Source organism: Grammomys surdaster, unplaced genomic scaffold (genome assembly GCF_004785775.1).
Source record: "Grammomys surdaster isolate TR1022 unplaced genomic scaffold, NIH_TR_1.0 238, whole genome shotgun sequence".
In the NCBI taxonomy this organism is placed as follows: domain Eukaryota; kingdom Metazoa; phylum Chordata; class Mammalia; order Rodentia; family Muridae; genus Grammomys; species Grammomys surdaster.
The window spans coordinates 3567632-3710094 of NW_021604683.1; the positions used below are offsets into that span (position 1 = coordinate 3567632).

The 142463-nt window shown below is 48.6% G+C and overlaps 4 protein-coding genes and 1 non-coding gene across 14 annotated transcripts in view; 2 read left to right on the forward strand and 3 right to left on the reverse strand.

The window, feature by feature from the left end:
- Positions 1-30413: 30413 nt before the first annotated feature.
- Kcnq2 (potassium voltage-gated channel subfamily Q member 2) lies at positions 30414-89725 on the reverse strand. 10 transcript variants are annotated; one of them, XM_028774034.1, is made up of 17 exons: positions 89232-89725; positions 68668-68758; positions 67611-67737; positions 67104-67279; positions 66090-66215; positions 63863-63973; positions 63205-63300; positions 60507-60601; positions 56096-56164; positions 51858-51887; positions 43177-43364; positions 42376-42484; positions 41836-41967; positions 40038-40145; positions 37146-37269; positions 36299-36619; positions 30414-31036 (listed from the first exon to the last, which is right to left on the reverse strand). In XM_028774034.1, exons 1-17 carry the CDS (start codon positions 89525-89527, stop codon positions 30992-30994), a joined length of 2244 nt encoding a protein of 747 aa, XP_028629867.1. In that variant the 5' UTR covers positions 89528-89725; the 3' UTR covers positions 30414-30991. The 10 variants fall into 10 exon arrangements, with proteins under 10 accessions (XP_028629867.1, XP_028629865.1, XP_028629868.1 ...); XM_028774032.1 differs by having other exon boundaries at positions 43177-43400; XM_028774027.1 differs by lacking the exons at positions 30414-31036; positions 40038-40145 and adding exons at positions 47117-47170; positions 59215-59244 and having other exon boundaries at positions 35735-36619; positions 43177-43400; positions 89232-89527.
- An 11918-nt stretch (positions 89726-101643) lies between these two features.
- Eef1a2 (eukaryotic translation elongation factor 1 alpha 2) lies at positions 101644-110941 on the reverse strand. The gene is made up of 8 exons (XM_028774140.1): positions 110691-110941; positions 109185-109403; positions 107563-107742; positions 106719-107015; positions 105097-105247; positions 103553-103809; positions 102491-102725; positions 101644-102066 (listed from the first exon to the last, which is right to left on the reverse strand). The coding sequence occupies exons 2-8, from the start codon at positions 109326-109328 to the stop codon at positions 101939-101941; spliced, it is 1392 nt and encodes a 463-aa protein (XP_028629973.1). The 5' UTR covers positions 109329-109403; positions 110691-110941; the 3' UTR covers positions 101644-101938.
- An 18258-nt stretch (positions 110942-129199) lies between these two features.
- Positions 129200-129303, forward strand: LOC114626679. Its single transcript, XR_003712274.1, has one exon. It is a non-coding gene; the product is annotated as a U6 spliceosomal RNA (small nuclear RNA).
- A 2426-nt stretch (positions 129304-131729) lies between these two features.
- Ppdpf (pancreatic progenitor cell differentiation and proliferation factor) lies at positions 131730-133024 on the forward strand. The gene is made up of 5 exons (XM_028774118.1): positions 131730-131948; positions 132175-132246; positions 132319-132393; positions 132523-132619; positions 132700-133024. The coding sequence occupies exons 2-5, from the start codon at positions 132192-132194 to the stop codon at positions 132815-132817; spliced, it is 345 nt and encodes a 114-aa protein (XP_028629951.1). The 5' UTR covers positions 131730-131948; positions 132175-132191; the 3' UTR covers positions 132818-133024.
- Positions 133025-139147: 6123 nt separating this feature from the next.
- Positions 139148-142463, reverse strand: part of Ptk6 (protein tyrosine kinase 6) — an 8015-nt gene continuing 4699 nt past the window's right edge. Inside the window, exons 6-8 of the mRNA XM_028774108.1 lie at positions 140756-140937; positions 140098-140251; positions 139148-139746 (exon numbers count right to left, since the gene is read on the reverse strand). Of these exons, the coding sequence (XP_028629941.1) occupies positions 139559-139746; positions 140098-140251; positions 140756-140937 (524 nt within the window). The 3' untranslated portion in view covers positions 139148-139558. The remainder of the gene's footprint in view (positions 139747-140097; positions 140252-140755; positions 140938-142463) is intronic.

Sequence of the window (142463 nt, forward strand, 5' to 3'; positions counted from 1 at the left end):
GACCCCTGAGGTCACTGTGAACACCATGTCTGAAGTTGGCCCAACATTTCCCTTACTACCCCTGTGGCCAACTCTGGTGACTTCCACCCCAGACCTGGGTCCCATTTGGATTTCAACACCTGGCCTTGTATGTCTGTATCTCCGTATCATGGGACTTTCCTCCTATGATCTCTTGTAAGAGACAGCATGCACGTTCTGATGCTGCAGATCCATAAACTGGGTGTCTGGCTCGCTCTGAACCCCTCCTAGCACAGATGTGGGCAGAAGTCACTACCAGTAGCTGAGGGCAGGACTCTCAAGCATATATTATCCAGACAGACTATGAAGTCCCCTGGCCTACGAAGTCCCCTGGCCAGCATCTTTCCTCCTAGGAAAGGAGTCAGGATTGAACTCTCATAAACTGCCAGTGTTTTGTGTAGTGAGAGACTCAGGATTTGCTGATGGAACAGACTCTGCTTCTCCAGGGTAGTGCTCAGCCCTTCCCAACCATGCTTTCACCCCTGTGCACAGACATATCAGGACCCCCAATGTCTGGGGTGAGAGTTACAGGAGCCCAAGGCAAGAGGCCTAGTCCTGACAGTGTCCCCAACACCTGACAGTGTCCTTCCGGTCACAGATCTTGAACAGATTCTCCTACCCTTTCAGATCAACCTTCCTTAGTGAACTAGGGATATTCCCCATGGCTGAAGCTTTGAGAACAGATAGGCCAGAGAGGAGATGCTGCGGGTATAAGAAGCTCTTTCTTGCAGGACAGGAGTCACAGCAAAGTCTCCAGGTCCCTTCTGCTCTCTCACTCTCCTGAGATCATTGTGACTTGTCACAGGTTCTCTAGGAACCAACACAGCTCCTAGAAACCATATGCTAGGCTGGCCTGGACCATTCAGTCCAGTTTCTTAGAGACCCACATCCCACAAACAACCTGGAAAAGGTTGTACTATGAGTGTCCATGAGGGGGTGTAATAGCTGCCCAGCTATAGAGGTTAGACCAGGGACCACACTGGCCACCTGGCTTCTTCAAGGGTCATGAGTATTGGGTCTCTTTGTGACAGGAGTCCATTGTGACCCCAGAGTGGGCAGAAGAGGTAGCCCCTGGCCTCTCTACCAAAGCCATGGGACTGTTGAAGCCTAGAGGCTGACAGGGACACATAAAGCACAAATAAAGTCCCTATGTGTATGTGTGGACTATGTATGTACATATGAAGTATGTATGCATGGTGTGAATGTGCATAGGGAATGTGTTTACATAGGATGTATGTGCATGGGTGTGCATGTGCATGGACTTTATGTGTACATGGATCTATGTGGGGTGGGGTGTATATGCATTGGGTATGTGTTTATACAGGATGTATGTGTGTTGTTTATGTATGCTCATAGGATGTATGCCTAGAGTTTACATGTGCCATGGGTATATGTGTACATGAGATATGTGTGCATGAGGTGTGCATGAATGAGTGTGTCTTCATGGGATAAGCATGTACAGGGTGTGAATGCACAACATACACATGTGAGTACATGCTATGTATGCTTGCAGGTATGTACATACACAGAATTGTGTGGTATGTGTACACTGGGTGTTTGTAGAGGTTGTGTATGTGTGTACATGGGGTATATGTATACATGAAGTATAGATGTTCATAGGGTGTATGTTTATGGAGTTTACATGTACATGTGTGTGTGCATGGGGTGTAATTGCATGGGATATATGTGTATAGGGTCTATATGTGTGTGGTATGTATGCATGGAATGTATGTGCATGGGATATATACGCATGGGGTAAGCATGTACAGGGTATATATGTGGATGTATGTGTGCATGAGTATACATGGTGTGTATATACACAAGGTATGTGTATACACAGGGTATGTGTTCATGTTTACATGGGTCATGTATATACATAGGATACTTGTGCATGGTGTTCATGTATATGGTGTTTGTTTGCACAGTATGTATGTGTGTGCATAGGGTATGTACATGTACATAGTGCATGTTATAGTTCTGTGTTTCTTAACCCTTGTGACTAGGTTACCTTGCTTGCCCTGTGACTGACCTTACAGCCCAGCCCCTGCCCTGCTCATTTTAACCTTTATTTCCTTGAAAGGATTCTACAGGAAAAGATAGCCCATGTACTTAGCCTCTGCTTCCACAGTTTGCTCTCCCTGGATCTGAGTAGGGCATTCACACTACTACTTTCTATCCTGAGGCCTTGAAGACACAGATCTCTAGGCCCAAAAGATTATTACAAGGAAGATATTTCTCTTGTTAGGCAATTAAAAAGGGGGAGCATGGGATTGGGACTGATGTTCCCACCCCTTTGACCTTGGGTGTCCTTGGGCATCTCAATATTGGGCACTGGCAACCAAGACTCTTGGAGCTGCTGTGGGCACTCACAGCCTGTAGCTCAGGCATCTCCTGGCCCATCAGCAAATCAGGAGACTGAGAGTGGAGTTCAGCCATACAGGAGGCTTACGACCACCAGTCTCCATGTTGGTTCTTTCTCACTCAGTGTCTCTCTTCAGCACCTGGTGCAGGACTCTGTGTTTCCCACCCCTCCCTGTTCTCTGCCATCTTTACCCACTCACATACCTTCCTCCTCACAGTCCCAAAAAGTCCTGACCAGGCTACAGCACCGTGGAGACTATCAATAAGAGTATGATTGACCCCTGTATCTCTGTGGCATTTTGAGATGCCCTGAAGTGCCTGGGGTCTTTTTCTGTTAAGCTGCAGTGTTCCACTGCTGAGAGGGCTTCCAAGACCCCATGGAGACAACTGACGCATCCTAATTAGGATGTCCTGGGGGCAGACACACCTCTCATGGATGTAGATACCCATCTGTGGGACTGCGTAAGGGTATCCTGGGTCATGGTTGAGCAGGTGCCTAGAACCCCGAGACTCTGGAGACTCTGCGTGGGATTCTGCGTGAGAACCGGCAAGAGTTTGGTGCCCCCCAGAATCCAGGATCCTGAAAAGCAGTCACGGTCTCTATAGAATTACACTGTTCAGTCACATAGGCCAGGCTATAGGCCTCAGGCCCTAGAGATTTACATACTAATGAAGGCCAGAGGGCAGAACAAATTAAACATGCCTCCCCCAGATCCTCCCCCAATCCTCCCCCTTTCTCCCTCCCTATATATAACTCAGGACTGCCCTGAGTTTTCGGGGGTACGCCTAGATCCATCTATCATCCGCCATGACAATAAACCTTTTTGGAACCAAAGACTTCCTCGTGTTATTGGGGCCCACCGCCAAAGCCTCTAGGCCGCTGGAACTATAGGGTTCCTCCCGAATGTGGGACCCGCCACAGTGTAGAAGCCCCTCCGGGGCCCCACCGCTGTGGTGGCCTCTACATTTTCCCCACACCCATCCTCCTACAGGGCAGGAGGGACAAAGCTGGAGAAGGTCCTGTGAGCACCTGGTGACAGCATCTAGGACTTTTCTTATGGTGAGGGAGATTACCTATAGGATTCTTATCCAGATGGGCTGGATAAGGGAGTGGGCCCATCCTGGCAGTAACTCCAGGGATCCAGGCTTAAAGGAACCTGAAGGATGAGGAAGCCCCAAGGAACAGGAAGAGGGCTCTAGGTCATCAAGATCCCCCAAGATGCCTAGGTCCCAGATCTACAGACATTGGATCTTGCCAACTAAAACCCAGCTGGATGCCAGCTGGTAAACATGGTCTTGAGCCTTCCTAGTGCAGCTGGCTGGAGGCAGGGGGATATTGAGATGCTGTTCTGCCAGCAGGTGTCAGGCAAGACTCCACCTGCCCTGAGTTTCTGAATGATCTCAACATTGCTGTATGAAAGAGGTCATTTGCACCTGGGAACACTTTTTTTCCCTTCAATTTCTGGCATGTTCTAACATTTGTGTTACCAGATGGATTGTTACAAATACCTGGAGTGACATTATTGTTGTCACTTCTGGGATATCAATGCTAAGGTCATTGGAGAAGGAAGAGAGACCCAGCTCTGACACCAGGGGGCTCCTCCTCATTTTATATCACAGCCTCTGGACATTTGGGACACTAACATTCTGGCAGCATCTAGAATCTCATGACGTTACCCTCCTCCATTCCTCCCATACCCATAGAAGCTGTGCCCTCATGACAGTGTCTGCCCAGGGGAATTCTGCACACGCCTTTTTGTCAAAGACGCATCTGCAAATAGCTCCTTCCATCTCCAATCCAGAAATCCAGAAATGCTTGTGTAGTTTCAAGCATGATCCCAGAGCCAACTCAAGTGCCTGCTGGAGCCGGTGCTTACCTAGGCAAGGCCATGAGGCTCATCAATATTCATGGTGGAAGTCACATCCACGGCCTTTCTATTTATCTCCAATTAAGCCAATGGGGCTTTCCCAGCAGCTCCAGTCACTAACTTTGAGCTTCTCTCTTCAAATGATTCTCTTCTGGCAGATAGGGTGAGCAGCCTTGACTTCCCTTTCTGTTGCTGGGCTGTTCTGGTACCAGTTTCAGCTCACCGTCTCCATGAAGCTCATAGTACATTCCTGCCCTGTCCTCAGAGAGCCCTGGACCTTGTCCCAGTCCCGGTGAAGATAATTACCCTGATGTCCATTTGCCGAATTTAAATCCGCTTTCTCGGCATTGGAAACATAAATTTGGCTGTGGTATGTTGATGGATTGCCATGTGTTCCCTCCCTCTGGCTGGGCCCCAGCTGGGACAGTCAACTCCACTGCTGAAGGCCAGGAGGTTCCTTTTCATTGTGCCATTAACACCAGCCCAGGTACGGGCATCAAACATCAGTGTACAGGAGGAACCTGCCCACTGGGGAAGATCACCACCTAAAGGGCACCTAGATGTCCCCATGGGCCAGAGCTGGCAAGAAACAGCTCTTCCTGTGCTTTTGTGTGACGTTAAGGTCTGGCTGCCTGCCTGCTTTGCAGTCCTGAAACTAGGCTCCATCCTGCGCAGGAGAGACAAGTGGGAGGTTAGGGAAGTTAAGACTGTGGAGAAACTGGGAGAGGACGTTCCTAGGGCAGATGCTGAGATCTCAGAAAATCATGAATGCCAGCCATCCCATGACTCTATGCTCTTGTTCTTTGGTGAGGACCTTCTCTCCCCAAAGCACATCTGTGGTTCAAGCCCCAGACCATCCAGTGCAGGTCTACTGTCTACTCTCTGTTCATTTAGCCTAACAGCTATCTGGACATCTGCCAGCCCCACCAGAAATAAGAATTCCATAGTCTTACCCCCATCCCAGAGCTCAAACAGGATGACCTTTAGGGCTGAGTGAGGAGACAGGTGGCTCCATGATATAACTGTCCTTGGTCAAAAGGACGTTCCAGCCTGTCATCCTACCCCACCTCTCAAGTAAGTGGTTAGTTCTTGAACACCCAAGCTTCTCCCCATTCTCCTTCCCGAGTACAGTGGAAGCCTTAGCACAGCTGGCTGCTTCACAGGGTGGGCTGGCCTTGCTACATCATCCTTGCTTACCCTGACTCATGCCCATGGGCACACCTCTGAAAGTAAAGGATGGGGTGGGGGTGGGGTGAACAGACGCTTCAGCTAGCATGAGGCTGTTACGTATTAGGGACAATCCCACTCCCTCTGGCCTGATGGAGGAGCCAGCTGTGGCTGAGAAGGCTTAAAAGGAGGGACATGGAATTGACTTTTTTATATTGAAAATCCTGCCCTAAGAAATCAATCTGGCATTCCAGAAGGAGGCCCTGGAGCTGGGTATGAGTTGCCATCCCCAGGTGCCTGACCCCAATCTTCTCAGCTGAAGTGGCTCTGACAGGCTTTGCAGTTTGAGTACTTCAGATTGGGTTTCAGCCCTGGTCTGCAGCTGGAGACCAGGTCTGTGCCAAGTAGTTGAGGCTCTGAGACAGTAGCCCCATCTCCATACCTCCTGGTACAGCCCAAGGAACAGAAACCATACCCTGGGCTCCCCACTGTTCTCTGCAGCTCTCACTGTGTGCTAGTAGAGTCCAGGGCAAATTTGGGTTCTTGTGTTGTCCCTCTTGTGTAGGAGGGTCACCTTGAAAGTCAGTTAAGCATGTCTAATGGGCCAGTTTAGATCCATGGTGTCACCAGTCCCTTGCTACTGCCAAAATGTATAGCCATAGCTGGCTCCCCAGACACGATGGATTCTTTCTGTTTTCTTTGGAAATCCCTCAGGAGGCAACAGTCTCAACTTGACATGTGGGCAGCTGATGGGCAGCAGCCAGGACCCAGATCCAACAGTCACCAGGTTTTGGTGCTTGAACAGGTCTCTCTACTTCCTTGAACCTGTTTCCTCATCTATAAGTAGGACAATCAAGCCGAGTACTCAGCTGTGGAACCAAAAGCCCAAGACAGCAGGGCCTTGGCATAGCACATTTGCTTATTAGAACTGTCCTCAGAGCCAGCCCTAAAGCAGTACCTTTTAGGAAGCCTGGGATGGTAGTAACGGAGAAGTTTTCACACAGGGTTTGGTCTGTTGGATGGGCTGAAGGACACTGGAGGGCTGGACCAAAGAAGCAAGTGGCTTACTCCAAGGCCTGGAGTTGGGGCTGACAGAATGTTCCCTCCCTGCCATTGGGCCAGTTCTTTTGGCTCCAGGAGAACATCATTGCCAGGTTGTTAGGTAGTCATTGTATGCTGACCACATCAGAGAGGAACTGATTGCCCAAGGGATTTAAAGGCTGAAGTGTTTCTTTTTCAAAGCAGGGCACCATTCAGTCCCTGCCAGGAGCCCTTTACTAGTTCAGAAGCCCCCGTTGCCCTGTGATAGAGAGTCTGTATCATAGGGAAGAGTGTAGGGTGGGAAAGGAGATGGGTCTGTGAACTCAGGCAGGCGCTCTGCTGTGCTAGCTGTGGCAGCGGCTTGCTCATCTCCCTTCTCCAACACCTGTTCTCATCCTGACTGAACTTCTGTTCCAACTAAAACACCTCCACGAAGCTCTTGGAGAGGTGGAGACTCCTTATGATGCTAATTAAAGTTCCTGCCCCTTATCTCCCACTTAATTAGCAGCAGCACCCACTCAGCCCCAGCGGGCTCTCTCTGTCTCCTACAGAGGTTCCTGGAGGCTCCTTCATCTTCCACAGCTCCGGATGTAGGGTGTGGGACTCTGCTTGCCAGCCAGGCTGTAACTCTGTGGCAAAGATGCTTTTCTCGGAACGATTTTAATGAGATTTCTATGCCCGAGGCTATGCTTGCTGGATAGAAGGTAGTAGGCAAGTGGGAGGAATCACTGGGCTTACGGGGACCCTTCTTTAACTTCCCAACATATCCAGGGTCTCACAGAGGTAACCTTTTGGCAAGGCAGGGAACCTCGTCAGACCATAGCTGCCAGAGCCTCTATGATAGAGCATATCTGGTACTCACTTTGGATCCCATCCCCTGGTCCCTGCCTGGGGCTTCTTCTCCACCAACTAGCTAGCTTAGCTCTAGGACAGGCAGAGAGAAGTCACTGTGGGATGTGGCCCCAGGTGGAGGTGGTAACTTTGTTCTGTTCACAGGATTTGTCTTCAAAAGAAAGCTTGCATGGTAGTTCTATTTATAAAATAGAAAAGTCAAGGCTGCCCTGACACCAGCTGCGAAGTTTGAAACAGACCAAACAGCCCCACATCCGCACCCTCCACCAGCCCTACACCTCCAGCCCTGTACCTTGTCTCTGCATTAGCTCTGCACCCCTAACTCTGCACCCTCCCCTCCCCTCCCCTATGCCTGCCCAACCACACACTCCCACCCTGCATTAACCCACCTGCACGGACTCCGGTGTTTACCCAAAAGCCAAGGTTCCAGGAAGCAGGTCAGATTCCATCAGCTCTGGGCTTTAGGACTCAGAAATTTGGATAATTTTCCCAGTAATTTATGGTAATTCAGGTTTTGTGAGCTAGGCACTTCCAGACACTTGATTTTCCTCTTGTATCCATTCATTTAAATTTATTTCAATTTCATGGGTTAGGAATACGTATGTCTTACTTGGAAAAGATATCAAACAACTGGATATAGGGAACCATCGATGACTCTCAGTACTGTCAGCATCCTGTTCTGAAGGGATGCTCTGAACATGGTCAGCACACTGCATGCTTCTTCAACACCAAGGAGGGAATGCTTGTGGTGTGTGTGTGTGTGTGTGTGTGTGTGTGTGTGTGTGTGTGTGTGTTACAGAGATAGACAGAGAAGCAGAGACAGAGAGACAGCGAGACAAAGAGAGTCCCAGAGAAACAGTCAGAGAGATGAACTGCAAAAGAGACAAGGTATAAAGGTTTAGGAGCCCAGGGACTTCTCCAGGATTCACTGTTCACATGGAGATGCTTTTGGCTTTGTTGAGAGCTCCCAGCCCTTGTGGATTTTCAAAGCCTGGAACCTCTTGCCAGAATAGGCAGGTGTGGGATAAAGATAACCCGTTCCTGGCCCTGGCTGCAGCTCCCACAATACCCAAGAAGGAAGAAGCCAGAAAGAGACCTGGGTGCCATAACCACTCATCTGATGGTGCAGATGACAAGGCTCTAGAAAAATGCCGCTGTCGGTGATACGGATGATGCTGTTAATGGTGCTGTGAATATGGTAAGGATTGCAATCATGGTGATAGCGGTGATGACGGTGGTGATAAAGATGGAGGTGATGCTGGTGGTGGTGCAGCTGCTGGTGAGGATATTGATGGTGGTGGTGGCTGTAACAGCGGCAGCGGTAGTCAAGATGTATGGGTTCTAATCTGATTTTTCTGTGACCTGGCTAGAGCTGCCTCAGTTGCTCCATTCACATGAGAATTCTACAAATTGGGGAAGTGTCTCAGCCCCAGAGCCCCTTCAACATCATGACATCACATGAGCTCATGGACCTCAGCAGATCCTACATGAGGACGTTCCAGAAGGAATCAATGCTTGGGCTTTGGGCTCTCACCTTCTGGTTTGCACAGATAAGATTGCTAGTAGGTGCTGCTGATTGGTTGATGGGCCCTATGCTTCACTTACTTGATTAATTGATTGTTAATGCTAATAACAACTATGACTACTTGCTTGTTCCTTTCCAGGACCCTATGCTAAGGTCAGACTTCTGAGCTTCAGATAGTTTGAATCCAGGGAAAACAAGACTGGAGAGTCACACCATCAAACTTTGGACCCTTCCTATAAAAAGTGCCAGCCGGGACCTTGAACTGGAAGCCCAGCTCAGACTCTTTCTCAGGACTGTTATAAGTGACACTTTTAATAATATCTTTTGTTTCCAGCTGCTCACTGGTAGCATGAAGAAATACAGTGGTATTTAAAACCTGCAAGCTTACTCCTTGCTAATTCTAAGAACTTTTTTTATAGGTTGCCTGCAATGTTCTGTATGAGAAAAGGAATAATTTTATCTCTTCCTTTATCATTTGCATGGTTTTTGTTTCTTTTTTTTTTTTTACCTTATTACATTATATGGGACTTAGGATGTTGGGGAAAAAAATGAGGGTACTGTCCCTGTCTGTTCCCATCTAGAGTCAGGGAATGTCCAGTCATCATTAAGTTTGTTGTATGTGGGTGCCTTTTACCAGGTCAAAACACTTCCTTTCATTTCTAGCTTGCTGACAGTTTTTTTTTTTTATCATGCCTGGCTGTTGAATTTTGCCAAATAACTTTTTGCTTTATGTGCATAAGCCTATGCTTTCTCCATTTGTTAATCTGATGAATCATACTGACTGATTTTCAAATTATTTACTTGCTGTTTTATTTATGAGTTGAGTATAAGCATGTGCAAGTGTGTGTTTGTGTGCATGCGTGCATGCGTGCGTGCGTGCGTGCGCGTGTGTGTGTGTGTGTGTGTGTGTGTGTGTGTGTAGGTGCCCATGGAAGCCAGAGAGAAGTGTCAGATCCTATTGAACTGAAGTTATAGGCAGTTATAAGCTGCCTAAAATGGATGCTGAAAATCACTCTGATCCTCTGGAAGAGCAGCAAATTCTCCTAGCCACTAAGCCATCTCCACAGCCCTGATTTTCAGATTGTGAACCAGCTCCCTGTCGTGTTTCCCTAGCTGGTCATGATATATTGTCCTTTTGTATACAGCCAGAGTCTATATGCTAATAAGCTTCTTTGGATTTTTACATCTGTGCTGTCATGATTCTGTTGGCTGGAAGGTCCAACACACAGATCCTGCCTCCAGCAAAGACCCCTGGCTTACAACATGATGGAGAAGAAGAAAGCGAAGCAGCCACAAACAGAAGGGGCTGTGCGTGTGGACGAGACTGCTTTAGTATGGTCTCATCATCTCTCACAGGTGGGCAAGCTTCGGCATGATGGGGGGGGGGTAAGAACAGTCACATTCAAATGATGGAGCCCGACACTTGTCATCCCACAGAAAAACCTGGTTCAAGGCCTTGTGGCTCCAGCCTGGTGTCCTGAGGCTAAGCTGTGGGTCACAGGTGGGAAGCAGAGGAGGGGACAGCTTCACTCAGTGTGGTCAGTGTTTGTCTTCCTCCCAGCTCTGTGTCCGCTTCTTCTGTGTCTCCGGCTGGTTTTTCTCTTCCTATGGGTTTTGTTTACCATGGCAGGCAGAAGGCATGCCCATCATCCGACAGAACCAGAGTTTTGCAGCTCTTCTTTTGACCCTGTGTTTTGCTTGCTACTGTTTTTTCAATGTCAGTTCCAGCTTTGCTCTGGCCTGTTTGTGCCCCACACTCTCTCCTCCATATGTAGAGATTTAATCTCCAGTCAGTAACGTTGCAGGTGGGACCTTTGGGAGACATCAAGTTCCTGAGACTCAAACCCCCTGAGGTGATATCAGGAACCTGAGCCTGCTCCCCATTTAGTGAAGACATGTCAAAGGTATTGCTGACATCAACTACCCTGCTATCTGTTGTTTTGATCTTGGGCTCCATAGTTTCTGATTTATATGCAATAAATTTGTTGCTTACAAATGACCTGAACCAAGATATTTCATCATAGTGTCCTAAATGAACTGAGTTCCCAAGAACTAAAATATGGGACATCCAGATTCCAAATCTGAGTCTACTTTACTGAATCTGTGATGTATCTTGGCTAAAGATGGCATTTATGTGTGTGTGTGTTGGGGGGGGGATGGACTAAGTAAATAAATTCATGACACATCCCCTAACATTTAAAGATATCGAGCAAATGCTTGTTGCCACACTTGTATCTTGTGCTCGTGCTGGGGTACTAGTCAGCAAGTATGAAGTCACAGGCCTAGCAAGGAGTCCCCAAGGAGTCACATGCACCAGGCTGACCCATTCTGTCACCTTGGAGGAAAAAGTGCCAAGGAAGAGAGATTTCCGATTGCTGGGATGCACTCTGAGCGGAACTCTAGAATTCAGCTTATCTATGCAGGGGATCTGCTAAGGACGCCTGCCTGCACGGCAAAGCACAAGAACCTCATTGGCTGCTGAGTCATTAGGGCCCTAGGAAATATTTCAGGTCGACCTGGCTGCACCAGGGAGGAACAGTCAGCCCATGAAGACAGAAAGCAGCTGGTGTGGTGGGTAAGCAAAGTCTGCCAAAACACCAAGTAAGTGATTCTGCCTGTTGATGGCTCTGGACTGGGTTATAGATCATCCAGGGTTGGTACTAGCATTATAGCAATAGTTATTATCATGATAATAATTATCGAGGAAATGATAGGTAGATTATTCAAAACTGCTGTAGAGTGGGGGAGCCTGGGATGCTGGAGGATGGTAAGCTGAAGGGTCGGGGTGACCCTCCAATTCCAGCTTTCAAGACTCTACTGAGCTGAGCTGCACCCAGCCATGCCTATGCCCAGCAAGGTCTACCAGCCCCTTATGTTGTCTAGGAGACTCTTCCTGGCAACAGGAGCTTCAGTCAAAACTTTAGCTTTGTGTCAGAGACTTAATTGTGTTCTTTGCTGGGCCCAAAGAGGAGGAGAAGCTGAAGGGTTGATGGGGAGGGGGTGTCCCTCATTCTGGTCTGTGTGGACTCTCCCAGTGATTTAAGGAATGGCTTCACAAATCAGACCTCTGGGACACTGTCCCACTGGAGATAGGTCTGATCTGGTTGGTGGAGCTGTGTCCTGCAGGCATACATGGGAGAATCACACATAAGCCTTGACAAGGGAGACATAGGTTGAACATGTGTGAAGGGGACTCTGTGCAATATGGCCTTTACTCAAGAGATGAGAGGCCAGCAGAAACGTCCACTTTACATGAATGAGACCACATGTCCTTTGAAACAAGTCCAGTCGCCAAAAAGATTAGGCCTTTGTATATACCCAGGCAGAGCAAGACTTGATCTGAGCTGTGGTCTTTCTGAGGAGTAGTGGGTACAATTGGGCTTAACTTCTATCCCTGAAGCCCACCAGTTCATTTGTGCCCAAGAGTCCTGGCAGCAGAAGTGAAATGGGATGCCTTCAGGCCCCAGTGATGAGGAAATGCCTGGTGCAAGGTTTTGGGAATATCGAAAAGCTGGGTGTCTCCACAGAGGAGGCAAGAACCAGGACTCCTTGAGATCAAGGCCACTAGACTCCAGCACCCAGGCAAGCCCACCCCATGGTACTGTTTCCTCTCTGTACAGGACACAGCACTATTCCAGTCTTCCTTATAAGACCTCAGTACTTTTTCTCTAGTACCACAGGAAACCCATCATGGTCTCACTGTGTCTCTGCTCGGATATATGTTGGGATAACCCTCAGGTCTGACCACACAGAAGACAGGAGTAGGAAGAGCTTGTCCCAGAGAACAGAGAAGCAAGAGGCTACACCCTGCATTATGCACCCTTCTTCTAGCCTTTCTCTCATACCCACCTGTTCCCTGGAGTCTAATTGCAGCAGTGCAGCTACAGAGGAGAAAGGAGAGTTGAGTGGGGTCAAGGTAGGGAAGGAGGAGGGGAACATAACATAGCCCTTCCTCTGGGAGCCTGCTAGAAGACTCCAGACTATTCCTGATGTTTTAAGTCCCTATATTTGGCCACCAAGGAACACTACTCCCCACTGAACTGTTTCTTCTTGGGTTAAACTGTGCAGGACTGCCTGGGGAAATACAATATGGTTCAGAGCAAAAGAATATGGATCCATTCAGGACCTGGGTGGGATCTGAGGGCTTTGAGAGGTGGAGACCCATAGTCCCTCCGTACAAGGTGGTACTGATTGAATCATCCTGTTTCTTCCCAGAGCCTAGAGAGCTAAGCCAGACCCAGGTTTCAGAGCAGGAACATCCGCAGGTCACATATAAGTAGCCAGCAGTTCTGTCTCTGCCACCCAAGCCAGCTGAAAGGACTGAAAGTTTTGCTTCCCCCCGCCCCCCGCCCCGGTCTGGTGGTAGTTTTGGTAAGCACACTGGTAGCTTTGTGTGGATATGCATGGCGGCCTCTGTCTGAGGTTTTCAAGCATCCAGAAGCTTCCCACTTGTCCAGGATGTGTTCTCTACCCCACCTCCACCTTGCCCCCACTCTGCTCGGAAGACTCATTTATCTTTCAACACCTCTTCTTCAGACCCTCTGGTTCCCATCCTCCACAGCAAGTAGCCCACGTGTTTCCATAGTAACCCGCACGTGTTCCCAGGCACATTTCTTCAGACAGTGAACTCTTTGAAGGTAATACCATGACTTGAATTCTTCATGACAGTTCAAGGGGTGTGTGTGTGTGTGGCACCTTGACCTTGAACCAACAATGTGGGGAAGCTGGAACCTCTGTCACATACAATCTTGCCTTAATCACCACCTTTGTCATTACCTTAAGCAGATCCTAAAGCAAGATTAACACCATTTAACATGTAAATGGTCAAATTTTAAATATATTTAAGTATAATATTTTTAATATTAATAAATATATTAAATATTAATATAATATATTAAATATAATATGAGGATACAGAGATTATGGGTATTTCATTCCCTCCACCCTAAGCCTGTCCTATGGAGCTAGAGGGCCAGAAACACTCACTGCTTCCCCACTGGGGAAGCCTGAGGAGGCTGGGAACAGGTAGATGGAGGGTCAACCTACTCTGGGCAGCAGTACCAACTTTCCCAGTGCTGCTGACCTCTCTGCACAGCTAGTTTACTATCTGGTGGGTGTTCCCATTTTTATAGCAAGGCAACCAGGCTTTCTAGTATCTACTTTGCTGATATCTAGGGCATCCTGAGTTAGCGTCGGGTGAGCAAATGTTGACAAAGGGTCAGCTGTCAGACTCGGGCTATTACAGGCCCAGCTGAGGCCTAGCCCTGTGGCTTAAATCATGTCACGCATCCTGAAAGCAGCAACAGGAAGAGGCTCCTTTGTGGGCATCTGGCTGTCCCTTCCTCCAGGGCCAGTGAATAACATGCATCAACATCTACCAGACTCCGCATTTCAATTTCTGGTAGTAAAACCATTATTTCTGATGCAAATTTCTCAGCTCAAATAAATCACTGGAGCTTACCCACTGGGAATAAAACGCGGGCCATCTGTGTTTCTGTGTCCTCCCGACTGCCCAAGGACTCTACTCATTTTTCACTTCTGTGTCCACCCATCTCTCCCGTTCCAGCCTGCCAGATGACACTTAGCAAAGAGTCACAGGGACCGCTGATGTGTCACAGGCTCTGCCACACCTTCACCATGAGCGCTCAAGCATGGGGTTCTGACATGGAGTGCGGGGTAAGAAAGGACTAGGACAAAGAGTTTCTCATAAGCCTGCTATTCCCTGAACAGGGGTGACCACTAGGTACAAACACAAATCACAGCTACTTCAGCTTTCAAACATCTCACTCCCACCATGCACTGGGTCCTCATCCCTACCTACCACCTGTGCTTGGGGCCAGACCCAGTGTACTAGCTGGTTTTGTGTGTCAACTTGACACAAGCTGGAGTTATCACAGAGAAAGGAACCTCCTTTGAGGAAATGCCTCCATGAGATCCAGCTGTAAGGCATTTTCTCAATTAGTGATCAAGGGTGGGAGGGTCCATTGTGGGTGGTGCCATCCCTGGGCTGGTGGTCCTGGGTTCTATCAGAAAGCAAGCTGAGCAAGCCATGGGGGAGCAAGTCAATAAATAACATCCCTCATGGCCTCTGCATCAGCTCCTGCTTCCTGCTTGAGTTCCAGTCCTGACTTCCTTTGGTGACGAACAGCAATGTGGAAGTGTAAACTGAATAAACCCTTTCCTCCCTAACTTGCTCCTTGGTCATGGTGTTTTGTGCAGGAATAGAAACTCTGACTAAGACACCCAAGCATACTCTGCACCCTCATAATGATCTGTTCACAGCTGATGCTCACACAAGAGACTGGATTTACCATAGTTTTCTGATGCAGGAGAAAGCACCTGCTTGGTCTAGCTACAGCCAAAAGGTCAGCCAGCAACCATGCCTGACTTGGTTGTAAGCCCCATTGTACATTTCCCACAACTTGTCCCCAGATCTCTGATCTTACATGGCAACAGGCCTTGGGGGTGACATGGATTGGGGTTGTGATGAGAGGACCTTGTGTAGAGGGAGTCAAAAGATAACCAGAGTGGCTACCTCACAGGAAGGATCCTCAGGCATTCTGAGCCCGAGATGTTGCCCCCATGTCATCCTGCTAGACCTATAGACTCCTGTAGGCAACATCTGCCTGTCCTCAGGGCAGCTCTCTTCATTTCCCTAATGGGTGGCCCTGCTACACCTCACCCAAAGTGAGCTGAACTTAGAATGGCACTGGTGTCTGAGAGCTGGTAGCTAGATCAATGTAAGGATGTAACCCTAAGTCAAGCACCTGTCCTCACCCTCTCCTTACAATCCTGTCAGCTCAGAGAAGGAGGAACTTAGAAGTTTTCTCGTCCTGAATGACCCAAGTGATACCCTCTACCAATCCCACATCCCTCCTCCGGTCCCGACTCCCAGGTTATGTTGACATTTCCAGTCTTATTAAAGCCTAGGGCAAAAGGATCCTAACTGAATTGAGTGGTGCTTGACTCCTTTGAGCTGGAGGCTACTTCTGGGATGCACAGCCTTTTCCGAGGGGTAACTGTGGCAGAGGCTTCTGAGGAAACAGTTTCTCTGAGGGAGCTAAGGGCCCTGAGACCTAAGATATCCTATGTAGATCCAGATACACTGTTAAATCTGGTCAATGTCAGCTTGAGAAGGCGACAGATTCAATTGTGAAATGGATGCTAACGCTGGGATGTCCTATACAAAGGTACCCTGCCAGAGACCATGACCCAATCTGGCACAAGACTAACCATGCTTCAAGTTCACCAGAGCCAAACAGGTAGATGTGACTGCAGTGCCACCTGCTGGACATCTGTGGAAGTGCTGGGTAGTGGACTTGTAAATGGTTATCAATTCTACCCTCACCATTCAACCTTGGCCACAACTCTCTCCTCTCATCTTCACAGTAGATGTAATAACACCTGGCCAGTCCCTTTGAAGGAAAGACAATATTTAGCGAGGATCCAGAAGAGACGTCCTCAGGAAGATCTCTCTCTGTGTCCTCTTGCTCAAGGGAGGTGCTGGCCAAGCTGCCAGAGTACTTGAAGAGCCCTCGGTTTCCAAAATCTTCTCTAAAGGCAAGTGTGCTCTTACATCCTATGGCAGCAGGACCCTAGGCTGCATCCTGCTGTCACTAGGCCTGGTCCCTCCCATAGGTAGGTCTCTGCCATCCTTGACTTAGTATCTTCCTTCCCTTAAGGAAGAACCCAGCCACCTCATGGTATAAGTCTTATAACCAAAGATTCTTCTTACTCCAAACTCCTCCCCACACCAGATCTACTGAGAGCCCACTGATTACAGGAAGAACCTGTGCTAGACTCGGCTAGGCTCCTCCTACCTTGACTAGACTCAGATTCCACGTCACTGTCCTGTCAGCCATGGGCCCATCTGACTTGCTGAATTGTTAAGGCAGAAAATATTTTTTTTTATCAGATTTCTTCTTGCTGCCTGAAGAATACAGCATTTAATTTCACACCCTTAATTGCCACACTGCCCCTTTAGACTCAGCCTTGGAGAGTTTGGTTGGGGTGCTGATCACAAACCCAGGAGACTGTGTCTTGTGAAGCTCCCTCTTGGCCACTAGGGATCAATGCTCATCCTGCATGGGCAAGTTATCATGAACGGTTCTGCTCCACTTCTTCTTACTGTTTTGTGTCCTAAGTCTCAATACATTTACAGCTTTGTCACTTATTTAATTTCAAAACTAACGCACAAGGCTTGTGACTGTCTCAAGAGCTACACACGTAAATAGAATGAGGAGGGCCTGTACATGTCTCCACCAAGTATAAAGACAGTAGCGATACTAAAGTTTCCTGTGGCCGCATACACCAACCTTTACCTTCTTCTATTGCTGGAATCATAAAGCTGGGTGCCTGGGATTCTGGAATACAGAAGAAACTCAGGGATTGAAGGCAAGAGCACCTTTTGTGCTGCCCCACATAAGACTCCATTATCTCTTAGTGTGGTCAGGGCCCACCATCCCTGCAGAACACTGCTGTGGAGGCCAGCTCCCTGGGGCAGTCAGGGTTCCCTGGGCCTCAGGGTCTACAAGCCTCTGAAGCTCTAGGAGACTCTGGCAAGTATAGAAAGGTGGATGCCTGATTCTGGGGAAATGAGTGGACTTATACCTGAGGGGCTTGCCCTCACGAAGGGAGGGGACCCCATGGGTAGAGAAACCCAAGTGGCTTTCATCAGTACCATGCAGGATTTACTATTGTCAAAGATAGGAGCGCTGAAGAGACTGGTATCCATGGCACCAACCCCAGCTCCCCAGAGAGCTAAACCCGTGTGAGAAAGGATCAGGGAAGAGAAATACGAAGCACCTCATAACACAAGAACATCACCATGAATGAAGCAAGGCTGAGGTCGCTCTTCCCCAGAACAGCTGACGGCACAGAAAGGAGCAGCTTTGAGGTACGGAGGCCAAGCAGAAGAGAATAGTTCACCAAGACACAGTAAGTGTACAAGATCCCTGATTCCTCCCAAGTTGCTTTCTGGTAACCCCAACCTGTAGAGACAACCTGGGAGCCTGCAGAACCCGATATGGCTGGTGAATGGAGGAGAGAGGGCTAAAGCCTCAGAGATTTGTGAGTTTCTGGCTTTCCCACAGAAATCTGCTCTGCGGTCATCGAGGAGAGGACTAAGCAGAGGTCAGGTCGTACACAGGCCCACACTGAAGGAAAAGCCTGTAACAGACACCAGGCAGAACACTCAACAGCAGAAGGCAGCTGGAACCAGAATAAACGCTGATCTGTTGCTGATGAACGAGTCTTAAAACCAAGATTCAAATCTCTAAATATTCCAAGAAATATAGCATCACCCGATAGCAAGTGTCAAAATCACAGCAATGCAAAGATATTCCTACCAAAGGAATCACTGTGGATCAAATTCACAATGTATAACATTAAGTCAGATTTCTAGGCATTGAAAGAAAAAAATAAGTAGATGAACCAAAAAACAAACAATTGGTACTGACCCAAACTTGCATTTCATATTGGGTTTGGCAGACAAGAGTATTTATAAGTTATAGTAGCTATATTTAACTTTTTGAATAAGTTAAATAGAGATGAAGAAAATATAGAATAGGTCCAGATGTTTCTAGAGAATGCAGTAGAAGGCTTGGCAAAAGAAGAGAATAGTAAACTTGGACAGCAAAGAAGCGATTAATAATTGAAGCATAAAAGAGAATTTTTAAAGAAATAAAAGGAGCACTGGCAATCTAAAGACAATGTAAAGTGATCTAATACAGTTATAATTATAGTCCCCATTAAAAAGGCAGGAAAGAATACCTGAAAAAAAAAATGATCCACCAGACTGGAGAGATGGCTCAGCGGTTGCAAGCACTGGCTGCTCTTCCAGAGGAATTCAGTCTCATAACTGTCTATGACTGCAGTCCCAGGGAGCCTGTTTCCCTTTCTGGCATCCATGAGCACTGAACACATGAGCAGGGAACACACGTGGTACACATACAAACACTAAAGGCAGCACCCGTATGCATAAAAGAAAAGTTTAAAAATTCAAGAATTTGGCAGTTTCTAGATTTTCAATACTCTCGATTCAATACCTTCCAAGCAAAAGGCATTCGTGTGACTCAGCCTACACAGATGCATCACAAACTTTTCACAGTCTACAGCAAAGAGAAAAATCTAACAGGAGTCAGTGAAATCGGTCACAAAAGCAGCCTGAGGTTGGGAAAGACAAGGTTAAAAACAAATGAATGAAGAACTAAAGATTTTTGTGCTGGAGACGAGGCTCAGCCGCTAAGAGCATTTGCTAGTGTTCGGTTCCTAGTACCCATGCTAGGCAGCTCACAACCACATGTAACTCCAGTTCTAGAGAACCCAATACCTCTGTCCTCTACTGACACCTGCACTCACATGCACATATCCATACACAAATACACACACATACACATTATTAAAATAATAAGAATAAATTTAAAAAAGAATGCCTTGAGAGATGCCTCCACGGTTTCTCTTACAGAGGGCCCAGGTTTGGTTCTCAGAACCTAACATCGTCTTACAACCCTCTATAATTCCAGTTCCAGAGAATCCAATACCCTTTTGTGGCATCTGTAGGTACTGCATACACATGGCACACTGGCATACATGCAATCAAATGTGCACACATAGAAAATAAATTTTTTTTAAAAAATTCCAAAAAGAATAGCAGATTCTTTTTTTTTCCTAATAATATTGTCATCTTGGAGAATGCATTCATCTTTCCATTTTCCAGGCTTCAGTTTCTTCCAGCAGTGTTTTTTGCTGTGAGAGTCCTACATGTCTTTGGTTAGATGTATTATTAGTGATTTTTGGCATCGGGAAAGACACCCCAGACTTCAGGTTCCTGCCTAAGATGGGGTTTACTAAATACATGTAACAGTTACCTTCCTACCACATTACTGTCACCAGGGCTAGATTGAAATCACACCACACGGAGATTCTCTCTAGTGAGGCAGGAGGAAAAAACACAAACTGAGGGGGAGATATTAAGACCACCTCTAACGTAAAGCTGTGTACCCTGAATAAGGAGCAACCAACAACCACCTCAAGCCAGCCTGCTCCTGATTGTCCCCAGACCTTCACACCACCATCTGCAAAAGGAAAGCCACTAATGGCCAAGTTTGAGGACACCCTCTCAGCGGTTGCTGTCCTCCACGAAGGACCTTTTCCATCCAAGAGCAATAGTGAGCAGGGAGAACACTCCAAGAAAGCAAAGCAACAACCGAATGCAGAGTGGATGGGACGTGACAGATGCTGGGACTGCCAACAGAGAACTTAAAATAGCTGTGTGTGATCTGTGGAGACAGGAGACAGCATACAAGACACTAAAAGTTATTCCAGCAGAGACAGAGCCTGTAAGGAAGTAAGATTCAGATGGAAATACAGCACCTAGGACAAAAAAAAAAAAAAGTGACTTCAACGCTCAGCAGATTCACACGGCTGGAGGAAGTGAGAAAAAAGCAAAGACAGGCCAAGGGCCGGCTCTAAACCAGAGCTCAGAGTCACATAAACAAGGAGAGCCATCTAGGGGAGCAGCGCCCATATTAACAATAGACTCCAAAACAACAGAGCCAAGAAAATCCAAGAACATTGGGATAAACACCAAAAGAACTGTGACCGAGAATGTCCACCTCAAAAATCTGAAAATCCAGTCTCAGTGGAGAGTGCTTAATGCCAAGCCTGATGATCTGACTTCAGTCTCTAAAACCCACATGCCAGAGAGAAACAAAACCCACAAGGTGTCCTCTAATCTCCACACATGTGCTATGACATCTGTAAAGACATATACACACATATGCATACACATACATATACACACATGCATACACATACATTTAGATACCACACATATGTACATATATGTACTTATACATGATACATACATGCACATACACACATACATGCACACACATATACACACATGCATACACACAGAAAGATGACACACATATGTACATGTATGTACTTACACACTTATACATGAATACACATGTACATGAATACACATATGAAATTTGTAAACATAAGAATGTATACACACACATACCATACACACATTCACACACACATATGTAGATACATATACACATTTAGATAGTGCACATACAGACAACAGAGAATCAAAGGTGTGAAAAACACTGAACTTGGAACAAGAACCCAGTGCAACGACTCCTTTACTGAGAAACAATGCTATCTGCCCAGAATTCAATAGCCAGCAAAATTATCTTTTATTAAGAAGAAAATCTCTCTCAGGCAAACAAAAGCATTGTCTCAGATCTTGTCCCCTAGACACACTGGGAAATTCTGGGAAGAGGAAATAATGGCCATAACAATAAGACCTTGGGTCCACACAAACAAACAAACCAGAAGTGATAGAAACCAGTGACCCTGAAGTCAGATTTATTTTTTTTCTTATTTCTATTTGCTTTTAAAAGATACTCCATCACCCAAAGGAAAAACAGAAGTAACATACTTCATGTTGTTAACATAGAAATGAAATAAAAACCATACAAAAACCCAAAGGAGGTGGAAGAGGAACTGAGGTGTTACAAAGAATTTCAGTCATGAACCTGACAAACCTGGGAAGAGGGAACTTCAGCTAAGGATTTGGCTCTAGAGGACTGCCCTGTGGGCATTGTCCATGGGAACGTTGTCTTGGTTGCTAACTGATGAAAGAGTTCCCAGCCCACTGTGGGCAGTGCCATTCCTAGCCTGAGCTATATTTTTTTTAAATGTAGCTAAGGACTGGAGAGATGGCTCAGTGGTTAAGAGCACTGACTGCTCTTCCAGAGGTCCTGAGTTCAATTACCAGAAACCACATGGTGGCTCACAATCACCTGTAATGGAATCTGATGCCCTCTTCTGGTGTGTCTGAAGACAGCAACAGTGAACTCATATACATAAATAAGTCTTTTAAAAATGTAGCTGAAAAAAAAAAGAGCCCTAAATATTACTATTCTAGACTTTATTATATTATAAAGCTAAAATTAAAAAGCTCTGTCCAGCTAGGGAAACAATCAGTCAAGTGAAGGAGAAAGCCAAAGAATGGGGGGGGGGTAATCTTTGACAAAAGGTTAGTAGTATCCAGAATATACAAAGAAATAAAAAAGTAAACAATGACCCAATTAAGAAACTCTATCACCAGGTGTGCCCAGCTGCTTGGATTTTAGTTGGTTCCAGATGTCCTCAAGTTGACAACCAAGATTAGCCATCACAGTATGTTACAAGAAAGAAAGAAAGAAAGAAAGAAAGAAAGAAAGAAAGAAAGAAAGAAAGAAAGAAAGGAAGGAAGGAAGGAAGGAAGGAAGGAAGGGAGGGAGGGAGAGAAAGAGAGAGAGAAAGAGAGAGAGAGAGAAAAGAAAGAAAGAAAGAAAGAAAGAAAGAAAGAAAGAAAAGAAAGAAAGGAAGAAAGAAAAGAAAAGAAAGAAAGGAAGAAAGAAAGAGAAAAGAGAAAAAGGCTTTCAGTTTGAGTGTGTGTATTGTGGGGAGGGGACAGAATGGGAGGAGTTGGAGGGAGAAAGAGAAAAATTATGTAATTCTATTCCAACTAAAAAAGTATTTAAATTTTTTAATTGAAATAAAAAGTAAGTTATCACCTGCATAAAGAAAGGGAGATGTGGGCTGGAGACATGGCTCAGCGGTTAAGAGCATTGACGGCTCTTCCAGAGGTCCTGAGTTCAAATCCCAGCAACCACATGGTGGCTCACAACCACCCATAATGAGATTGGATGCCCTCTTCTGGTGTGTCTGAAGACAGCTACAGTGTACTCACATACTTAAAATAAATAAATAAATCTTTAAAAAAAAGAAAAAGAAAGGGAGATGTTTAACATGAGCCAGGAAGCAGTGTTCCTCCATGGCCTCTGCTTCAGTTCCTACCTCCAAGTTCCTACCCTGGCCTCCCTCCCTGTAAACCAAATAAACCCTTCTCTTTCTAAATGGTTTTCAGCCTGTGTTTTCTTACAGCAGCAGAGAGCAAACTAGAATATGAAGTTATTTTCTACCAGACGTGAAGAGAGGGGAAAGAAAAGAAGCCAAATGGAATAAAAGCAAGCACAGCCAACAGAGATGGCAGATCTGACTTCATCAGTATCCATTGTCACAAGGAACGAGAACACAGAGATTGACATGTGGCACAGAACCTGAACAAGTAACTTGATACAGCTCTACTTCCAGAGATCTCATCACATGCCCCCCAGGAGCAACCCAGCTTTCAGCAAGGCAAACTGGATCCTTGGCTATGGAACAACCTATGGTCAGTTGAAAAAGCAGAACTCGCATGAACTGTGGTCTCATAATAATATACACATACATATATAAACATACACATGTATACATCATATACAAATGCATCATATGCATATACATATGCACATACATATACATCATATGCGTGTACTCATATAAACACACACATACATATACATACACATATATATCAATCCATATACATACATACACATATACGTCATATGCATATACATCATACACATATCATATACACATATACATATATGTATCATATGCATCTACATATGTACATGCCTATGCACATGCATATACATCAATCCATACACATATATATCACATACATATACATCATATACATATACATCACATGTCATACACATCATATACACATACACATATGCACTCAATTAAGCTAGATGAACTAGTGGCCCCACAAGAAGCCACAGAAGGAAAGCTTGAGGAGCATGAGTAAAATACTGAACTGAATCGAGACGAATATACAGAATGTGAGGGAGGCAGGTAATGTGGTGTTGAGAGGGAAAGACACGCATAGCATCTGAGACCTGCACATAACAGGATATAGTTCAATACGCAAACTGAGCTCTCACTGAAAGAAACTGAAAGGAGGAGAAAATTAAACCTAAAAGGAAAGGTAGAAGCAAAGATTAGAGCAGAAAGCAGTGAAGTTGGCAATAGAAAAACAACTCTCAATCAAATTAAATTCTTGTTGGGGCAGGTCTGGGCCTGGGACCCAAAGTGCCTCACCTAATGCCCCAGCAAAAAGAGCGGGCTGGTAGGTACTGAATGTATTCTAGTACCAGGGAAGGAAAGAACACAGACAGTCCTACCAGAAGGCAGCTGATGGGGGAGGGAAAATATGTGAGGAAAAAGGTGAGCTCAGATTTTACCAGAAAAAGGTGACCTTAACAGCACAGCGGGAGCTGTGGGAAGGAAAGGGAGCTATGTCCTCTGGGGGCCAAGTTCTCTGTGTCCACCAGGTTCCTTTGGGGGAATAGCAGTGGGCAGGTGTGAGCTATCCATCCTGTATAGCCACAAAGGACTGCCTGCCAGCAGCAGCAGCAGTGGCAGCAGCAAAGAAGTTAGCAGGAATCCATTCCAACGCAAATGTAAGACCCACGTGTGAGAGAAAAATAGCAGCTCTGAATGTCAAGCGTAGCCCCAGATGCAGCTGTCTGGCTCTGAGCAGGATTGGGAGCGCGGTCTGCAGCTCCCTGTGAGAGTCAGGCCTCTGTGGGCTGAGTGACTGCAGGGTGTGGTAAGTGAGATTTAGAGCACCTTATATCTGACAACTCCACCAGGAAATCGATGTCTACTTTCTCTGAGAGGAGCAGAAGACCAGGGGCCTTCCATCTAGCAGGGCTGTAGCTGGTAGTCAATACAACACTCAGCACAAGACTATACCTAATGTGAAGGACAAAGTTCATCTGATCTAAGGCTGCTCAACTGATCCCAGCCTTCACTGTTAGGAGAGAGGGTAGATCACAAGGAAAAGGTGTATTGACTCAAACCCTTTAAGTGGAACCTGGTGGCCTTACAAGGGCTCTCAGGCCCCTTTCTAGCTGAGTTTGGTGACCTGGGGTCATAGGATCAACCATGACAGGTGTCCTGTGGGCTATTGGAGTATACACAGTATAGAAGGGCCAGAACAATGACCCATGAGGATAGTAGACAGGACAAGCCAAACAGGCCCAGTGAGAAGAGTCCCAAAGCCATCAACTGGCCACACACTGAGCAGAGAATGCCAGGCAGCACCTAAAGCCAGGGCGGGAATTGCCAGGTAGTCATGCAGCAGATGCTCTACCGACGCCTCTGGCCACAGTCAGCCGAGATAGCGCCTCTCTCTGACATCTGTTCACAGGCTTGGCAGGCTCTGCTTAAGGTTCCCACTTCTAACTTCATGTGTGTGGTGCTGGAAACAGAACCTAGGACTTTGCTTTTTAAATGGGGAAGAAGAAAAAAAAAAGCCTTCCATTTCACCTTGGAACAGCAGATGCAACTCTAACTGGGAAAGGATTCTTGAGGACTCAGAGGTGTCCAGAATCTACCTAGCAACAAGCCCCCAACCCTGAACGCCAGGATCTGAACCTGCTTCGAGGGACAGGATCACAGGAAGAGGCCATTTGAAAGGAGATTACTAGAGCAAGGGTGCTCTCTGAGAGACATTACCTGAGAAGCACAGTGCCTGAAGGGCCAGCAGTGTAGTGCTTGAGAAGGCAGCACCATCTGAGGTCAGTTTGGAGGAAAAAGGACATTGTGAAAGAGGACAGAAAGAAGAGGCTGGGTCTGGACCCCTCCTTGAGGGGAAGATGGGAACCCAGCCAGGTGGAAGGGCAGCCTGATGGTACTGGAAGAAAATGACATAGGATTTGATGTTAATGTGTCAGCACCAGCCTGTGCCAACAAATCTGGGTTTGAGTAGCAACTGTGTGCAAAATACACAGGGGCACTGTTGACTTTGAAGTGTTCAGGATTCGTTTCTGTGGAAGCCCAATTGGCATCTGCTTAGTCAGCCTCCTACTCTCTCTTGTACAGGGTACAGGGTGCGAATACCTGAGACAGCTACTTAAAGCAAAACAGTGGCTTCCCTTCAGGGGCCCCAGGAGTGCAGAAATCCTGATAGCTGTTGTCCTGGACATTCTTGTTCCAATGCTCTGACTTCAGTTTCCCAGGCCCTGAATGAAGATGTTCGTGCTTTGGGTCCCATTGTTACATGTGCTATATGTGTCATCTGTGCTGGCGTTCTAGGAGGCCACAGTACCAGGGGTGGGTACAGGGCCAGCAACTCTGGCTGAGGTTCAAGCTGATAGGGAAGATATGAACAGGATTATATCTTTAGGCACTTACGGAACACCTGGAGATACTTTTAAAAGCAGCAGCAACAAGAAAAAACCCTCTTAGGCCCTGGGGGCAAAACCCCAAACCCTATTCCCTACTTCCAGTACTCAGTGCCCTGGCCTGCTAGGATCTGCATACTAGGCCAGGAACAGTTTTCTTTCCAGAGGTTGGACCACAAGGAAGTCAAGCAGGCTGACTCCGGAGGTTAGGTTTCTTTAAGACCAGGTCCTGTGGAGGAAGAATCCATGGAAGATGGGCCCAGTTGAGTCTTGTGGAGTTTAGGCTCTGTTGAGAGTTATCAGTGCTGGTATACACACTCCAGGGAGGGGCATATCAGGCAGGTAAGGGCTGGAGGCCCTCTGGGATAGGTTAAGAGTGTGAGCACCCAGAGTATGTATGACTCTGGACAATGAGAGAGAACAGACGGCAGGCCCCTTGTGATCACCTCAGCTCATCTGTCCTCTCATCTAAGGCTTGGATCTATTAATGAGGCTGGAGCCAGATCCTGAGGGGGGCAAGAGAATTTCAGGCTCTGTAACTCCCCAGAGTGAGATCCCCATGGTAGGTGTGGCAACAGCCCCTGGGGTAAATTTGCCTCCTCTGAGCATTGGCTCTGAGCATTGGACATCCATTGGCTCAGGCCCACATTATTTTCAAAGGCCTAGGTGTAAATCCCACCATCCAGGATCTGTCAAACTTTGAGACCTTCTGTAATCTACTACAATTACAAAGCTGGCAACTCCCATGCTTGCCTCTGGCTCCTGCACCCCTACTGACTGGTGTGGCTACACAAGCCTTGTCAGTCTGGCTGAGAAAGGTAGGAATGGGCAGGTATGCTCTGCCTGACTCAGGTTCAAGGAGTCTGGATTTGTCTGTTCAGAGCCCTTCAGGATCTTATGTGACAGGTGGTAGGAATCTTTGCCTGGTAAGCACTGCCACCTGGTGGCCTTCTTGGGCATTGCCTCAACTTCAACATTCAAAGTCATCCAGGACATTTATCCCAAAGAGGTACTGTCCCATAGTAGCCCTAGGGAATCATTCCCCAGCTGTCTCTAGACAGGTGACTCCCAGTGTACCTCAAACCATTTTGGCTGGTGGTTCCTTGCCTTAACATGGGCAGTTACACACACTGTGTCACATTTGTTCTGGTCAGCAACACAAGCTGGGTCCTTCAGATCCCACTAAGCCCCTGTGAATGTGCCTTCTCATGAAGGACCCCTCTTTCCAAGGTGATGGGCAAGTACCTAGGGGTCTCTGAATTTTGGGGTCATATTGTATCTTGCATAGATGTTTGATTTGTGTACAAAGGTTCACAAATACCCTGTATGTTACTTCAGATCTGTGGGATGTTGGTGTGACCACCGAAAGGCCATCTGAAGCAATTGTTAGTTCAACTCTAGATGAGGTCCCTCTGCTAAACTGATAAACTTGACCATGGATAGGAGGCAGGAGGGAGATGAGGTGTCAGGAGAAAATCACTGGCAGAGAAATAGACTTGGTGGATATATATGCATTGAGGAAATGCCTTATATAAGAATAGTGCAAAGATGCAGTGGTTTCTCCTCCAAGGCTAGATTCTTAGGGCCTTGGATGTCCCTCTGTGCTTACACACTGTTTATAAATGTCCTAGCTCACTGCCTCCCTAAGAAGAGCATCTCTGGGTGTCACCTGACCACAGGATTTCTTATATAACACAGTCTCAGGCTCAGTCTATGTGATGGCTATTCCTGGTTGTCAACTTGATTACATGTGGAATGAACTACAATCCAGAAATGTGAGGGCACACCTGTGATCAAGATCTTGAGGCTGGAAGACAGGTTTCTGACCTGGATCTTGACATAGAGATCTTGAGGCGTAGTGGCCATGAAAAGTTTAGGCCCAGGCAAGGTAGTACACGCCTTTAATCCCAGGAGATGGAGGCAAGCAGATTTCTGAGTTCAAGGTCAGCCTGGGACAAAGCAAGTTTTAGATTCAGGTGTGGTGGTACACACCTTTAATCTGGGCCACACCTTCTGCTGGAGGCCACACTAAGGACATTGGAAGAAGGAAGATTCTCCTTCGAATGTTTGCACTTACTTGCCAGCACATCTGTTGGAACCTAATTCTACAGAAGACAAGCTTAAACAACTAGCCTCATGGGATTCTTGGACTTCCCATTCACAACTGCCCATTGTTGGGTTAGTTGACTAACAGACTGTAAGCTATTACAATAAATACCCTTATTATATAAAGAGGCATTCCATAAGTTCTGTGACTCTAGAGAACCCTGACTAAGACAGTCTAGGTATCTGCTTCATATTCCTTACCACTGACAAGCCACTAAACCTTAAAGGGTCTTTAGCTATCTAAGGAACCCATCACCAGAGTGTGACTGTCTGGTGAGAGTGAAGATAGGGCATACCCCCAGAGTGTCCACAGCTTGGTCATCCTAGATGGAATTTGGCAGAATGCACTTGCCTGCTACCCTACAAGGATAGGTATACCACAGAAAGCCTGGGCAGGGCACCATGGCCAGAACAGGTTGCAGAGAGCCTGGGGTGGGTGTGGCTATAACCTGAGGAAACCACCTTTATGCTCTGATCTGTCTGTGGTCACTGGCTGACCCGCTAGTGTCTAACTCAACCATGTGGCTCTGATGTATAGGTCAGGTGTACCCAAAGGAGACACATGTTTATTGTCCCCAGTTATCTTTACCCATTCTCTTAATAACGGCCGCCTTCTAATTAGGTACTTGGTACCTAGTAGGAAGATTCCATTTCCCAAGCTTCTAAAAATGTAATAGCCTTACTACAGTGGTCATATTAAGGCAAGTGGAGTCCTCAAGGAGGAAGTCAAGCAAAAATAAGGAACAAGACAGCAGATACCCATATACTGGGGTGGGCTTCTCTGTGAACAAGTCTCATTGGTTATTCAGGGCTTCTCTGCCCATCACAGACAATGCCTAACTTCTAGTCTAATCCCACTGAGACCTCTAGGCTCAGAGGAAGGAGGTAGGTACCACTGAGATCAAGGTAATCGTGGCCAGAAAGAGGAGCACAGGACACTGGCTATGCCCAGGAAGACAGAAGCCAAATGAGTGGGGCCACTTAAACTGTTTCCAAACTCAGACTGATCATCATGGCTCAAAAACAGAGGGCTGTACTTGCACCCATCCAGTAAGCCTCACCATGTGTGCCATGAACACATGGCCCCCATAGACTCTCCTGAGTCCCTCCTGAATACTATGTTGCAAAGCAGAAGTAGGAAGTCTTGTCTAGATGTGCCAACAGCTCTGAGCACCTGTCTAGGAACAGCCACTGTCTGGAGGAGCTACCAAGCCAAGTTCAGTCTTTCTGCTCAGCTGCTCTCAGGTCTAGAGATAGCCTGTGGGGTGACAACACCAGATGTCAGGAGAACAAAACCCCAAACTTACAGGCCAGAACCCATCATAGGCAGGCTCTACCAAACTTCAGGCAGTGAACAGATTGGGTGAGTGCCCACCTACCCTGCACCTCCCCTTGCTGAGGTTCAGGGTAGCCAGAGGATAGGCAACGAGAGGTCTATGCAGGAGCCAGAGGAGGGATGAGGTGTAAAAGGAGAAGACCAGGTAGGCATTCAAGAACAGTAAAGTAGTCAGGATGACATCAGAGTCCAGGCTGTGTGCACACAAGAAGTCAAGCTTGGCCAAACAGATTCCCGCTGGCCCAGGAGTCACTCTGAAAACCAGCTCACTTGTTGAAGTGTATGGGGCTGGGTTGTCCCAAAGCAGAAGCATCTGTTGTCCCAGGATCCCACTGTCCTGACAATTGAGCTGAGGGTGAGAGCTTGTGCTGAGTAGGACTGGTTTCAGAGCAGATGTCTGGCATTTCACAGCCTCAAGTTTGTGGCTATTTGAAGGTGTCCCTTAACCGTCCTTGTAGAATGATCCCTGTTCCCTTCCCTTTGGGTATCATAACTATTGAAAGAATGGACCACTGGAATTGGAATTTCCTTCAGGATGCTGTGAGAAGGAAAAGCCTGAAGCCTGGTACCAGCCAGAGGAGGAATTTGATTTCACATATCATAACTTGACAAACTGTCTTGCAGGAGAGACTGGAGCTGACAGAATGATGGGCAGGAGGACACTTTGACCAAAACTGTTTGGTTACACATACTTCTTGCCCCCTATTTAAACATAGGCCTAATGGCAAGACACTGAAAATGGATTTGGTATATGGTATGAGTAGATTTCTGTATCTTCCCCATGTGGTCACACTGAATAAATCTTTGCTTTTATTCCTTCCTGACTGATTAGTCTATTGAGGATATGTAGCCGAGCCCAGGTTGTGAAGTTGAAAAGGACCCAACCTTTGACTCTAACAACTCTGGTTGTTAGAGCTCCAAGAAATACAGAGTCTGGGACTTAAGAGTCCCCAAGTCAAAGTGCTGGGTAGTTGTGCCTCCCCATCCTGGTCCCCAGCCCTTATACCAGCCAGCTGCCAGGAGACACAAGCAAATGAAGAGGCCAGTCATTCCAGATTGAATCACTGTGTTTTACTAAGTGCCCAGGTCCACTGGGCATCTGAATTTAGCCCTGTGGCAGCAAAACTTTCCAGAACCATCTGCATGCATCCCTCTGCAGGATTCTGCCCCAAAGTTCCCTGCGAGCACACGTTGGCCCGCCCACACGGCACACACATCATCCTGTTCGTGTTGAGTAAGTTAGTGTCTCAGCTAGTCCGTTAGAAAACTAGAGTTCATTCCCTGGGCATCTATCCCTAGAAGACAGCGTTGTGTGCAGATGGCGACTCGCTGGCCCGAAGGAGGAGGCCAGCCGCTGTGGCCCAGGGGCATGTACAAAATGGTTAGGGTGCACATCAGTATGAAGGCATTATGAAATATTCTTTGGAGCATGAACAAAAGTGCAAAGACAGCCAAAGGCAACAGCGCAGATGGGGAAGCTGCGGCCGCAGCTGCGGCCGGGGGACAGGACTGCAATGGGCAGGTGTGGACTGGAAGCGCAGGGTGTGCTGCACTGTATATGGAGCCATCCCAGGCAGATAGATGACGTCAAGGGGGTCACAGCTTTGAGCCCCTCCACGTGGGACTACTAGTGGCAGCTCATCATGCCAGCACTCCTCTCCAGTCGCAGGACCTGGAGGTGGAGTCCAGTGTCTGTATCAGGCAGGGGCAGGGCTGCCCTTGGTGAATTTCCCTCAACATACATTAAGGCAACAACTCTGTAAAAGCCGGTCCAGGTTGGATGTGCAGTACTAGTGATGTGCACTCCTGCCTGAGAATCCCAGAGACACAGCCTGGGGACTATCCCTTCTCTGACAGAGGGTTAGACACAGGGGAACTTCAGGATGGGTCGTGGGACAGACCCAGTATCCTTTGTCAGCCAGGGTACCAAGGCCAGCATCAAAGACAGAGCTCTGAACAAATGTAAAACCCAGGAACCTCTGGCTGTTTGCTGGGCCTCCTTCCTAGGGTGTAACCCTTTTTGTCTACCCCATTTCCTGGTGACCCCCAAGGCACGCTGCTGGAGCTACTTCACAGACAAGTAGAATTCAGCAAACTGTGGCCCAAATTTGTTCACTTCCAGGGACACTGAGCCCCCTAGGCTCCAGGACACGTGTTAAGCACATGTGAGGATTCCTCAGAAGGAAGAGGCACCTGGGTCTCCTCTAGAAATCTTCATTGCCATCTTAATACCTCCTCTGAGAAGCCCTTGCCTTCTTAGCTCAGCCAGGGCACAGTAGGAGCCTAGGACAGCCAGACAGACTTGCCTGCAGACTTTTCCTGGACCTCTTTCCCCAAACCCTATATCCTGTGCCCTGGGAGGTCTCAGGGGAGAATACTGACCTCTCTGCTCCAGGGAAGCAGATGCCACATCAATGTTTGATTCCAGCCCATGTGAGCCTGGACTTCAGAGGTACCCTGTATAGATTATCTACTCTTAACTCCAACCTACCCTGTTGGGATACAAGATGCGCCAGACACCTCTGAGCCCCTACACAGTGGGCCCCACTGTTCAAACGTTTTTCATGTTTATTTCAAGAGGGTGTGGCCTCAGGGAAAGGCCTAAATGTTGTCCTACACATGTTGGGATGTGAGCCATGGGCAAGAGCATTAGCCTCTACTCTGTGCACTGCTTACAGCTGAAAGACACAAACTTCAGGGTGTCAGAACAGCATCCCTGTCCCAGATTCTTACCTCTGGGGGAAAGTCTGAAGATATCTCTGGGCTCAACTCTTTCTACAAAAAAGCAGGGTGTCCTTCACAGTGCCCCTGATATAGGATAAACCCAGTAGGGGAGGCAGAAGGCAGGGTGACCCCCTCTTCCACATTCTGAATCTGGAGCCTCCAGCTCGAGGGGAGGAAGAATCTTAAACCAGTGAATTAAAGGTGGAAGGTGGTCCTGGATGTATATCTCCTATGTCTAGGATCTGAGGATGACTACGGTTTAGAGTTTCCTCCAAGGAGGCCCACGTAGTGTCTATCGACTCTCCAGCTTCTAAATGGGGCTTTCCAGTGAGGTCCCTAAATGTGAAAGCATAACCAAGAGCTAGCTTACAACCTCAAATGAACACGTGGTCTGCCAAGACCACAGGTAAGACAGCAGATGGGCCCTCACCCCAGGTATTCTGGCCCTGTTAGACAAGAGTGCACTTTCTGGAGGCTACAATCGAAAGGGACAGAAAGTTAAGCCAGGAAATGCCAATCACAGCCTGGCACAGTGAGGCAGGCATGTGTACAGGAGGGCATTGGGAAATGGCCAATACCAAGATTAACCCAAGGCAAAGACTGGTCTGGACCTCAGTAGGAACTAGAACTCCCTTCACCCTGACCTAGCCACACCCTCTCAGTACCTGCAGACAGCCACCATTTAGTACAGAGAAAGGGCAGTGAGGGATTCAATGGTCTGTAGGTGGACTCTACCTCTGTTGCTCGGAAGTCCCAGATAACCAGGACTCCTACCCCAGTCAGTGTTCAACATTTTAAAACATTCACCATTAATCCCTGTGCACCCTGCCTAAGCAGCTTCCATCAAGAAGAGCTAAAGAGAAAAAGTGTGTATGTGTAAAGAGAGAAAGAGAGAGAGAGAGAGAAGCCTACATGTATGTGTGTACATATTATACATACAGGTTACTCATACATGTGTGTTCATATATGTAAATAATCAGGTATAAAAGTGGGTACCTGCTGTATTTGCAAATGTCGAATAGGGTGCAGCCTATATGTTCATATGTGTGTTCGTGTGTGTAAATTTATGTGTAAATGTTATGTGTGGTCTGACAAACTGTGTGTGAGCTTGCATTTGCAAGTATATAACAAGGAATACATCTTTGAAAGTATATTTGTATGTATACTTGTGTGTGTGTATATATATTTGTGTGTGCATATGAAAATGTGGTAAGTTTTGGTGTGCACTTATGTGAATGTACATGTGTGTCTAGCGTATGGGCCTGTGCTGGTGGGCATGTGAGGAAATGCGTTGGGACAAATGTTTTCTGAGGAAAATTTTGCCATGGGGCAGCTGCTGGCCTTCAGTCATACTTGTTCACGTGTGCACCCAAGAAAGTGCACAGATTTCTTGTCGGAGCCTTCAGCCTCCATCCTGTCCTGCTTCTCTGTGGGTGGAGATGCCAGGGCAGTGGACATTTGTGTTGCTTAAGCCTGAATCTGGGTCCCCTAAGAAAGGGCTTGGTCATCTCCCACATCAGGGCTTTCGTGTCACCCTTTGAGATACACTCCCTTCCTCTGTGTAGCCAACACTGCAGACTTGACCAGCGTTCCTCATTTGCAGAGAAGGTTGTATCTCCTTGTCTCTCTCTTGCTGTAACCTAAATAAGGACTGATAAATTCTGTGTGACCAGGGTTTCTGGGAAAGGGGTGTCTGTCCACCTTCTTCATCCCACAAAACTCCAGTTCAGGTTACTCCAGGCTTTGGTATCCATGGCAGCTATGAGGACAGGACTTAGAGCCATGTATGAGGCAAGACATGCTGTATGGAGCATATAGGACAGAAGCAAACCTCTCTCCCACATCCCCTGAAGCTGAGATTGCTACGGTCTTCGCAGGTCTAGGGGAGGAGTGCTCTGGCTGTTGTTTGTCCAGGCAGATGTGTTTGTCCCTCTGCTCTAGACTCTTTCTGTCCTGACACGGAGAGGGAGGAGTAAAGACCCAGGCTCAACTCACCAAGAGAAGGCTTGTGAAAGTATAGCTACTCTTCCTGTCTACATCACCTGCCATTCCCATATAGAAAGAGACATCTCTCATACCAAGAAATTCTCGACTACAGTGCTGCCTTGGAGAACCAATGTGCACATATTGGAACAAACACAGACAGGCTTCCAGCTAGGATCCTAGCAGAGGCACCCTGAGGTGAGATCCTAGTAGCCCTGACATGGAGGACTTATAGATTACAGCAGACAACAGACATAGCTCTCCAAATACCCAGGTCCCTGGCAGAGACATGACTCAAGCTCTCCTCAGGGCTGGGGTACCTCCTGCTGAACACAGGTTCCCCCCACGAGCTGCCTCTACCCCTGCCAGACCACACTTTTCAAAAGGTTGGAAGAAGTAGATAGAGCTCTGTTCAGGCACGAACTCTATGGTACTTGCCCTCACTGACCAGAAAAGCTGAGGGCAAGTGACTCTGGGGCCCCCGCCCCGAAATGTTATCATTCAATGCCAGGCACCTCTGGGCCAGATATTATGGGGCCACAACTGAGGGCTCTATTCTACCTTGTCTCCCTCTAAAGCTGACTGTTGGATGGTCCAAGATGCCCACTCACAGGATGGACAGAGATGACTCCTCACCAGAGTAGAGGACAAGGTGTTTCCAATTCCTCAAACACCAAGGGGCCACAGACCAGGGACCTATTAGTGGATAAATGACTGGATGGCCAGCTTCTGTGGGAAGGATCCTTGACCAGGCTCAAAGGCCATGCTCTTGTGTAGAAAGAGCTGGCAGTTTGAAGACGTCATGTCATTTAGCCCTGCCTGAATCTGTAGAGCCAAGGGGGCAGCAGGCAAGGAGGTGCCCTGGCTAAGGACCATGCTGGTCTGCTTTATCTGGTGGTTCTCTTGAAGTGCTGGCCGCAGCCTGGAGGCCAGCACCACACCAGGAAAAGAGCAGAGGCCATGAAGTGTCAACTCATACCTCCTGAGCTACAGTGCCAGGGATGAGGCAGCCAGAACCTGCTGAGGAAACCCTTTCAGAAAAGTCTGCGAGTTGAGTCTTCCCCTAAGAGATGGAAGTCAGGGGAGTCTAAGGATTAATTCTAAGCTCCAAATTGGTCCCTAAGGCCTCACCCCTTCCTCAGCTCCAGGAAAAGGGTCATGACCTAAGGATGGCTTCCATGGAAAGATCCACATAACCTGGAAGAGGGAGGAAGACGTTGGCAGCTCTCTAGCTAGGTTACTCAGGGGTGAGGGGCATCACCCAACCACACGCAAACAGTGGGCCTGGTAATGCTTTCCTGGGGCGGTCAGGAATGGAGGGGTAAACAGTTAGCTGTGGGGGTGGGCCATTTCCAGCAACCTACTATACCCCTGAGCTACCAGCCTAAACTGAGAGACCCATAGGCCTCAGGACTGGCCATCAGCAGTAGACAGGCCTGTTCCACGACTACCGCCCACGTACTTGCCACACCCTCACTCACAGGTGCTAACCATCCCGCTGTCCCTCCTCACTCACAGGGCAATATGTCCCCCAAGAAGACTAGGCAGGGCTAGCTTTGCTGCCATAGGTAGCTCCCAGGGCCTCCAGGGCCCGGCCTCAACCTCCCTTTCCTGGTTGGAGAAGAACTATAAAATGTTACTGTATGTGCTAAGGAGCCCTGCCTCATCTCCACTCCACATGAACCCTGAGAGCGAGATCCCATGAGCATCCTCACAACCCACACTACTCTATGTCACTTTGTCACTTTAAGAAAGGCCCTGAAACTCCAGTTATAAAACTGAACAAGAGTGGGCGTGGCGTGGGGGCCGGCAGCCCAGCCCAGACTCACTTCCTGGGCCCTGCCCAAGCCACATCTCCAAAGGGGCCCTCACCAGTGGCAGAGCGTGGGGGTGGCCCACACGGTGTGCAGAGGTCTGAGTCTGTGTCAGACTCCCCCTCTGCAATGTAAGGCCTGACCTTGGCGCACGGCGCCACAGCTGCATAACAGCTGCCCAGGGCATCCAGGTTCTCCTTGGACTGGGAGATACTGAAGCCGCTGAAGGAGCGCTCCAGCTCCTCGTGGTCCACCGAAGGGATGGAGATGGACGTGTCGCTATCCCGCAGGGCAGCCTCAGAGGGCCTGCAGGCTGGGGTGCCCTCCAGCCTCAAGAACTCGGTACTGGCTCTGTTGCCCCCACCGTAGGCAGACAGTGACCGCTCGTGTGCAGGGGGTGGTGGGATGCGTACCAGTGAGCCGTGGTCTCCCACAGGGGAGGTGCCATGGCGCTGGTGGCTCTGCTGCCATGAGGTGGATGGAGGACACTGGGCAGGGGGGATAGCTGGGGGTGCGGCGTAGTTCCTCTGGCCCGTAGAGCTGGTAGAGCGAACGATCTTAATGATACAGCCATGCTTGTCTGCATGGTCGCGGCTGTCCTCTGGGCTGTGGTAGGGTGGTGCCGGCTCAGGCTCCTTGGCCCCAAAATAGGCCTCTGTCTCTGCTGGTGGGATGCCCATCCTCTGTGTATAGATGCTCACCAGGAAATCTATCTTCTTTTCCATGGACAAGACCTGCAAGAATGGCAGCTGCTGGGCTGGGCTGGGCTTTTGAGAAGACCCAGGATGTACCCAGGTGAAAGGGGGCAGAGGAAAGGACCCCAGAGCTGCCCTTCCTCTACCCCAGACTGCATTAGCTCAGACTCTGAGCTTACTGGCCAGCTCATAGAAGGGTCTCCTGTGGTCTCCTAAGCAACCATTTCCCAGAGAGTCAGGATGGGAAATGGGGGAAGGGGAGGCAGGGGATGAAGGCCACGTACAACGTATGGCAAGTTCTACAGTGATTGCTCCTCCTAAAGGACCCTCAAATGCAAATCATGACTAACAGTTACCCCTCTAGGCATTTCCAATCTCCAGATACTGACTATGAAAAGAGGAAGACTGCAAGATCATAGGATTTCACAGGGAATGGGGGGCATCCCGCACAGCTCTGCCGTCTCCTGCTGCATCTACCCCTAGACCTTGGTTGCTCAGCTACCGTAGGTGAACTAAATAAGACTGGGAGACAGCAGAGGCCATTCCCCTCCCAAGCCTCTCCCACCTGTTTCTCCACCTTCCCAAGCCGTCCCATCATGCTGGGGTCTTCGGGCAGCTCCGTCTCCGCTGGGCCTTTGGTGCGGTCCTTGTCCGTTATTGTTGGGCCCCGCCCCACAATCTGGTCCACTCTAGCAGGAATAGAGACCCAGCCCCCAAGTATGAGTTTGAGAGGGTGTGACCAGGCCCCTGCCCCTTCTTCCTGGGCTAACCCCACAGCCCCCCAGATCTGGGCTCCAGGCCCTGTCCAGAGCCGACCGGGGGGCAGTAGGTGCCAGTCAGATGGACACTGGTGCCTCATGATCTTAGGCCACCTCCTGATACCTTGGGTCCTGTTTCCTATCTGTTCCATTCCCGTGGGATCTGGCACATTAACAAGGAGTAAAGGGAAATGTCTCCCCAGGGCCCACTCCCCACTCTTCCCTGGCACAGCTCTACTCTCATCAGTCCTGCCTCATAGCTATTCCTAGGCCTTGACTGGTCTCACAGCAAACTGAGGCCCAGGGGATCAGAGGTGGTTGGTGGGCATCCAGCCAAGGAACCAGAGTAGGAGAGGTTGTGTCTTTATCCGAGTACCCCACTCCCAGACAGCTTTACTCCAACATTAATGTGCCACGGCGTTCCTTGGACCCCAACGGGTATGACAGGGGCAGTGTTAAATGTCTGCAGCGAGGACAACAGAAGCAGTGAGTGTCAGCTCCATGCATCAGGACAAGGGAGAAGGAAACAAAGGCCACATAGGAAACTGCCAGAGTACAACCAAGGGAGAGATGAGTCCTGCCAACAGGTCTTTGTGAAGTTGGGATTGGGGTGGTATGTGCACACGAGGGTGCTGATGCATGCAAGTGTGCTGCATGTGTACTCACATGTGGTCATGTGCTCACACCCATGTGAGTGAGTGTGTGCACTTGTAAGTGTTGGGCAAGATGAGAAATTCAACTGAGATGATCAGTAAAGACGCCATAATACCAACAAGAAGGGAAGGATCAGGTTCCTCTGCCAGCGTGGCACCAGCAGATCCATGATGTGTTACGCATGTAGGGCTGTGGCAGGGCTGGTGAGTGTCACAAGAGTGAGCATGGATCCAGATCCGCAGGCCACTTAAAAATAAAGAACCTGTGTAGAGCCCATAGGCCCAACACACCCAGAGTATGCCTGAGTGAGGGCCCTCCTCCCCCCCCCCCCCGAGCTGAGCCGTGTGGCTCAGACACGGAGCACACTCCAGTAGGCACGTGTCAGCAGGTTCCCCCTCTACTTTCTATAAACTGGGATGCCCTGCCTGCTTTTGTGGCAACTCCGGAGGAAGGATCAGGCTTGATCAGCCAGAGGCAGCCTCTGCATGCTCCACTGGGCTCATGCTGGGCTCATGCAAAAGAGGGTGGGAGGGTTGGCAGGAGGGACCTTCTGGCTCCAAGCAGATGTTGGTGGCAATGGTAAGGGAACAGGTTCCCTGATGTCCCAGTGTCCACATGGTCCAGGCACAGATGCACAGCCCCTTCACTCCTGCCACATGACGAGCCGTCTGCCTGCTGGACCTTAGGATGGGCCTCAAGTTGCTTCAAGGTAGCCAGGCAAGAGTCCTCTAAGGATCTTGTACCACCTCCTTCCCCGAGGTGTTCAGGCTGGGGCATCAGATTTAATCCCCCAGATGCTTCTCACCTCTTGAGTTAAGACCTTTCCTGTGTGTCTGTAGCTGCAACATAGGAGGAGGCTGAGGGGGTTCTGAGATGGATGGGGCTTTCCCAGCCCATGGACTGGATGATCAGCTGCCATAACTGGCAGCAAGACCCACGGGACTAAATGGACCTCAGTTGTATTGGCAGATAGTGTCACAGACCACTCTTTAGTCTGGATGTCATCTGATCATGAGCTGTACCTGCTCCCTCAGAGTCCCTCTCTCATGAACTGATATGCTCATCATATTGACCTTTGACCTCATGAGCTACAACCCTGGCCCAAGGAGTGGACAGATGCTATACCTGCCAGTTCCAATTTTCCAAATTCTCTGAGCTTCCCAGCTTCTATCCCCAGCTGACAGACAAGTGTCTAACTGCCTTCCCTGTGTCTGCTCCTGAGAAGTTTACTTTTCCTGAACAATCATGCCTGCCAGAGGGAGACAGGGAATTATATGAGTGGTCCCAGGGTAGCCAGAAGATCTTGAAGCCTATATTAACCATGTCAGAACTGGCTTTTGCCATCTGACTGTTTCCTGGCTCCATTCTGCCATCCATCAATCAACTGAGTGGCAGGGTAAAGTGGGCTGTCATCTCTTATCAATGACATCAATGATAGTGACAATTTGAAATGACACCAGAAATGACAGAGCCAGCATGGTGCTGGAAGTCCTGTGGGGATTTTCTTATTTATTTCTGGGCCCCGGCAATGCCGAGAATTGAACCTAGGGCCTTACATATATCTGGCATGTTACCCTAGGCTAAGTAAGCACAGACTAGTGCTTTAAAGCTCAGCTACATCCCCAGACTGCACACATTCTTCAGGCAGGTGCGTGTTACATCTAAGGAAGGGGACCAGGGGAGCACCTCCATCTGCTTTTATCTATTCAGAGCCAAGGTCAGGACCTTGTACATGGTGGTCGCCCTAGGAATGAGCAGGTGTGAAGAGCCTGAGCTGGCCAAGCTTACAATGCCATATATCCATTGAGGTCCTCTACTTCAGCAGCCTTAGCAGATGTCATGGAGAAATCCATGGAAAGGCAATCCCTGTAGATGGAGGACTCAAGGCACTGCCTACCAGCCCCTAACATGCCCTTTAGGAAGAGAGAGAACCTGAATGTACCCTGCCTTATAGGAAGAAAAATGCAAGATGCTGCCATCATGCGGCCTAGAGCAAAGGGGCTGGCCATTCACAGACAGGGTGGGAGGAGGCAGTGCATCCTAACCTAGGTGAGTATTGGGGTGACTCTCTCGAAGGGGCCGTGGGTCCTTTGGTAGGGTACTTCTTGTGCCGGGGAGTTGAAGGGGGTGGGGGGCCCACAATCATATCTATCCTGGCAGCATAAACAAGAAGAGAGACACCAGCAGAACACATCATAAACAACTCAAGGCGAGTTGCTGGACATGCAGAGAAACAAGGAACTTGACAACAGTGATTCTTCTGAAAAACATACTCAAAACAGAATGGTGCACCCACACTTTGGCCCTCACATCTGCCAAGCTTTCCCCACAACCCAAGCACTGTCCAGCCTGCCCGATGGACCTCAGGTAGAATACAGGATGGATTGGTGCTGAGAACTAAGTCCCAGAAAGGGACTCCGCAGCTTCAGAGCAACAGGACTCTGCATCGGAGGCCAGAAGCATGAATCCTCATCAGCAGTCTGTTTTGTCTGTTTCCCAGACAGAACGAGAAGGAAAAGGGAACTGTGGAGGGGAAGAGGTTGTGGAGCAAAGAGTTGTGCGGATGGACATGAGGCTGGACTAGAGACTAGGCATTCTCACTCACCCACAAACAGCACATGTACAGCATCTACTCTGGGGAAGCCAGTAAGAGGCTCCAGCCTGAGCTGTACTACATCTCCCTGACCTTCACTTATGAGAGCACCTCATGGCCTAGAAGCCCTGCCCCTGACATTGGCCATAGCTGCAACTTTCTGTGAGTCCCCAGGCTGTCTCTAATGTCCTTACCCTCTACCTACCCAAAATCCATGGTCCACTTCCAGGCTTTAAGAGCAGGGTGTGTCCCACCTTGGGAGATAGGCCCTCACAGTAGTCACACTCACGTGTGTGAATGATATCTGTGGTTAAGGGTATGTGCCTAGGAACATGGGAAGCGGGGGCAGGCTGGAAGAGTTGTGAACATAGGCTGTGCACACCTGTACACTCCTGCAATTGGGGAATGCACAGTTGCATGTGTTGTGCATCTGAGGGTATGTTCCTGTGAGCATGTTGACAGTGGGTTCAGACAATCGTGGACATGGGTCTGTATGTGTACACCTGCACATTTTGAATGCATGCGTGTGAGGGTGGACTCGGGCCTTACTCATGGGTATACAATGCATGTATATATAACTTCTGGAGTAAGCTATTCTCACACACAGATAATCCAGTGGTTGCTTTGATGTGCTTCCTACTCAAAAAGTAGAACCCCACTACAAGGAAGCAGATAGTGTATCTAGGAGGAACAGTTCCGGGGTCCCTGGTCACTGCCTAGCAGCGCCCACAGAAGCCCTGTGTTTTCATCTTGTCACAAAAACTCCCCTTAACAGCATGTATATGCATAACACACACATGCATACACATACACCAATACACATAGGCACATACATAGCACAGCACATGGTGCTCATGCATACAACCATACATCATATGCACGTTTGCACACATATATGCACACATGCATGCACTTGAGCATACACATGGGTATATTCAGATGCCCACACCTATACACATTCACGCATGTGTATACATATGTACATGTGGACACACACATAAACACACTTGCCACCATAGTTTAGGTGAGTGGAAGAGAAAAGGGAGGGGTAGAAGAAACGCTAAAAACAGACAGTGTGAAAACACAGCAGAAAGCAACAAGAAGCCAACAAAGTGGGAAGAAACCTCCAAAGCTGGTACTGGCCCTGTTCTGCACACCTGTCACCCAGCCCTTGGTGCCCCTTGTGCCATGCCTGGTTTTGTCCCGGAGGGCCCTGTTCATGCCCAGACTGGACAGGCAGGGGCTCTTGCCTGGACTGCAGGCTCTTGATGCGGGACAACATATCCAAGTGTCCAGCCGAGTACTGTTCAATGACATCCATCACGTCATATGGGCGCAGACTCTCTTTGAACTTTCGCTTAGATACCAAGAACCGCATAACACTGCAGGGATGGAGATAGATCATGAGTTTCAAACAGAGGCTATACTGCTAGGGTCCAGTTCCCCACTCACCCTACCCCACTACAGCCTACTCAGTGCTCAGTCTCAAATCAGGTCCCATTCTCCTTGGAACCACTGGTATGGGGCAGTTGTTGATTGTCTGAAAACATCCCCCTGCCTTTGTCCCCCATTTCATCCATACAGTCGGGGGCTCTCAGGTCTAGCCAGCTCTATCAGGGCTCCCTGGCCCTCTGGGAACAAGCTGACAGATACAGAAGCTGGAATAGGCAGGGGTCCTCCTCTAGACTCCTTGTGTTTTCCCAGTAGCTATGGCCTTTGGTGGCTTGGCAAGACCCCGTGAGGCCACGGAACAGGGCCCTCTCATGCAGATTGAGCAAGGACTCCCTTACCACACAGCTCTGATGCTGACTTTGAGGCCAGGGGTAAGATCTTCAGTCACAAACTCGCAGTTACAGCTCTTGTTGTCCTCCACAATATCCTCCCCAGGGAGGCTTGCTTCTAGGTGGAAGGGAACACAGGCTATGAGCAGACAATCATGACAGGATACAAACTCCAGCCTGACCCTCAAGGGCCACTCAGGTTCCCCCCAGGATACCCCTTCAATGCCTCTGATGCATTGGAGGGCTTCCCCTCCTCCCCATGCCTCTCTTTAGCTTTCCTTTCTCAGTGTCTTCTCCAAAAGCTATGGCCTGGACAACACGAGAGTTTAAAAGGATATCCCTGCCAACAGATAAGCGGATAACCACAATGTGGTCACTGTTCAGCCAAGAAATGAAGAAAGCCACGACACTTGATACCATGAACGATCCTTAGGGACGCCATGCTCAATGTGAAACGGCCACCATGGACCATATGAAGCTCAATATCATGTGACATGGACAGACTGGAGGTAGAGAGAAGTAGGTATGAAGCCCAGTGCTGGACTAGAGAGAGCCAGGGTGATGCCATTACAGGGGTGGGTCAGGGCTTTTTCTTCATTACCTGCAGAGGTGGCAAGTAATGAAATTACGTGACGTCAGTGAATGCTATGTGATAAAGTGGTTTGTCTTGCATGACATCACTTTTTGAAGTGAGTAGGAAGGGGGAGCTCCCTGCTCCAAAAGATTTCCATTTGTGCCCTATAGCCAAATACTAATGTCCTTCCCTCAGCAGCCACCAGCCTTGGGGAAGGGGATGCAGTGCTGACCCACCTTCTGAGTTCTGCCGGGATGCAGCACCCTTGATTCGGAAAGCCTGGCGTGCACGGCTGCGGTCACCAAAGCTCCAGCTCTTGGGCACCTTGCTTGGGCTGTCATCAAGACTCTGATCTGCACTGGGGGACCGCCGGACCGTCTGGGCCTGGGGAGATCCCTTCCCCTTGGCAGCCACGCCTCGGGGGCTGGAGAAGACACGATCTTTCAAACTGACCTTCTGACTGTTCCCAGGGTAATGGACCAGCGGACAGAACGGGCAGACAGACAGACACACAGAAAAACAGCAAGAGAAATCACTCTGGAAATAACAAGCCACGTTTGCAAGTCCCTTTGCAGCTGATGCCCGCCCACAAGCCAGGAGAGAAATGCAAGTCCAGAGAGTAACCAACCACACTGGGGGCAGGGAGCAGTGACTGGTGAAGCACAGGGTGAGGAGCCGCACGGGTGTGGCCAGAGCTGGGAAGGCAACGGCGGGACTCCTAAATTATCCAGCTATCACTGCAAGGTGCCAGGGCCCTCTCCACACTGTTTCTCCTAGACCTCCCCAGACACTTGAGACTGGATCTCTTCCCCGGACCTTTGTGTGTACTAGTGTGGCTAACAACTTCCCCTGTTGCCCATCCCAACTGCCCCTGGAAAGCCCCAACCATCATTATATCTCCTGTCCCAGGAACATCAGAGTTCAGGACTACATCTAATGTGTCTAGATCCACCTTAGCCCCAGCATTTTCTGAGTCCCAGAAACTGCCTGGTCTCTATGTGGGGCTTATATCCAACACCGTCTGGTCTCTGGGATCCAGACCCCCTCCTCTAGGATGTTTTTAAGTGGACATCAGGGATGAGGTTATTATGAGGTTAGGCTTTGACTATTACAGGACTGGTTGTCACAAGCCTTGGCCCCAGATGGTGGCTATAGAAATGGAGAGATGATAGCCAGCCCCTAACTAAAGCTCTTTCCCATCGGGTTGCTGTCTCCAAATTAGAAGGTCCTAAGACTTCCCTCACCCCATATTTCTTCCTAAACCCCAGAGTTCAGTGGTTCACTATGATCTGGATAGCAAAAGACAGTGGGTCTGTGAGTAGCTTGCTCCAGGAAGAGGTGGTATCCACTCTGATTCTGAGGGCAATGTGCCTCTGTCCAGATCAGTTACTTTTCCCACTGATGATCCCACTATCGCTCCAGAGGCAGAAGGCAGGAAGTCTCTTGTGAAGTGGAACTCACTTGATCAGCTAAATAGGAGCCATAGAACTTCCCAGGGTAGCTTCAGACGTGGCCCATGACAACATCTGGCAGTACTAAGGGTAACTCCAAGAAAGTTGCAATGCTCAGTATTGCTCATCAGTGCCTCAGAACCAAACTTCACACCCAGCCACAGGGCCCCATGAGGGGCCACCAGACAGAGAGACGTGTCCAGCAGCATACAACACAGAGTTGACTATACAAAAGAAGATGGCCATGGTGCTAAGTCCACCCATCTTGTGGATGGGGCTGGTGGTTCTCCCAAACCTATTTGGACAGTAGGCAACTTGGGAGACCATTTGTGTCTGCTCACCCTCTCTAAAGAAGAGGAAGGAAGAAGAGGAATCCAGGGGCACAAAACCCACACAGGGAAACTGAGGCAGCTTCAAAAATATCCCATGTCCCGGGAGCATCAGGAGCCAGTAGCATCTGCTAACTTTGGAAAATAGCCCAGAGTCTAGACTTCTGCGTGCCACTAAAACACCAGAGACCACACAACAGACAGGTGGTGGCCAGGGACATGGAGAATCCACATGACTTTCTGACCCCTTTCTAAATAGAAAGTTCTAGTTGGATCTAAAGAAGACTGGATATTCAGGGGTTTGTGGCTTCTGAATTTTCTTCTCTTCACCTGTGGGCCCTTTGATCACAGGAACTATTGAAGACCCAAGATTATGTGTCTTTCACGGTCCACCTGGGGTAGGCGAGGTAGAAGCTGGACTGAGGGAACACACACTTCCCACTAGCACTCAGGAAGGGAAATGAGTTATCACTAAGCAGCTTGGTGTTGACCATCCTGAGTCAAGTCACAGAGCTGACTTCCTGATGGGGTCTCAGGACTCACTCAATGCTGCAACAACTTACGGTCAGTTTACATTTAACTCCGGCTGTTATGTGGAGTGAAGGGGAATGGCTGGTGATGGCAAGTCAGGTTCTTACGGCCTCCCGACCCCTGGCCTCTGCAAAGGGTTGCAACAAGAAAGACTGAACAGGTGTCTCCAAGGAGGTCACCCAAAGTCAGCCACTTTCTAATCCTAGTAGTAAATTCTTCCACAGCCACCAGAAGAAGTTATCGACCATGCAGACCCAGGCCTGGACTCTAGACCTACACAGGACCGCAGCCCACAGCAGATTTGTAGCTTCCAGGAAAGAGACCCTACCCTTAGTCTTGGTTCTTCTGTCTGCAACTCTCCACACTGTCCCTTCCTCTGACGGAGGCTCTGACAGAGAAAGGGACAAAGTGGATTGCCATTGCCAGAGCACTGAGTCCTCACATAGTCTTCCACCTCTCTAGGGCCTGGATAGAGGCCCTGGGTAGAACTTAAGGGTCTCCCTCTCACCTCCCAAGCCACCAAGCCAAGATCAAAGCAAGCATCAGGTAGGAAGGTCTCCAGAGCTTTCCCTAAAGCCCCAGCAAGAGAGCCCATAAACAGAACTACCCAGTATGTGAGGGGCATGACACCAGCCAGAGGTCAGCTCAGGAAGAATCTGGAAAGCAAGCAAACCCCAGCCTTTTGCTTCCTCTCACACTCTCCAGAGTGAAATTCAAAAGGAAACCAGCCATTAGATGACTTTGCCCTAGTCAGTGCATGGGCTCAGCAATGCAGGGAGCCGGCATCCACAGAGAACTGCCCAGCCTGTTCCTGGACCAAGGATGCCCAAGGGACAATCCACAAGAACACAGAGGCCAGGGCTGACTTCAGCTGGGCTCCTACAGGCCCATTCTTCCTAGCCCTTCTGGTCTTCAAGCAGCCTGGCTTTAGCGTCTGTCCTAAAGGTTTGACCTGTGGCCAGAAGCACCTGGACACATATGCTGTGGACAAGCAAGGCAGCTTCAGCCAGGGCCTGAGCAGGCTGCCTCCCAGGGCATACCAGAGACCCAGTTGCACCCAGAGACCCTGTCTGCAGCTGCAACGTTCTCCCCACAAGCACCCGCCTCCAGCGCACAGAGCCAGCAGAGAGGCCCGTGGGGTGGGAAGGTGGCCCTCAAGCCCCTCTCCCAGTGGAGAAGGACACGGAGCATGCACAGGTGCAAATGCACAGCATGCTGCTTGGCACAGCTGGACACATGCACATGATGGGGGCTCCCCCATGCGGGGGCCACCACAGCTGCCTTAATATGGCTGGGTTGTTCCAGCCAGGAAAGGGACAGGCATGGGAGGGCAACCAGGAGGCAGGGGCCCCAGAGCAAGCAGGACAGATGCCTTCATACATGGACAACAGACAGGGGAATGAAAAGGGAAGGGTGTAGTCAAGGTGCAAAGGGTTAGGAGGCTTTTCAGCATCCCGTTTCCAGTCTTCCCTAAACCAGGCCTGCAAGTCAGAAGGGGGAGACATGGCCTTTGGCTTTTGGGGGCCCCGAAGAGCCCAGAACACAGCGAGCTGCCTCCCTCAGTGAGGTGCCGGCTAAGGGTCGGTCCTTAATGCCTAGTAGAGGTACCAGAGTGGCCGGCCTCAGAGGAAATGTTCCCTGAAGGATATTGTTTCTACATCAGAAACCCTGGCCAGCCAGCCCCCTGCTCTGGCAGGAGGGGGCTCTATCTAGAGTCAGAGGCCAGGCGCCCAGCTCTGCCCTGTGTTTAGGCATCGAGGGACTCAGAGCTGGGTGGGCACTGTGCCGGCTCATCCTGAACCTCTAGTAAGCAGGGAGGGCAGGGGCGTGCAGCGTGGTCAGTCCGTGCGAGCATTGCGTGGTACCTAGAGTGTCCGGGGCAGCATCCACACAGGCACCCTCGGCACGGTCTGCCTTTACTGGAAATGAGGAGAGTATAGTTAGTCCTGGGGGTGGGTGACAGGACTGGAACAGAGAGCAGGTAACTGAGGCACTGTGACCACCAAGGGAGTTCAGGCTCACAGTCCCCCAGCCGCAGTGTTTGTGTCTGAGCAGGGACAGCAAGAAAGGGGAGCGCGCAAAAGTCTTCTGCTGCCTGGGAATGAAAACGGTTCTCTATTTTTGGAGAAAAAGAATCCCTGTGGTTTTTTCCTCCAAAAATACCCTTTCCTTCCAAAGCCAGAGTGTGGGTTCATGTTTTAAGAGATGTATTATTTTTTGCTATACTCATGCCAACAAAAATAATAATAACAATAACACATGAACCGAGATGCTACAGGAGGCCAGATGTGGGTGAAGATAGTCTGGGAGGTGACCACTGCAAAGCATGCGCCTTTTAGGGAGGGAAAAAATATGCCATTTAGCTTTACAAACCAATTGGCAAGCGGCGAGGGTTTGCCACACCAGCCTGGAATCTGTCAGCAGTGGGCTTTGATTTATTCAGGAGGCAATGGCTGCCCCCAAGTAGAAGGAAGCTCAAGAGAAGAGTCTTGGGGACATAATCATGTTTAGAACGACTGATCAAGTACATTCATCTGGGATTCCATGAGTCCACTTCATTGCCATGGCCTAAGCTAACAGAGTGCCAAGGAGAAGCCTTAGCAAAATCCCAGAAAACAGTGACCCTTTCCAAGAATCTCCCAGACTCTTGAGATTTGTTTTGCATTAGAACATGAAAAAATATTTAAGTTTTTAAAAAAAAGGAAGGAGGGAAAGAAGGAAGGGAGGGAGCAAGGGAGGGAAACAGAAAGAGAGAGAGAGAGAGGGAGAGAGAGAGAAGGAGAGAGAGAGAGAGAGAGAGAGAGAGAGAGAGAGAGAGAGAGAGCAAGAGAGCGCTGACAGACCTCTGAGGTCAGCTTGGCCTATAGAGGGAGTTTCAGGACAGCCAGGATTAAGCAAAGAAATCATTTCTTGGGAAAAAGAAAAGAAAAAGAAAAAGAGAAAAATGAGAATACAAAAACACCCCCCATTCCAGGCCTTCCTTCTTTCTGTATAGTTATAATAGCACTTCACAACTTTGTCCCTGAGAAACCAACATATAGGACCATCTCAAATCAGAAACAAACAAGCCCTAGGAAGAAAGTGCCCAGCAGTCCATGTTCCCATCACATACTTACTCAAACACAGCCGTATGTGTCACTGACTGCACGAGCCTTCCCACTTAGACACAAAGACACACTGCTCTAACTGGCGTTAACAGAAATCAGAATTGGAGCTGGGTTCCAGAGAGCACTCTGCTGACCAGGTAGGCTAGGTTAGTTCTGAAACTGTTCATGCAGGACTTGGAGTACCCGGAAGACCTCTGCCCAAGCATCCACATAGGCTTGGTGTTCTAGGTAGACAAGCAGCTCTGGGGCTCCTCAGACCCTGGAGATGTAGGACAAAGTCTGGATGCATGCAGCTGACTTACTACAGGGTATTGTCATCTGCAGCAGTCTCCATAACTTGACCCAGGGTTAAACAGCCTGCTAAGCAAGTGAGCACCTGGCTCCTTGGACCCTGGCTCCCAGTTCTATCCTGGTAACAAAAGGCAGAGGTGGTCCATTTCCAGCACCTTTGACAAATGTCCCTTTTACCCCCCAGCTCTATGACTTCTTGAGAATCCTGGGCCTGAGGCCCAGGTCTGCTACATAAACCATGTCTGATAGTTGTGTTGTCTAGTTTGGTAGCCACTGACCACTGAGACTCACGAATGAATTCCAGCTGTGTCCATTTTAATGAATGTAGTATATGGCTTGTCATTCTTGTCTGAGAAAACATGGCTTGAGAGCTTGACAAGATCTGGGGATGAGGAAGCTGCCTTCCACAGCCTTCTCTGATTAGTGGGTACCTCCAATTTGGGCTGGTGTGACCATTCCCTCTGATGCCATTTTTCTGCCCCATCAGCAAAGTGAAGCTATATCTTATCTGCAAATGATTGGCTAATCTCAATCATAGGCAGATGCCAACTGGCCAGCCCATGAGGATGCCAAGCCCAGTGGAGAACAGATTGGCCCACAGACACTGGCTAAGGCCAGACAGAGCAGATGGGCACCAAGACACATAGACACCTCTATCTGTGAAGAAGACTGGACCTGTATGGACAAGAAGGGCAAAGCCAGGGATAGGGGATTCCTTTAGGCACAGGGTAGGAGACAGTGAGAAAGACGATAGCCCACAAAGGACAATCACAGCAACTGTGGTCACAAAGAACACTGGTACAGCACAGGCCTGAGCTCCCACCTGCCCTGGCTCCCCTGATCCAGATGCCCCCAGTGTTTATAGCCTAGTCACATAGGTCTCCTCAGGAACAAACCACCCCATGCACCTTCATCATGGAGGCACAACACACCAAGAAGGTACCTTTAGGTAGCTGAGGGAAAGGTCCTGGGTTCACACCACCCACTGGCCCAGAAAGATAATGTCAGCTGGCCCTGCCAGGGAAAGTGTAAGGTTGTGTCCAGAGCCAGTCAGAAACATGGCCACTGACTCCTTCTAGGTTGGTTCAGTCCAAGGATAGCAAGACTCTGGGAAGCCAGGCTTGCCCCTCCCCCACTTAGCATTTAGACAAGAACCCAGGGATAGGCTCACACCACTATCTGTCTCCTAAGTAGCAGTTTCCTGTATCCTTCCTATGTTCTTGGTGCTAAAGACGGGGTTTAGCTGCTCCTGGAAGAGGCTAGAGATATTACCCCACCCTCCATTACCTGGCCAGCAGGTATACATTCTAATGAAGGAGTGGGGGTCCTCACTGACAGAAACTGTTCCTCACTCCCTCAGCACTTAGCTCTCCAGGTTCCCCAACCTCCTTGAGGATCCCAGTGTCCGTGCAAAGAACCTGTACACCCTTCCCAGGGATGGCAAATCTGTTGCCTCAACTGAGCATTTTGGGAGCAGGGTGTCCCGGAAAGTAGTCACTAGCCCTCAGGGAAGGGTGTAGAGGTACAGGCAGGCAGGGGCCACTGACACGCAGGGAAGACAGAGGAGTGGCAGGGTGGAGAGCAGGGGAGCCACGGAACATACCGGTGAGCCAGGGGGCTCCCGTGGGTCCTCACCTTGTGTCCTGCTTTCAGGGTCAGCACCTCATCCCAAAAGACAGAGCAGACGAGAAAGGGGCCCAAGAAGGGCAGTAACAGTGATTAAAGCACTTGGGGGCAGCAAGATTTTCCAGATGGGGGCAGAAGAGGAAGAGAGAGAGAGAAAGAGAAAGGCTGAGACGAGACTCGCGCAGAGAGTGCTAAAGCTATGGCAACAAGCGCAAGGAGCTGCTAGAGGCCAGAAGCCTCCTGGGCAACTTGTTCCCAGTCAGGGCGCAAGGGTCAGACAGTCAGGGCAGTGTGGAGATGAGACAAGAAGCCTCCAGACCCATCACCATCAGGGAAGCCTCAGTCCACCTCGGGCACAGCCCTGGTGTACATAACCAAAGGGACTCCCAGTCCCAGGCTCACTCAAAATAGTACTGAGAGAGGGGAAGGCCAGAATAGCCATGATGGACAGTGAGGAGTTGAGTGGGTACCCTGGCACAGCGAGGCTGCCAATACTCTCCTGTTTTACCCACACCAAGGCCAGGTGAGGCTAGCTCCTTTACCTCCACATGTCAACAACCAAGACTACACTAGACTGACCGTCTCTTCCCAGCTAATTTTCTTAGTGACCAGGGTTTGCCATCATTGGCTGTCCCTTTAGCTGATTTGGGAAGCCTTGCCAGTCTTTGCAATTCAGGACACCACCTATAAATTCTCCTTTTGTGGGATGGGAAAGGACAGTGTTGTTCTCTGATGGACAGAGAACTGGTTCAGCCTAATTCCACCCTCCCCTGGACAAGAGCAGTTTTTAGATACTTTAGATAATCCTGGTATCTGGGCAGGCATATGGAGTCAGGCAAATCTCCTTCTGAGACCTAAAGTCTATGAGCCCTATACACATTGTACCTTGTGGACAGGTCACTAAGGGGAGGGACATACTTAGCTTAAAGACCTTGATGCACACTGAACTTAAAATCTTTGAGATGGTCTTTCTTTGCTTATAAGCGCTAGGACAACACAGTCTCTTTCTATCTTTCTCTACCAAGCAGAGCTGACACTGGATCCCCACAAAACCAGCCTGAACAAATGGAGCCTTGGAGGCCAGCAGGGATCAGGAGAGAAAGCAGTGAGGTGGGAATATCCTTGGAGGTATGAGAGGGGCTAGGGCACCTCAGCCTCCTCAGTAGGACTCCGGCTCATCCACCCCAAAGGCTATCAGGTAGTAAGTTCCCTCTTCCCTTCTGCCAGCATTCTGAATACATTCTCCTCACCACTAGATTGATGAGAGGGGCCCCAGCTGGGGCTGCAAATTCCAGCAACATACCTGCAGGGCACACAAGAACCAACCTCAGAGTCCCCTGTGGGGCTGGCCTGTGGGCAGGGTTGGGGAGGATGATTCCAAGAAGTCCCACCCCCCGTGCTGCCCAATTCCCTTTGAGGAGGAGTGACCGAGTGTGCTAGGACACACAGTCACTTGCTGCACATAGAAGCACACTCAGGGCCCCCTGGTAGCCCTGCCCCATGACGAATGGTGTACACAGTTGGAACAAGGCAAGATTAGGTACAGCACACACGGGGGCAGCTGGAGGCAGGAGGAACTGACCTTGGTGATGGCTCTGGCTGTGGCTCCTTCCTTCAAACAGAGGAACAAAGAGTTAGTCTCTACCCTCTCTGGCAGCCCCATAGCCCAGGAAAAGGGACCTCCCTTGGCCCCCTCTAGAATCTCTCTAACCTACTCAGGCCCTGGCCTCAGACATGACACCTATCCTCACATCCACAGGTTGGGTTGTATGTCACGGGACCTGGTGCAGAGAACCATCCTCCTAGGGTACCTGTCCTTTTGATGAGGTACTACAAGGCCCAGAAGCAAGGCTGGGAGAAGGAAGGGGCTCCCAAGGGAACTGTGGTCTTCTGACCCAGGAGGCTCCTTTATTGGATATTAATGGATGCTCATTTTAACACAATCATGCCAGTGTAATAATAAAGTTTCAGAAAGAAAATGCAGCTGAAGAAAGCTCTTGACTTAATGGAATTTCCCTCCTCCTGTGCAATTCTTCAGTGATAGCAGGAATCAGCCAGGGATTTTGCCACAGTCCACTGTCATGCCTGTCTTAAGGCCGGTAGTCATTCCTAGGCTTGTAGAGCTATTTTGGCCATTATTTGCTTTGCTGGGATTGATTCCTTCTAGTTGGTTTTTTGTTTGTTTGCTTGTTTGCTTGTTTGTTTGTTTGTTTTTCGAGACAGGGTTTCTCTGTGTAGCCCTGGCTGTCCTGGAACTCACTCTGTAGACCAGGCTGGCCTCGAACTCAGAAATCCATCTGCCTCTGCCTCCCAAGTGCTGGGATTAAAGGCGTGTGCCACCACTGCCCGGCGATTCCTTCTAGTTGTAATAAGTAGATGGTGGCTGGATCTTACTTAGGTAAGAAAGGAAGGTGAGGAGTGACCTCTGGTACCGTCAGGATGGTAGTGCCAGGTGTGATGAGGGCTTGTCCTACATTTCCAAAGACTGTCCAGTTCCCACTGTGGCCCTCACAGAGGAGTTATTTTTATTTATTTATTTAGGTTTTTTGAGACAGGGTTTCTCTGTGTAGTCCTGGCTGTCCTGGAATTCACTCTGTAGACCATGCTGGCTTCAAACTCAGAAATCCACCTGCCTCTGCCTCCCAAGTGCTGGGATTAAAGGCGTGTGCCACCACTGCCCAGCTCACAGAGGAGTTATACATAGTAAGGGTCTAGTTTAGGGTAATCTCCAGCACTGTGATCCTGTTGGGAGCTCAGACAGACTGAACAGGTGAGGGCTCACTTCTACCCACCCTATCAACCCTAACTGCATCTGGGAACAGTTAAAAGATTTCCTTTCTTGACTCTGAAGGCCACAAATCCAAAGTCAAGGTGTGGATAGTCAGTCCTCCAGTGAACCAGGGAAATGCCTGCCTCTTCCAGCTTTAGGGGTTCCACATCCTTAGCTAATAGCTTATCTCTCAAGTTTCTTCTTCCATATTCTTGTGTACATTGCAGCATCCTGTGTCTCCTCTCCTGACCTCTATGCAGACAGTTAGATAGCTGCTGATGCTCTTAACTTCAACAACCTGTGCAAGGGCCTTTTTTTTTTTTTCAAATTAAGGGTCACATTCACAGACATGTTTGGAGAGTTAGTGCTCATGCACCATATTTGTGTGTATCTGAGGTCTAGGATACACCACCCATCCATCCCTAAATTCCTCGAGCCTCAACCCACTGTAGCATCAACTCTGTCAGAAATCACTTGTCTGTTAAACCTCCTAAAGGAGGTTAGCAAGACTCTATGGTTGTCCTGGGGGAAGGCCCTGTATGCATAGGTATGAGTCTCATAGGCAAATCGTTCACTTGCTGGATGTAATGTAGAGACCAGCACAGGGTGACAGTTCCTCTCAAACTGGGAAGGTTGATAAAAGATCCCTGGCTACCAAAGTTTGACACCCAAAAGGCAAATTCTATTCAGAGTCAAGCTTCAGTGATAACTAACCCCTGGGTCTGTTAATCTCTACTTCTGCTGCTCTGAGGGCAGTCCATGTGGCGGTAAGTGATTGTTCTAACATCCCTCCTACTTGTAACAGTCCACAGTGTTGCCTTCATCCGCTTGTCCCACTGATCCATGGTAGAATTCACTGGTCCTCTGTAGGACCCCGAAGAGGCTCAGGATGGATGGCATTACTCAGGAGAGTCCTCCTGTATGCAACCAAGAGGTAGTCCTAGAATGGATCCCATTAGACATGAGCACCCTATTGAGGGCCTGAGGTAGCTGAGGAGTGGGTATCAGTCTACTCTAGAGGAGTTCTTTCCACAGCTCTCCTGGATAAGCTTCTTCATTCCTGACTTTCATCAAGATGATTGGCTGGACCAGAGTCGCACACCTACTTTCTGCCCTATCTTCAGCTTGTGCTTTGTAGCTGAGCTGCCTCTCCCTGAAATGCTTCTCCTCAGCCATAGCCCTTTGCTATCTGGACAGGTTGAGAATGTCCCCAGATCTCCAAGTTCAAGTTTCTCATAGGGGTTCCTCAACTTATTTTTCTTCTGAAATTCGACAATGAACATCAAGGAGAAATTAGGCTGCACTCTTTGTATGGATAGGAAACCTCCCTCAATGACTGAACAACCAAATCCACCACTTATGATTTTGCTTCACCCAACAGGAAAACACAGCTCAAGCAAGCCTTTGATAATCTACCACAGGTACAGATGCTACCTTTCCTGGGTTTCAGTAACACATTCTTCTCTGACTTCTTTCTGAATGGTATCGATTCCCATTTAGTTTGGATATGAAGTATCTCCTTGAATATGTCATGGGCTGAGGTTTTGGTCCCCAAATAGTGGCATCATTGAGAAGAGAGTGAGTTAACCTTATCCCTGAGTTAATCTATTCATGAGTTCATAGGCTATTCACAGGTGCAGGAAAATGCAGAAAGAGACAGATAGTGGAGTGTGACTTTGAAGGGTGAATCATGCCCCTGGCTTCTTCTTGTCTCTCTCTTCTTCCTAACTGTCACAAGATGAACAGTTTTTACCCACTACACCCTTCTACCATGATGTTTCTGGCCTTGCCATGTCCTACAGGCTACAGAACCAACCAACCATAAACCGAAACCTCACTTCTTGGGAGACTTCCCAGAGCATCTTTTTAACATCCATACCTCCACTAACCATCCCTTCAAGGTAGTGTGAGCTTCAAATCTCTTCCAGACCTAATCACTACCCAATCTGAAACCCACTGTCACACTTTTGGGTGTTCGTTACAACAGCACCCCATTTTATCGGCTCCGAATCTGAGTTATCTATAGTTTCAGTAACATGACATCACAATCAGGTTGTTAAACCCACACAAGTTACTCTCTGACAGTCTTAGAGTAGAGACACAGAAGTCAAGGTGTTGCTGGGCTGAACTCCTTCACAAACTCTAGGAAAGGATCCACCTTGCCACTCCAGGTGCCTTTGGTTTATGGCTATATCACTACAGTCTTTGCCTGTGTCTTCATTTAGCTTCTGCCCTGTTAGTTTCTCCAAAGTTCTCTCTTCTTATACGGAGATAATGAATGGATCCAGAATCCACTCAGAAAATCCAGGTGTAGAATGGTTGCTGGAGGGCACATTAGCAGGTTCCGAAGTGCCCACATATGTTTAGGAGCAGGGCCTACCATCAGCCCACTGCTACCCTCCTGTCCTTTTTTTTGGGGGGGGGGAGTTTCGAGACAGGGTTTCTCTGTGTAGCCCTGGTTGTCCTGGAACTCACTCTGTAGACCAGGCTGGCCTTGAACCCAGAAATCCGCCTGCCTATGCCTCCCAAGTGCTGGGATTAAAGGCATGCACCACCACTGCCCGGCCCCTCCTGTCCTTCCAAAGGCTCTTCGGAGACAGGAATTTGCTTGCAACTCTAGCCTTGTTCTCTACTTCTGTGGAGAGCAAGCCCTTTTTTATACCCAACACTGGTCCAAACACTGTGAGTCACAAATTCTGTAACTGAAAGACCAGCAGGTACTACTGTGAACATACTACCACCCAACTCTGGGAATGCAATACTGAGACACTTCCCACCTAAGCATGAGCCATGAATGAGTCAGATGATCCTTTATCAAAGTCCTCTCCTTATCCCACCCACCTCGTGCCCATTCCCTTAACCAGCTACTCCTCTAGGGATAGGATCCTTAATCTAGCTAGCAGAATCTAACTAGTCTTTAAGACTAGTAGCCAAGCATACCCCAGGGCTTTTTTGTCACTAGCCAAAGTTCTAGAGCCTCTGAGGAGACCCAAGCTGCTCACTCTACCCCAGTGTTCCAGCCTTAGCTTGGTAGGAGACCCTGTGCTGACCTGAAGGTGAGTCCAGATTTGCTCTTGAGATTCCTCAGCAGCTCCAGCTGGTTCAGAGGCGGGATGAGTCTGAAGCAAGAGAAGGAGAGGTGAGTAAGCCTAACCCCCTAAGAGCTGAGGCTAAGCTCTGCACACCCACATCTACTCCATCCATGGGAGCAAACAGCAGATGCCAGAGCATGGGTGTAGAACACCTGAAGCTCTGGGCTCAGTGCCTCCACCTCTCCCAAGCTCCAGGGCTGTCCTTACCCACCCCCACTCATGTTGTTCCTAGGGCCTGGGGCCTCAAGCACAGCCCTGTTCCAGCCCTTCGCCATGGAATCGATCAAGAGAGCAGAGTCCAGGTAGGGTGCTTCTTCCCAACCTCTCTTCTGCTCTTATTTCCGTGCCCCTGAAATTTTTCAAGGAGCTACAAACAGCACCCCAACGTATTCAAGTTCTCAGACCCTTAAGTCCCTTTGCAGAGCTTCTTTGCCTCCAAAGGTTGGAATGGTGCAGGAGGAAGGTCACAGAAAAGGGCTTTGCTGGGCAAAGAGAAGCTCATTTCTAGGTCTATAGGATGATTATCCTAGACAACTGAGAAGAAAACTCTGGTCACATCAGGCCCTGATGCTTTGAGGACCCTAAGCATATAACATGGCTCTGTTCCTTTTTCCTTACCTGGTCATACACCACTGGCAGCCCATGTCAGGCCTGCCTGCCCTGGCGTTTGGTCAGTCCAATGCCACAGACACAGTATAGGGAAGGCATGTTCCTATGAGGAAGGTGAACCCTTGCCTCACAGGGGTAAAAAAAATCTCCTCGTCCCATCTCACTTTCAGCCTTAGACCCTCTGTTTCCTCCTGGCAAATGCCTGTTCCATGAAATCACCTCGTATTAGAATAAACACAGCAGTCCCTTGGCTCCCATGACCCCAGGCCCTGCCATTCATTTCCCAGTTCTGACCCTACCTGCTCCAGGACACCTTCACGCTGCTGATCCTCCTGTGTCTCTATCAGCACTGGCCTCCTAGAGTCCCGACTACACATCAGGCTCCTCAGGACCCCCCCCCCACCTCATCTGGTCTTTCATTCTTGACCCCTCAGCTAAAAAGCACAGGGCTTAGGTTCCTACAGCCCTGAGCCACCTCCTAGCCCAGCATGGCCAGCCGTCCTCTCTGTGTGACCGTTGGTACTGGAAATGTCCTGTGTCTTCCTCTTCCCTTTGCTCACCTCACTGGGACTCTCTCAAGTCTCTCGTCATCTCTCTGCCCTACCCCCACTCCAGTGGGTCTCTCAAACATGCTCAGCAGCCTTACTCTTCTCCCACTCAAACATTTAATGGCTCCCTACAACCTAAAAAACAGAAAGGCCACTGAGTTCACTGGCCAACTTGCCCTTCACTCCAATCCTGTTCCTCCAGACAGAGATACCCACTCTACACTCCTGAGCCACTATTGCCTCTGGCTATCTTCTCCTCCCCTCTTCCTTTACCCCTATAGGTTGCACAGGCTCTGGCAAGGGCAGCTACATCTGGACCTTCTTTGCTTCACAGCCCCAGGGTCAGACCTAGTAAGGCTCTGGTTTAAAACAAAACAAACAAACAAACAAACAAACAAACAAACAAAACCCTACAACCCTGTGAGCTTCTCTCCCCTTACCCTTTTCTGCTTCCCTTCCCCGAAGCCATTCATCGTCCTTGACAGGTCAGCTTGAAGCAGGAGCCTAGCAATCAGTTAGTCAGCTAGTGAGTGCCATAAGGGCCGGCCCTCTACTTTTTCACCCAGCCCTGGGGCCTGGAGCAGGGTCTCTGGCACAGCCCTCTGCCTTGGACACCCACACTTACCACCACCACACAGGTCAGGTTAGACACATGTAAAATCAGCCCTCCCAGCCACACTGGATGCATGCCCAGGACACACAAAAGCAGCAACCAGGGGCAGACACATGGAGTAGGGCCGTGCACATAGCTGGTCACCCCTGAGCAGTCACAAAGGATTGGGGGAGGAGCAACCCCAGGAGAGTATGGGCTAATCTGAGAATACTGTTGGTCTTATGGGACAACTCTAGCTACACAGGTTGGAAGCTCTGGGGGACATTTTCTTTCTAAGTGTGGTGCTGGCTGGAAAAGATGGGCTGAGGTAAGAAGCATGAGAGGACAGGACATGGGTCTTCTACTTGCCAGGAAACTGGGAGCCCTTGGAGAGTCAGGACATTAGATGCTTCTACCACAGTTACCTGTGCCTCTGGGGTCTGGGAAGATGTCCAAAGGCCTACCCAGGAATCATTCTATTTTGAGAGTCAAGTGCTTAATCTCCTAGTCCAGTCCCTATAAAAGGTAGGAGACAGGTCACAGCTACAGAGAAAAGAATCTATATCTGCTATTGGATCAGGTCAGGAAGGACTGACCCACTTTGTAAGGCTGTGCTGGTTTGGGAGTCTTCCTCTAGCATAGACTTCACCCAAGCAGGGTAAGGAGGTGGCTCACCTTCTACATGTGGAGTACGACTTCCTGAGTAGCACAGCTACCTGCATATAAGCAAAGACTGTTTCCTGCTTCCCACCATGGCCCTGAATACAGCAAGAAGGAGCCACCATCCAGAATAAATGGCCCTGTTCCCTGGGCCTTCATTCTTTCTCCACTGTGATATAAAGACTCCAGGGTCATGGGGGCACTCAGACACTGGAAGGGAGAACCTTGGGCAGATGTGCAAAGTAAGATTCTAGTCTGGGATGTGCTCCTGGTCCTAAACATAGATCCCTTAGAAACACAGTTAGTCTCACAACAGACACTGCTCATAAGTAGAGGCAGGGTTAGGGAACCACAGCTGTAAGACATGGCAGGAAGCAGGCCAAAGAACAAGACACACTGAGGACAAGGGGTACAGCAACAGGGAAGCAGCAGCTAAGGAAGCAGGAGTCAGAGAGGCAAGGTGTGCTCACACTGGCCCAGAAGGCACTATAGGTTAACAGAGGGATTCCAGGCAGGAAGAGGCCATCGGGTGACAGGGTCTGACGAGGGTAGCATGAGGACTATAGGGCAGGTGCTCTAGGATGGGATATGAGCTCTGGAGGGCTTGCCCCACCCCAAACTCAGACAGACGAGAGCTACACACATCTTCCATCCCATGCATGTCCTACCTGGAGGCCCCATAGGTTTGAGTTTGTGAGCTTTCAAGGGTTTCACACGCACACACACAAAGGGAAAAGAACCAAATATTTTAAAAGAACGGGATAAGAAAAAGAAAATGAAAAGAAGAAGTAGAGGGAAGTAGGGGGAGACAACAGAATAAAGAAAATTAGCCCATAGCTCACTCAGTCCTGTCTCAATGCCCTGCAAGGAGCATGGAGCTTGAGGCAGGGCCAGGTGAGGGCTCAGGGCTGCAGAGAAGCCTGGGGTGAGTGCTGATGGCAAAGCCATCTTTGTCTTGAGCAATGCCTTGCCAAGACTGATGTAGGCAGAATGGTCTACAGTCTATCTGACCATTGCTGGTTGTCAGATCCCTGAAGATTATCCCCAGCCCAGGAGTCCTGACAGAGCTCTGTGCCCATGCTACCTGGGTATGATGGCTCAGATAGAAACAGGTGGAATGAAATGGTCTGACTCAGGTAATGAAGCTGGAGAGACCTGATCTTCTGTGCTCTCTCTCTCTCTCTCTCTCTCTCTCTCTCTCTCTCTCTCTCTCTCTCTCTCTCTCTCTCTCTTTCTCTCTCTTCAGTTCAGGGTGAGGAGACAGTACCCAAGGAGCTTGGACTTACAGCTTTGGGCCTCACTGCCTTGCCTCACATTTTCATCTAAGCTTTGTGTGCATAATTCCCAAGCCAGTGCTGCCACCTGTCTTCTGAGCAGTGGCCCAGAGGCCAGCTGGCACTGTCCCCTGGTGGCCCCCAGAAAGGTACTTCCTGACCTTTTCTGATTTCCAGATTTTCCTGGGGTGTCCTGTGTTTTGTGTTGCTGGGATGCTGGGGGGTCCTCTTCATGATATAACAACTTTCCTAACTCTAGACTCTCACTGTAGTCTGGATTATTCCCTACATGTACGCACTCCATAGTTGTTCTGGTCTTTGCTGGAGAACACAGTCAAAAGAACAATCACCTCTATACTTCTTAAGTCTTGGGCTGCTAAAGGCTTTGCAGCCTCCAGCACTAAGGCCAGCATTCATTTCATGGAATGTTTTGGAGTGGGGATCACAACACAATGTACCCCAAAAAGGAATGGAAAGCAAAGGATGGGTACAAGACTAAGAAATAAAAGCCACAACACTATAAAACAAAGAACAAAAATCAATACTGTGAAATAAATCACACAGAATCTTTTGTGGAAAAATACATACACTTGAAAACAAATACAAATCAATGGGGTTTAAAGAACAAATGTAAATTAAAAAGCAAACCACCATGCAGGGTGGTAAGGCTGGGCCTGGCGCAGTACCTGTACATGGGGACAGTGACTGTCCGCTCGTAGTACTGCCACGTGGAGTGCAGGTCGGTGCGTGAGAGGTTAGTAGCATAGAATCTCCAGGCAGACTGCAGTGGAAAGAGGTGAGATTGTTGTGGCAGGGCCGAGGCTACTCATCTCCAGGGACCTCACCCACAGAGAACTGCAGCCCCATGCCTGTCCTCACCCCACAGCCTCAGTTTAACCTTGTGGGACAAGCATGATGCCTCCAGAAGCTGGTGGAGTATGACAGATACTCTGCCTCTCGCTCAAAGCGAGTCTGCAGTGAGCCTTGGTGATCTTCATCCCTTCTATCTTCCTTGACAGCGAGTTGGTGACTTCATTGCCTCTCCAGTCCAAACAAGTCTTACTCCCAACCCCATGAAACCTGGGAATGGGGACAAGGCTAGGAGGACTCGACTCCTTTCACCAGGCAAGGTAGCCCAGACAAGGTGGCCCAGGCAAGGTGGCCCAGGCCCAGGCTTCTTCACTGATTCAGGCATCTTTCCATTCTGTATACATTGTTTTCTTTTTGTATATTCATCAGAATCCACATAATATGAAGTCTACCATTTTGATTCCTTTAAAGTACACATAGCACTATGTGACCGTAGCAACAATCTATCCACAGCTTCTTACCCTTAAGAAGGCAGGCCCACACAATAAAGGTGACACTTCCCTTCAGACTTCCTGCCAGGCCCTGGCAGCATCAGTCTTTCCGTCTCTATGGATTTCACTGCTTTGGAAATTTCCTATCATGGAATCTCATGATTGTATGGTCTGCCTGTTAGTTTCTTGCATGGAAGGAAAGGCCCTCCGAGCTGAGGGTTGTGCACTGAGCTGCATCCCTTTTGGGACTGAATAACACTTGATTGTACAGACATATCACATACCATTTTGATCATCCACCATTGACCGTGACTCACACATATTTTGGCTGTTATATACATTATAAACATGGAGGGTTTTGGCTAAACACCTGTTTTGGGTCCTAACAACTGGAGTGAACATGTGGGAAAGGCAACAATGTTCCATGTCACATGGGTAAAAATGTGGGCAACAATGTTACATGTCAGGTGGGTAACAATGTTATGTGTCACTTTCTTTTCCGGTTGTTTTCATTTATTTGGTTGGTTTGTTTTGGGTCTTAACTGCTGAGCCATCTCTCCATCTAGAGAACTACACTGTTTTGATTGCTACAGCTTTATAATAGATTTAAAATCTGAAAGTGTAAGAGTCCCCATAATTTGTCCTGCTTCAGTGCTCTCCTGGAATATCCAGAGTCCATTGTAATTCCACAAATACCTTAGGATTAGCTTTCCCATTTCTGAAAGGGGGTGGAGGGCACTGGACCTGCATGCCAATGTTTGGGAAGAACATTTTAATGAGATTATGTCATCCAGTCCTTGAACATGGGATTTTTTTTACTTACTTTGGTCTCCATCAATCTTTTAATAAGATCAAGGACTACATGAGGTCCAGGCTAGCCAGGCTGACTTCTATAGAATGCTTTGAAGACACAGAAGGCCTGGTACCTCCTCTGAGACTCCCCCTCCAAGTATTTTTCTGCTTGGAAGCCAGAATCATAACCAGGTGATAAGCCTCTTGAAAAATCAGTCCTTCTACCCCTGCACCTACATGAGGGCTACTGGGGTCATTGCTAACCAAAGCTTTGGCCCCAAATATGTAGAAAAATCATCTTTGCTCAAAGGAAGACCCTTTGATCAACTGTTCTACCACAATGTCTTTACCTTGTGGTCATGCATCATAAATGGGCTGGAGATGTTTTGAAGCTCTGGAAACCACCCTGAAATTTACAGTGGGGAAACTGTGTAGGCAAGACAAGTAAGGAGGCATTTGTAGGTGAGGCAGGAACAGCTATGCTATTGCTCTTTCATGGTAGATTCACAGGGTGCTGTTGAATGGCCTTTGAATATATGGGGGTGGTACTCAATTTATGTTGTTCCCTATTAAACATTTTGGCCCCATGGACATGTAGTTATTTTATTTTTCAAATGGGCATTCTGTTCTTTTTTTTGTATATTTTGACATTACAAAACAATATCCATATGTTTTATGGTGAAAGCTGTGCAGTACATATACAAAAGGAAGCTGGAATCAAGGTTGAGACTGTGAAAGCCACATCTTTAAAAAGAAAGACAGATACAGGGCCATATTCATCTGGCAGGAAATCTCCGTGTTCTGCATGCATGTTCAGGTGGCCTGCATATCCCACCTGCCCCTAAATGGTTAGACTACCTGAGCAAGTGCAGAGCAGTAAGGCACAGTGTCCACAGCTCAGGCTGATGTGGCACAGATGTGCCTCAGGAGCCACTTGCTACCAGACTTTCAACTTCTCTAAGCTGTGAGTCTCACAGATGCAGGATAGGTGTGATGAGACACCTACCTCATAGGACACTAACAATGACCTAGATGGTTCCTGAGATAGTATTAACCTGAGCCTAGTGGCCACCGGGGATAGGATCATCCAGCAGCAGTACCGTGAGTCACTAGGTGTGTAATTTATTCTTATGCTGAACACAACCTTGTTTTCCAAACCCAGGCTATAGCCTATCCATAGACAGGGAAAAGCATGGTACAGCCCTTGTCAGTGCCAAGATCCTAGTGGGCTCCCTTCTAGGTAAGGTGGAATCAGAACAGGGGCTGGTCCCTAAGAGGGACTAAGGCTCACCTGGATCAGACCTGCCGCAGGGTTCCGCCGTTTCTCAAAGTGTTTTTGCCGATGCTGCTCTTGTACTTTCAGGGCAAAGCCGGATCCCAAAATGCCCTGCAAGTTACTGAGGTCAGACCACATCCTGGGACCATTCCCCTCCTCCACCCTTGTCTACAATACTTGTATTTTGTGGGTGCACCTTCCTATATCCTTGGAATTCTTTAACACTTCCAGGTCTGCGGAACCTCTGGTTAGCAGAAGGCAATGCCTAGTGATCCCAATCAGGAGCCATCCTAACCTTCTGTGTCCCCAAGGCAGCTGCAGTCAGCTTCTCTGCCAGCCCCAAAGCAACAGTCAATATGCCCATCCCATTCTTTATATGATAAATGAGGACCCCCCACTATCTAGAGTCATTCAGATAGGAAAGCCATAGAAATCAACAGAGCCATGTGAGACAGCCTGATCTGAAGACACTAGAAGTGTGCCTAAGGAGGCTACAGGCATCTAAACCAGAACAGTCTCACTCTGGGTCTAATCTGGGGCCTCTCTAGGGGCTGTGAACCCCACAGGGACCTGCTCCTATCCAAGATCTTCATAGTTCACAGGTGGGCCCCGTCTTACAGGAAGCCTTTAAAACCCCTAACATCCCCAAAGCAGGACGGCATGCAGGACTCACAGCAGGAAGAGCGAAGAATGAGACACCAATGAGGGTGAACGTCGCTGCCAACAGCCTCCCGTTCCAGGTCTGAGGGTACTTGTCCCCGTAGCCAATGGTCGTCAGGGTGATCTGAGGGGCAGGGGCTCTGGTCACTTGGGCAGGCTGGCAATGGCCTGCCACAGAGGCCACAATCCCAGGCCAGATGTCCCTGCTCAACCATGGGAAGTTCACCCAAGTAGTTTAAGGGAAGCTGGACACTGATGACCACTCAGGTTTTGGCTGGACCGACAGAAGGGTCATCCTTCCTACATCATCCATACTAGGGCAAAACAAGGCCAGGATCAGTGTAGGTTATCTTTTATTCTAAAATCCCCAATCTTTCTTCTACACTAAAAGGGGAATCATTCCCAAGGCTCTCCTAATTCACACTTGAGAGGGTAGACTCCACAGTTTACACACAGGCACCAAGAAAGGAGAGCAGTTTTCATCGTTGGCATTTCTAACCCCTGCTCTGTGCTCAGAGGAAGGAGCATCAGTTAATTGTTAAGTGCCCACCAAGTCAAGGGTCAAGATCAAGGAAGTGCAAGGATTCCAGGTTCACAGAGTGTTAGGAGTCAGAAAGGCCTAGGAGAACAGGATTCAGGGAGAAATGGGGGCAGTCTAAGAGAGGGTCTGGCCCAGGAGGGGAGGAAGCAAGGGATAGTGGGTAGAAGGTGGCCGAGAAGACAGATAGGTAGTAGCAAGGGGGCTGCATTTTAGAAACCCATGGACATTTTAAAATACAAGGATTACTTTGAAACAATAAAGATAAAATGTTTGCTTCAGTTCTGAAAGAGAAAAAAGGCCTAGACTCAAGAAAATTTTGAAAAGAATGGGCTACATCTCTCTCACAGGACCCTGGGGCCAGCTGATTACAGTTCAGGACCCCTGGGTGCCAAGCTAACTCCCTCAGCAGAGCCTGGGCATGCACAATCAGACAATCCAGCTATTCCTGCTTTGTGCCTATCACACAATCTCCTCTATCAGTCATCTCCAGCCTTAAACTCTCTTCACTCCTAATAGCCCTGCTTCTTACCAAAAGGACATGAGGTTCCAGGCCTGTGGACATTAGTAATATCACAAATAAACTGCCCTGTGGCTTCACCCCAGGGTCAGTTGTCTGATCCTCCCTGAGTGACTCTGCAAGCACAGCATCTGCCTAGGTCATCACCTCAGGGCTTGTCAGGTGATAACAATCTCTGCCTGAGCCTCTAAGGAGTCTAAAGTATTGGGGGAGGGGCTAGGAGAAACCCGTATCTCTTTGGAGTAGATCTCAGGGCTAGTGTGGGCTTCAGAAAGCAAGATCAGAAAACAGGGGCCTAGGAAACCTGTCTTCCATGTCCACTCCAAGCAGAAGTCCAAAGATGACTAATAGGCCCTTCTGGAAAGGGGCAGTGAGAGAGGACTTCTGGAGCATCTTAGGCAGAGTCAAGCATGGTGAGCCTCAGGCACAAAGGCCACTTGGGCAGCACCAAGTCTTAGGGAAGCTGCAATTAAGGCCACTGCCAGCAGGCTGCAGACCACCTAAAAAACATCTCGGAGAGTCAGAGCCTGTGTTTTCCATTTGCACTGTGCAAATGTGTACCCAACTTTTACATGGCTCCTGGAGATCCAAACTGAAGTTCCCATGCTTTTGAAGCAAGTACTTTATCTACTGAGCCATCTTCACTTTGAATTCTCCTTTATCCCTCACAATGAAAGATAGGATTGACTGGAGATGGAAGGCCAGCAGTAAGCTCCTGGAATGGTAGCAATTGGCCTTGGGAATGGAAGGCCAAGATAACAATGTTGCCTTCACCTTCATACTGTTCCAAAGTTCTTAGAGTCATTCAAACTCTTGAGCTGGGGAGCCCCAGGATGGCTTTATTCTGGTCATTACCCTCAGAGCCTCAATATTCCCCCACCCTAATCTTTCTCCTATACAGTTCAGTGCCAAGTGAGGAACTGCAGGAAGGTAATGGGGAGAGAAAGAAGCCCAGTCTGTCTCCCATCACATCTACCAACACGGGAAGCACATCAGCCTCAGTTGTCATCATGTCCACAGCCAGCCACCAAGGTGTCCTCCAAGAGACATGCCCACCCAGCTCAGCCTAAAGGCAACTAGGTTTCTCCTTCAGGTCCCAAGGGGTAGGGTGTATATCCTTAGGATAGCAGTAGTCAGAGGATGTGAAGGAGGAAGGAATGGTGACCAATGACCAGGACTTACCAGACCCCACCAGAGTGCATCCGCGTAGGTGTCGAAGTGGTCATTCTCACCCTTTTCTGCCAAGTACACCAAAAACGAGGCCAGGATGAGGCAGAGGAAGCCAATGTACCAGGCAGTGACCAGCTCCTGCAAAGGCAGGAAGCCACGTCATTGTCTCACTCAGCCTGGAAGCCCAGCATGGGAGCCCTGCCCTCAACTGTGCAGCTCAGAGAATTGGAAGATGTAATCCCATCCTGATGCCAGCAAGGTACAACTAGAGTAGACACTGGTCAGGTTTGGCAACAGGGCTTGTCCTGAATAATGAAGTGACTGCTGGCTGTATAATGCAACTTTCAACTATTTTAGCCCTTTAAACACCCTGTTCCTGGCTGGGGAAGCACATACCCCATAGCCAGCAGCTGGGGTCCCAACACTGTGGAGAAATCCCCCAAAAGGGGTACAGGCCTCAATGGGCATATATTCAGTTCCCAACACTCAGGGTACGCAGTGCAGTCCAGGAAGCTCAACTTCCCCAGAGCCAAGTGCCTGCCCATACATGATCACGGCTGACAAAGGGGAGGGAGGTCAGACAGGATAAAGAGCATTTGAATCAATGAGAACATAAAGAGCACAAGGTCTCATAGACAACCTGGCAGAAACCAGGTCTTGGCCACTGAGGACTCCTTCAACACAGAATGTGTACCCACAGCCACCCCGTAAGTACCCTGGTCAGCAGCCACCACAAGCCACAGTTTAAACAACCCCTAAGTAGGTGATTCAGGCAGAGTATCGATCCAGGCCTTCAGAACCAAGAAGGGAAATGCTCAGCTACAGGGGCTGCCGCTACAGGAAGGATTGCTCACACTAAGAATAGAAAACAGCTTCTGAGGACAGGAGAGGAAGAGAGTCAGCCATGGGATAAAAGGAATGGCTCGTTTATATCTTGCCTGGTCTGTGACTACATCAGCTTAGAGCAGCCTGAAGCCTTGAGGTCATGGTAAACAGCAGGCCCCAGGCAGGGCCAGGGCTGCTCACCTTGCTGTGAGCGTAGACCACGGATCCCAGGAGCTTCCAGGTGCCACCCCTCCGGTCCATACGGATCATCCGTAATATTTGCAAGAACCGCAAGCTCCGAAGCGCAGATGTAGCAAAGACATTGCCCTGGGAGCCAGCAGCCAGCACAGCAATGGAGGCAATCAGCACCATGATATCTGTGGGAGACAGGCACAGATCACAGCATCTCTTCCCCAAGGCCCCCAGAGGAGGACTCAGTGGTCCCATAGACATGCAAGGTCATGTGGGGCCCTGGGAAGGGTAGTTTCCAGTGCCCACCCTGCCTACCTGTGGTGTCCAAGAGAGACTGCCCAGCACTTTGTCCCCCTCCCAACTCCTAGGCCTTGTCAGCCATGGCCTCCAGCTCCAAGTCAGTGATAAGAAGGAACTTCCAGAAGGCCCTACCCTCTTACTCAACCCATTGTGGCCAAGACAGAAATAACTCCTTCCCCAGACCCAACTCTTATGGGCATGTCCATCAGGCCTCACCAATCACACAAAATGGCTTCCTGGCAAACTTGAGCCTGCCCCTCCAGCCTCGATACCGGCAGCAGCAGCCTGCAGCCCAGATCCTCACAAAGTACTCAACACCGAATACCACGATGGTCACGATTTCCTGGGAGGTGGGAGGAACACAGATGAAGACACTACCAGGCCTTAGGAGGGCTACCTCTATACTACATGACAGTTTTGGGACAGGGATGGATAAAGCTCCAAGGATCATAAACTAGAAATCAGGGCTTCAGGCTTAGCTCAAGCCCCATAGGACACCCAGTTCATGTCATCCAGGATTGAATCCCTGCTAGAAACAGATCCTCCGGGGACTTACTGCTGCCAGCAGGTCCTGTAGACCACCAGAGGAACCCCCCCCCTTCTCGCCTCCCTTCTGAGCTGCAGTGGGAGGCTCTGGTGTCAGTGTGAGGGATGGGCACAGCAGGGCTGAGCTGAAAGAGTTCCCAGCCATACCAAAAGGAAAATAGGTTCCTGTAGAATTCAGGCAGCTCCAGGGCAGTGGGGCAAAGTGGGTGGAAAAGCACTCTAGTGGGATCATTCTTGAAGGGCCACCTCCGTTACCAACGGCAACAGAGGAATTACAGTCCCGTTTCCATGACACCCACCCCTGTCCCGTCACAGGGTTTATGTGAGTGAGCATCATGGCCTCCCACCCCTTCACCCACATCTTCTGGGGAGCACCACACACTTCAGTGGAGGCACCTGAGTACTGAGACATAAGAAAGCAAGGCAGAAAGGGGGGATGGTGAGGACCACTGGATATTGTAACATTACTTCTAGGGACTAGGAAGCTGAGAAGGGGCTTGAGGTCTCTACACCACCATGCTGGGAACAACAATAGCTGTGTGTGTAAGAAAGAACACTAACTACTCTGGAGGAGACCATGTATGCAGGAGGCCTGGCTCAGAGAGGATCAGGGTTGAAAGCAGAACCCGAAGCAGAAGTCCAGGGGTTGGGAGGTAGGCTGTGCTGTAGAGGTCCATTTCCCAGCCTCCAAGCCTCTCCCCATGCCCTGCCCAAGTGTGGAGCTTACCAAGATGTAGAGGGCCCCCTCAGAGCTCTTCTCGTACTCCTTGATGGTGGAAAACACAGAAAGCACAAGGCAGGAGAAGACTAAAAGAAACCTGCAGGAGGTGAGAGATACACAGTCAGTGGGCCAGCCACAGCCTGTGTCTAATCAGCTTGCATGCCTCGGACTCAGACCTTAGAGGGTCTTCAGAGCACAGTGGGGAGGGGAGGGGTGGGATACAGTCTGCACCTGTCTCCTGCTACCCAAGACTCCACCATCACACCAATTGCAGACCAGGCCCCTCAGTATAATTGTATATCTGGTTTTAGCAAAGGCAGCCTTAGCTAGTGCAAAAAATGATAAAAAGAACCAACTCCACACTGTTGGCCCTATAGAAGGTAAATATTCATTCTTTTACCTGGTATGCAACAATTCCTCCCTAGCTTCAGAGGCAGAAAAACTCTCTTCCAGCTAGATGGGGTGCTAAACTCAGATCATCTTTCTGGGCTTTCCCTAGCTGCCACAATGTTTCAATTTCTCCTTCCTTACAAGCTCTGACGATTCCTGCTCTGTTCACCAGCTTGTCCTTTCTGCTGTAATTCTCTCTCTCTCTCTCTCTCTCTCTCTCTCTCTCTCTCTCTTTCTCTCTCTCTCTCTTTCTCTCTCTCCTCTTTCTCTTTCCATATATATATGTGTGTGTATGTATATATTATATTACATATTATATATTACATATTATATATATTACATATTACATATCATTATATATTATATGTTTTATATTTTATATATATTATATACATGTGTATGTAAATGTATAAATATATTTACTACCTGACCCTTCTTGGCCTGCCAAAATTCTCCTCCAAGATCTCTTCCCCTTTCATGGCTATGTGCATCCTCTGACAAGTGGGATACCTTCTCCCTTACTCTACCCCAGAGCTCTACAGAGGACAAGTGCCATAGTCCTACCACAGGCATCCAGCTTGTGGCCTTTGATAAGGGCACACCAAGTGACCTAAAACACATGATAGGTATTATAGCAGGAACAGTGCCTGCTGAAGACTACCACATTTGCATTTTATCCTGGGAGATTGGAGAAGCTGCTGTTAAATCATAAGAGGCAGACTCTAGGGCCAGTGAGATGGTTCAGCAGGTAAGATGCTTGCCGCCAAGCCTAGGAACCCGAATTTCATACCCTAGACCCACGTGGTAGAAGGAGAAAACCAACTCCCATAAATTGTCTTCTGATCTCCATGGGTGCACCATGTGTGTAAGGGAGGGAGGGAAGGAAGAAGGGGGAAGAGTGAGCAATAATAAAATAAATTTAAACACAAAAAAGCAGACTCCAACACAAATGAATCCCACATGTATACAGGGGATGTGTACATGTCAGGAGCCCACTGGTTCTTAGGCAGCTCAAGTGATAACAACATTTTTTTGCAGATGACAACCTGTCACACAAAATAGGCACAGCTAACATACAATCCTCAGGGCCTGTGCATGAAACATGCTTGACCACAAGGCACCAAGAAGAACCTCACATTCATCTGAACCACAAGTGCTCTTGCTCAAGGAGTTGCTTGTCCCCCACCCCCAGCAGTCACGTGACCTTCAAAACCCAGGCATCTGCTTACGTGCACAGCAACAATAACGATCATGATGGTGACTATGACGAGAAGCTATTATGCTCCTGCTGGGCCTTTGACTCCTTTTGTCACCATGGCCCCTACCCCTGGACAGCAGAGGGTCTAATGGGGTCAGGTTGCCTCTACACAAATCTCCCTCTCTGCTTAATATGTAGAACTGACCACTGTCCCTACCAGTTAGGTCACTGTTTCCCTCTTGCCATTCTCTGATATCCTCTGCTGCAGGCTCAGGGTATTGTCTATGAGAACATTTCCCCTTTCTAGTTCAGGGTTCATGGGTAAAAGCCAACGCCAGCTGAGCACTTGCATCCAGCTGTGGCCACACCTCTGGAGCTGCAGATGATGAAGCCCATTGCTGAAGATGATGGATTTGGATTCTGCCCCTGTGTATTCGAGACCTCTGATTTTTCTAGGCTGTGAGTGGCTGGAGGTCAGGGTAGGTCTTGCTCACCACTCACCATAACGATGCTGTGTCTTCCTACCTGGTCCCCGCCCCTCCCTTTCAGACAAGCCACAATGAATGAGACATAAGCAGGAAAACAAGGAGCTAGGTATCCTGTTTAGTTGGCAGAGTACATGCCTAGAATACACGATTTCCTGGGTTTAGCAGCCAGCAGAGAATAAGTCAGGCATGGTAATGCATATTTATCATCCTAGCACTTAGGAGGTAGAGTCAGGAGAACCCTGAACCTCCAAAACTGGGCTCCACATCCTGAGAGGAGACAGCACAGAGTCCACAGGTCCAGTAGCCCACTATCTGGGTGAAAAGCCCAGGGTCACCAGTCTGGCAGTCTTAGACTCTCAAGGTCCAGGTTCCACATTCCCAAAGTAGAACTGGCCCATCGGGAAGGTAACAGCAGTCCAAGCAGTTCATTGATGGAGCCTGGTATATACCATCCTGTGCTATCAGCAGGCAGCCACCTGGCCACCTGAGCCCACTGGACCTGCTGCAGGTCTTACTCATAGACACTTACCATCCCATCCGCCATTCAGCAGGCTTCTGTCACCACAGAGGGCCCTGAGGCCAATCTCATCTCCACCCTCCATGATTTCAAGTACCCAAGCACTGTAGACAGTCATCTGTGCTATGGTTGCTGACTAAAGTGTCCATCACATCTGAAAACACAGCATTACCAAGACCTGTGCTTGGCCGGTGGGGAAAACTAACACAGTCACACCGATACATACAACTGACTTTCATGGATAAGGAGGGACAAAAGGATTCAGCCAGATATCTGGGAACCCCAGCTAACTTAGTGGTCAAAGGGGAATGCCCTGATGATGCTCTAGGATCGCCATAGGTAGAGATTTAGGGCCAGGTGCTATCAGAAAATGTTTGCATCAGAAAACTGGAGTTTGGGGGTGGGGGAGCGCATCTCTGAGATGTACTATAAACTTTCCAGATTCTATGAGGTTGACCCTAGCTAAGACTCCTAGCAAAAGGGGATATGGAACCTGAAACAGCCACTCCTATCACCAGGAAAGACTTCCAATGGAGGGATTGGGACACCTCAGCCACAAAACCTTCAACCCACAATTTGTCCTGCCTACAGGATATGCTGGGGTAAAGAGGGAACAGAAATTGAGGGAATGGCAAACTGGTGACTGATCTAGCTTGAGACCCATGCCATGAGAGAGAGCCCACTATTAATGTGATTGTGCCATACTTGCAGACAGGAGCCTAGTGCAACCGTCAGCAGAGAGGCTTTATCCAGCAACTGATGGAAACAGATACAAAAACCCACAGACAAACATTAGGCAGAGCTTGGGGGAATCCTCTGGAAATGGGGGAGGAAGGATTGAAGAAGCCAGAAGGATCCAGGAAACCACAAGAAAACAACTAACAAGAGTCAACTGGGCCCATAGTGGTTCACAGAGACTGAACCACCAACCAGAGAGCATGCATGGGATGGACCTAGGTCCTCTGCATGTATGTAACTGTCGTGTAGCTTGGTCTTCATGTGAGACTCATAACAGTGGGAGCAGGGGCTGTCTCTGACTCTGTTGCCTGTCTTTGGATCTCTTTTCCCTAACTGGGCTGCCTTCTCTAGCCTCAATAGAAGATGTTCCTGGTCTTACTACAAATTAATATACCGAGGTGGGTTGATATCCATGGGAGACCTCTCTTTTCTGAGGAGAAAGGGAGGAGGAGTGGATGGGAGGATGGAGAAGTGATAGGAAAGGACTGGGAGGAGAGGAGGGAGGAGAAGCTACAATCAGGATGTGAAGTAAATAAGTAATTTTTAAAAAAGAAGAAAGAAAGAAAATGTCTCCATTACCTAACACTGACCTCACAAACACCCACCTAGGACCTAGTTGCCCTACTCTCAAAATATCAGGTACCAGGAAGGCCCATATAGGCCAATGAATACGCCATGCCAGGGTCTGTACAATATACCATCAGTATAATCAGCCCAGGTGTATGGTGAGGGCCTAATTCCCTGTGTCTTTCTGAGACTGGGTCAAGAGAGATACACAAAGTATGAAGTTCAAAGGTTGAAAGGGAATTCCAAGAGGCAAAGAGAGGACCAGCTTGTGTGAGAGACAGCATACCCTATCACTCAAATCACCAGTCAAAAGTCAAGACCATTTCTCCCTAACAAGAGTTAAGGATGCTCCAGGGTCCCTCATTGCATGTTTCAGCTTGAATCAGTCCACAGCAACAGACAGACAGCAGCATTCAGAAAGCGTCTGTCACCAGGATTCTCAGCCTCAGCCTCAGCCTCAGCCTCAGCCTCAGCCTCAGCCTCAGCCTCAGCTTCAGCTAAACCTCCAACAACACTGGCCCTAATAGTTACACCGACCCGACAATCTTCCTGGGCAGAGGTCCCAGGTCTGTGGCTCCAACACTGGAGTCTCAAGCTTCTGAGCTCCTGAACAGAGGCAGTGTCAGCAGTGACAGGCTGCTGGCACAATCAACAGCACAAAGCCATGGTCACATTTCAAAACTGCAATTAATTTCCTTTGCTCGTTAGTCAATTTATTCAATTAACTGAGCCCTGAAAAAAAAAAGCAAGAGAGAGAGGAAAGAAAGTACAGACATCTCGTTTGCCTTCTAGCACTGATTCTGACTGCCTGGGGTATCTTCTCCTAACTTTCTCAGTGAGGAAGGTATGGAAAGGAGAGTGGGGGATTCCCATGCTCTGATACTGACCCTGGACTAGTGATAAAGCCATGAGAAACATTAAAGGCTCCTGTAGCAGAAAAAATGCCAGAATCTGCTTAACCCACAAGGCAAGGTAGGAGCCCAGAGGAGGCATCCCCAAAAAGGGTTTCCAGGGGCCAGACCCTGCTGAATCAGGAGGAGCAGGCTCGGCTAAGAGAGAAGCAAGGAAGGTGGTTTTTGTTTTTGTTTGTTTTTGTTTTAACAGAGGAAAGGTTTGGTAAGGGTGATCACGTGCTGAGCCTGGGTAAAGTAGAATTTAGGGTCAGGGACAGAACTACAGGGATAGAACTCAAAAATAAAGTATCCACAGTTAATCTAGAAAATCCAGCACACCAAGCTACAATGTATCCTTTATGTTAAAAACACTGGAGCTAAGCCAATGCTCAGCAGGAAAAGGAGTTTGCCACCAAACAGGACGGCCTGAGTTCAATCCCTGAGATCCGGTCGGAGAAATCAACTTGACACATATGTGCATGCCTGTCTGAAAACACACCCATGCACACACAGACACACAGACACACAGACACACACACACACACACAGACACAGACACACAGACACACACACACACACACACCAAATAAATAAATAAATTTAATTAAAAACAACTGAGAGCCAAAGTGCCAGTTGACCAGGCCCTCTCAGCTTTATTCCTAAGGGTCTCTGACCAAGCATTTCAGAGACTTTTGGAGGCATTTTTGAATGAGGTTGTGATTACCTGGATATACAGAGCCAGTGACTAATCATGAGGGAATAGAAACCTTGTTCCCCAGAACACTCTCATATAGCCAGCAGGTTGTGTATCATCCATTGTACAGAGGAAAGCCACTCTGGAGCCCTGCCACTCCGGCAGCTTCCAGAAAGTGCCGCCACGGCTCCTCCGCTCCACGATTTGTTTTTTAAGTTTTCAGAACAGACAGAGCAGATGGCCCCCTCCAGGAAGGCTGGTGCAGGGGAGGCTGCAAGGGACACGCAGGAAGAGTAGCGCCCACGCTGCTCCTGGAAGCTCAGAGACAGGAAGGAGCTCAGGCTGTGTGACCAGGCTCCTCCCCAGACAGGAGGCCCCCAAGGAGAGGGGACCTAAGCTAGCCACACCTCCAGGCCTAAAACAGCAGTCTGACCATCTGTAAGCACCTCAGTGACTGGCGATGGTCCTATCCAGAACATCCCACACTCATGTCCACTTTAGAGATGAGGAGGGGCCTTTGGGGCTTTAAAAGGCTGGCAGGCTCTTCCTACCACGTATCCTCAGGAGGTGTGCAGCATGCTTCCCTGGCATCTAGCCTCCATGATGTGAGCATTTCACAGGCTTGTAGCCTCGAGTCCCAGTATAAGGGAAAATAACAACAGTAGAACAGGAGGCCACCCTCAGATCTGCCCCCTATTCAAAGCTAGCCTCCTCCAGGCTGAGCCATCATGTGTCAGTGGTCACTCAGCCACAGGCAGAAACCGTTCTAGGAATCCCCATCCCCTCACCTCCTGTCCTGTCATGCTGTGTGTTGTGTTTCTTGACACCCATGGCAATTGCAATGGGGAACCAAGAATCACCTTCTTCCCTTCTGGGGGAGAATGAAAACCCTGGGAATTTTCATCCAGCATGGCCACCAGTATTCAGAGGGACCTGGAACCATCCACTGGGACAGGCCTGTCCACCAGAGGAATTTCCCCTGTAACAAAATATTCAGACTTGGAATTCAGCATTTTTTTTCTTAACCAGCTGGAACTGGAGGAACATAGGAGAAGCAGTTTTAGGTGCCTCAGGCCATGAGATATCCTCAGCTCTGGGGCTTGGCCGCATCTCCCTATAGTACCCACAAACCAAGGAGCCTTGGAGCCTTGACTGAGAAGAGGCCTTTCTCACAGTCTCTATCCCAGCCGTTGCTAAGCCTGTAGGCTCAGAAAGGACAAGAGGCCTGCAGCAAGAATATGGCTGGTTTTTCTGCAGCCCAGAATTACAACAAGGGGTTTCAGGGCTAATTATGATAATAGATTCAACTTCAGGAGGCTTCCCTGGCAGCAGTTGCCAAGGAGACCAGCATCACAAGCAGCTGGTCCCCAGCCCCAGATTCCAAGAGCCAGAGAGGAGCAAGGCAGGGACCTCAGACAGTCGTTGGCAACCCACCCTAGCACGGGGAGAGTCTCCTAGAGATAGAGCTTGCATGGAACTGTTCTGTATCTAGAAGCACATCCAGGTCTAAATCACAAGATGCCACATGGAGATTTAGAGCCACACTGCCTTCATCTAGCTGCAAGAGTGACTTTATGAGAGGTAACTCTCAACTCTGGACAGAGGAAGATCACTTGAACCAGGGCCTGAGTACAAGAAGGGGAGACATGCAGGGAGCAAAGGTTGGGGGCAAGGATGCAGGGTCAGAGGGACCTTAGTCAGGCCCAGAAGCACCTCATAATGGTCAGCTAGTGCCAGCATATGTTGAGATATAAAGGGCACAGGTTTGAGTGTGCATGTACCCCATGCATGGATCCCTGCATGGCAGGAAGGCTGCCACAACAAGGAGACGCTCCTTTCCTTCTGCCTTTTTCTTCCTCTTGCTCCTTTAATCTCATAACAGGGAATCTTTCTCTTCTGGAAAAATACAAAATAAAACAAAACAAAGGCACTGCCATCTCCTTCCAATCCAGCTTCACACACCAGCTGTCTCACTGTCAGATCCTGGGAACATACTCTAGCCTGCCTCCTGACCCAAAGGCTGACTTGAGCAAGCCAGGGTTTGCCATCCCAGTGCACATTTAGTAACAACAGCAACAACAACAAAAATTCTAACATCACAACAGTAAAGGAAGCTAGGTAACCACAGGTCCCAGCCCTCCTCACAGCTCTTAGACTACTGAAATCTGGTTCCATGGGCCGAAAGTCTCTACTTGCCTACTTCACATCAGGGGTGTTGTGATCCTAAAGGCAGGCAACTGCTCCTGCCACAACTTACAAATGGGAAAAGTGGGGCTCTGGGCCACTTGCATGGCCCACATGGGATCCAGCTAGAGTAGGCAAAACCACCCTATATGGGAACCCTGTCCGCAGGAGGATATTGTATGTCCACACGGGATCCCCTGCAGAAATCTGCCCAACCAGGATAATCCCCATTCCTATAATGTTGGGCCTTTCCAGCTTAGGTCCTGGAGTACAGTAAGGCCTGAAGAGAGGACCTACAGCGAGGTCATACACATCCCCTCTGGTTAAAATCACACATGGCTCCCCAAGGACCTACTGCCGCCTCATCCATTAGACACAGCCAGCGCTGTAACCTGGAATCTAATTTCTCCCCCTAATAAACTGCTCTGCAGCCAAGACCTACTGCCTCCTCCAATGTCAGGAGTGAAGCAGAGCTGGGCTGCTGATGGCTGCTTCTAATAAAAAAAAATCACACACACACACACACACACACACACACACACACACACACACGGTTGTATATCCCCTGGGCCCAGACAGAACAGAAGTCACATGCCATCTAAGGACCTTTTGGTTGAAGTGAGTCCCCTCACCCTGGAGGCAGTGTTGGCTTGTCTGTCACACTGGAGCCTCTCTGCCCAACCTAGTACCACCCATAAGGCCCTGGGGATGTGAGAGAAAGTATCTCAGGGGAGATAGACAAGCCCCAGTACACACCAGATGCTCAGAAAATGTCTCAGACCCTGACAGACCATAGCTCAGGAAGCCCCAGGTCCTTGGAGGCTTGTGTGCTGATTCAGCATTTGAGGCCTCCCCAGATGGCCTCAGCTAGCTCCCATCTCCAAACACCACAGTCAGGAGGTATTCTCAAGGAACCTCTCACCCACACTGACTATTGGTCACAGGATGGCCAACGAAAGTTATCTCAAGGATGGAGGGTGCTATCCAGGTCTGGAGTTTCTACCCTCCCTGACCTATCTCCACACAATTCACTCCATTAGAAACCCAAGATTTACAAGGACCCCCAGCCTTAATAGCTGCTATAGACACCATGAGTCCTCTCTGAGAAAGTATAGGTATCTGCTACAGGCACAGGTGACTAAGCTGAGACTGTGGAGAGCTCAGCTGGGCAGGGACCCGCCAGCTCAGCACAGGGAGAGCCCTTTCTAGGCACCACCTCATGATCTGGAACCTCCTACATAAGCTCCCTGGAGACTGAAGCTCCATGAGATTAATTTATTCCCATTAGTTATCGTGGGTGCTGGACAGCGCCCAGTCTACATCAGGTAGGACTGTCCCAAGCCACACCAGGCTTACACTGCATCCCTGCCTGTTGAATCATCTAAGAAGGCAGCCATATTGCAGGCTCAGAGCTCCCAACCTGGTATCCTTTACTAACTCCCAGAAGCTTATCTCTTTCCTTCCCTTCTTCAGCATGCCCCATTCCAGCCAACTGTGCATCCCACTGATACCATAGGAAACCTGTCCCATCTCAACCCCAGGAGCAGCCAGAGAGCTGTGGTGAAAACAGCAGTCAGCTTACATCAGCTCTGCTTGAAGCTCTATGCTGGGCCTAGTGCCCTAAAGACCTCGCCATACCTGGTGTACCTGTTTTTCTTGCTCCTTTTCTACTTTTTCTCATCCTCACCATGACACCCCCATTCCTTGGGGCTTTAGCATGCCTCCTTTTGATACCTGGTGTTAGAGTTTCCTTCTCCTCACACAACCCAAGGCCATCTCTTCTTCAGACTCTCCTTCCTCAGGCATGCTCACTTTCACTGAGGACACAGCCTCATCTTCTCTGCTCTCTCCAATGCTCAGGAGGTACACACCTGTACATGGGCCATATGTCCTGACTGGTGGGATCCTGACATGACCAAACTGGACTCAACTCCACAATGCTTGCTCATGTCAGTTCTAGCACCACTTGGGGGTTCTTTGTGATGTCCACAGAACGGCTGAGAAAGTCAGGACAGAAGGGAATTAGTATGGTGAGTCTTGTGTAAGTCTGAAAACAGATGAGTTAGGAACTGCCCCAAGAGCCTGGTTACCCTAAGCCTGGCATACAGCTGACCACAGACAAGGCTGTGTCCCCACAAAAATTATGTGTGCATCACAGAAATTAGCACCCATCTTGTGGCAGTTGGGGTTGTGGCAGCTGAAACTGCAGAGCCCACATATGCATCAGCAGACAGGAGGCAGATAAACTGGACCCCAGAGACCCACAGGAAGAAGTAAGGCTCCACCACCCTATGGCTTGGGCACCCAGAGGAAACACACAGGTAAAAGCTTTGAACATGGAGCACCATGATTCCTTTGGAGGGAATATCAAGAACAAACCTATCATAGACAGGAAGATATCCGTGAGCACCAGAAACTGGAAAGGGGCCCTGTGGGGATGTAGAGATGGGTGTCCTTGATGCTACAGGGCACTGATGGCCACAGGGTACTTGTAAAAACTACCACTAATTTACTTACTCCAAATGGCTAGGGCTATGCTGGGAGAATTTCATCGCGATTTTAAAAGATGACAGGCAATCACTTCCTGGACAGAGTAAACTATTTCTTCAGAGTCACTACATTTATGCTGTAAGCAATGCTTCCTCTATGCCTTGGGGTCTTTTTGCAAGACAGCCTGCATACACTGTACCCAGAGACTCTCCAGTCCATGAGCACTGGTCCATGGGGCCATCCTGAGAAAATGGAGATAAAGATGAAGGGTGTTCTCTGAGGTCTCTGGGGCAAGACCAACTCAGTCTCTCTAGGAAGGCTTGAGAATAGATACAGTGTTTCCAGCACATGAAAAGACTTTAACAATTGTGGGCTGGGTATCATCCTTTCCGGGACACACCCTCTTCCACCATTGAGATGATGCTGTCCATGGTGTCCATGATACAATCCCTTCCCTCCCATGCCCAGTCTCTCCTCTCCTCTGCTATTACCTGACACACAACCTCCAACACTTAACCTGAGTTCCTTCCCCTAAAGGCCCCACCTTGTAGCTTTGAAGGCTATTAGTAACATATAGGAGCCCTAGTAAAAGAAACACTTCCCCCTAGCTGGAACCTCTACCCTTCTGAGTGTGAATCTCCATTTTCTTTCATGGCTCAGGAGTCCCATAAGGTGCTCAGGGTACCCCAACAATGGCTTTCCTGACAGTGTAGCTCACAAGCCTTCCCACCCACTATCCCACATTTGATGGACAGGCATGGGCTTGCCTCCTGCCCAAGCTGTGCTCCTGGGCTGGCTCCAAAGCTCACAGCACTGATTCCTTATCATTACTAAATACTCTCTCCCAGCCGTGCATAGCTCCAATGATGGAAAGCTCACCCCTCAAACAGGACCATTTCCTGATATGGGCCTCTCCTGGGCCACCCTTGCTCCTCACCATCTTTCCTAATAATCCAGATGAGCATAACAAGGGACAGGGCCATAATCAGAAGCACATCCTGCAGAAATGGCCCACATGAGCAGGACATACCTGTGAACAAAGGTTTGTGTAGCCATACAGGTATACAGGGTACTGACTCAGGTACAATCCTAAACTGAGTGTTCCCAAGTGAACTAGATGGAGTAGAAATGGTCCATAGGAGAAGACATATCACAGAACAGCTGATCCATAAGGAAATTCCAGTGTGCCATGAACACAGGAGAAAAAACAGACAAAAGATAGAGATCTGGAAATCGACAGGAGGCACAAACACACTTCTTCTTTTCCAGCATTTCCCCAATTTCCTGCATTGGGCATATAATAAAAAGAAATACTATCCATAACCAAGTGCTTCTGTAAGAGACAAAGCAAGCTGGTCATAGCAGAGCCTGCAGAGCTGTCTGCCCACGCAATTTCCTTCTGCAGACTAGAATCCAGCACTTGGGTAATTTAACAAGATGTCATGGAGCACCATCATGGAGAAGTTTTTTTTTTTTTTCATGCTGACTCAGGAAGAAGAAAATCTACCTGTGTCTTTGTCCCATAATTCCTAGAACCCTCTAGAAATAACTCCCCAAGCTCTTGCCTCTTCCAAGGCTCACAACGGTAACCCAAGCCTCATCTTGTGAGAAGGTGGGGGCAGCAATCACACCATGGAGCTTTTTGCTCACAAGGAAATACTGCTATGCACCTGAGTCCAGGACCATGGTCAGCACCACAGAGCCAAACAGGCCTCTTGTCCCTTTCTGAGTCCAGGAATACAGAAACTCCTACCACCTCTACAAGAGTAGCAGGCCTTCTTTTGTGCTGGCCACCTTAATAGGAGGGGTGACAGGCATGGTCCCAGACCCTTGCTCTACATGCTTTCTCCCACAAGAGGATTTCTACAAGTGTAATGAACAGCAAGCACAGATATCTGTATATATAGCCTGAGGAGAAATAGTGTTCTGGATGAGAACATTTTGCAAAAATGTTAGTCAAAAAGCTTCTTGCAAGATCTTCTACAGCTCAGAGGTCTGTGTTAAGACATCTGGGAAGCTCACAGCAGCAATGCTAGCAGTGGTGAGATCTCAGATATGCCCTTCATTTCCATCAACAAGGAACCTTTCTCACCCGTTAGGACATGCTCCCGGAAGTGGGCCTGAATGTGGGGCCTGGGCACCTCCCCAAAACCCAGCACAGGAAAACATCAGAACTGGCAAGGTGCAGGTGACGAGTATACAGCCATTATAGATTCCATGGTGGCCTACAATGCACCCTGGGAATGTGCATAAATAACAGCTCAAGGAGAGAGAAGCCAGGAGTCACAGCTGACTGGAGAGAAGGCAAGCCTAGGGAATCACTGCATGGCAAATCACCTCATATATCTCCAGTTTGTTCCTCTGGCATGTCTTCTGCATGTGTGTTTAGTGTGAAGTTTACCCATTCTGAAAGGAAGACTGTCCTAATAACTACACACACACACACACACACACGCACGCACGCACGCACGCGCATGCACATGCACACACAGACACACATACACACACACGCATGCACACACACACCAATGCTCAAGGAACATCAAGGTTAGGTGATGGAGAAGAAGGCTATGAAATGTCCCCCGGACATGACATAGTTGTCGCACACATGAACTCACAAGACATGAACAAGATCAAGCTAGTTAATAATTCCAACACAAGGAAAGAGAGGCTAAGTTCCCACCCACAGCTGAGGACCTACTAACAGTTAATGGCTGCTGAGGATGAAGAGTCACTTGTCTTTGGAAAGTGGGCACTGGTAGATTGTCCATGCTCTGGTGGATAACCCCACACCCATGTGTTAAAGGTCATACTAATTGGATTCAATGGGTTATAAAAAAAAAAAACACAAAAATAGCCAAGTGTGGCGGTGCCCACCACTGGGGCGGAACAGGCAGGCAGATTTCTGTGAGTTTGAGGCCAGCTTGATTTACATATCAAGTTCTAGGTAAGCCAGGGTTACATGGTAAGACCTTTTCTCAAAATAAGGTAAAAAATAAATCTAAAAGATTAAAGACAAAATAAAAAGAGAGGACATGAAGTTGAGGAGGGAAATGGGGAATAGGAATGGATATGAACAGGACATCCTGTGTCTATATATAAACTGTCCAAAAAATAAAATAAATGAAACATCCAAACTAACTGGAACTACATCTGGCTAGAGCCCCCCATACTCACTGCATTACCCATCAACACAGCCTCTTCTAAACAGACTTTCCAAAAATGTTTCATTTCTATCTTGCTTCCCAAAACTGGGGCCCATCAAGAAGTTGGCCCCTGACTCACACTCACCACCCAGTGTCTTTCCAAGTCAAAGCAGAAAAGTAGCACCAGCCCTACAAAGTCTCCAGCACAGATCAAAGCTGGTGGCTCTTGGATGAAAGGGCCGAGAGACTAGGCAGAACCTGGAGCAAGGACAGCCCCTTGACTTAGGAGAAAGGAGGGATCTCAGGGGATGCCACCTCAAGTGATACCGTGGAGGTTGCTGACACTTAAGAGATCATCAAGGAATCTATGCAGTTTTCAAGCAACCACCACTAGAACTTTCTTGAATAACAGCCCTGCTGGGCATTCACAAAATTATTCCCAATATCAGAAAAGAAATGAAAGACCTAATTCTGTTCCAGCTGGACACCCAACAGAGCCCAAAGACAAACGAAGATGTGTCTGGAACACTTCCTGACTCCTTTTTCCACACAGAGAAGCCACTGTCCCAGAATCCTCACTTCCTTCACAGAGGCTCTGATGGCCCCAGCAGCCACTCCCTTAAGACAACTGAAGATGGACAGGGATGGATGACTAGGGAACATGCTAAGAGATTCCCCTTGGTGGGTCTCTATTCCCAGACCAAGACCACCTGCTCAGCAGGGGTGGATGGGGGCAGCCTGCTATACAGCTCAAGAGCCCAAATCCTTCTCAGAGTGTCCCTCTAGAATATCACTTACCCTCACCCACTAGATCCCATTGCTTCCAGGAATGAATGGGAGAATGAAAACAAGGCTGGGAGACAGCTCCGTTGATAAAGTCCTTGACACACAAGCATGAGGACTGAGTTTGATCCCCAGTACTTGTATTTAGAAAGCCAGGTGTGATGTACATTTTTGTTATCTCAGTGCTGAGGAGGAAGAGACAGCCTAGTAAAACCCAAGTGAGAGATCTCGTCTCAAAAAGCAACATGGATAGCTCCTGAGAGACAGCACATAAGGTTGACCTTTGGCCTCTATACACATGCACACATAAATCTGCACACATACAATAAAAAAAAAGAGCATGCAAATGTCGGGAGGACTCTTGTTGCCCTCAGTCCCGCACAAGGCAGTAATCCTGAGCAGATCTCCACACTAGACAGTTGTTAGCAAGACCTAGCCCTGGAAGCATGGACATGAAGTACAGCACCTGCACACAGTGCTTATAGGGCACACCTGGGATTCTGAGAATCATTTTTAAAAAGTCAGCAAGAAAGCAGAAATTGGAGTTCAGTTCATACAGAGACCCCAGTGGGAGGCCTAGCTGTACAGGTTGGGCAGGCACATGGCAACCATGAGTCACTTCCAGCTGATCTCTGGGGACAATCACAGGTCGACTCAATACCACCACCACCACCCAGCATTTCATCTCAAATCAGATAAACTGCTTCTGCTGTTGTTAGGCAGTTGGACAGATGCTGCTATTGGGTTTCCTCCTCCAAATGATGGCTTGGTGCCTGGTGCGTCACTGTGAGTGAGGCGCTGTTTGAAGAAGCTCCTGGAGCTGTCAGCAAATTGTTGTCTAAAAGCAAAACCCAGTTCCATCCATGAAAGGGAAAGGGCTGTGCTTGGTAGGCATCCACACACAGAGGACAGTGCTCACTGTGAAGGGGGCTCAGCCAAGCCAACTAACTCATCCACATCTGGGTAGAAACCAGATGTCTACAGGGCTGGCTCAGCAGTTCCCCTGCAGCCTGAGGGGCTTACTGGTAGAACCTACACACTATATTTTTCAATCCAAAATCATTCCTCTCCTCAACATGAAACCTTTAGGGTGCTGTCACGCATGCTACTCAGTTCCACAGAGGAAGACATCTTAAACTGCCAATCAACACACACACTCATGGTTCTAGGAAAATGGTTGGTCCTCTAGGAGCTGGCCCACTGGCAAGCTTCTGACACTCAGAATTCATGTCTAAACCTTCCAAACCTGTGTCTCCTGTTAAACAGTGGCCCAAATCATCTTGCCAAGATCAAGATACAGACTGTATCCTGAGGCTTTGTCTAAGGATTGGCTGATGAATGGGAGGTTAAGAGTCACTATCTACAGCTGAGCCAGCCATAGTCCCAAGACTTCCATACACCACTGGATAAGGTCTCACTCTGTAAAACCTCAGGCAGCACAAGCCAGTGAACATCAGCTCTTACAAATCTTCGTGTCTAGTGACTCAAATCCACATTCAGCCAGGAACATCACTTGCATATTATGAACAAGAAAACTGGAGTCTAGAAACTGGAGCTGATCAAGGGAAGCAGAGCCATCCAGAGTCCTCAGTCCTAAGCCCTACCATCCTTCACCCCTGAGAGGTAACAAGAGTCTCCTGACAACCCCACCCCCAGCAGCTATAGCACAAATGTGCACACTTAGTGGGTGGAAGACACATAGGTAATTACATGGCAAGACAGTCTACTTTATTCAGCAGAATTTGGTTTTGGGAAGGTTGGTTTGTTTTTGTTTGTTTGGTTGGTTGGTTGGTTTTATTTTGGGGATTTTTGTTTTGTTGTTGGGTTTTTTGTTTTGGGGTTTTTTTTGTTTTGTTTTGTTTTGTTTTTGTTGTTGTTTTTGAGACAGGGTTTCTCTGTGTAGCCCTGACAGTCCTGGAACTTACTCTGTAGACCAGGCTGGCCTCGAACACCTTGATCCACCTGCCTCTGCCTCCCAAGGGCTGGGATTAAAGGCACCAAGACCCAGCTCAGCACTATTTGTAATAATAAGAAATGGAGCACACACCAAGGTCCCTCAAAAGAAACACTGCTCTTTATCAACTTTGCCTTACCAGGGACAGCAGCTGCCAGATCAGAGTTCACTCTCCTTCCAAAATGGGGTCCTCTAATGTGACTTCAGCCTTTAAAGGATATGACCAGGATCAGGGCCAGGATCAACCCTTCCATCCGACTGTAGGGATGCACAAATGGTTAAGAGAGCATGCCACATCCCTTCTCCATTCTTTTATGTGTCAATTCAGGATTCATATGGTCAAATACAGCTGTTAGTACCTCCACAGAGCACTCCAAAGAGCCCTTAGTCCTACGGACTTGCCCACTTCCCTAGATTCAACCTTACAGTGAGGCATGGACTCACTGTTCACACTAGGAGGTGCTGAGGACCACACCAGCCCTGTTTCCTCATTAACAGGGGGTCAGAACACCTCACCCAGGGCACACTGGAATAGCCAAGATCATGGGGATTTACAAAAGCCTGTGTATTTTGCTCATTGGAAGACACTAAAGGCCCCACCACTGGGCTCCAGCTGTACTATCCGAAACTGTCACTGGCTCCTCGGAAGCACTCCAGACTCAAGTAGTTTCAGAATCAAGGCCAGCACCTGGGATCATTCCCAGCCATGTCAAAGTTCTTCAGGCTGGTAATATGCTGTGTGTCTTTCTAAGTCTTCATATAGATGGCTTTACATATCCTACTCATGCTGGTATCCATTAAAATGAGATTTCTCTGCTCTCATCTGCCACTCTACCCAGAATGCTCCCTGTCTAGCTGCAAATCCATTGTTTCTTTACACATGCAAGGATGCTTAAAGATTTACTCTACACATAACCAGGGCAGAGGGACTGCAATTGTTTTATCTCTCCAGTGCCCTTTAAGTTATCAGTGAGGGTTAGAAACTGAACAGGCCTGGGAAGGTGAACAAACCCAGGCCCCATGAAAAACACAGGTTTCCCTGGAAACCACAACTCTCTGAGGTATTTCCATCTTTTGGGAAAATTCCATAGGATTCTCTGAATCTCAATCAATGAGGCTACAGGAAGGCCTGCTTCTTGAGAGAAGCTGAGTACATGCCACCATTCAGTGATCAGAGTTCTTCTCCTGATCACTGCCACATACCATAAGTCAGAGACCACCTCTCCTGTCTGCCTCGGATGAGGACCAGCTCTGTACCTACTTCTCAAATGACCCACCTACTCCAACATCCATAGCTGTTACCACTCTAAGAGATAAAAGCAGTTAAGGGGGATGAGAAGGAACTGCAAAGCAGCCTAGACACCATTATCCTGGAGAAGGAGGCCTATCTGGGTCCAAAGCACCCAAAGGCCCTTGAACAAGGTCATGGTCCTGGATGAGGGGTGAAATGAGAGGGGACATCTGGCTGGACAGCCTATGGCAATGGTTCTGTGGCTCTTAAGGCCTCTGCAGGGATACCTGTTCACTGTGGACAGAGGAACCTTGGTGATCAGTCCAAAGAGCTGAGCCATAGGTAAGCCCAGAACCCAAAGTACAATCCCCATGACTTGGTTTCCCGTTTAGTTCTTTCAAATGCCGTGCCTTTCTAGCTGTCCACTGGCCTGGATGTTAGAAAGTACAAGTTGTCCACACTCTCAGCTATAAGGCAAGCCACCTCTCAGCTTACACAGGAACATTTTCAGCCTCAGTTTCCCTCCCCATCATGCTCCTCTGGCCAGCAGGCAGTAAGTCTAGCATGTGGTAGGGGCATCAAAACCCAGCAACCTCTCCCTATGTCCCTGAGCTACTTGGAGCTCCCACTCAGCTCTCTTGAGCACATCAGATGAACATGACTTCTATAAGGCTCCCATAATACTCCCACCTCTGCCTAGATTTGTCTTCACTGTGGCTCACTCTTGCGATGGGGGGTGGGGGGCGGGGCAGGGAACTGGGTAGTTCACAGTGGTTCTGCCTGGGTGACCCCCAGGCTAAGTGTAGAGATATTTCTGAAAACATCTCTCACAAGCAGTCCATAATGGTATTGCTTTGTAAAAGGCAAACTGAAGAGCCCTGTGGCCAGCAAGTCTGACCTTGCCTACCAAGGTCCAAACCAAGAGTGGCCACCTCCTGACTCTGGGCAGTGGCTGACCTTCAGAGATCCAGCAGGACTGGCTAAGAGGCTGGTACTTCTGGACATCCCACAAACCAGGCTTTGATGGCCAAAGGAAAAGGGAAAGTGGCCCAGGAAAACCTAATACTGTTAAAATGAGAAACTCACTTTTCTGAGCCTTGGATCTGTTCCCCACTAGCTACCTGGCCTCAGGAGGGGCTGTGTCATCCTTGTTAACAAATGAACAAACCAAACACTGCCTAACACACAGCTGGGCCCAGTCCATGCAGGGCCAGTAGTCCATACAAGGGTTTGCCATGTGCTCAGGAATCTCAGGTTATTGGACTTCCTAAATTAGACAAAGATCGGTGTGGAGTATTCCATGCCTGGAAACTGGGGGCATGGGTCATGAGCAACAAAGACATCAGAGATGTGTCACCTTTCACAATGGAATCGATAGGCATTCTGGAAGATATCAGTTGGTCTTCACAAAGTCCAGGAAGCCAGGAGTGGCTGTTACCACCTTACTGATGAAAGGGGTTCTGGGACTAGACACTTGTGTCTGGCTCTGAGTTAGCAACCAGAGACTGTTCTTCAATGCTCTCTCTCTCCTGCCCCCAATCCCAAGACATCTTCTTGCAAGGCCCAGCCACAGAGTATAGAAGCCAAGGGACCTGCATCAAGCTGCAGTAGTATATATGTCTTCATGGTCTAAGCCCTCAAGTCTGGGACACTGCAGAGGGCAGGAGTGGCTCTGTGGTGGATAATGTAGATGGGGAGAGGGGCACAAATCCTGTAAAGCAAGGGCCTCCCACATTGGACTCTTGAGCTCTAGATGCTGCTACTTTTAGGAAACAGGATTCAAGCAGCAGAAACAGAGAGCCTGACTAGTCAGACTTAGGGATAGTACAGGGCCTCCTAGAGGCTACAGACCCCTCCCCCAACTCTCCAAAAAAGACTGCCAGCCTGGTATCCACACCCAGCCCTATGGACACAAGATTCTATCCGTCTGTGTCCCAGGAATCACCTCAGGCCAGGACCTGGCTGGGTATCTACAGCCAGCCATAGTAGAAATGTTTGGGCCCCAAGACAGTCAAGGAGGTGGAGGCTACAGCAAAAGGACCGTTAGGGACTCATGAACTCTTCCTTGGAGTAAAGAAAAACACAGGACCTTAGGCAAGTGAAAATCAAATTCACCTCTCTGGTGGGGTGGGGTGGGAGTGGGGGCTGACACTACAGGCTGCTCCCCTTGGACAGCCTTACTGGTGAAACCTTTGCCTTGGAGAATTTCAGGACTACCCACAGGAGCACAGGCGTGTGTGCTCGAGCGCGCTCATGGGACACATACCCTGCCAAGGCCAGGACAGGTCCGCACCTCGATAGAGACTTTTCCTGAACATGTGTCTCACTCTCATCCCCAAATGCTTCTCATACAAAATGGCCGAGTCTTAGTGCTCCTCCTCTGTCCCTGGTTCTACTGGAATAGGAGAGCCAGCGTCCTTGCACTGGGAGGTTATGCATACTAACACACACACACACACACACACACACACATACATACATGAAACAGGGTTCGACCCTTGCTGGCTCTGCCCTAGAAGGACTCCCAGACTTGGGGACAGGACCAACCCCTTCCAGGCCCAAAGCTGTCAGTGCTAAGGGATAACAGTCGTCTCCTCTCAGGGATCTAGAGCCCAGAATGTGTAAAGAGATCATCAGCAGGTGCAAAGGGACTGCTTGGAGAGTAGGGAACAAGAAGAGTGGGCCTCGGGAGATGGGTGCAGGCAACTACCCTCAGCCCAGGGCTGAAGTGATGTGATGTTAGGTCCCCTCCCCATTTCTACAACCCGGAAGCTCAGAGAGGTAGCAAGAGGGTAGGAGGATGGAAGAGAAGAGGCCAGTCCTTTTCACTGCCCCTACTTGGATGTCGGAGAGACCCCACCGGGATGCAGAGAGGCGAATGAGTTCAGACCTAGAGCCGAGCCGCCCTCCCTCGTAGCCGGCCCTTTGTTCCGCGCTGCGGGCCGTGGGGAGGGGCCTCTCGGGCTGAGGGGGGCTGGGGCGCCAGTACATCCCGTCCTGCGGGGGAAGGGCTAGTATAACCCAGCCTGTCGGCCGTAACCTCCCCTCACCCCCCAAATAAAACAGTCCCTGACTCCAGAATGATCTCCAAAGTCACTCTCCAATCCCTGTCCTTTGCTTTAACCCGAGACTGCAGTGCCACGACCCAAACCCCACGCCCACGACGCGAACCAGGAGCGCGCGCGGACAACGCACACCAGGGCCCCTCAGTCCACCGCAGCTGCGCCTGCAATCAACCCGCAGCTCGGCCAGGGTTTCGCCAGGCCCACTGCTCACACCACATCGCGGGCCACTTACACGTAGGCGTGGTAGATGAACGCCCAGCCGCGGGGCCGCTCTAGCACGTTGTAGAGGAAATTCTGCAGCTTGCGGTAGAAGGCGTTGCGCTTCGGGGGCTTCCCGGCTCCCGCGCCGCCCGTCCGCGGCTTGCTCAAAACGCTGCCGCGCTTGGGGGCCTCGGAGCCCGCGATGAGTAGCGCGCCGTCGCGAGTGGAGTCGGGCGCTCCGGGGTCCAGCCCCACGAAGCCCACCTTGAGCTTCTTTTCCCCGCTGGTGCCGGGGTACACGCCACCGTTGCGCGACTTCTGCACCATGTTGCCTGCGGCGCCCTATCGGGCGCGGACTCAGCGGGGGCGGCTCGCGGCGGGTGGCGCGGGCCCCAGCCCAGGCCTCCGGTCTGGCAGCCGCATGGCCGAGGCGGCTGCGGCTCTGCGTTCCTACCTGGCCCGGCCGCGCGCGGGGACGCTGCGGCCACCCGGCTCCGCGCGCGCCTCGGTTCCTGGCCCGCTTCCGCGAGGGCTCCTCCCGCCGCCCCGCCCCGCCTGCCTTAACCCCTACGACGCCATTGTAGTGGCAGGCAGGGAGAGCCGGTCCAGGTATACTGCCTCACCGGACAACCCTTCCCGCTCTCCTAGCCCAGTGATCCTTGACGGGGAGTCCACCCCTGCTGTCACCTCTGAGAAGGGCAATGCTAAGCAAAGCTCTCTGAGGGATCCCAAAGTGGACCCAGAGTTGACCTGGAGTCAGCAAGTGGACACCTTTGGGAGAGGAGGGTCCTGGCCATTGTCACAAAAGATTCAGCCCACCGGGATCTTGGCTCTTAGCATCAAGAGGGCCAGCCATGAGGAAGGTCCAGCACTTCCTCTGGGTGTACAGGGAAGTTTGCGTAGGCTCTCTAGGGGTAGCTAGACCAATACCTAACACAGAATCCTTGCCCACCTCCAGGCTTACTGAGCCAACTGGACCTGGTTAAGGGAGGAGGCACCAGCCTGGCCCACCCAGTCAGAAGAGGCCTTGACATACAAGGGGGAAAAAGTGCTGCCCACTCCCTTGCGAGGGCTTGCTTTACCATCACCTCTGGGTCATCTTCCATTTAAATGTCTGAAAAAAAAGTTTTTTTTTTTTAAGTCGAGTTGGAGAGATGGCTCACTGATTGCCCTTCCAAAAGACCTGGGTTTGGTTTTCAGTACCCACATGACAATTAAGAACTTACCTCCAGTACCAGAGAATGTGACGACCTCTTGTGGACTTCTCAGGCACTGCAAACATGTGGTACTCATACACAGGCAAAACATACCCATAAACATAAGAATAAACAAATCTTAAAATAATATTTTTAAAATAACTAGATAAGTAATTACAGCACATAGACAGCAACTGGGAAAGGCCTAGATCATTCTATCCATCCTCCTGGGACAGTCAGAGCCCCAACCCGACAGTGGTGGTGCAAACCTTTAATCCCAGCACTTGGGAGGCAGAGGCAGGCAGACCTCTGTGAGTTTGAGGCCAGCCAAGTCTACAGAAAGAGAGTCCCAGGACAGCCAGAGCTACACAAAGAAATCCTGTCTGGGGGTGGAGGCTAGTCAGAGCCCTGAGGGATAAAAGGTTTTGGTTCCCTAGGAAGGAAATATGTTCCAAGAGGAAGCACTGAGAGGAAGGCAAGGTTCAAGGTTCTCTAGAGTTCCATAACATCAGCAGACACAAACTTACTCATCTTCTCTTTTGGGGGCGGGGAATGGGGACACACCCTTGAAGTTGTTGTGAGCCCTTGGCCCACAAACTTTCTGGTACTGCAGAGTATCACACACACACACACACACACACTGGAAAAGCTCATAGGGAAGTAAGCTTGGCGCAGAGAACTCTGCATTCTCCAGATCTCTATTCTCTACCAGTGTTGTTTGTACCAACAGCTTTGCCACATTTCAGAAGGTTCTAGAAAGTGACTCCTTCATTGCTTATAACTCCCTTCTTCCTCTGCTTAAGATGTCTTCCAAGGAAGCTGGCTCATTAATCATTTTTTTTATAATACCACGTCTTGCACACCTGTGGGCCATGCACTGTCAGCAGCTTGGTTACCAGCATTCGGCTGGCCTCCCCAAGACCCAGGAAAGTGTGTCGTGTACACCCAGTCAAGCAAGCAACAGGAACGTCATTTTATTTAAAAGTAGATGAGGAAAGCTTACAGGCTCAGACCATATTTGCCAAGGCTGCATTAACAAGATTCCAGAGGCGGGTGGTGGAAAAATTCAGATGCATATGATAACCCAGCTCCAGCTGGGGAGAGCTCTGGTCCAGGCTGCAGGCACTAGCAGCCAGCATCATAGAGTAATCCGTCAGCCGGGCGCTGTCCCTTCAGCACCTCCTTGACAGCCTGCTTGTGATATCAGCCTGGTCCTCTCTCCTACTCCTTAGAGCAAGGAATCTATGACCGTGACTTCCTGTTCTGCTATTGCTGAGCTACAAGGGGCAAGCAGAGATGTTGGACCATCAAAACACAAGATTGTGTTGGCTCCTATTATGTCAAAGAGTAGTTTAAAGTTCTTGCCAATACCCGTAACCCTTGAAGTCCTCCTTCATATTCCTTCCTATCCAAAACAATAATTTGAGGACATGGCTGAGTGGTAAAAGTATTTGTTTTGAATGCATAAGATCATGGGTCCCCTGCCCATCACCTTTTAAAAATTAATGTATTTAGCCAGGCATAGTGGCTCACACATGTAATCCCAATACTCAGGGGCTAAGATAGGAGGAGTATCAAGAGTTCAAGGCTAGAAAGACCCTGTCTCAAGAAACAAGCAATCAAAGTGCTGAAGAGACAGCTCATCCATTAAGAACATTGACTGTTTTTCCAGAGAACCTGGGTTCAATTCCCAAAACCACATGGCAGCTCACAACTGTCTGTAACTCCAGTTGCAGGGAGATGGAACCCTTATACAGACATAAATGCAGGCAAAGCACCAATACACATTAAGAATAATCTTAATCAATGTAAATATATCTTAAAATAAATCTTAAAAGAGAAACAAGCAAAAATCCGAGAGGCAATGCATATATATTTTCTGCCTGGGTCTTCCTGAATTTGTATCTTTGTACTCACTGTCAGAGCCTGCAGGGGTGAAGGGTCCATGAGCCATTACTCATGATGGAGGCCCACCAGCATATCACCTCTCTGGAGAGCTACACACAGCAACTTGGGTCAGAGGAATGTCAATGCTTTCTGAATGGAAACCTACCATTCTTTTTTTCTCCTGCTTAGATTGGGACTTGGGTCTCACAGATGTCAAGTGCAGGGAATGAACGTGGAAATTATGTGCTGCGTCCATGGTCTGTGCTGGCTAGACTGTCAGAACCCTCCAGTGATGCCACAGAACATATGTGCAAACAGTTGCCACCATCCAAAGCCCCTGCTAGGAAGCCCAGCTTTATAGTTTGAGCAAGCTTGACTGTTACATAATAGCAGTCATGCCCAAGAGTTTGGTCACCCTCTTTCCAAGGGTCAGCTATCACAGTCTGCAGTACACAGGGATCTCTTCCAACAGAGACCTCCTTCCAAGGAAGACAGAGCAGCTGCTAAGGACCAGAAGGGAGAACACTGCCAGCAGAGGAACAGACTCAATTTGGGGAAATGAGAAGAGACAGGTTCTCAGTCACTCTGGCTGGGAAGAGCTGTAGTTGTTTTAATTCTGTAATTTGGATGACAGGAAGTGCCAACCCAGGCAGAAAGGCCCCCCTTGAAGGAATTTTCCACTATTAAGAAGAAAGATGGTTGATTTGGATCATGAAAAGCAGTGCAGTGAGGAAAAGACAAGATATAAAAGTGCTGTATTTTTTGCTTTTTTAATCTGACAGGAACACTTTCTGGATAAAGTCAATAAGAATTTGATTTATAGAAGTGGGTTTTTTTGTTTGTTTGTTGATTGGTTGGTTTTGAAGGACCTGAGTTCTCAAGCTACCCTAGCCCCTGGCAAACCGACTAATTACTTGAGGAACTGAACTTGTCCTTCCCAGCCACTACTTTTATGGCAGGTGTCCCCACTGTGGTGACAGAGATATCGATAGCCAGGGGATGGTGGTGCCCTGAGGATTGTCCAAAGAGACCCCAAGGCAAGCTTTCTGGGCTTCTAGAAAGTTCTGACTGCCCTCTTCTGGGACAGCCTTATGTCCTTGAGGCCCTCCTTCTTCTTCATTCCTAGACCACAGCTTTGTAACTAGCACCCATCCACCCTTCCTCACAACCCAGACAAGTAAAGAAGCTATGTCAATTGTCCCTGTTGGTTTGCAGATAAAAAGTGAGCCCTCTTGTCTCAATGAGAGCATGACACAGGCTCCACTGTGGAGCAATCCATGCTGCATGCCCAGGGCTCATTTGTACTAAGTATTCTCCAACTCATGGCCAGTCATCTTTGAGATCATGCCTGCCACTCCCTCTCAGAACACCTCAACCTCTATCCCCAGACACTAGCCAATCACAGCACCCCAGTGCCTCTCACACAACTGTATGGACTGTGCCCTCAGCCTAGAGTACTATTCCTGATTGAATGGACACTGTGCCTCTGTTCAGGAAGGTCCTGAAGTCAGATATTCTCATTCTGTTGCCTTCTCTCCCAACCCTAGTTCCTTGTCAGTATGAAACTATGACTCATTTGCCTACCACATGCTCATCTTCCCTGTTCAGTAAGCTTGGCTCAGGACCTTATGGCCTTTCCCAGTTCACAGGCTAGTCCACGGAATGACTTGCCCACTTTCACCAGTGAATGGTCACTTTGGCCTTGGACTGATGTCACTCTGAGCCTCCATCCACATGAACCCTGGAAGGAAGCCCAGGAATTACATGGCTTGGGGCCTTTGGAGTGTACCCTAGGAGGGTGTGGGTGGCTGGAGCTTTGTTCTCTAGAGATGCTCCTGCTGGCAGAGTGGTCAGCACCTTCCCACACACAGGCAATCTGCTGCTGGCTCCTGCCTACAGCCATCTCATGCTCACTAGAGTGCCTTGCTTGACCAGTAGGCTGAACAGTGCTCTCCAGCCTTGGGCAGGGTCCCTAGTCCTTTGGAGTTCCTTTCCCAACCGATTCTTCAAAGTTAGCAAATGCTCCATCAGCAGATGACTTGAAAAGACTCAACAGAAGTTTCAGCCTTTTCCTGTGAACCCTGCGCTACATCCCAGCATCCAGAAAGTTCACCTTCCTTTATCATCAAAGCCAAGGTGATACTACAGGCAGGACCATTCTTGTTACAAAGTGTACCACCCCCCAGGGCCCTTTAGCTCTTTCAAGTTGGATGACCTTGAACAGGGCTAAACTCAATTTGTGTCTCTCAGATTGATTTGTTGAGGCTCTACCCCAAAGCGATTGTGTATCTTCAAGGATTCTGGGGGAAAGCAGACAGTAAGGATGGAGGCCCATGCTCTAGTTCAGGGCTAAGGAAAGAGCTAAGGCCCATGTACTGTCTCTGCTCTCTGCCACAGGAGACCACAGGAAAGGTCTCAGGCCCAGAGGCATATCCTCCCATACACCTCATGCCTGGGTATCCATCTCCAAAACCGGAACATAGAGTTCTCTGTTTAAGTCTTGGCTTCAGGTTCTTCTGCGACAGCTGCCAGCGAAGCCCCTAATCTTCCTCTATTGGAAAGAGAATCACAGCCTCCTCTTAGAACAGGACAAATGGAAAAACAGCCTGACCTTCCTATCCATGTCCAATTGCTTAATGGCAGGAGGATGCCTTCAGTGACTCACATCCCTGCTTCCTCTTCTTATTTCTCCTCTTCCACGATTCCAATAAAGACCTCCCATGGCGACAGTGGAAGAGGGAAAGCTATGTAACCCAAGGCTGGCTCTTAGGAGCAAGACAGTAAAATGTTCAGGGCAGCGAGACTACCTGTCCCCCAAACTAGCGTAAATCACACTTAATGCTGCCACCCTCACAGGGCTGATATTCTGTTAGACCATCATTTTCACTGGGGATGCCTTGCCCCCAAAGACAGTGTCTGGGGGCATGTGTCACTAGGATCAAGTAGGTAGAGATCAGCGATAGTCCCACAGTGTCAAGACACGTCACCCCCACAAGAGAATTATCCAGCCCAGATGTCCGTTGTGCTAAAGTTAAGAAATTTAGGCTAACCATATCTTCCATTTTAGTTGTTTTAGGTTTTCTCTATTTTGGGTACTATAATTACATCATTTCCCTCCTCTTCCTCCCTCCAAACCCTTTTATATGAACCTCCTTACTCTTTCAAATGGCAGCTTTCATGGATCTAGAAGGCATCACGTAAGCTTCCAAAGGAAGGAAGCAACCAACAGTCAGTCCTTCCCAGGTATGATGCCTATAAACCACAACAATGACCAACAGCACCCACTAAGGGTGCAGGGTGCATACCTCGGTGGTATCCAACAGCTCTATTATTGGACTTAAAACCCATCCAACAAGAAGGAAATCATACTTAGTGTTGGATACCTAACCAACTACCCAGGGCTGGTGAAGTCACAGAACTTAGAGGAGAACCAGCAGCCACCGTTTTACTAAATCAATGTAATCCCTAACTGCACTTATCTTAGGGTTTCTATTCCTGCACAAACATCATGACCAAGAAGCAAGTTGGGGAGGAAAGGGTTTATTCAGCTTACACTTTCCACACTGCCACCAAAGGAAGTCAGAACGGGAACTCACACAGGGCAGGAACCTGTAAGCAGGAGCTGATGCAGAGGCTATGGAGCGATGTTACTTACTGGCTTGCTTCCCCTGGTTTGCTCAGCTTGCTTTCTTATAGAACCCAGGACTACCAGCCCAGGGATGGCACCACCCACAATGGGCTGAGACCTCTCCCCTTGATCACTAATTGAAAACATGCTTTACTGCTGGATCTCGTGGAGGCGTTTCCTCAAGGGAGGTTCCCTTCTCTGTGATAACTCCAGCTTGTGTCAAGTTGACACACAAAAGCAACCAGTACAACACTCTTAATATTTGCCCTTTTACCCACAAATAAGGGTAGTTCTCAGGAAACGGCTTTTTATAACAGACTGACATCATTACAGAAAAACCACAACCAATCAGAATGTAGAGTTTCAAAGCCCAGTCCCAACAGACAGATCTATAAAACAATTAACTCCTGCACCTAAGGGTAAGAGAGCATAGTGGGAAGGGGGCAGAAAGACTGAGAGAGAAAGATCAGGGAGCTTTCTGTGAGACCTTTATCTCCTAGTAATGTCAGAAACGTATACTTCTTAAAATGTGCCTGTCTGTGGTACATAGCCATCTGTAACTTAGCATGAAACAGCCTACTGTCCCCAACACTGCTCTGAGTACACCAAAAGCCAAGAGATGATAACTTTCTTGAGAAAGGAGGGCAGAGTGGAGGCATGTGAAAGAAGAAAACCCAGCCCCAGGAAGGGCTTTGAGGACATCCAGCAAGGGCTGGCACGAGCCCAGCATCCAACTTCAGCAAAGCAACTGCAATTACTGTTCTCAGGCTTGGTGGGGAAAATGCTCCTTTGAGAGCACTGCAGGGCAGTGGGACCTGTGCTTCACAGCCATGAGCTTAACTACCAGGACTGGTTTGGGGGACGTCTCTGAGCCTCTGTGCCTTCACCTGTAATGGAAATAAGACAATCACACTGCACGATTATGACAGTGGGATGAGATTTGTGAAGTATTGAAACGATGCCTTGCAGAAGAGGTGTTATGTAAGTGTTAAGGTAAAAATAAATGAGCCGACTCTGCCTGGCTAGGCGCATCTCTGCCAGGCTCTGCCTTCCTCAGCACTCAGGACAAAAAAGCCAAAGCCATCGGGGATGCATCTGGAAAGGAAAGTGGTGAGAGGGTACCAAAGAGGTGAAATGCCAGATAGAAGCTGCCTCAACCTTCTGGGAGGTGGGACTGCAAGAAAGAGCCCTTCACTCTGCACAGATAGGCCTGGACTGAAGGATCTTCCCACCCAGGATGTTGGCACCTAGAACCAGGCAGGGTGGCAGCCTTTTTTTTTTTTTTTGAATCTTCGGAGAGTGAGATTCTCTTTGCCCCATGAGTCTTTCCCCAAACCCATTACACAAGCCCTGCTTATAGCTGCATAACCAGGTCCAGCCATACCCTGAGATCCTTCTACACCCCCAGCTCCTTCTGTACCACCAACTCCTGTTGTATCCACAGTCTCTGCTATGCCTCTGGTTCCTACTATAACCCTGGTTATGCTGTTCTCCTGCTACACCCCCAGCTTCTACAAAAGCCCCGACTCCTGATGCACCTTAGTTCCTGCTCCACTCTCAGATCCTGCTACATCACTATCTCCAGCTCCTCCAGTCTGTCCTCTTGTAAGAAAAAGGCCCTTAGGAACTGCAGTCTTCCCAATCCTTGGTGCTGTAGCATCTTCCAAAGAACAGCATGAACCAGTGCCAGGAGGAGGAGGGAACTGAAGCCAGATAGTGGCCAACTCCTACACTGTAGCCAAGACAAAAGCCTCATAGCCTGCCCTCCTTTGCCACTTGGGGACAGAGAATGAACAGATAGGACTCCGTGTCCTCCCTCTATCCTTGTTTCTGAGATTCCTATCAAATTTAGAGCCTCCATTTAAACCCTGACTCTGGTTTGGTGGAACTAAGCTGACCAACACACCATCAGGAACCATAGCCAATGCAACACCTGAGCGTCTCTCAGCCCCATGCAGCCTTGTGCAGCCTCAGTGGCCTGAGTGCTGCCCGTGGCCTTCTTCATCTTCTCCCAGCCAACCCCAAATGAGACATCAGGCACAGCAAAGGAAGCCAGAACTGAGTCAGCACTTCCCAGCTCCCCAGACTCCATTTACAGTCTTTATTCACCATCTCTGGGGAATGGATTTTTTTTCTTGCACTGATAAACAGAGTCTAGCAATGCACACTAGGCTCATATATGTGCCAGTACAGTCCTATTGATCCACACTAACTCCCTACATGACAGAAACAGCTTCCTCAGGGATGTTTTGGTCTAGTCATCCAGAAGACCCCTCATAGCATGCGCATACACACACACACACACACACACACACAGCATATACTGGCAAACAAGCATGATCACACAGGCAAACACATGTGCACACATATGCTACCTCTAATATCTCCGAAACAATCCTTCAAGGTTCTCTGCTACACAGCCCTACATATATGCAGCTCCACACCTAGGCTACATGCACACGGGCCCAGGCCCACACCAAGAACAGATTGACAAGCACTAATGCTCACAATCCCATTCACTAATGTTCACACCCACAATCCCATCCAGAAGTTCCTATGGGTACCCACTGTTATCCACAAAAAAGGTCATTACTATAATCACAGAATGTGAAAAACTCCCACAAGGCTCAGTCCTTAAAGGAGGGCTCAGAAGCCACCATCCAGACAACAGCCTGTCACCCTCAGGATCCTGGGGAAGGAAAAAAAGGTCCCTCTACAAACATTACAGGAGGGTGCAGCATTCCTGTGGAGGCCAGGAAAGAGACAAATCATATTTGGCCAACTCAGCAACCCTGAGGCCCATCAATTCTGTCACTGCCTCATGAATCTTTTAGAGGCCTTCAAAGTGTGCTAGGAGGCTGGTGGTCAGCGTTGGTGGAACTTACTGTAAATTATTCACTAAACCAGCATATAATGGCATTCCCTAGCCCTCACCCAACCCCATACACTGCCCTCAAGAATGTGCCTCAAGATTGTATCCCCTACCCCAAAGGTTGCTATCATGGTCAGCCTGGGTTCCCCTTCAGCCAAATGATTACCCCAACCCTGAAACTTTCATCCCTTCCAGGACCCTGGGCATTCTCAGCTGTGGTAATACACCATTATTCTACAACCTTCCTGTCTAGCTGCCTTCTGTCTACCCCATGCAATGACCAGGAACCAGCCTTCAGTCTCCCTGTGTGTACCATCTTTTCTCACCTCCCACTTGCCATGAGTTATCTCTGCTCTAAGTTCCTCTCCATCTCAGCCCTGGACCAGGCCACAGCAGAGGCATGGGATGTGGAATGGTTGCTGTATGGTCACACTTCAACCAGTGCCGAGCATACCTCAGGCAAGCAGATGCATTTTTACCCCTTTATCTTTCAGCTCTGATGTGTGGTCTTCTGATGTTCCTTCTGGCCTAAGTGTGGGCAGCTCCTCCAGGAACCCAGTGGGAAGTGGAGAATCAGCCCTTGCCCTCTGAAGAGATATAGGTGGGATGGACATAGGGAACCCTAAGTCAGAGGTCAAAGGGAATGTCCTGGCAGTCTCAGAGGTGCCCACATGTGTTGGGACCACAGACTACAGACACCAGGAGCTCACTTGAAAGATTTCTTTCTCCTCCAGTCTACCATAGAGTTCTGTCCTGAGATGGAGTAGACCACAGTAAGGCCCAGAACCCCTCAGCTTCAGATCCAGGAATTCTTGCCTGCCTTTGTTATCACCACAACTCTGAAGAGGGTCCAAGGCTTGAAGACTTTCCCTAGAGGTACCTAGGGCACCAGAGCCAATAGGTAGTCATTTACCCATGAGTCCAATGAGAAACAGGGCTGCAGTCAGCCATCTTCAGACCTCCAGGGATTGCTTGGAATGTGTCTGTATGGTGAGGTACTGTGTGTCACAACACATGTCACTATGACCAGCTGGCTGGTCAGAACTGGGCCAACCTGTAGTGTTTGGGTAGCTAGGGTTCCCAGAGGACACCAAAGTTTGCTGTAGCAACCAAGGACAGGAGGATGAAGCAGGGTCTGCCTACCAGGCTTCCTTTAACCCCAGCCAAGAGCTGTTTCTCACATTTGTCCTGTCTCAGTCTAGTGAATTTCCTTAGTTTCCTCAATCCTAAGAGGACTAAGTGTTAAAACAACTTCTGTGACTGACACACTCTACTTGATCCATCTTGTCAATAATGGTGGCTGGGGAAAGACCTAGACCTGTCTAGAAGAAACCTGATGTCCTTGGATAGAGACATCTGACAAAATACAAGAATTCCAAACCACAATTCCAGACAAACAATGAACTCTCTCTCTCTTTTTTTTTTAACTATACCTGTCTCAAATTTTTATATTAAAAAGTATCTGATATCCCTCTAGAGTTCATATTCACCTGGGTATCTATCTGTATCCAATATCCTTTCCTCAGAGGCCTGACATTTATTAGTTCAAACCCATCCTTGTATGGGCCTGTGGGCTATCAGCACAACCATGGGTGGCTACCTTCCCAAACACATCACTCCCTGACCATGAAGGTCTTTCTCCCTTCCTATCCCACCGTCATGGGTGCTGAGGTGCCCTTTCTGCTTTGTGGTTAGGTAGGAGAACTTCTTGGACTGTGTGCCCATTTCTTTGGATGTCAGAATTGCCCACCACAGTTGTATTGTCCCTGCCTTCATCTAGCATAGAGGCCGAATGTACTGAAGGTATCAGGAGCCTGACACTAGGAACATGGAACGGCGACTGTGTGCAAGAAAGGGTTCTGAAGATGCATTTGAGAAGGTAGAAGATTATCTAGGTTCTCCAGACATGCTCTAAGTACTGTCACAGGTGTCCTTATAGGAGATTTGACACTCTAGAAGAGATGAGGGTACGTGACCAAAAAGCAGAGACTGCAGTGGTTGGGCCACTAGCTCAGACATGCCAACAAGGCCAGGAGTGGAGAGCAGACCTACAGTGGTTTCCCTTCTGTCCAAGGGTGCTGATCGCCATTATCTACCTCCAAAGTCACACTGTGGTTGGCCATTTGTAGCAGACCTTTGAGACTGACACAAGGGGAACATGAGAACTTTACTCTGGCCCTGTGGAAGGACTCTGCTCACCCTACCCAACCTCGACCTGCAATAACAAGAGTAGGCCTTGAGAGGACAGCTTCCTAGGACATAGTGAGTGGAGAGTAGTCCTACTATCTGTTCTGCCTGGCCACTGAAGTCATGACATGTTCTGGGACAGGTGGATCAATCCCAGCCCACATGACATAATTCATTGACCTCCTGGTTTCTGGGGCTGGTGTTGCTGCAATTTAAGGATTGAAGATCTGGGCCAAGGGGGCTAGAATAGACATGGGGCTGGCTCAGCAGGCAGGAGTGGGAGCAAGATGGGCTTCTGTCGGAATCCAGAAACCTATGGGAAATAAGTGTGTGCCCACTGGTGGGAAGGACTTCTCAGGTTTCATGGTTCCTCGTGGGGCTCATCAGGACACCCAGTCAGTTTTGGTTCTACTTGGTCTTGCACATTCCACCTAGGTCCTGCGCATCTCACCCAAACAGCACCCAAAACGGGTCATAGCCATCAAAACCATTTGGCTTTTCCATCCTCACCTAGCTGGGGGTTTCAGCACCCACGCAGCGGGCTCCACCGCCTACCCATGAAGTTTAGGAAGGCAGTTGGCTAGGTCACCTGGCAGCGGTGAGAGGTGCCAGACTGAACACCTTGGACGACGGGACTTTGAGGAACAGGGCCCCAGCAGTAGGCACACACGGCTCTGGGGTCGCTCAGTTTATTGGGAAAACGGGCACTGAGCTTGGTGAGCGCTGGCGCGGAAGCCTGGGGCGGGGGCGCTTTTCCTCTTGAAGAATTTCCACTGGACTTTGATGGCGAGCATCCAGTCGCTGACGTAGAGCCTCTTACAAGCGGAGGTGCAGACATGCGCCTGGCGGGGGGGCGGGGCGGAGGGGCGGCGCCTGGGGCGCGGTAGGGGGCGGGGCCAGTGCCGGGGGCGGGGCTGGGGGCGCGGCGCGGCGCCATTGGGGAGGGCCACGCCGCGGGCGCCCGCGCTTCACTTGCCCGCTTTCTGTGCCTTCTGTGCGGACTTGGTGACCTTGCCGGCGCCGCCGCTCTTCTTCTCCACGTTCTTGATAACGCCCACGGCCACAGTCTGCCGCATGTCGCGCACGGCGAAGCGGCCTGTGGGGAGAGATGCTTAAACTGCGAGGGTGCCCAGGATGCAGTACGCAGGTGCAATGGGCATCTGCAGAAGAGCTTAATGCCCCTTTAAGCTGTTCTGGCCCCCTAGTCCCTAACAGCTGCAAGTACGTGGTTCTTCAGTTAGGGCAAACTAGGCGGTCCTGTCATGAGGGGCCAGGGAATAAGGGAGAAACTAGACTTGCTTTTGGGCGCGCGCGCGCGCGCGCGCGCGCGCGTGTGTGTGTGTGTGTGTGTGTGTGTGTGTGTAATGAGCACTGCATGTGGTGCGGTGGTGGTGGTGGTGGTAGAGTGTGTGTGTGTGCTCGATGAAACCTCTTACTAAACGCTGCGTTTCTCTCAGTTTGCCATAGTAAAGGAACCCCTGACCCAGCCCATCAGTACCACATTGGATCACCCGGCTCACCGAGGGGTGGGTACTGTGAGAAGCTCTCCACACACATGGGTTTTCCTGGAACCATCTCAACAATGGCTGCATCACCAGACTTCAGTGACTTGGGATTATCCTCCAGCTTCTTGCCAGAACGACGGTCAATCTTCTCCTTTAGCTCGGCAAACTTGCAGGCAATGTGGGCTGTGTGACAGTCGATGACAGGCGAATAGCCAGCGCTGATTTGCCCAGGGTGGTTCAGGATGATAACCTGGGAGCAAAGTTGAAGTTAGCCGTGAAGGTCTCCTGGGACAGGGCCAATGTTAGGAGGGGTGGGTCCAGTCACGGGGTCATTTCCTGATCCCCGTGTTTTTGTGCAAGGAATGCTCAGGCCACAAGAACCCCACTCATACTCCAACATCTTGCTAAGCATGGAGCAAACTATGAGGCAATCAAAAGATAGCTGCACTGTTTGAAAGGACCATGACTGAATGGACACATTGCATAGCCAGGACAAAATTGGACCTCAGTGATAATGCTTCTATTACATTTCAATAATACTGTTCTAAACATTCTCATCCCATGAAGAGGTGATGAAAAAGCATTCAATAAAAGTATAGAGAGAAGGAGGCCAGCAAGATGGCTTTGGGGGCACTTGCTGCTGGGTCTTGAAGACCTGAGTTCAATCCCTGGGAGCAACAAGATGGGAGAGAATTGATTCCACGTTGCCACCTACCTCCACATGCCTGTGTGTGTGCATACATACATTCACACACACACACTAAATAAGTAGATTTATTTTTAAAAAAAATTAAGAGAAGAAAGTCTACAGTGATACCCCAAGCAGCAACCTAATAAAAGCCTTTTTAGAGACCAAATATCCCAGGGAAGGACTGCCCAGAGAGGCCGTGGTCCTGCTTACCTGCTGGTGACTCTACATACCCATTTAGCGTTTAAACACTGAGTGGCCTTTAGGGGAATGGAGGGCCTTCCTCTTTGCTGCCAGGCGAAGGGCCAGCAGCCATTGTTCTTTGATACCTCAGCCCATCTCTCCTATTCTGAAGAGGAACGCTCACATACCCTAGTGCAACCACCAACCTGAGAGGTGAACTGGGCGGCCTCCTGAGGCGGGTCAGCTTTGCTGTCCCCACAGACATTGCCCCGGCGAATATCTTTGACGGACACATTCTTCACATTGAATCCGACATTGTCACCAGGCAGAGCCTCGCTAAGTGCCTCATGATGCATTTCCACAGACTTCACCTCTGTGGTGATGTTGACCGGCGCAAAGGTCACCACCATACCAGGCCGGAGGATACCGGTCTCCACTCGGCCCACAGGCACGGTCCCAATGCCTGGGCCAAGAGAGGATACTGTGAGATGGCAGGCCAGAGGAGGGGTGCAGGGCAAAACATACAGAGAGCCTGAAAGGACACAGCTCTGGACTTGCTCCTCACTGAAGGAACAAGGAGATAGCCTCATGGAGGGGATAGTAGACAAGGAGTCCCTAGACCCCCTGGTTGGTGGGAGGGGTCAGTGTGGAGATGGGGGAGGGGTCAGTGTGGAGGTGGGTGGGAGGGGTCAGTGTGGAGGTGGGTGGGAGGGGTCAGTGTGGAGTTGGGGGAGGGGTCAGTGTGGAGGTGGGTGGGAGGGGTAACAGAAGAGGGTAAGACAGAAGGAGAGTCTCCCCTGGCTGATTCAGGGAATAAACGTTCCCAGGATTCAAGGATAACGGATAGGGCAGAGAAGGGAGAAGCATCACAAGCGCTCCTCCTCTCTCTCTGGGAACCCCTCCCTGTGGTGTGTGGCCCAGCCCACACTATGGCACTGGGCTTACTCTTGCCCTCACAGGACTCCCTGAGGTTCTGCCACCGAAGAAGCATCTGGCCACAGCACTTCTGACAAGCCTGCTCACCCTGACAGTCTGGCTACCACAGGGATACCTTGATGAGCAAGTGGCTGGAAGAGGAAGCGCTGTCCGCCATCTCCTGGAAGCCTTTAGGGGGTGGGGAGGGGCGAGTGGCATTATGGGATGACAGAGAAAAGCCAACACTCGTGCTCTGTGTTGGAGTAAGCGTGAGTGTGATATTCTCATTCCTCTTCCTTTGCGTGTTTCATATTTGGTTTTGGTTTCTGTTGACCCATGTGACCTGCGTTTCTTATTCCTGGACTAAGACTGTCTCCTATGAGACAAGCACCCTCCACCCTGCAAGTGAAGTGTAAGTAAGTTTAATATTCCCATTTTATGTCCCTAGCTTGTGGATGAGTGCTGGAGGGCAGGGAGTGGGGAAGGGATCCTTTGAAGGTTAAGTGAACGAATGGATGGGTGGAGGTGGGGGGGAGGGGCCACTGTGGAAGTGGGTGGGAGGGGCCAATGTAGAGGTGAGTGGGCCCCCCCGGGGGCGGGGGGGGGGTCGGCGGGGCCACTGTGGAGGTGGATGGGAGGGGTGACTGAGTGGACGGATGGATGGGGTAGATAGATGGAACAAGAATCAAGATGGTTGTAAGAATATATGGTGTAAGGAGAAAGGTGGAGACAACCATCTTGGGGATTCCTTGTTGATGTCCTGGTCAAGGTTTGGGGCAGAGCTTGCAAGCGCCTGCAGAAAGCAGTTAGCTTCAAGAATTGAACCCTCACTCACCACCAATCTTGTACACATCCTGCAGTGGCAGACGAAGGGGCTTGTCGGTGGGGCGGGTGGGAGGCAAGATTGTGTCCAGGGCTTCCAGCAGGGACACGCCGCTAGCGTTTCCTTCCTTGCGCTCTACTTTCCAGCCCTTGAACCATGGCATCTGGGCAGGACCAAAAAAAGGGGGGGGCGCCTCAGATCTCCAGGACCTGCCTAAGGGTAGCCTGGGAAGGGTGCCTCACCATTCAAGCTGAATAGCTTGCTCCTCATCCCTTCTCTCCCTTCCAGCCTCATAGGAACCCCGAACAAACACAGCTTAGGAAAGAGGGTGGGGCAAACCAACAAGCAAACGAAATCAGCTTCCCCAGTCTATGCTGTCAGGTTCCCACCATTTACAAATGAGGCGACTCAGACTGACGCGATTTCCTAATCCCTCTGGGACCCTCAGTCACAGCCTGATCAATCCACAGTACCAGGGGAGTAGGGACCCAAGTCTGGCTAATAGCCATGTCAGGGATAACATCCACCCTCTGCCCCAACCTGAGAAGCTCTGCTCACTACCAAGCTATCTCCAAGCTCAGGATCTATGACCACCACCACCACTATCACCACCACAAGGGCCTCCCTGGAGGATGACTTCAAACTCCCCTGACAGAGCTCCTCGTGGTCCACCTGCCATAGACAAGAAGTAAATCCACCTGAGGGGCTTTGTGCCCTCCTGCCTTACTTAGTATCCATGACCAAGTCCCAGGCCTCTCAGGTCAACAGATGGTTCTCAAAGTATGGGTGAGCAGAGCCCCAGAGCACAATAGAGCAGTAGGGGGCAGAAGGGTATCTGCTGATCAGAGGTCTCCAGGGAATTCTAAAGTCCTGATAATCATACATCAGCAAGAACAAGATGGAGTAACCCCTGTCTGCCAAACTCTCTCCTTATACCACCAGGCACTGGGTTTCCAGCTATCTCCAGAAAGCCTATGCTGATACCATTTTACTCACTGTGGGCAGCTGCAAAGCTGGCTACAGCTGAGTGTCCACCTTTCTAGGACAGGGGTTTCCTCTGGATAGACTAAGATCTAGGTCCCATCTCCTCTCTGAAAAATGTCCTCCTCTTCACTCCCAAGTACGAGTCCCAAACCAGAGCTGCAGACTGTTTAAGCTTCAAGCTTCCACGTGACTAGCCCAGACACATTCCTCCACTCTCCAGGCCAGCCTCGGGACATGCTTGCTACCCAGATACCAACCCATTTCAGACCCCAGAGGAGGCAGCTGAAAAGGACCGTGTGGCCTTGCTGATCCCAAATAGTATTCAAACCCAGGGCAGTGGTTTGGGGACAATAAAAACTAGTCTTTCCCCATAGTGCAATCCAGGGCCCAACAGGCAGTGTCTGTAGGGATGGCTTGGTGGAACCATCTCTTGCCAGAAAAAGAGCCTTATCTTTATATTTTGAGCTCATAAGGAGGCTGAGCTAAAGGACCCTAGATGTAGGTCCCTTACTAGGAGGTATCCTTCATCACCACAATGTTCACAGAAACCCAGCAAGACGAAAGGGAGCCTGGCCCACCCTGACCAGGAACCATGGAGCCCTGGGCTCTTGGAAGGCCAGCACCGCCCCCACTATACCATCTTCACTCACATTAGGTGAAGGCTCCAGCATGTTGTCACCATGCCAACCCGAGATAGGCACGAAGGGCACCGTGGCTGGGTTGTAGCCGATCTTCTTGATGTAGGCGCTGACCTCCTTGACAATCTCATCATAACGCTTCTCGCTGTAGGCTGGTTCCGTGGAGTCCATCTTGTTTACACCCACAATGAGCTGCTTCACACCCAGAGTGTAGGCCAGGAGTGCGTGTTCCCGGGTTTGCCCGTTCTTGGAAATGCCCGCCTCAAACTCGCCCACGCCCGCTGCCACGATCAGCACTGCACAGTCCGCCTAGTGAACAGGTCAGACACAGTGATCTTTGATCTGACCTTGACACTCACATAATGGGGCCTGGGCAGTTATCCTGGGGATGGAGATTCAGGATATCTACCTCAATGGCAGCAGGGGACTCTTCCACCAGACCCTGAGTCAAGAGGCCCAGACTGGCCATCAACTCCACTACCAGAAGGGTATGGTCCTTGGATGAGTCACTGATCCTCTCTGGTTCTGTCCTCTCTGCCTGTGATTGTCTGACTGCTTTTCTACCCATATGTCACTGTCTCAACTGTGGGCTCTTCTATAAAAATCTATCTGTGAAGGTCATGCCTACATTTCCCCCCTCTGTCTGTCTGCTGGTCCCAGCAGTGGTGAGGTAACCCTGCAGGCACCCCATCTAGCTGAGATATAAGCACTGACTCAGTTCTTGAGGGACTCTCTGCCTAACAGGATCCAGAAGACATGGGCAGGGCTCTGTCAAGGTAGGAAGTACAAGAGACTCTGACACCTCAGGAGGGCTCTTGGGCCCTACATCACTGAGCTAGGTGCTCTTCCTGCACACCTGGGATGTGCCGGTAATCATGTTCTTGATGAAGTCCCGGTGGCCTGGAGCATCGATGATGGTGATGTAGTACTTGGTGGTCTCAAACTTCCAGAGGGAGATGTCGATGGTGATGCCACGCTCCCGCTCTGCCTTCAGCTTGTCCAGCACCCAGGCATATTTAAAGGAGCCCTTCCCCATCTGGAATGGTAGGGGTATAACTCAGGAGGGGCCACATCCACCAGCCATGCCTGCCCTGGGCCATGGGAGCAGCCAGGAGAGGTAACAGTTGGCTTAAAGCACCTTGAACAGAGGACCTCTGTCCCATCTTTCTGGTGCTGATCCCCAAACCCTGCTCTGTCCCACTTGAGGCCGCCCAGATCAACCAGCCCCACCCTCCTGCCCCTCCTAAATGGCTGTGGACATGCAAGTCCCCCAGCAGAGGGCGTGAGGGTCTGGGAGTTGCCAAATTATCCTTGCCACCTGAGGCTAAGGCTCTAAGGACCCAATTAGAGGTCAATTATCTCATTAGGTTTGGGACTGTAAAAAACAAAACAACTGTCTAAGATTTAAAAACAAAAGAAAGAAAGAAAGAAAAATTTTTAAAATGAGTAAATTGCTCAAGGTTTTGAGAAAAGTCTGGTTCCAGCTCTTCCTGTAGCTGGCTGATAGGTACTTCCAAATAACTCCAAGGCATCTCCCCTACACACTCCCACCAAAATAGAAGTAGGAACAGCCCCACTAAGAGCAAGGCTGGCCGCTTTTTGCAAAATTGTGCCAGGGTCAGACTCCTGGTGAGACTCCTACAGCCTGGACCACAGCTGTGATCATCGATGCTCAGCTGAACACAACTCCCTACCAGAATCTCACATGACATGCTTGCTTCTGCATTCCAGGGATGATGCCCAGCCTGGAGGGGCTATTCAGACAGAACCAGACAAAACCCAGCTGGGACCTGACCCAAGTGACCTTCAAACCCTCAGCTCCCTCCTGTCTCCTCCCCTCAGCACACCCCACCCCCTACCTAGACACACAGAATTCTGGCTCAAAGCCCCATATATATATATATATATATGAGCATGAGCTCTGCACGGATAGTTGATGTCCTCAGGCCTTTCTTAGCCCTTATCCAGGAGCCAGCTCTTCTCAGAATGAGTAGGGATAGGGGCAGAGAAGAAGAGAATCCAGTTACAACCACTGCTCATTCATACGTCTCAACGAAGAACAGGCTACCAAGACCCACCCCCGACTCCAGGTACCATCCTGAACCAACAACTCTCCTCAGCTTATCTGGAGAAAGTGGAGCTGGCAAGCCTGCTGCCCATCAATCAGCTATTAATAGCATCCTTGAGTCCTGGCTGTTGCAAGACAAGTGAGGGCAGTACCACATCCAGCCCAGCTTCAGCCCTGAGAAGCAAGAGCATAAGGCTTGAGGACCCCCTGGCACTGGTCCACTGAGGCCAAGAGTCCAGAGCCTTCTGATGGACCTGGGGAGGGCACAAATTCCCTCCCTCAGTATGAGACAAATCTAGCAACATTCTCAGAGGGAGGTTGCTCTGTTCACTCCCGTCACCAGACACCCATATCCCCTGCCCTGAAGAAGGTAAACTAAGCAATGAAAGCACCAGGCCCACGGTGCTCACCTCTGCTGCCTCCTTCTCAAACTTCTCGATAGTCCTCTTGTCGATGCCACCGCATTTGTAGATGAGATGGCCTGTCGTGGTGGACTTGCCTGAGTCCACGTGGCCAATGACCACAATGTTGATATGTGTCTTCTCCTTGCCCATTCTGCCTTGGTGAGGGAGGGGCTGGCACTGTGGGGGCTCTGGTTTGGGGTTGAGAGTATATGCTGGGCAGGAATTCTGTGGGGCCAGGGACAAGGGAAACAGGTGATTAGGGGGCCCAAAGAGACCCCAGCGGAGATACCCACACCGTACTTGCATTGTTTGGGAGCTTGCCCTGACCCAGTCTTCTCCTGAGCCTGGATAGGGAAGAACAACCTCCACCCCCACGCCCAAACCCTTGTCCTACCCCCCTCCAGCCACATTGCATTCATAAGCCACCTGTTTCTCTACACTATACCCTAGCCCAAATGGTTCATTAGTGTTTAAGTGTTTAGAGAGTTGATTTGGAGGAAAGTTTCTTAAGGAAGGGTTAATAGGATCTGGACATCACAAAGCAGCAGACTGAGTGAGCCCCTGAAGCAGCCAGGAGCCCTGTGATGAGTCACTGTGCCCAGCTCTACAGTGCGTTGTCCTTCCTGTCCTCGATGCCGCCACCACCCCCCCCCACACACACACACAGACACACACACACACATACACACACACACACACACACACATAGACACACACGCACACCAGGGAGGGACACTGCCCTCCCCCATCTGCTGCCACCATGAAGGGAAGGCCAGCACTCCTCAGCCCCTTCCTCGGGCAAGGGCGCCATCTTCCTCCCTCTGCCCACAGGCTGGCAGAGGAGACAGCTGGATGGTGCCCAGGCATAGGCCCAGAATAGCTCAGGCCCTCCCCGCAGGCAGGGGCAGCCATCAGGGACGAGAGGTGAATGTCCTGTTCTAGCCAGAGGAATAAAAATCCCACCTGACCCAGCTCAGCAAGTGCCCTCAGAGATGCCCTGACCCTCTCCCCTACCATCTGACGGTCCAGGCCCTGGGTCTCAGTACCTGCGCATCTCAGAGGTCAACCGAGAAACTCAGGCCTGGTGGGATTGGGGGGGGGTGCATCCTAGGGTGGGAGCGACGTTGGACGGGATAGGGGTCCTCAGGTTTCACCACCTCCCCCGCCTTACTCTGACAAATCACGGACCCCAAACCACCAGGCCAGCACCTGAACGGACCAGCCTGTCAAGCCCCGCTGAGCCCAGGCAAGCCCCAAGGTCACAGGTGACAACGTGATGGCAGGTTTCAGGAGAAGGCCCCCCTCCACTGTCACCAAGTATACAATCGCCTAAGGGACTCATTACCCGACTACCACGGGGACCCACCATGCCCGGTCTAGAGACACCCCCGCCCCAGCCCAGGGGTGCAGCCCAGCTAGGTGCCGCATATCTCCCTCAACCTCGGGACGGATTCCCAGGGAGGCAAACCCTGGTTGAAAACCCTGGTTGAAAACCGGGATGTGCGTCCTTACCCAGAGGCGAGGTCTCAGTCAGAGGGACTGGTGGCGCCGGCGCTGGCGGTTTTATCTCTCCAGGAGGGGGTCCACCTATTGACGGTGCCGGCGCAATGCACTGCGCCCCTGCAGTACGGCAATGCGGTACCGGAGGGGGGAGGCGGGCGCCGGGAGGCTGGCAGATGGGGTGCGAACGATGCGCGGACGCAGGGGCCGCGCACCCACGGACGCGGGCCGGCGTAACGAGGATCCGAGAGGACGCAGCTGCAAAGATGCACCCAAGCGAGGGAGAAAACCAGCGAGCGAGAGCGCAGATCTGGAGAGAAAAACAGGCAAAAGGGCGGTGCAGCGCGGCAGAGGTGGGGGCAGGGAAACAGAACCAGGAAAGGAGGGGCAGGGATGGAGAGAGGCGAAGGAGGCAGTAGAGAGAACTGGGGTGGCAGAGACAGTGGTTGCTGGAGAGCAGAAAAAGTGCATCCAACATAAAGATGTCCCCAGGAAGGTGGAACACAAAACAGGGAACCAACAAGTAGACCCGGGGAGAAGAGACCTAAGTCCAGGTCAAGATCCCTGCAATCCCTGATGTGGACATCCATTTCTGGCCCTGCTCATGGTTGAGTCCCAGTGAACATGAAGCTCAGTTTTCAGAGGTTTTCTATGATCCTCCCAAATCCCCCATACAGGTATTTATTCACATGGACCCTACATGACAGGCAAGTCTAACCCAGATGCAACCTTGTTATGAAGACCTGGAAAGGGGCTTTTTCTACCTATTCTCTTAGGTGTAGAAAATTTACAAAGCCCATTCTCAGAGTCTAGGCATACTCCTGGTTGCATTTCTGGTCAGTCTTAGCTAAGGCCACCAAGCACATTCAAACAGGGTTCAGACCCCCACCCTCCTTCAGGCTCCACGGGTAGGAAATAGGGAGCCCTTGAGGTTTTTAGGAAGATTAGGATGACCAAAATAGGCCTTAAGGAGGTTGTGGCCACCACGTATCACCAGGGGCTTCTTCAGAGATGTCAATCTTGTCATTTGACCCAGACATTCCTGTTTTTCAGTGCCAGCTGTCCTCACCCAACCAGACTTTGTGGCTGCAGATAGGAAGTAGGTAGGAAGCAGAGGTTCCTGGAGTGTTATGCTGAATAACAGCAGGCCTATGCCTATCCCTTCCACCCCGGTGTAGAACGGATCTAGACCCGGGTCAGGGCCCAGCACCTCCTACTGAGGCAGCACTCGTGAGAGGCCCCTGGAGATGGGTGCCCAATTAGGGCAGCTATCAAGTATGAGGAGAGAATAAGGTGAAGCCCGAGGGTCTGTCTGGCAGAGAGCAGCCAGAGGCTAGGCAGGCCTCTCCGATGACCTGGCACTTTTGAAGACTGCTGAGACTGTCAACTAGGAGCCAGGAATTAAAAATAAATGCCTGGCAAGCCATTAGCATTTACTCCACCCCACCCCACCCCCTTGCCCAACTCATCTCTCCCCAGAATGCCTTCCTTCTTGCATGGAGACTGCCTGGCCTGGTTTAGGGTTCAGGAGGCAGACTGGGCTCAATAAAAATGTCCAAAACCCAGAATCTTTGTGAATAGCTACCAGTCCTTCAGCTTTTGAGTTGTCTCCTTCTGTATACATCTAGGAAGCAGTGAGGTAACAAGACCCAAGGCCAGGAGCTTACCCATCTAGAGGACTGACCCCTGATGACCAGAGAACATGTCCTGCCTGAAACACCTATACATCGACCTAGGAGAGGCAGTCCAAAAGTGCCTCCCTGTCATTAGGACATACTTTGCCTTCACTGCAAATCCCTGAAGCCTTTGTTGGTATGAGAGACCCTGGGAATAGGCAGAAAACAAATCTTTAAGAGGTAACAGTGTTAAGCAATAATATAGTCAGCCCACTGATAGACTTGAGGCCAGCAGTTCCAAGGATCCACTAACCCAGCAGCACTGAGCAATGGTCAGACACTCAATAGCTCCAGCAAGGGAGTAGCTATTGCTTCCTTCTACATGTATCACCCAAGTTCAGTGTTGGGATTGAATCTCCAGCAGGTGGTGCTGCGATAGGGTTTCCTAGAGGGCATTTAGGTCCTGAGGGCTCCAATCTGATCCTACCATAAAAAGTGCTTATGGACGGCTCTCCTGCCTTCCACCTTCCACTATAGGGCCTGGTTGAGCACCTTGCCAGAATGTTGGGCTTCTGTCCTCTTTAACTGCATGCTTAGCATCACTTAAACAACAGAGAAGTCTGCAATGCTAAACACTAGCAGGTCTTATAAGTAGGTCCGGGAACCCCAAAACCTTTGAGAAAACTGGGCAAAGAGAAACTAAGCCCAGTGCCTGAGACTACACAAGTAGGTAGCTCAAGGCATTAAAACTAAGACAGTGTAACTTCCAGACAGCAGCCTGGGTTTCACCTGTCGTCATAACCTCTACTACTCTTGCTCCTTCAGTAGCTCATCTGCTTCTCAGTTACTGGTCACAGTGGCCCTGGGAAGCTGCCAGAGGTGGGGCATGGCAAACAAGGAGAGGCTACAGGAAACCAGGATTCTTCCTACTGGCAGCATGGAGGACAGGGTTCAGGCTCTGTCCTCTTCAGTCTCTCCAGGAACCCCCACCTGCTATTTTCAAGCTGTCTGGGGAGATATAGCACCACCTCTTTGGCTGGTGGGGGTTTCACAAATGTTGGAAATGAAGATCCAGCTAAAATTAACCGTTATCAAGCTGCCAGCCCTGCAAATAAACCTGCCTCCCATTGGCTGGTGGTGATGTCACTGTCAGGTTAATAATAGCTGCGGTGCCCAGCTAACCACCTGTGCGGGTGCCTTCTGTGAGCTATGGCCAGGACAGTCTCCTGGAGTCAATGTCCAACAGATGTATGTCACTGGGATCAAGTGGCGTATAAAGGGTCTTAGGGACAGGATCAGGGTCAAGCTTGGGACACCTTCTAGTCTGAGAGTTTCCAGGAGATCCACCTTAATTTGGGCTACTAGATGCATTCTGGTCTCAGAGCACAGTCCTTGGCCATAGAGCCCTTTACCAGCCTGAGTCTTAGGAAGCCTCCCTTGAGATCAGCTTCCAGGCAGATATCAGGAGACTGAGTGTGCTCCTGAGGCAGCAAATAAACTGTCTCGGTGATGAGGGGAGCTCTGGGGCCTCTCCTTGACAACAATTAGTACCTTCCTGACAGGAAAACACCTTATTTCAGGCTAGCCAAGACCCCAAATATACTATCCCCCAAAGCACGAGGTCTGTGTATCTAAGGCATCCCCAGTCTGTCAGAGAGCCCACAGCCACAGGGAACTGTTGCCATGGTGAGCAGCAGCTCACCAGGCAGGAGGCTCCTCCCTCCTTCTCTAGGGAGCCAGCCCTACAACATCCAAGGAGCAAAGAGCTATTCATCTCTGGATACCAGTAAGAATATGACAGGCACTGTGGGACACAAGTAACTTTCCACCCTCTGCAGGCAGGGAGATCACACACCAGACCAGCTGCTGGGGTCAGAGCAGGGTGCTGCATCCAGCAACACCCAGAAACAGAGGGGAATACCAGGTCAGAGCGCAGGGACTAGCCAACCTCAGGAGTAATTACAGTGGTCCAGGAGAAGCCCTGGGAGACCAGTGTCCCATCCGTCACCAAGAGCCATACCTGGGGGCAAAGGGACACCGAGGGATTGCAACATGGAGAAGGTGCAGTCCTTAAATTTTTTTTAAAATTATGTGTGTTGGGGCCTGTCTGTATGTGTGTGTGTAAATGAGACAGATGGTTGTAAGTTACCCCCATGATGTTGGAAATAGTCCTCCAGAAGAACAGTACATGTTCCTAACTGCTGAGCCATCTTTCTAATCCCATGGAGATCCTTTTAAAAGCAGGTGGACATACATGGAATTGCACAGGGAGACAATATTTGAGTTTCCAGAGAATTCACCCTTGGAAGCAACGCCCCAGATCACACCCTTGTGCCCTTCTGGGTAACAGACATACCTCAGTGGCCACCACTATGAGGAGTCCTGACACAGATTCATTTGGGGCAGTTCTTAAACAACACAAACTGGAGCCTCCACCCTGCATCCTCCGTCTGGCTACTTTCCCTGTTCCACCACCAGCTTCCTGTAACCATAATAGACATGAGCTACTTATAAAGTGAAAGTATCATTTGCCTTCAGCTTTGGAGTTCCATGGTGAACTGGCCCCATACCAAGGCACCACACTGTGGCAGGAATATGCCAAAGAATCAGATTTCTCACCTTCTATCCAGAAAGGAAAAATAGAGGTCCTGGTCCCTGCAATCCTCCTCAAAAGCACACTCCACTAGTCCTAAAGACCTTCTCAAAGGCTTTTGCTCTAAAGAAACCACCTTCTCCCAACAGTCCTACCCTAGGGACCAAGCCTTCAAACACACGGACCTTTGAAGGCATTCACAATCTACACTACAATGTACATTATCACGGCTGTGAGATTCAGCCACACTGTCTAGGATTTCATTTGTTTTTGTGGCTGAATACTGTTCCACAGTTTTAACCTGCTGCAAGCAAGCCTGCCATAAACAAGTACACATGTGTCTTGTGTGATAGTTCTGAAACAGTGGGTTCAAAGATTTTGGTGTACTGCCTCCTGCCTCTAAATTCAACCCCTGTGATGGTGGACAGGATGCATGTTAATATCCCCGTTGGATCCAGGCAGAATGAATTCTCCAGGCAACAGTGACCAGTTACGAAACAGCTGGCAGCCCTTGGTGACTGACTTCTCTCACTGCAGCACCATCCTCATTTCTCATATATCTGGTTTCCCTTCACTTCACATAGAGCTTTGGGAAGTGCCTCTGGGTTCTATGCTGGCCCTCGTTCAATCCACATTCAGCCAACACATTTACACAGACTGCTTTCCAAGATGGCAGAGCCACCCATGTGACTCCTCCTGACTGCTATTCAGCATTCAGCCTCCATCTGAATGTATCTAGGGCAGGCATTACTATAAATTCAAATCCTTCCTCAAGTAAATAAATAAACTAACAAACAAGGAGGCCTGGCCATACTGGCTGGATCCCCTGTTGCTCAATGCCCAATGCCGACTGTTTTCTAGAATTTTCTCTCTATTCAGCCATGTGGTAGTCTCAGCCTGAGTGTAGTTTCCAATGACTCACATTTTTGAGTATTTCCCTGTCTTAGGTCACAGGACTCTGAGACTTCAGGCAGCTGGAATGTGAACGCAACTGGTAACTCAAAGCTCTTTTTTGTAACACACATGACAGATGCTCCTGCACATGCATTACTAAGGGGCTTCCAGGCTGTCAGCCAACAAGAAGAGTTAAGTCTTCCTAGTGACCAGTGACACTGAATACCTTTTCACATAATGGTTGGCTGCTTGTAGATCCTTGGAGAAAGGTCTAAAGTCCTTGATCCAGTTTAAATTCAGCTATTTATCTTTTTTTTGTATCAAGTTTTGAGAGTCCCTTATAGATTATGGGCACAAGCCCTTTGTCAGATTGGTGATTTGAACATATTTCCTTCTGGTCTACACTAGAGTTTTTCAATGGGTTTTTTTCCAGTGTGATGGGGTATATCTGCAGTGTCCATTGCTCCAGGTTGATGTGAGGCTTCCAGGACCCCAGTCTCTTAAAAAGTAATACTGATGACACAGGCTCAGATTTTAACTTTGATGTAACCCAGTGTGTTCATATTCATCTGGAATGGTGTGTTGTTTTTACATTGGCTGGTCCTAGTCACAGTGCTTGCCTGTGCTTTCCTCTAATAGCAAAAACAAATTTCACTATTTATGAGATGGGTGTGCTATTTGTTTTTACATAAGCAATGAAATCTCGACCGAATATTTGATACTACAGAACATTGTAGGCTTAGGGTTTTTTTTAAAATCTACTTTATTAAGGGTTGTCAAACACTTTGACCTCTCTTCTAGCCCACCGTCCAAAGGGGAGTAAAGATGGTAAATAGCACAAGGGGATGTGGACCTGTTTAGAAGTAGTTCTTTAGGGTGATCTTAATCTCCCTTGTCAGGATACCAGCAGTCCAGTTCAAAAGTGTCACCAGATATGAATCAGTACCAGCAGCACAATCTAGCAGAAATCTGCATGAATCTCAGGAGCTACCAGAATCAGCAGGAATACCAAGAGATGTTCTCCACCGTGCCTCTCTCAATGAAGTAAAGAAGCGAGACCAACAAAGTTGCACGGACAGCAACACAAACGCCTGTCACTGTTCGTTGAGTCCCACTTATACTCTCCCCAAACATCACGTGTCCTCTCATTGGTCTTGCTTCTGTAAAACATCACATGAGTCTTCATCACATGACACAACCAGAAATTTCCACTTCAGGAAAGCATCATTTTTCAGAGTGGATAGACATTTTGGTTTTATAATCTGCCATGCTTTACTTAGCATGGTGCTTCACATAAATGGCACAAATGACAGAAGCAGGTACAGGACTGTTGAAATCCTATACTAATCCCAAGCTAAAACTCATTTAATGATTTTTTTTGAAGATTTACTTACTATGCATACAGCGTTCTGTCTGCATGTATGCCTGAAGGCCAGAAGGCACAACATCTCATTACAGATGGTTATAAGCCACAATGTGGTTACTGGGAATTGAACTTAGGACCTCTGGAAGAGCAGACAGTGCTCTTAGCCTCTGAGCCATCTCTCCAGCCCATGATTTTGGTTTGTTTGTTGGTTGTTTATGTTTGTTCATTTTTGAGACAGAGTTTCTCTGCATACCCTTGGCTATCTTGGAATTCACTCTGTATACCAGGCTAGCCTCAAACTCAGAGATCCACCTGCCTCTGTATCCCAAGATCTCTGAGTTTGAGGCTAGCCTGGTCTATGGAACAAGCGCTGGTTCAGCCAGGGCTACACAGAGAAACCCTGTCTCAAAACAGCAACAAATAATAGACAAAAGTGTAACCACAGTTGTTTAACCCAATAAGTACTGCTCTCTTTTAAATCTCTAAAACGCATAAAACTTTATCTCAGAACCTGTAAGAGTGGTCTTAAAAAGCCATAAAATTCCAAACTTCCAAGCCCCCCCCCCCAATAAAAAGTTAGCTTAAAATCTGTAATAGAAAAAAGGCATGAGCCTGATGGATTCACCTAGATGAATCACTTTCTTGCCACCATCTTGATTGATGACCTAGGCTCACCTTGAAGTAGATAACAACCCTGTGGGCTTGCCACCATCTTGGCTAGTGACCTCATCTGTCATGCTTAGCACAAATGTGAAGGACATCCTTAAGAATTTTGGTTTCTTTTTTTTTTTTTAAGCCACAGAAATATAAGACTATGTTTTTGTTTTAATCCCAGGTGAGAGGAAACGGGCCTGCTTCATAGTAGCTGACTGTGATTTGCCTCCTGCTCTAGTAGAGGCATGGTTTTGCCAGCTGCAGATAGTTTCTGCAATTGTGTAACATTTGGAATGCTGGGAACTTTTTTCAAAAATATACTCAGAGGGTATATAAATGCTAGGCCCCTGAGAGGCAGGATTGGTGGTTGGTGGTCGGTGGCCATTGAGGGGGGTTGGTTGTGGTTTGTTAGTAGTCATGCTCAAATAAGAAACAAAAGGGGGAAAGGGTGGGGAAAAGAAGAATCCACAAAGTAGCTAAGCCCAGCTACACAAATGAAATTCATCTACAGCAGTGTTAAAGTTTTTCATCATATGTAAAAGCAAAGAATGTCTTTCTACACTTTCTGTTCAGATTCATTCTTTAGATTCTGACTTTAACTGACTTCCTTTACAAAATTTCCAGGTACTTATTCCTTATGCAGGATGCTGATGTAAACAAACAGCTAATTACAGTTACCTTTTCTTTCTACAGCCCAGGTAGTTGTACAACTGCGTTTAACTTTTTGTTAACTATGTATTTAACCTTAGTTATATTGATTCATGTTAATGTTGATGTAAACGTTTTCCTCCTGTAACTTTGCCTCTTAATGTCCCCCACAAAGCCGTTCAGTTATTGCTGCCTGATTTATGTTTTGGATCTCTGCCAACTGTTCAGTTTTCTCATGGCCCCCTGAATGGTCCCTCTTCTGAGGCTCTGAAACTGTGTTCCCCCCTCACTGACCATATGTCCACCTTGAAACAGTTCCTGAGAGATCAGCACCCCAAACCTCTGAAAGTAGTTGAGGTAACCTCTAAACCAGGACTGATGAGCCATGGAATATCCAACTCCTCCCTCTTCCTGCCACTCAAGACATTGTTTTGGGGACTTAGAATTTAAACAGCTAGACTGGAGCCTTCTTCGACTCAATTAACCTCACTATCTCACTAGCTCAGATGAGCTTAACATCCTTCAGGACCAGCTTGACTCCTTGACTGCAGCAGGGTTCCACAATTAAAAAGATTAGATCTAACTACTGAGATAGGATTTTGACCCCCTTAAACAATGCTGCTTCCATGCCAACAAATCCTAACTGGTTTGAGATGGTTCCTAGAGACAGGGGCCCTCCTATATAGGTCTCCTCCTATATAGGTCCCCTCCTATATAGGGCTTCTGTTTCCCCACTATTCTGGTTCCTCCCCTAGATCCCCTCTTTTCTCCTTTTTATCCTCATACTTACGTTTTATCCTGTCTCTCAAATGTCTTATTTATTGAACTTCGCCCTATACCTAAATAAAATGTTTCATGCAAGCTTTTCCAATAGCTCACGCCACAACAGCTACACTTGTTTCTCACCCATCTACAAAAAGACTTTTTGGTTTTTCGAGACAGGGTTTCTCTGTATAGCCTGGGCTGTCCTGGAACTCACTCGGTAGACCAGGCTGGCCTTGAACTCAGAAATACGCCTGCCTCTGCCTCCCAAGTGCTGGGATTAAAGGCGTGTGCCACCACCGCCCGGCCAAAAAGACTTTGTTTGATGCTGTGGAGAAACTGGCACTCATGTTTGCCAACTTTCCAGCCCCTAGGAACAGAAAAATTTTAATTAAGTGCCGTGGTGACTGGAATAAAAATGGCCACCATAAGCACATAGGGAATGGCACTATTAGGGGAGTGTGGCCTCGTTGGAGGAAATGTATCACTGGGAGTGGGCTTTGAGGTTTCAGATGCTCAAGCCAAACCCAGTGTCTCAATGTCTCTTTCTATTGCTTGCAGATATAAAACTTTAGATACTTCTCCAGCACCATGTCTGCCTGCATGACATCATGTTTCCCACCATGATGATAACGGACTACACCTTTGAACTGTAAGCCAGTCCAAGTTAAATGTCTTCCTTTATCAGAGTTGCCATGGTGATGATGTCTCTTCACAGCAATAGAAACCCTAAGACAGAACTTGGTGCCAGGGTTTGAGTATTGCTGTAATAGGACTGACTATATGGCTTCTTCTTGGAAGAATGGATACTTTGGGTCTTTGGATTAGGAAATCAGATGAATCATTTAATCAGGGCTTAATGGGTCATACTAGTAGGAGAATGGAAGACAGCATTATTGAGGGTGATTTGAACTGTAGAGCCCCCGATCAAGAGGTTTCAGAGGGGAAGAATATCTGTATGTTGCCTAGAGACTTTTCTTGAGATATTCTGAAGAATGTTGGTGCTTTCTACCCTTTTCTAAAAATTCTGCCTGAGGCTAAATTAAAGAGTTATGAATTAACAACTTCAGCAGAGGACATTCCCATTAGTACTGACTGTGTGGTGTGGCTATTAGTGGCCAGTCTTATGCAGATCTATAATGAAAAGTAGCAAGCTGAGCAAGGAAACATACAAAATGCTTACATGTTTGGAGGAGAAAAGGAACACCAGGAAGTATGAATGGATTAAAGAGAAGCCTGATGCTAAGTAGAATGAAGGGAGCATTAACCTCTGAGCAAGACCTCACCCAGCTCAGCTTCCAACTTGTGAAAGGGAATTAAAGAAAAATCTAGAACCAGGTGTGGTGGTGCACACTTTTGATCTCAGCACTTGGATGGCAGAGGCAGGTAGATCTCTGAGTTCAAGGCCAGCCTGGTCTACAGAGTGAGCTCCAGGACAGCCAGAATTAGGTAGTAAAAGGAAATCACTGAAAACAGAAAGCTTGTGAAAATGTATTTGAACAAGAGAGCCATATTCCAGCCCTAGCAAGCAGCAGAACTTGGCAACTTTATCTGCTTCTGGCTTTAGAGTCAAGAACACAAGAGAGAGGTTATGAACTCTTCTTCCACAACTTAGGAAAAGCCACTGAGCCCAGGTGTGTGGCAGGAGTGTCCCTGCATGGAGGTCCAGAGAGACCAGTGTGTGAAGCTGTGAAGGTGAAGCCTGGGTTGCCTTGGAGACCCCAAGATGTTGGAGATGCCAGAGCCGTGGGATACCTGCCAAGGAGAGCTGATAACAGGGAGTGGAACCAACCCAAGAGAAAGACATATTGTAGACAGAAGGTACATTTCAGTCAAAAAAAAAAAAGATGAAAGGAGTTGGCAATCTGAGGAGCAACTCGGACGTGGAAATGCAGTTTGGAGTTTGCCCAACTGTTTCTCCATCTTGTCTTTGTTAGTATTTGCTCATTTATGCTCCTTTTTCTTCCATTTGGAATAGTAAGATATATCCTGTTCCATTATATGTTGGAAGTATGTACTCTGCCTTTTTATTTTGAATTTACAGGGGATTCCAGTTAAGGGATTGCATGAGCCTCAAAGAGACTTTGAACTTTTAAACAAGTTTAAGACTGTTAAAGACTATGGGGACTTATTTTTATTTATTGCTGTGAAGAGACACCATGACTATGGCAACTCTTGTGAAGGAAAACATTTAATTGGGGCTGCTTACAGTTTCAGAGGTTTAATCCATTACCCTCATGGTGAGAAACATGGCAGTGTGCAGACAGACACGGTGCTTGAGACAAAGCCATGAAGAAGGAAACTGTGTGCCACACTGAGTGCAACTCAAGCATAAGAGACCTCAAAGCCCACCCCCACAGGGACACACTTCCTCCAACAGGTCTATACCTAAAACAAAGTCACACCTCCTAATAGTGCCACTCTCTATGGGCCAACTCATGAGTCTACCAGGGCCATCATTCCAATTCAAACCACCACAGGGACTTTCAAAGTTAGACTAAACGGATCTTCCATTGTGATATGACTACAAGCCTACAAGGTCAGGGAGTGGGATATGGTGGTTTGAATAAAAATGGCTCCCATAGGCCCATAGGGAGTAGCACTATTAGGAGGTTTGGCCTTGTAAGAGTAGGTGCGGTCTTGCTGGAGTTAGTGTGTGGGATTTGAGGTTTCAGATGCTCAAGTCAGGCCTAGTGTCTCACTGTCTCTTCCAGCTGTCTGCAGACCCAGCTGTAGAACTCTCAGATCCCTCTCCAGCACCATGTCTGCCTACATACCACCATGCTTTCCACCATGATGGTAATAGACTAAACCTTTGAACTTTAACCCATTCCCAATTAAATGCTTTTGCTTATAAGAATTGCTGTGGTCATGGTGTCTCTTCACAGCAATAGAAACCCTAACTGAGAAGAGAACTTGAGTGACCACAGGCTGCAACTCAACAGTCCACTCACCCCAGTCCAGATACAATTCCTCACAATTTGTCTTCAATTTTCTCCTGTTCCCTTCCTTTGATGATCTATAGCTCCCTGCCATTTTCTCCCAGTATGACAATCCTGGCAATGGGACTAGTCACTGGTACTCTGAATCCACTCTATGTCCACTTTCTCTCTCACTGGCCCACTCTCTCTCTCCTGCTTCCATTCCTTCTCAACACAGAAAGTCTTTCCAACCTTCCCGGAAAATCTCAGTTCTACTCTGTAACCAAATTGTGTGCAGGATGGTAATCAAGTGACTCATTGCAGCTGATCAAGTTATGATTCTCCCCTGCTATATGGGTCCTTTATCAATGGACCCAGAACCATCCACTCTGACAAGGCCCTCCTCAGTAGAAAGCAGCAATAATGTTCCTGCACTGCATTTTTAAAAAAAAATTTATTTATGTACATACGAGTATTCTGTGTGTATATATGGTGCAGGCCAGAAGAGAGTATTAGATCCCATTATAGATGGTTGTGAGCCACCATGTGGTTGTTGGGAATTGAACTCAGGACTTCCGGAAGAGCATTCAGTGCTCTTAACCACTAAGCCATCTCTCCAGCCCCCTGCACTGTATTTTTTATATCCTCTCAGAGTTAGGAATGGTAGTTCCCTGCTGAAAGATTCCATTTCCCAGATTTCCTGTGGAATATGAAAGTACTGCTGCATCTATAAAAAACCTGTATCTCATCTTTTTGTGGAGACATTTTGGTCATCTGCATACATGGGTAACAAAGATGTCCCCTCGAAGTGAATAAACATGGTTCCACCTAAGGTTAGACTAAACCTTTCTTTCTTTTCACCTTCTGTTACTCTGCAGCTATCTTTTAATAATCTAACAGTTTATAGGCCAGAGACACCTTGGATCTCCTAGATCTGGAATTACAGGCTGTAGTGGGCAGCCCCAACATGGGTTCTGGGAACCAAATTCTGGTCCTCGAAAAGAACAAAAATCAATCTTAATTGCTGAGCCACCTCTCCAGCCCAAGAAGTGCATTCTTATTTGTTAGTTGAGATTCTGTGGTGATTTCATGAGGCATGCTGCTTAGATTTAGGGACAAGGGGAGTGTTAGCACTTAAACACACATTGTCACATTGTAAACAGTTTGCTAGTTTTGAGATCTTCTTTGAGTTGTCTTTAGGACAGGCACTATCTCTGCAGGGAACTTTGAGTTTACCAGCTGTGTCAAAATTGCTTCTCTTTCAGGCAGCAAAGATTGAAAACTGGATTCCAGGGTAAGAGGCTTCCTCCCCTTTCTGTGTTCCTAGAGTTTTTCCTGCTTCTATCCTGCCCCAAGCATCCCAAACAGCTGTTTCTAAAATCAAGCATTCTAATACAATACAATCTATAAATATGCTAATTTCATATTTACATACTAAGAAATGACAGTAAGAAAAATTATAAGTCCTTGTTTTCAGTAAATAGATCATTGTTTGCATCCTCAGAACTCATCTAAAAGCTGAGCAGGCATGTCAGTCTCTTCACCCAGCACTCAGAAACAAGAGATGCCTGGAGCAAGCTGGTTAGCTACAATAGCCAGAATTGGCCAGCTCCAGATTAAACAAGAGATCCTGCCTCTATAATGTGGAGAATGATCAAAAGAGTTACAGGCTTCACCGCACACCTGTGTGCACAACTCACAGACATAAAAACTTCTCCACAAATAAAAGAATTGGTTTTACAGTAAATCTGACCTCAATATTTAAAAGTGGAACAGAGCAGCACAGTCCTTTATATTCTACCTTAGTGGTTCTAATTTGTCTCTATAACTTAGCTTGAGCATCTGCTTGTTCGTATGTTTAAAGCACCTGGCTGATATTAACCGGGAATCCATGAGATCAGTACATCAGCTTGGGGGTTGGTATGCTGAACGTTGAGTCACAACCTGTGATCACAGGCTCCTACCAGTTCTCTCCTCAGCACACGACTGGATGTTTGTTTGTTTGTTTTGTTTTTTTCTGCTCCTAGGGACTGGAAAGTTGGCACACATAAGGATCTGAGTTTGGTCCACAGTATTCACTTAAAAAGCCGGTACATACTAGTAATCTCTATGTTGGGGTGTAATGGCAGATTGATCTGGTGCTAGTTCACCAGCTAGCTTGGTCAGTAAAACACAAGTCCCAGTGACACACTCTTGTGTGTCTTTTACACACACATTCATTCTCTCTCTCTCTCTCTCTCTCTCTCTCTCTCTCTCTTTGGTTTTTGAGATAGATTTTCCCTATGTACCCCTGGCTGTCCTCGAACTCCCCATGTAGACCAGGCTACCTTTGCCTCCTGAGTGCTGAGATTTAAGGAATGCACTACCACACTCAGTTTAGGAACCCATCTTTTTTGTTTGTTTTTCGAGACAGGATTTCTCTGTGTAACCTTGGCCGCCTGAGTGCTGGGATTGAAAGTGTGTGCCATCATCATCACCCACCCCGTAAGCAGTCATTTTTTCTGATATTGTGGGTTTTGCTTGGTCTGAGGTCATAGTTCTTGGCTCTTCTGTGTGACAGTCAGCTTCCTCATCCTCATTGACATGTGATGCTCCATGGGTCACAGCCATCCCTGCTGTCCCCACTCTGTGCTAGTCCTGGTGCTGGAATGTGCTAAGCTTTACCATTAAATCACCATTTCTCTCTCTCTCTCTTTTTTTTTAAAGTGGATATGAAGAATGACATCTGAGGTTGACCTCTGAGCTATACACACAGTTTTTTCCTGCTTCTAATTTGATGTTGCTGGTATTTAAAACCAGCATTGATTTTTTTTTTAAAGTTTTATTTATTTTATATATGTGAGTACACTGTTGCTGTCTTCAGACACACCAGAAGAGGGCATCAGATCTCATTACAGATAGATGTGTGTCATGATGTGGTTGCTAGGAATTGAATTCAGGTGCTCTGGAGGAGCAGTCAGTGCTCTTAGCTGCTGTGTAACTTTGTTTCAAATGCCTATTTTTCATGATGTTCTTAAACACTTTAACTTCCCTTCTAGCCCACCACCCACCAGAGGTAGTGAAAAAGAAAGGATATGGGAAAAGTGGACCTGTCTAGAAAGGCTCTTTGGAGCAACTCTTATCTGTGTTGTCTGGAAATCATCAGTTCAGTTCACAGGTTAGCAGAAGCAGCTCAATCAACTCCCAAACACTTCACAGATACATCAGCAATCCAGTTCAGTAGAATCAAGATAGCAAACATAAATCAGCAGTGGTGGCACTACCTAGCAGAGACAGCCAGGCCTCAGACTCAGCATGAGTCAGCAGGAGGAAGCCAGAGGGACACCAGGAAAAGTTCTTGGCTGTGCCTCTCTCAGCAAAGACAGAAAACCAACATGTAAGGGGTGGCTCTGACGCTTTAATCGGGAACCTGTGTGTCAATATACAAAAGTCCTTGTAGCCAGTTGGTTCTTGATTGATCAATAAAGATGCCAGAGGCTAATGGCTGGGCGGAAAGAAAGATGCAGGACTTCCAGATTCCCGAAGGCTAGGAGAGAGGGGAGGGAAGGAAGAGGAGAACCTAGATATTTGGGAGAGAAAGACAGAACAGGCTTGTAGCTGCAGGGGAGAGCTTCCAAAATGTAGGCAGAAAGGGAAAGCAGCTTGTAGAAGGGTAGCCCAAAAGCATCTTGGGCAGCAAGACCAATGGGCTTCACAGAAGGTAACCAAACAATTACACTGAGGGCAGACTTAGAGGTGTTGAGCTAGGAGTAAAGGGAAGGGCATGACAGTAGTGGGAAGCTTAGAAGAGCCCAGTCACTGAGCCAGTAAGACAGGTTAACAATGAGCTAATGTGTGCATGTCTTTTTCATCTGCAGATCCAGAGATTCCCTGGGCAGGTAGCTGGAAGCACGGCCTGCTCCTGGTGTAGCCAAAAACTCCTGCCACACCCACAAGCATTGTACAGCTAGCTCCATAAGCAAGCCTAGCTCCGCCTCCATCACTGTCTGTGGAATCCTATTTATACCCTCCAAACATCACATGTCCTCCACATGTCTTGCCTCAGCACGTGTGTCTGTCTCAGCTGACATCACTCTGCCAATCAGCCTGAGTCCGTGGGGAAGTGGCAAAAAACTGCAGCACACCACCAGAATAATTTTGGTGTATTTCTTTCTATGGAGCCCCAACAAATGCAGCTCAACTACGCAACATAAGATGGACCAATGCATGTGTGTTGTTAGCAAAGAATCCTTCATCAGGTGTCCTTTCACATGCTTGCTTTAGCAGAACATCCTTTCACCTATGTCTGCTTCAGTTAAACATTCCTTCACGTGTTTGCCCCAGCAATATGTCCAACCAACTTTCCAAAGAACCCTTAAGTTTTCACTTCACTGCTGAGCTAACTCTATAGCCCCAAAACACACTTAAATACTTTAACCTTCCCCCCAGCCCCCCCCCCACTCCCCCACCAAGAGGTAGTGGAAAGGAAAGGTTAATAGGGCAAAGGAGGATGTGGACCTGTTTAGAAATAGTTCTTGGCAGCAAATCCAATCTGCTTTGTCAGGATATCAGCAGTTCAGTTCACACAAATCAGCAATGGTAGCTTAATATACTCGCAAACACCATTTGAGAATAAGCAATGGCAGTTCAATCCAGAAGAAACCGCAGGGTCTGCCAATCAGCCGGAGTACATGGAACCTGATGAGAAGCCGCTCGAACACCACCAGAAGTTCTTTGCTGCATTTCTCTCTATGAAGTCACAACAAATGATGACCAGCAAAGAGTGCAAAGGGAACCAATACCACACAGTGTCCACTGTCCATTGGATTATATTTATGTCCTTTGAGAACATCATGTGTTCTCTCAAGCATCAGCTCTAGCAAAACACCACATGCCCTTCTCCAGGCTGCCTCCAGAAAAACATCATGTCTGTTCTCAGCAAAACATTCTCCCATGTGTCTGCTTCAGCAAAAAACATCTTCTCATAAGACAGTTTCCAGAAAAATATCACGTGACACAACTAAGTCTCCAAAGAAAAGTCTTTGTGAGATAATTTCAACATCTGTGTAATCTCAGAGCTAGAATTTGCTGTTTGTCACTTCTCATGTGAATTGAAATTTTCCTTGTCCTTTTCTGCTGAGTTACTTTGGATTTTATCCTATAATTCAGTATTTCATTAGTCTCATTCATTCATTTGATGAGTAAACATTTCTTGACTATTGGACGGCTTTGGTTGAAATCCAGGGCACTAGACTATGTTTGGTGGCACATGCCTAAAATTTCAGCACTTAGGAGGCAGAAGGGAAAAGATCAGAAGTTGAAGGTCATCTTTGGCTATACAGCAAGTTAGAGGAGAGCCTGGGCTACATGAGACCCTATGTCAGAAGGTAGAAAGAAAAGAAGGAATCTAGAACACTGAAGTAAATGCTTGGGTTAGCCATTTTATGTATGTGTGTGCATGTGCATGTGTGTGCCTGTGTGTGCATATGTATATGCAGGTGTATTGTGTGTACATGTATATGCATATGTATTTGTGTGTGTGTATGCATGTGTGTGTCTGTGTGTGCATATGTGTATGCAGTCGTATTGTGTGTGCACATGTATGCATATGTATTTGTGTGTGTGTGTGTGTGCACTCACACATTGCTAGAGAGATTGAACCCAGGGCCTTGGGCAAGCACTCCTACATTGAGCTACTTCCCTACCCAATATCTAGCTCTTATTGAGCACATACAATGTGCCAGGCATAGATCTTAGCATTTATAGGAAACTTCCTAACCTCAATATAGCCCATGCATGAGTAGGATGCTTTTGCATTTTACAGAAAGGAAGTTGTGGGAGTTAAAAGTAGCTGGTCACATAAACTACCACCTATATTGCAAGGCCTTACTAAACATTAGTCATTTTATTTTGTTCTGCAGGTAGTTACATCATCTAGATGATACCAGGTCCTGCCAGACCCATCAGCAAAGGGGTTCCGGTTGGGTCACTGCAAAGACACCATTCTCCAAGAGTAGACTAAGGACCCCTGAGAATCCTGGTCCCAACTCAGTCTTTGGTAGAGCTCCTACCTCTGCCCGAGATGCCTCCAGCTACGGTAGAGTACAGGGGGGAAACAAAGGTTCGATCCCCATTGCTTAAGACCTGAGGGGGGCAACATTTGATGTCAAGAAATTCATTAAAAGTAAGCGATTAAATTTAATTGCTGAAATTAATTAAAAGTTAATTTAAACACACACAAACACACACACATATGGCCAATCCTATGCACCCATCTGTGAGAGAGGGATAAGGCTCAGGAGTGGCAGGTAGCAAGTGTCATTTCCACTCTGTGTGAAATCTTGATCATCATCCACTTGGGCCATCTGATATGTGGCTATTAGTGTCATCTGTCCAAAGTCAGCATCTAGACAGCAATCTAACCCAGCTAACCCCTGTGCAGCCCACCAAGGGTGGCCTCACATACACATAGTTTTCTGTTCCTGTTTCCTACAGGTAGAGGCCAATGTTCATAGCCTTTACATTCTCCTACATCCTGACCCAGTATCCAAACCTTGCAGATACTGCAGCCTACAAAATCCACTAAGCAGAGAAGGGCTGGTGTTCTTCACATAGGCATAGGCATCCACTCACCTGTGGTCATTCATAGGAGAAGTGGAGTTTGCAAGTCAGCTGCTAGCCAGATCAAACAGCCAGGGGGAGGTCACACTTCAGGGCTCCTAACCCTGGCTTTCCAATATGAGTCGAAACTCAGGGACAGGTCATCTGGAGCTGGACAGTGATGTAGCCAGCTTCACTAGCAACCTCAGAGGAGGTAAGAAAGGATGAGGCGTCTACCCTGAGGTCATAGCAAACTGTCTGCACAGATGCTGGGGACAGCCTGTGGACAAAGCCCTATAGCCCCTTTCCACACACTAACCTGCACCTGTAGAGATCAGAGGACAATTTTGTGGAGTCAGTCCTCTCCTCCCACCTTTATGTGGGATCCATGGGCCTAATTTAAGTTACCAAGTTTGGAAGGCAAGTGGCTTTACCTGCTGGACCATCTCACCAGACAGCATTTTTCCATTTTAAAGAAAGAATATCCCATGCTTGCTTCGGCAGCACATATAGTGAAATTAGAACAATGCAGAGATTAACATAACCCCTGCCTAGGAACAACATGCAAATTCATGAATTATTCCATATTTACAAGAAAAATAAGAATATCCCAAAGCTGGCATAAGAGTACATGCCTGGGACCTCTGCACGTAGGAAGCTGAGCAGAAGACTCACTTGAGCTCAAGAGTCTGAAGCCAGCCTGGATAGCGGAGTGAGAACTCATCTTGTATAGGAAAGAAGGGAAGGAAGAAAGAAGGAATGGAGGGAGAGGGAGAGAGAGAGAGACAGACAGACAGATGAAAGACATTCCCTTCAGACTCTACTACAGATGCTGATACTTGATGCTGAGAATGAGATGGGGTGATTAGGCAGGCCCAGATCATAGCCAAGGATGGCCTGGGAAAGACAGAAGGCCTTATGGTCCAGCTGGGGATCATCGGCAGCTAGTCCCCTACTGTGAACCTCCACACTGAAGCCTCCCCTAGCCATATCCAGCCGTCATCTTTCTGTTTTCTAACTGCAGACATAAGATGACCAAGCTGTCTCATGTTCCTGCTGCCATGATGTCCCTCCGCAGCAAACTGTACGCTTCACTAAGTTACTTTGGTCGGGTCGTTTGTCATGACAATGAGAAAACTATTAAGATGTAAGGGTTACTTACAAAAGTGAAGGTGACTCAGGCAGCTCAATCACAAGGCTCATATCAGCCTGGGTGACAAGTCATGGAAGCCACTTGAGTTTCTTGGTTGTGGTCAACTATGCTGGAGCATCCCCTTGTCTCCAGCAATTGGTTACAGCTTATACAATCCTGGAGAAGAGTGTGGTGAGTGTTGTTAAATCTCTCGTGAGTTCCTGGAACTCTCTTGTAATTGTTTCGAGACAGGGCTTCTCTATATGGCCCTGGCCATCCTGGAACTAGCTCTGTAAACTAAGCTGGCTCCCAACTCACAGAGCTCTGCCTTCCACTGCCTCCCAAGTGCTGGGATTAAAGGCGTGTCCCACCAACAGCAAGTCTCTTGTATTCTTGGGGAGGTTTTGTTTTTCGTTCATCTCTCATACAATACATCCCCACTGCAGTCTCTCTCTCCCCTTCTCTCTCCCCCATCTCCCCTCTTTCCCAGATCCATTGCTCCTCTATTTCCCTTCAGAAAAGAGTAGGCATAAGAAGATGCAATAGAACTAGGCATATATCCTTTACTTTCTTTCCAGAGGGAATGTTTCCCTAGGGGAAATAGCTAATACTCACTGGAGATGCCCATGCACTTGATCAGGACAGTCCAGGGTAAGTCAGAGTCTGAAGTACATGACGCCATGAAGCAAGCCTGGTTTTGACAGAGGTTTCACTCTCCTGGTGTCACCTGGACTGGCCTTATCAGTGGTCTTACTCACTGTACTGCTGTCATGTCAACCACCTTCATCTCTCTTTCATTATACCTTATCCGTCTCCTTTATGGCCTCTAAACCAGCACCCCCTACTGGGCCATTTCTTGTCTGGTTTTCCCGAGCCTGGATCAATGTTTGCACAGAGTAGGTCTCAACAAATCCAAGCAAAGGTTCCTAGCCGAAGCCTCCTTGAGACCTCAGGGACATGAGAGTCTTCTCCTGGGGTCCACCTAGTCTAGGTTCTCCATGAGCCCCCATGAAGTCTAGCATCTTTGGTTATAAGAGAAGCATCTTGCATGAAGCTGTCCCACGGTCCTCCCTGTCCCCATGGAGGTCTGGCAGAACACTGACTGCTGGGAAGAGAAGGATGGTGGCCAGCCCTAGAGCTCCAAGCACTTGATTCCCCCAAACATGAGTCTCTGACCAACAATGCAGGCCTCTGCCTGATGCTAGCTACTAGAGACTGCCTCTGTTTGAACTCTCTCTGCCCCCAAGGCTTCGTTTGTACTTTGTTTTCCATCACTTCTCTCCAAACAGAACACAGGTTGAAAGAGACAAGACGGCTCCTCAGCTTACCAAGGGCGGGCTAGTCCTTACAGGACCGCTTGGGGGCTCCAGGCACCATCCAGTGCGCCCAGAAAACAGAGATTGCGATAGTCAGGAGGCACGCGGGGACAGCTGCCCCTTGTGCTTACTTGTGTTAAACATATCCACTCAGTCAAGGATCGGAGTGAGGTACGTGGAAAATAAAGCCTACGGGGACCGGCGCCAGCAGCAGACAGCAGCAAGTAAAGGGAACAAAAACACCATACAGGCTGGACTACGTGGGGCCACGTCCGAGAGGGTGGCACAAACTGAGGGGCACTTGAGATTCTTTAACCTCTTCTATACGTGTTCCAGTTCGAACCAGGTGGGAAAAAGGCAGCAGAGCTGGCTTCGCCTGGAGCGGGACCACAGATGGTTGATCAAGGCGGTTAGGGCCAAGATGGAACTTTGCAGAACCTAACATTGCAGAAGGTGGGGCGGATCCTTGCTCGGCTCGGGGTGGAGTCTAATAGGGAAGGGCGGGACCACTTCGTGCTACCGCGGGTCTAATAGGAATCAGGAGAGCTCAAAAATCTCATGGGTGGGGCCGCCGTGAAGGGGGAGGAGCCTTGACGCGCTCTCCGCCCCACAGTGAGGCGTCTGTTGCCGTGCAGAAAAGCAACTAAGTACGCGCGTGCGCATAGCGCGCGTGGGTCCTAAAGTAGTGTTTCGTAGGTTATCCTTGCAAATGGGATCCGTGGCCTAGCGCCCCAGCCGTTGCCACCCGTGACCTTGCACCGAAACCTGCAAGGAGGGGTCTCCGCCGAGGTGAGGGCAGCGGTAGTAGTGGTGGTGGCGTCGGGTGGTGGGGTGGGGGAGGCGCGTCTTCTTGGGGCCAGGAGCATACAAAGCTCCTTTGTCTCACCAGCCCGGTTTGCAGCCGGCCCGGGCTGGTTGGAGCCGCCTGGAAGCCAGGCACTGTCAGGACCCGGGGGACTCGGAGTACACTCCAGTGTGCAGTGATCAGGCCCACATTCTGCCTTCTTCTCCGCAGCGCCTCGGCCCTGAAGCATGGCAGCCATCCCTTCCAGCGGCTCGCTCGTGGCTACCCATGACTACTATCGGCGTAAGTAGCCCCTCGACAGCCCCGCCCAGGGCTGGCCCAGGGCCCTGTGGCTGACCCGCCTCCCCTTCCCAGGACGCCTGGGCTCCTCGTCCAGCAGCTCCAGTGGAAGTGTCGAGTACCCGGGGGACGCCGTGCCCCACTCCCCGGGTGAGTGCAGAACCATCCAGCAGAAGGGCAGAGTTCATGTCCTAAGGCGGGAGTGGAGTGGGTTGGGGACGGGGGATGTGGAGCGTGTAGAGGGACTGGACCCCATCGTGACCCTCCTTTGCTCCTCAGGTCTTCCCAAAGCCGACCCAGGCCACTGGTGGGCCAGCTTCTTTTTCGGGAAATCCACCCTCCCATTCATGGCCACAGTGTTGGAGTCTCCTGAGCAGTGAGTCCATCTTCCATGTGGTTGTGGGGGTGGCCTCAATTAAAGCGGATGCTAACCCAAAGACTATGCTCTCCCTACAGCGCGCCAGAATCCCCCCAGGCCTCCAGAAGCCAGATCACCTGTGGCCTGGCTCCTGAAACCATGAAGAAGCAGCCAGTCGTCCATCCTGGCCAGACCAACACCAGGGCCCCGTCCTGACCTGTCAGAATCAGCACCCTGCCCAAGCTTAAGTGGTGCTGGGCCAGAGCCTACCCTCTCAACCCTCCCTGTAAACTGGGAAGGCTGAAAAACAGACAGCAGCAGGAGCTGGAGAGAGCCCCCTCTTGGTTCACAACACTGAGCTTTCCTGACCCCATGACTGTGTCTTGCACAAAGCAGAAAATAAACTCACAGCAGTCTTCCTCCCCTGGTGTGTTTGAGACATTACTGAATCCAGCCTTGCTTCCTGCTGGATGCTGTACTGTTCCCAGGCCCTGACAGCTCCTTTGAGACCCTTCCCAGTGATATGCCCTCTCGAGTGGGCCTGGCCCAAGGTAGACAATCCAGGGAAAGCTGGGCCTCTGGCTAAGTTTGGGAGCTCTCAGCTGAAGGGACCCAGTTTCTACACAGGAATCTGGTGGATGACCTTGGGTCAGGCCCTCCTCACTACTTGTTGCATGGATGGTTCCTCAAGGCTGCGGATATCAGACTGAAAGAGGGTTCCAGCCACAGGTAGTCTAGCCTCTAGGTAAGAGGGCCTAGGAGCTGTGAGGGGTGGTTTACACCAGCAAGGTTAGGGTGGAGTCTTAAGTGTGGCACAGTAGGCCTTCCTGCTACCTCACCCTGTAAACAGCTGCACTCTCCCCAGGGAACTGAGGCCTGTGCCTCTGACAACTGAGCCTCCCTCTTGCCTGCCCTGAGGGTATTCAGGTAGCTTGTGAAAGGCTACCCTTTACTACTGAGCAAGTTGTCCTTGGAGGAGGCTCTTTGCACCTTTAGTGGACTCAGAACTGGAAAAGAGTTTTACATAGGCCAAGAATGTCCTGATGAAACCCACAGAGCTGCTCCTTGTCAGAGCTGGAAGCTAGGGACAGCCTACAGCTCTAGGCAACAAGGAGCATTGTTCTATCTTCCTATCTCTTCTGTTCCCATTTGTGGTTTCTCTGAAGTCCTGTCTGCTGTACGGCTGCAGCTGGCAAAGCTGAGAAGTGGGTATTTTAGTGACTTGCGGAAGGGTTAGAGAAAAGTTGTAGCATATAATCAAAAGTATCAAGAATGACCTTAAGACAGTAAAGGAAAGGGCTGGAGAGATGGCTCAGTGGTTAAGAGCACTGACTGCTCTTCCAAAGGTCCTGTGTTCAATCCCCAGCAACCACATGGCGGCTCACAACCATCTGTAATGGGATCTGATGCTCTCTTCTGGTGTGTCTGAAGACAGCTACAGTGCACTCATTTTTAAAAAAAAAAAAAAGATAGTAAAGAAAAGAATTTGGGATCTACTCTGGATCTTGAGTGATAAGAAACCTTTGAAGAGGTAGGCCTAGGGCTGGGTAAGCTATAGGTTCTGGAACAAGCCCTGAAATCTCAGCAAAGTCAAGCTAACACGTTTACAAGTGCCGTGTTGATTCATACAGCGCTGTCAGGCACCTGTGTTTGTTTGTAGTGCCAGGACTTTGTTCTCAGAAAGTGTGGTCAGGCCAGGCTGCCACATCCAAGTTGTACCACAAGGTTTTTGCAGCAGCACCTGTAGGTTTGGGTGCTTCCCTCTTTGAAAAGTCCCTGAGGCTTCTAAAAGTCAGCCTTTCTCATAGTAAGGCATTCTAGGAACCAGGCCAGTTCTTCCCACAAGGCCTGGCTACCGTGATGTCACCCTTAGTTACTGTAGTTACTCAGTCTACCTGGAGCTGAGGAAAAACCTCAGTTGGCAAAGGCTTGCCTTGCCAATGAGAAGACCTGAGTTTGAACTTTGGAATCTCTGTAAAAGCTAGATGTGGTGTTCACTACCTCAGTGCTGGGGGTGTAGATTTGTGAGAGTCAGTAGGCTAACGATGAGAGATCCTTTCTTTAAAAAATGGCACCCTAGGAACAACACCTGAAATTGTCCTGACTTCCACATTCAAATGCAGAGTACCTGGTAACACACTGTAGGTTCTTTAAAAAAAAAAAAAATCGGGGGAAAAAGATAAATATTTCACCTTTCACAAGGTAAGCTGGAAACGGAAAATATTTCCTCTAGAAAACAAATACTTCAGAACCAGCACAATTTAAAGTCATTTTTAGAAATTTAGCTCTCTGTCGTCTTTTTTCTCCAGCCTTTTCTCTCTTTTTTTCCACCCTACCCTCCACCCCGCCATCTCCATGTCGAATCTCCAGGCCTCCTTCCTTGGGGCCAGTGAACTTGTCAGAGAGCAGTTTCCCAATAGACATACCTTTAATATAAGCTTAAAAAGTAAAACATCCATTCACTGATAATGAATTCTCACTCTGACTTATCCCCCAGTTTCATGTATAGAAACACTGAGCCAGGCGATTCTAAGATAATGTGAACACTTGTTTGATGTAAACATCCGGAAGAAGTTTGAGACAGAGCTGATAGACACTTTTCATCTCCAAGAGTCAAAGTAAACATCTGTGGAAGAAAATCAAGCCTCTGCTAAAGAACTAATAATTTTCCGTGGGACGTGTTTAAGAGAAGTATAACTGATGATATCCCTGGATATACCAGATTTTCAGGAATTTTCTACAACTCATATGCATTAACACCCATAAGTACAACCTGGATGTTTCATGTTTTAATATTTGACAAGGCTTTTAATATAGCATATCAAATAAGCCCAGTTTAACAGGTTTCTTTTATGAAAGAAATCCTGAGGCTACAAGTCCCCCTCTAGAAACTGAAAAGTTGGTTTAGCGTTAGAATTGAATCTAGAGTTTGGTTTCAGAATTGTCAAATACTTAGTTACCTAACTAAGCAAACAAGATATTTGAAGGAAACCCAGGTTATGTGGTTATGAGCAAAATGTGTCCTTCAGTAATCAAAGACCACGTCACACATAACATGGAAGAAGCATGAGACTGAGTACAAATCCTAGGCTACTCACCTGAGTCAAACTAAGATTCCACAAACTTGTAAACAGACATCTTTCATAATGGCAAACTAGTTTTAAATCACTATACTATTACTAAAACTAATCCCTTTTGCGGGGAATATTTTAATAGAAGGTCTTGTATAGCCCAAGTTTGTAGAGAGAATCCCTGCACGGTGTAAAAACATTCACCTGTCAATAAAAACCCTTTGGTCAATGAGCTGAGGCAGGAAATAGGAGGTGGGAGTTCCAGCAGAGAGGGGAATTCTGGGAAATAGTAAGACAAGAGATTCACCCAGACAGAGAGGAAACTAACCAGTAGAACTTAGACTAGAATACACTGGATTATTGAGATATGAGCTAGTGGAGGAGCAGTCAATGTTGTTGGCCTAAACATTTATTAGTAAATAATTAGTCTCAGAGTCATTATTTCTGGGAACAGAATAGTCAGGAGGAAAAGGCCCACTGTTGCACAAGTTAGTCTTGAACTTTGTGGTGAAGATGCCCTGGAACCTTTGATTCTCCCTTCTACCTTCCATATACTAGAGACTCGGGTATGCACCACCACACCTGGTGTATGCACTGTTAGGGATGAAACTCAAGATGTCACGTGTGTTAGGTAAGTGGTCTACCAACTGAGCTACAGCCCCAGCCCCTAAGCTATTTAAAAGAACTCTTAAATCCTTTCAGTCCTTAGCTTTGACTACATGAGATAAGATTCCATTCCACCAGGCCTTCGGAAGACACATTGAAAGAATATCCATTAACAAGCTGGATGTGTTAATGTACACCTTTAGTCCCAGCACTAGGAGACAGAGGCAGGTGGATTTCTGAGTTCAAGGCCAGTCTGGTCTATAGAGTTAGTTCCAGGATGGCCAGGGCTGCACAGAGAAACCCTGTCTCAGAAAACAAAACAACAACAACCCATCAGCTTTCTCTTCCTATTTTTCTTTTTTTGTAATTTGGAACAAGTCCTATGTTAGCACCCAGTGATCATTCTCTCTAAATACTAATGTATAACCTTACCACAAATGCAGTTTTCCTTGTTATTTCTATTGGATCTAATTACATATATTGTCATTTTTAACTCTTAGAGTCCCTAGCACCCACGACCTATGGCAGCCAGCATGCCACTGAAGAAAACCTTCACAAGCACTGTAGCAACATGTCCTTCATTGCACAGATCTGCATACTATAGACCCAAGCACAATATCTCCATCCTGTGTAAAAACAAGAGGCCATAAACAGACCAGTCTAAGTTTGTTTCCTTAGGAATGACCCCAAAGCTGAATTGTTAAGTACATTTATCAAACCTGAACAAACTTAAGGTTGTAAGATGCCTTTTATAAAGTAAAATTACTGTCCAAACGTTCATTTAACTTTCACTACACTTGCATTCCTCTTCACTCAACAGTTACAAGGTATCAGCATCTAAACTGTTCTTGTTAATAAGTCAAGCAAACGTCACCAATACCACAGAAGCAAAGACCATCTCCTTTTCTCCTTCCTCTTCGTTCTGACCTTGGGTTTCATTTCTCCTTTTAGCATTTTAAATACTCAGTAGAATTAAACTTGTTTAAACCCTGGTAAGAAAACAAAGTCTATCTCAGTGGTTGACAAAAGGGGATCCTGTCTCCAAAAATATTCACAATTCATAACAGTAGCAAAATTACAGCTAAGAAGTAGCAACAAAAATAATTTTATGATTAGGGGTTACCACAACATGAAGAACTGTATTAAAGAGTGGCAGCATTAAGAAGGCTGAGAACTACTGGTCTGGCTATACTGTATTCATGTTGACAGGTCTGGAAACATTTCTGTTTTTTATTTTACCAACACTCTTAAAGATTATTCTAGATCGTGTAGTCTTTAAGAACATTTCACTTTGTTTCTATATTTCTGAGAGATTTTAGGGATATTTAATGAGCATTCATCCCTAGATTAGTCCAAACAAAACTGAAAGAGATTTTTTTTGTTTTTTATTTTGTTGTTTGTTTTTGAGTCAGGGTCACTCTACATAGCCCTGGCAGTCTTAGAACTATTTAGACCAGGCTGCCTCTAAACACATAGATACACCTGCATCTGCCTCCCAAGTGCTGGGATTAAAGGTGTGCACCCAGGGTTGTCCCCTCTGGAAGTGGAAAAGGACTCTACAAACAGCCAAATATACACAGACTCCATAGCTTTAATTTTAGAATGTTTAGTCCTGGTTCAGTTTATGCCCACTTGGATTTTTATACAAGTTGTGTTTTTATTTATTTTTGTTTTATATGAGACAGGGTCTCTCTGTGTAGCTCTGGCTGACCTGAAATTTGCTACGTAGACCAGGCTGGCCTCAAACTCACAGAGATCTGCCTACCTCTGCCTCTCAAGTGCTGGGATTAAAGATGTGCACCAACAAGCCCAGCCCAAATTCTGTTCTTGGTGAAAATTAAAGATTCAGTTACTAAAAGAGGGAAAATTTTTGACAAATGTCTATGTAAAAGGCTTAGTTTGAAGGGTTTTCATTTGCCCCGTTTCCAAACATTTTTCCTGTGCTCTCTCTCTCTAGTGACATTACACCCCTGAGAACTGCTTTACAGGAAGCAGTACAGACAGTGTCATCTCTAGGATACAGAGAGGACATTTCTATAAGGGAGGTTGCAGCATCTTCACCTGTTGTGAGAAGTCAGTCTGGACATGACTGGTAGACATGTGATCAGAGCGTCATGCCCACTTCCAGTAAGGTAGCCTCAGGAAGGTGCTTTTGGGGTACTCCCCCTCAGAACTGGGATTCTAATGTCCAAGAACATAAGGAGAGCAGATTGTCTGAACTTCATGGGTCAAGAATGAGTTCAAGAGCACTGAAGACACATCGGGGAAAGCAGCCTTGAACCAGAGCCATCTGGGAAAACTCCAGTCCAAATGGGAAGCAGAGGAGGACACCGAGCATGAGGGTATTCTTCCTCAGGGGCCCAGGGCAAAAACATCTCTGAAGGGAAAGGATCAGGAGCTCTAAAACTCAATACCACACTCACAAGCACAGAGTGAATTTGACTTTTGAAACAAGTACAGAGTCTCAGGCAGAGATACAAAATAGCTGCCTCTGCCCATGTGGTTAAGAATCCTGGCTCTGCCAGGCAGTGGTGGTGGCACATGCCTTTAATCCCAGCACTTGGGAAGCAGAGGCAGGCTGATCTCTATGAATTCAAGGCCAGCCTGGTGTACAGAATGAGTTCCAGGACAGCCAGAGCTACACAGAGAAACTTTGTCTTGGAAAAAGCAGACAAAACTCCTGGCTCTTACTGGCTCCATCATCTTCCCTCTGCTTCTGCAAACTCCGGGTGATTGGGTATCTCAAGCATCCCCCACTGGGCACCAGAAACCGCAGGGCAGAAATTTCATATTATTTTGTCTCTGCCTTGAGCTTCCTAGGTAAGACTCCTCCAGCAAAGCCAAGGTTATAAAGAGAAAACCATACAAACTTGTTCCGAGTTTTATGTGGCATAAGAATCCTGCAGAATTAAGGTGCTAAAGAGTGGGGTATATGTTTGTGGACAGTCAAGCTCCAAAAGTGATATGGCAAGAACTCTCCAAGGCCTGTTGCCTAGACTTTTCTTGGCTTCTCTGTCACATGAAGTCTTCACAGAAGAAGGGAAGAAGAAGCCGGAGTGTGACTTCCTGGATTTTGTGTACTGCCTCCTGGAGGAGGATAAATGGGAAAGAACATGGCTGCCTCTTTACTTTTTCCTTGACAACAGGCAGTATTTGAAGTATGCTTGATATCTTTCCTATCTTTTCATCTCAGTCAACTGAAGGATGGTGTGTGCCTTCAATAGAAGTCCAGGGTAATCATGAAGCCCTCTTCTGTGAGTCCTGGCCATGTCCAAGGAGCTCAGACCAGATTCTCATACTTGGTGATACCTGAGAGTTTCTCACACAGAGCTTTGAAGCAAGGTCTCTGCTTGGGGTCTCCGCTCCAACAGCAGAGCATCAGCTTGTGTATGTTGGGCGGGCACTCCAGAGGGCAGGGCATGCGGTAGCCGGCATCCACCCTCAGGAAGGTTTCATGATTGGACATGCCTGTGGTCCATGGGAGAAGAAAAATGAGAACTAGAAGACTGATGTCCACTCTCTGATCCCTGGAAGCCACACCCAGCTGTCTTTGGCTCTTCCCTGGATGCTGACCCCTGCTAGAATGACCACCATCATGCTCTGGACTTGTTGTAGCACACTGCCCATGGATGTTGCCTTCCCTGTGTACCCTGGAGACATCCAGGAAGCATGTTCCCAGATGCCCAAGGAATGGAATAGGGGTGGGGGTCTGGTTGGGCCCCTGGGAAGCACCTCCTGTCATCTCTGTCACCCATTCAAGACCTGCCCTGACTCCATCTCACTGCTTGTCCATCCCTGGAAACATTCTTGGGGGAATACCTGGATAGGGCACCTGCCCCCTGCTGAAAATTTCATGAAGGAGAACCCCAAAAGACCAGACGTCAGATTTGATGGAGTAATGCCCTCGGGAAAGTGCCTCAGGTGCTGTCCATTTGTAGGGGACGTTGTGCTCACGGGAAAGGTAGATGTCCTCCTGTAGTAAGATGTCTTATGATAGGACCTGACACTAGAGGGAGCTGCTACTTGTACCCTTCCTGTGTGGCACTGACAAGCATGGACTTCAAAGTCCTGGTGGGCAGGGACAACCACATTGCCTACTGCTATCTGACCCACTGACACCACCCCACTGCTACCGTAGGTCGCGGCTACGAATGCTGCCAGAATCATGGCTAGGCCCTGTGTATCACTGTACAGAAGTCCAGTTCACTGAGATTCTGGGTCAGGGGAAGACAAGAGAGCAGAGTTGTGATGCATGAAGACAGGAAAACCTCAAGGTACATGGCTATATCTGGCTAGGTACTCAGAGCTAGACCAATAGGGGCATGAACAAGGCTGTGGCTATATAAATAAAATCATCTTGCTTGCCTGTTAACACCACCCTATCAAGAACCCATCTTGTTTATGGCTAGATTCAGCTCAAGGCTTGGGAGATAAAGCCCCATATCCTGCTTCTGGCTTCTACCTCAGAGGGGCCTACCTTGACAAGCCTGGCCAGTCCAAAGTCCCCCACTTTGCAGAGATTGTTCTCTGTAACAAGAACGTTCCTGGCAGCCAGGTCACGGTGGATGTAATTCTGAGATTCCAGGTAGCACATGCCCTCAGCGACCTGTGATGCAAAGTCCACCAGCTCCAAAACAGGCAGGGCTTTTGCATCAGAGTCTGTAGGGTGATCAAAGGCCAGAGTCAGCTGTCCAGAGACCAGTCCTCATTTGCTGTGGCTACAAAGGCTACAGCAAAGAGCAACTGGTCTGGCTTAATTGCAAAGTGGGAAGGCCTAGACCTTCTGCAGTTACGTCCTTAGAGACAAAGAGCACACACATACTCTTTGTCTGACACCGTTTCTGGGAATCATAAAGCAATCTCAGGGCAAAGGCATTGCTATAAGATATTCTTGGTATGTAGCCATCGAACACTCTAGATAATGCAAGTGCTACACCTACAAGGGGCATGAGTTTCATCTCTGAAGACCTTCCCGCAGAAACTGCTCATTATGTGAAACATGTAGACTACACAACTTAACTCTTCCAAATGCTGGTAATATGTTAATACATATCTACCCCCTCCCCCAGGCCTGATCATTTGCCCTACACTATCACGTTCCCCCTCCCTCTTATATGAAGTTGGGTGGCACCTCTACACAGCATCTCAACTGGTGGAGATGGTCTGGCTTTGTGTTGAAGAAAACATGGTATTCTCTGGTGGGTGAGATGAGTTGTATCTACATGTGTGCAGGTGTGTCTGTGTCATGTGAGAATGTATTTGTGTGTGTCAGTGTTATACATATGTTTGGGTATAAGTGTGTATAAGTGTGACTGGACAGCAGATCTTGAGAAGAAAGAGAAGCTGGTAGGTTGAGGTAAGTCACTAGCAGGCTACATAAACCTCAGTTAACTGTGGGGATAGAAATTGTAAGGGAGAGTCCTTTTCCATACTTTTTTTCCATACTTTTTCAAATTTTATGATCTGCAATTGGTAGATTTTTTTTTTGTACTTAATAAATCATTTACATTTTTCCTTTGTTATATATGTACAATGTGTATGTGTACGTGTGTGGAGGTCAGAGGACCACATTGGGTGTTAGTCTTCACCAGTGACATGTTTGAGGAGGGTTTTGTGGTTTGCTACTGAGCCAAATAAAACAAGAATTCTACCACTGCCTCCCATCTCACCGTAGAAGCCTAGGGGTAACAGATGCCTGCTCCTATGCTTGCCTTTACATTAGTTCTGGGGATTCAAACTCAGGTCCTCATGCTTGCCTAGCAAGCACTTTACCCACTGAGCCATCTCCCCTGCCAATTTTTTAAAAAAGATTTGTGTGTATGAGGTTTGTGATGTAATGCATGTACTTGTTACTGAGGGTATGTGTACATGTATACATATGTACGTCTTTCCTTGATTGTCATCTATCTTTTGTTTTGGGTTTTTTTTTTTTTTTGGAGGGAGGGAGGGGGAGAAGGGCTCAAGACAGGGTTTCTTTGTGTAGCCCTGGTTGTCCTGGAGCTTGCTTTGTAGACCAGGCTGGCCTCAAATTCAGGGAGTGGCCTGTCTGTGCTCGCACATATCTGAGCACAGGAGTAAATACATATGCACTATGCTTGGCTTCCATCTTTAATTTTAAAAAATATTTTATGTGTCTTGAGTATTTTTATCTGCATGTATATCCGTGTACCACATGCATGCCTGGT

Coding starts and splice junctions, on each gene's coding strand:
- Eef1a2 (XM_028774140.1), bottom strand. CDS start 109,328: ATGGGCAAGGAGAAGACACATATCAACATTGTGGTCATTGGCCACGTG. Junction 107,016..107,562: donor TGATTACCGGCACATCCCAG/GTGTGCAGGAAG, acceptor CCTGTTCACTAG/GCGGACTGTGCAGTGCTGAT. Junction 102,067..102,490: donor CTCACAGTACCCACCCCTCG/GTGAGCCGGGTG, acceptor CTCTCCCCACAG/GCCGCTTCGCCGTGCGCGAC.
- Kcnq2 (XM_028774027.1), bottom strand. CDS start 89,527: ATGGTGCAGAAGTCGCGCAACGGTGGCGTGTACCCCGGCACCAGCGGG. Junction 59,245..60,506: donor GTCACTGTCCCCATGTACAG/GTACTGCGCCAG, acceptor AACCCTTGAAAG/CTCACAAACTCAAACCTATG. Junction 51,888..56,095: donor AAATCTGGACTCACCTTCAG/GTCAGCACAGGG, acceptor CTCTGTTTGAAG/GAAGGAGCCACAGCCAGAGC.
- Ppdpf (XM_028774118.1), top strand. CDS start 132,192: ATGGCAGCCATCCCTTCCAGCGGCTCGCTCGTGGCTACCCATGACTAC. Junction 132,247..132,318: donor TACCCATGACTACTATCGGC/GTAAGTAGCCCC, acceptor TCCCCTTCCCAG/GACGCCTGGGCTCCTCGTCC. Junction 132,620..132,699: donor GTGTTGGAGTCTCCTGAGCA/GTGAGTCCATCT, acceptor CTCTCCCTACAG/CGCGCCAGAATCCCCCCAGG.